Source organism: Siniperca chuatsi, linkage group LG1, assembly GCF_020085105.1.
Source record: "Siniperca chuatsi isolate FFG_IHB_CAS linkage group LG1, ASM2008510v1, whole genome shotgun sequence".
In the NCBI taxonomy this organism is placed as follows: Eukaryota; Metazoa; Chordata; class Actinopteri; order Centrarchiformes; family Sinipercidae; genus Siniperca; species Siniperca chuatsi.
This window is the reverse complement of record NC_058042.1, coordinates 9491520-9614200: the sequence shown is the minus strand read 5'-3', so window position 1 is coordinate 9614200 and position 122681 is coordinate 9491520. Positions and strand designations below refer to the sequence as shown.

Genomic DNA, 122681 nt, shown 5'->3' with positions numbered 1-122681 from the left:
TTACTTCCACACGGTAAAGTGCCACTGTCTCATTCAAATCCCCCAAAGTTCTCATGATCTTCATCTAGTCATGTGATCGATTTTACAGCAATAATAAAAAGATGCCACAGCTGTTGTCCTTGTTGTCCTCTTCGGTGAGTTTACACATCTTGCTGATGTACATCCCGATGCCCTTTTGCCACACCAGAATCTGTGCGTTCTTCTGCACCCAAACTTTCATCCATCCTTTTAAAGAGGCCCTAACAGAGCACTGTGCCCCCTGTTTGTGCAGAACACAACTGCAAGACCACCTTCAGGGATATGGCAACCCTCACCATCTGTTTCAAGAACATGCAAAGCACCATAGTGGGCTGGATTCAACAGACAGCGTTCTCTAACTTCTGCAGGTTTTACATCATCATTGTCATGTATCATGTATTCTTCTCTGCAGTGGCCCCTGAGCTACACTGGTCAGTGGTACAGATGAGTAGTGTGACCACATAGAAGTCACACAGCAGAGACTATATTGATGAGCTCTGAAACTGATTTGTGCACGCATTCCATGTTACAGGATCACGCAGTCTGTAAAATGGGGAGTATTTAATCTCCAGAATGTGAATGAACTAGTGTGTCCAACTGCTGAGTAAGGCCAGCAGTGGGCTGGAGAGAGACAATATAACTCTCTGGTTTGCACGAATAGTGTAATTTTAAAGATCGGATAGAGCCAGCATTTTGGAGCATGCACAGTGCACCCGAGAAGTACTATTTTTTACCAAAGAGTCACAGTCTATTACAACTTCTAGTCTATTGCAGTCTTTGAAAATGTAATGTAAAATATTTGTAATTTTGTGTAAGAGGTGAAATGAAGAAAAAGAAAACATGCTTATCCATTATTTTTTTTCAGCTTGAGCAGTTTCCTTGTCTTTGTGCAATGTGTATTTTTGTGGGGTTCAAATATTCCACCATGCGAAACCCCCCCCACTCTCCCAACCACACACACCTTCTTACACCTCAACCACCCCCAGCTGTATAGGTGTGAGGTGTTTGTCCTAGTGTGACAGGAGCAGGGCAGGCGTTCCTGCAGTCCAAAGACATGATGAGGCCAGTAAATTTGCGGTGAGGGGTGGTCTCTTAGCCTGCCCCAGCCTTGGCAGGACCCCTGGGCCCAAATTGAAAGCAGACGTGTTTGGAGTTCATTCTCTGAGTTACTACTGTTCAATTGTGATTTACAAGAGTGTGTGAGATATGGAAATCTCTCACGCAACTCAAGATATGGGCTGAGTGAAAGCACATTGTGTAACAGGCCCCTCCGCCCTGTGGGAAGGACTAATCTGTAAACTCATGCTATCCCTCCATTTGGCCAGCTCTGTTTTCACTGTTTTCATCCTTTCAGCATGTCATTTTCTCAAATAGAGGAACGATGTCCTCTTTGGCTAATGGGAAAAGCATACCAGCAAGACAGGCAACCCAGGATTTTCTACTAGGGGTGCAAGGTTGAAATGCTTTTTTGGGATGGGTGGTCAATGAGGCAAGGTGGCTAAACAGTATTATCCTCTATTATCAACTACATGACATAAGATAGTATTTTCTCTGAAAATAAATTCCTAAATATACATTTGCCCAATTAAATGAATAATACATATAAATTACTAAACATTGCAGAAACAATGACCAGTTGAATCACCTTTTGCATTATTGGTCACACTATTTATTTTCAAAAACTACAAAATTGTTTCAAAATTCAAAATTAAATTAGTACTGGTTATACCTAATTTGAAGTTGATATCCACACATTTTTTTAATTCATGCATCATTATATTCATCTGTGTGGTGTAGTATCAGAACTATGGCTTGAGACGAGCTGCACACTCTACTATTAAAAGACACTGATCAGTGTGTCGAGTTGCACCTGTCCTTGTTGACAATGCCAACAAACTGGTTCAAAACAAAGCCAGCACACTGAAATGGATGCATTTCACACTATGTATAGTGTACAGCTAAAAAAGGAGGCAACGTGTGGTTGTTACAGATTTAAGTTTTAAGTAATAAAAACTGTGATAAAGACACATAAAGCAAAATTACAAGGGTAACAAATGACCTTTCGCATTTTACTTTCAATTTTACATCATCTAAATATTATGAACAGTTAACTGGGAAAGTATAGAAAACATTGACTGCTTAGTCCATCTGCATTAATTTAGTAATTGTTCATATTTTCCTCAAAAATGTTAACTGTTTTCACTATGCGTGCTTTGTTATTAAGCAGAGTGGCAGTTAAGTAAATGTTTCAAGTTCTTTTTATGACAAAATCCCTACAACAGATGTCACAGGTAAACAAAAACACATGTCGCCCTTGTAGGTTTAGCAGTTTGTTTTGTTCAAGTGGACGACAGCAGCACACCTTTGGTTATAAACTAGGCCAGGTCAGGACATAACTGATCACAAAAGTTATTTCCTCTGGCCTGTGGCCTGGCCTCTCGCATGCGTGTTGCCTCACATGGGTCTCTGTTGGACACACACATCCAAATACATATACACAACACGCACCGGGCTCTTTGCTCTAGACAACACCTGCTCTCCACACGAACAACCCCTGTTCATCCTTCTCTGTCTCGCTACAAAACTCTCCACTTACAGCAAGTCTTGGCTTCCCAGGTGATAGAGGACTTTAATGAAACACTAAGAAACTCTGACCTGTGACCTTGCTAGAATAATGCTCAACCAGTGATGGTGAGCAGGGCGAGATGAAGGTCAAGAGATAAAAAGCTGGATGGAATTACAGACAAGAAAAATAGAGGAAAACCCAGGTTGATGCCATAACATAGATCATTGCCCAATCACCTAGCAAGCTCAGGGCCAATCACATGAGGCAGACAGAGAAACTTCCTGGCGAGTTAGTTGCTATCAGGAATTCAAAGGGGCAGTGTGTCTGTTCTCCCTCCAACATCAGCTCCTGTTCTCCAACTCTGCTCTGCTTCTCCCACCCCCACCATTAAAAAGACATCCATCCTTAAAATGAGACAGAGAGGGAGGCATGACAGAGATTGAGAGGCACCGTTATCTAAAAGCAACTGACAGCGGTGCTTTACTTGTCAAAAATAAAACCACATGGATACATCACAAGCCTCAGCATGTGCACACACACAAGCAGATTCACTTACATATGACATCTGCATAGATTAGACAAACAAACATGAATGATGACTAACTTGTGGATGTAAAACATGTAAATACCACTGAGATTATATTCAGTGTTGAAAGCAATTGATGTAAACTTGATAAAAGTTATTTGTTTTGCTCCATGTTTTGAGAAATCCTTGCATATAAACTCCTAGTTTGTGTGTGTGTGTGTGTGTGTGTGTGTGTGCGTGCATGCACTCCATGAATCCATGAACTTGTCATCCTTTTGTAATGAGGGTTATGAAAATAAAACACAAAATACTGGCTCTTGTTATCTTCTGTCATAACACATGACACAGACATTCCTCTCAGAAGCTAATGAACAGTTGAGTGACTCAGTGTTATGGTTATGGCTCCACTAAAGCCAGTAGCTATGAGAAGATTAAGGAGGACTTCAGATAGATCCAAAACGAGCTCTGCCCCAGAAAGAATCTTATTTAGCCTTTCACTCGAGGGAGATTAATTCTGATCATGAGTCCTTTTTATCTGCTTACTATTTTCACTAATTACCACTGCCGATACAAAAGTAAAGGACAGCTGATTTGTGTGTGTGCGCATGCCTTATGACCGGCTGGAGGTGTCTCCACTCACTGCTTCCCTCGCTGGCCTCTCCTGCTGTCTGTATGTTTGTGACAACTCCAAACCGCACCACAACTCAAATGTTCCATACAAGTGATTCACAGAGAATTCACTTTCTTCGTATATTTTTGGTCTTTGGTTTTCGTTTTGTTTGTTTTTTTAAATAAATCTACTTTCAGGGCACACATTGTATTTTTGGATTCTAAAACTTCACACACTTGTTTTGCCCTGTGCCAATCATATACTGTACACGAGTGAAAGTTGTCAAGCAGTGAGTGCTAACATATCATTGTGTGTATAGTATATACTTATCTGAACTCTGGAAAGTTGATTATAAACAACACTTTGTTCAGTAAAACTGGCACAGGGGTAATGATACACTGCACACCAAGCCCAATCGCTAAAAATGTGCCTCTTGCAATATCATTCTTTTCTCATGGTACAAAGCGCCTGGCATCAATGGCTGGACAGACAATGCACAGCTTAGAACAATGAAAGTTGACCCAGCACCTGACAATGTAGAGCTGGGCCTGACATGGCCACTGTACAAAGAATTTAGGTGACAACATGGACCTTCCTCTGGCACCACTGTTAAACTTAAAAGTACCCTGCGGAGTTTTTGACCACCAGTATGCACTATAGACCAATGTTATAATGAGTGGGTCCCCGCGTTTTGGCGATTCCCCAACTTTTCCTCTAGTGCCGGCATGAGGGTGGCGACAATCAACAATTGGATGGATTGCCATTAAATCCTGTACAGACATTCATGTTCCCCTCAGGATGAATTGTAATAACTTGATTTTGTGACTTTTCATCTCGCACCATCTTCAGGTCAAAGTTTTAATTTGTCCAATACTTTGGTTTACGATCAAATACCTGCAAAACTAATGACATTCCCATTAGTCTCAGCTGGACTTCGTGGTTAGTGCTAATTAGCTAATATTAACGTGCTAACATGCCAAACTAAGATGGTGAGCATGGTAAACATTGCACTTGCTATACATAGGCTTGTTAACACAGTGATTTAGTTTTGTTTTAAAACACATTCATAAATTAACTATTTACATCTATCTAATAGAAATATTAATGACTATATGAGTGGATACTTTAGTGAATGTAGAGCATACTAGGCATGCAAAGTGTTAGCTGATCAAAGCCCCCCAAAGAACTATTCTAGATACAGTTTAAAACAGTTTTGTCCCCCAAGCCCGCCAGCCCTCCTTTTCACAATCCCCCATTAATGCCAGATTCATGCCAGGTTCATTAAGTGCCCCATTTAGCTCAGTGAAGCCCCACACATGGCTCTTTTCATGAAGTTAATACACTTGGTGTGTTTGAACCTCACACATGTTATTATCACTGCACCCTGCTGTTTGAAACCCCTTCCACTTTTTTATGATTAGACTTGAATGTCAAGTGCTGCACCTAGATGAGCCATGGCATTTTATCAGCACGCTATTCGTTAGTCTGTTTTTGAAAGCATGTTGTGCAGGGGTTTTAACATGTTATTATTTTAAAAAAAATAAAAAAAATAAACTGCGCTCCAGCTGTATGGGTGTAAACACAGAGACAGACAGCTAATGTGACAAAGAGGCAATGGCTAGAGAAAAATGGTGAAGTGAGAGAAACAGGACAGAGAAAGTAATGCAGAGACTCAGAGTAATAATGAGACACTCATCTGGAAGTATTTTGTGTCAAAGAGGAAAGCAACTGTGGTTCTGAAAATGGTTGTGACAGCAATCTCCTAGAGTTATCTGATGTATTAATGTCAAATTCTTCAAATAAAGCTCTCTTTAGATAACACATGGCTGCTGGGAGTGATTATGATCACAATTTATTTGGATAGTCCAATTCTGATGGAGTGATTTTTTTCATAAAATAAGTCGACAAAACTCAGAGATATCAGAGTTAGGCTTAAATGTATGTAACGTATATATATATATATATATATATATATATATATATATATATATATATATATACATATATTCATATATATATATATACATATATTCATATATATATATTTTATTTATATACATATATATATTTATATATATTTATAAATAACCATGGCAGTAAATAAGACAGGAGGGAGGGATAGAGAAAAAGAAAGACTGCAAGACCTCCATGTTCATAATCATTGACTTGTACTTTAAATTTGGCATGGAATTTGCCATTTAGCATTTTACAGTTTTTCATGGTTTTCTCAGTAGAAATATTTTCCAATAAACAATTTACTTTAGCGACAATTGTACCGTGAATGTTACAGGCTTCAGATTCAGACATGAAGGTTAACAAAAACTGAGTGGTGCGTCATGTGGATGTGACCACAGCAATTTAACCTACCAAGAATTGGCTGAGCAAAGAAAAAGGCACCAAAACAGAAGTAACAAATGACATACAAGGATCATTAAAAAATTAGCCTTTACCACCCACTGTTTGGCCTGTGAGACGCTAACACTATGTAGAACATTCACAGACTGCTATACCATGAAAAGTTACATCAATATGATGTAACATGTATTATATGTATTGATAGATTAGTCAATTGTCTATTCTGTCAATGTGCTCACTTTCCAAAAGAACTCTCTGTTGAAAAAATAAATGAGGTACAATGCATGGCAGAGCACATAACTGAAACCTTAACAAAGACTAGAGTCTACAGCCATGCTAGCAACTCTTTGAGGCTGTACTTAGGCACAGTGGTGCTTTGAGCTACATGTTAAAGTCAGCATGCTAACATGCTCAATATGACAATGCTAACATGCCATTGTTAGCAGGTATAATGTTTCAGATTAGTGTGTTAGCATGCTAACAATTAGCAATAAACACAGCTGAGTGCAGCTGAGGCTGATGGGAATGTCATTCATTTTGCAGGTATTTGGTCATAAATCAAAGTATTGGACAAAGTAACATTTTGACCTGATAATGGTGCTACATGAGTTAGCGTTTCCCAAACCTCTCCTGGAATAGCCCTTGTCCTGCATATTTTAGATCTCTCCCTGCTCCAACACAGCAGATTCTAAGGATTAACTTGTTATGAACCCCTGAAGCTGCTTGATAACAAGCTGATCATTTAAATCAGCTGTGTTGGAGCAGGGAGAGACCTAAAAAATGCAGGACAAGGGGTACTCCAGGAGAGGTTTGGGAAGCGATCACAAAAGTTATTATAGTTAAATCCATCTAATAGTTGTTCAGATACAGTATTTTAGTCTGGACCAAAGCGGTGGACCGACTGCCCAAATGACATTGCTTTCTATGGAGCCACGCCACTAATGTGGGTAAAAATGTGGTGTATCTCTCTACCTTCAAAACAGGCTGTCCAACAAAGTAGTAAATCCTTGACAATGTCATGTTCATATTCACCCCAAGTTTCTAACAATCAAAAATGGTCTATTTGTTTTACTTACTACTCATACTGGCACAGTTAGTAAAATCCATATTGTTCCAATCAATGGAGAAAGTGTGGAAAATGTTGCAGAAATAGATGTAAATAAATTCAATCACATGAGACACATACCAGAAATGCTCAGGCCATGTTTGATATTATAAAATTAACTTAAGACTCAGACTTTGAAGGCACTTCAAAATGACAAGTGTTTTCTTTATAAGCTCCACTACCAGTCATCCATTGATGTGTTAACAGTTGGGTTATCTCAGTGCAACCAACAGCCAACTAAGATGGGAATGTTCAGGATGTGGAGGTCACGCTACAACCAAAAAGGATCAGGACACTACTGATCTCAGAATATTCTGAAGACTGATTACCATGTGTTCATACATGTAAATCTATGGGAAAATTTAGAATTTAGAATTTATTTTTCAGTCCTTCTGACACTTAATGGATTTGAGAAGACAATGGCAACACGCTATAAATGATATGACTGTCTCTGCTAAAAATACCCTAAATACATGTGATAAAGACATATCTTTGAGCACAAAACAAATATGTGCACAGACACTCATATATGTACATACATACTGTAGGGCATTTATTACCCAAATGTGCTAGCCAAACACAACCTGATGGAGAATGGCAGGAGTGGAATCCCATATAATATGACATTACATGAGGGGTAACAATAAGGTTCTTGTCCTTGACTCATTTATACCCCAGAAAATAGCTGGTATGTTTTCTGCATGTATTTATGCTTCAAATAATAAATACAAACTGAATTAGAGGTTTCCATGTAAACTGTCCACTGTTCTGACTCAGAAACTCAAAGTGCTTATTTTAGAACCTCTTTCCACTTTAAAGCCACTAAGGCACAGCATGTCTTTATAAGCAAAGCTCTGCTTTTTCTGATACAAGAACAGATATGGTGAGCAGCTAAGACTGTGATCCCTAACAGCTGTTACTGCATTAGACGGGATCAGAGTATTCCCCCGACAGTAAAAGCACAACGCCGGTTCACATTCTCTAACAAGGCCGATTACACTAGTCCTAATGCACTGCAACTGCCTACACATGATGTGTGCTTACCAATACAGAAAACTTCTGAAATTAACTTTTCATACTCACTTCTATAACTTCATCATTACTTTATGTGCCACTAGATTTGTGAGTCTGATCTAGCTACATGGCCTACAGGTACAGGCTAACATTAAATTTCTAAAGCAAACAATGCTGTCAGTGTGGTGTTAACATCAGGTTTGAATGAAAATATTTAATCCAATAAACTCAGGTTGTATTCAGAAGAAATCACTGTGGGTAATAACATTTATTGAAGGAAACCAAGGAACATTAGAAACCTCCATCTCACACCTCAGACCAGGCAGAGGCAGCAGTGACAACCTAAGCTGTGACCATGTGTCACCTTTTACTGCACCAACACTCAGGAAGAAAAGCTACTGCAAAGGCTGCTGTCACAGACAAAGCTTCACCATTCCTCTTTATACACTACCTTAAATGGTGAGTACAGCCTCGTCACTTGAAACCTGTTGTTTTAGTAAGAAAATGCATTTTTTGACACATTTGATTTGTATAAAACAATTTCAGAGAAAGGAGAATCTAAGCTAAATATATAGGGAGCACCTCTTATTTGGTGAGATTAAGTTTTTTTCAAAAATGAAAATATTACTTTTCATCTAATTCAAATCAATCAAACTGATGGCTAGGCTGAATATTATTGAGAGAATATGACATTGGCTTGGGAGAGACATGGGGGAAAAGCTCTGTAATACATGTGAATTAAGTATTTTGTTTCTTATCTGTTCCCAGTTAACTGAAAGTATTTCACTTTTTGAACTGAATTGGCTTTACAAGCAGCTCAACTGTTTTCTTTTATTTTACAACAAAATCTTTTGTTAAAAAAGTTGTGCCATTGTGTGTGTATGAGTATACAGTGTGTGTACGAGTGTGTGTGTGTGTGTGTGTGTGTGTGTTCTTTGTAATTTAGTTATTTATAGTTGGAACTAATGTTGTGAGGCTCCATCCCTAGAGATCCCCAATTATCATGGAATTTAGAAAGCAAAAGCTAAACCCAAACAGTCTAAAACAGCGCTAAGAATAGACTGACCTTAGACATAATCCATTCTCCCAGTTTAAATGCAGTCATATCACTAGATGACAGGGTAAAGGGCACACACACACAGACACAAAGGCTATTCTCTCTCCAGGAATGCTTTTATTTTAATGCTGTTGTTGAGTGTAGACACTGTGTGTAGGCAGATGTCTCTGCAGTAATAGTGGAAACTATCATAAACTGTGGCTCTAACTTCATATGCTAATGCTCGGAGAGGTTCTTGAGATACAACAGAGTGATAAATCACATAGCAATATTTCTGTCCTACATGGGATATTTTGGAAACAACTTGTTTGCTGCTTATCTAGTGAGGCTTGAAGACAATGAAGTGATGTGTGATTTGCATGACATAATTTCCCTACAACATTGTAATTCGTTCAATAAAATAATAAATAAATCCCCAAATTCTTGTGCATGCATGTGTAATGCTGTAGACTCACCATGTCTGAACTAGTCAACTTAAAAAAAATCTAAACAATACAACACTATTAAATAAATTACTTTTTCTTTAGTTATCTCTATGATAACTAGTAAACTGGTACAATAGTGTAGGAAAAGATAGACATAAGTGTAATAAACACTTCACAAAAAGCAGCTATGAGACCAACTGATGATAATACCACTGTGAGTTTATGCTGGATGAAGCAGACAGACACACAGCGAGGCTCTGAGACTGGAGCTGAAGGTTAGTCTTAATCTTGAGTTGGAACAGGATTTGAGTTCATCGTGAGCTTGCATGTTTGCGTGTTACACTGCAATCATCTAAACCCTCACAGACTCTCTACTGGCTTCAACTACATTCAACATAACATTTAACAATGGGAATCAATTAAAAGGAGTTGTAAGATGTTAAACGCTGACCTCCACTCATCAAAACAGCAAATAAGACAGACAGAGAAAAGAGAGATAAACAAAGTAGCGAGGCAGACTGATGGGAATGAAGGCATACAGTTATTGAGATTTAAAGAGGCGCACTCACGCATGTTTAGTGTGCCTGCCTCACGGCCACTGCACTTCCTATGCTACTGTAAACTCCAAACAGTGCTGGGGCCTTTGATCCTTGATCGGCAGCAGGCATCCATTCAGGCTATAAAACCAAACTACCTGCATACACACAAACCTAAAGTACAAGTAATTTCTGATTACATACACTATAGATGACGTGTCAACTGAGGACGCACATAGAGCATTCAAGTCTTGGTTTCCAGCCACCCTTAACCTGTGAACTCAAGGTTCTTGTAAAAACTCTGCACAGAGGTACATTTAACTGCTGCAATAAACTATTCAAGAGGTGTTGCATGCTGTTGGACCTTTCAGCTACCTACATTTTTACCTTCACATTTTCACATGACTTGGTTTTCAATTACGGCAGCAAAGTTGTTACACATCTCCAAGTGGTCCCCCTAGACAAAATGTCCCTGTTTGCGCTGACCCAACCCAAGGTGAGAACAAGGGTCACTGGTTGAATAACTGCTTATCTAGTGATTCATACCCTCCATTCTCCCAGCATCCCAACCTCATACCTAATGCCATGAAATGGTCAGCATGTGGATGACTGACAGTCCTGGAAGTGACCTTTCCCCAAGAGGTTACTGACTGGAATGGTGAGACATGCAGATACTTAATGAAAAGGAAGTGGTGGAGTGGCAGTGCCTTCCATCCTTTCATTTTACATTGCTAAGTCATGGTGCTAAGTCTAAGTCGTGGTGGCAACAGGCTGGGGAAATAATCTCAAACATCCTTCTCTTGAGCCATGTCAAGCTCTTCTTGTGAGCTCCTGAGGTGTTCTCAAATCAGATAGGATATGCAATCTATTAAGCATGTTCTAGATCTGCACCAGGGTCTGCACCCAGTTGGACATAGCAGAAATACATCCACAGAGAGACATACTGATAAGATGCCTGACTCACCTCAACTGGCTGGCTCCTTTCAAAAACAACACTTCTAGTCTGAGGTCCTTTTGGATATCTCAGTTCCTGGCTAGATATCTGGCACATTGGTGAACTGCTTGTATCTCAGATATTATTCTTTCAATTCAAGTTGATGGCCACACAGTAGGTGAGGGTCAGAACGTATAGAAACTTGTAATTTGAGGGCTTCACCGCTCAAATCCACCTGCCAATCTCATACTTAATCATATTTGTGAAGAAGACTTGAAGACAAGTTATCTCCTTCACTCGGGGCAGAAGCCAGTCCATAAGAAATGTTCCAGACCTCCATCCAACATGGCACCTTGTGATTGTGGGGATTTTTAACTACTACATTGACCTCCAGCAGAAAGATGGGCAAGGCTTCTCTGATTCCAAGATGTTTCTTGGAAAACAGAAGGTGTCAGTCAGTCAGTGCCCTTTCCAGGACACCACCCAGAGATTCCAAGAAGGCTGGATACTCCAAGCTGCTGTTTAGCACATAGCCAGGGGATTCTGTGTTTCCCCAAATTACCCCCCATTCCTCTCACCTCAGGCATCTCTGGAAAAGGACAGAGAAAAGACAGTACAGCCCCTATATAGGAGTTTGGTTCCTCAGCTGGTGTTGTGCGTTAAGATGAGACCAACTACATCTAGTTGGTCTTGTTCAATCTCCTGCACTGGTTCCACTGGCTCCAGTTCCCTCCCCACCAAGGTAGCGACATTCCGAAGCCAAGGGTCAGTCCTCCAAGGGTCCCACCTGTGCCTGTCACCCAACTGGTGTGGCACTATAACCCAGCACAGATTCTTGCAGGAAGTGAGCCCACACGGAGACCCTGCATTGTTTTGAGCATGACCAGACCACATGAGCCCAGCCACTAAGGTCTCGCCTGAAAGCTCCCCTTACAGGCCTGTCTACAGGAGGGGGCCCCAGTTTCCAGATTCCAGGCAAGGTTACTCATTTCTGTTGAGGCCAATTCATAGGGGCCTTGGAATTGCCTTGTTTGGCCTACGCGTCCAAAAGACCAGAGTGTGAACTGTCTTTGAGGTGACATAAGGGACAGATGAACAGGCCAGAGTGACACCTAATAGATCAGGTCTTTATGACCCCCAGTTAGAGATGAGAAGGAGACCTGCTGCGACCAGAAGTCCCTCTCTCTCAGGCCTGCAGCCCTGACCTCCCCAGGGGAGCGCATCATTAGGGCCCATATAAACTTTTGAAGTAGTGAGTCCAAGGAAAGGCCAGGTATGTAAGGCAATAAATTGTGACTTTAAATACAAACACGAAAAGTGAAAGAGTGCATGACCCCTGACACACAAATGACTACTTCTGAGCAGTCATGTCTTCTGTTTTTCTCCCCTTGGATGGATACCTGCCAGCCATAACTTATTGCTTCCCACTATTGGGCTCAATAAGATTGAGAACTAAAGGACTTCTTTGAAGTTTTTTACTTAAGTCAATAAATTCTTACTAATGATTCAGTGCAGCTAAGTAAAACCACTAATTAATTGTGACATTTAAAATGATAGGGAAGAAATTCTTTAAAGCTTTGTCATCAGAGCAAATATCTTAACCACTTAAGTAAATGTGAGTCACTATGAGATCTGTAACAAGCACAGCGCAAACCTATTTAAGTGCAAGATGTTTCTTGGAAAAGGCAGAGAGGTTGTAGTAAGTTCTGCAAGGGTGAGTGTGCATGCAAACGTTCTTAAAGTATTTAGGAGTGCATACCAAGGAGAGCCTGCTATTCTAAGAGTTTATAGCTCCCTCTCATGTCCGGTGGGTGAGTGACAGTGAGAGGCAGGCAGAGGGTGTTTCTCCATTGCATCTTGGCCAGGGACAGCTGACTGGTTGGGATCTAATTGCTCTCAAGTGAGGTCAGCAGGAGGCATTTATCTAAGCAGAGTGCACAGCGACAGTGGAAGATGCACAGAGTCAGCCTGCCAGAATCAGGGAGACATCCATGGGAATTGACAAAAGCTTGCAGCTCTTGCTTAGCTTTACTGCATTACTGGGTTTGGTTTACTGAGACTACAACTTTAGAACTAAAGAGTCTTCAAATTAAAACTCTTGCTGAAAGGGAACACACATCTGACAACTCCTGTCATCACTCAGAGCACATGTAAGTTATTAAACTACAGATTTTTTTTTCAACAAGAAATGCAGCATAGTTTGTTTGAAAGTACATATTGTATGTGTGCTGATACAGAGGAGATTACAGACCATCCGTGCCAGGGAGACAAATGCCTGTCAAAGTACACCACAGAAATTTTGATTTATTGCTAGGAGGTTTTCAACTTGTAGTGTACCTGTGAGTATAACTATTTTTTCCAACTGCATTAGCTACAGTGAAACAGGTCTACATTTTTTTTATAGTGATATCCTGCATAACATTTCCTGAACTGGATTATGACGTCCCTTGTCGGACTATGGTCTCAAGAGGATGGAGCAGTCAACGCACACCGTCACTGAAGACTAAAGAGAGACATCAACTCATAATACTGTCACCTGTCTTCTTCTTCACACCACTCTCCAGCTTCAGCCAACGCCAACCAGCTTCACAAAGTCTCCTCCACAACTACCCTGTCGAAACGATCCACTAGGAATCCCTGCTGCAGGAACAGGGACCTGGAGGTCACAACACAAGGGTCAGGGGGTCGCTGCGCCGAGGGATAGCGCACAAATCTCTATCTCACATTTCAGTATGTTGTTCATTGATCCCCACTGCATTGTATTATAATGCGCAAATGGATGCTGACATGGAACCTTCAAAATCTGTTCTCGGGACTGTACCTGCATGCAATCTTCCTGTTCGGCAGTGTGTGTGTGGTCTACAGTGACTGCACTCCAGAGCAACTTGCCGCCATCATGAACTGCTCCAAACACGAGCGCCACACCAGGAACTATGACTACATGGAGGGAGGAGATGTGCGCATCCGACAACTGTTCAGCCGCACACAATGGTTCCTAACAATTGATGACAATGGTAACATCAATGGGACTCAAGATCCCACCAACTGCCACAGTAAGGATGACTCTTTTTGTTATAATACCAGTGGTGTACTATACGTTACTCTGCATTTATTAGTAATTTAAAAAACGCCACTAATTTGCCAGAATATATTTTCCAAATTTGAACTTGAATGTAGGTGTGAATTTAGTCCTTGAATTTGAAATGTAATAATTCTGCCATGCAGAGTTTAATTGTGAAATCTTTCCACTGAGTCAGTGAAGAACCTTTGGCCCGTCAAGGTGACAGAAGCACGTGGGAGGTGTTATTGTACTGAGTTCTCAACAGTGTAGTCACAGTGTTAATGGGTCATGTGTCTCTGTTAGAGCAACCAAAGTGACAGAGGTAAAATGAAGCAGGTGGGGGCTTTGGCTTGTTAAACCATAACACCATCTAAACAGGCTGTAATGAAGTAAACTGAAGGGTCTTGGATAATGATGAGTGCCAGGCCCCTGTGACCTCGGACTCACACTGGCACAGACTCACATTTGTTCAGCCTGATTTACTCTTCCACAAACTTACAGTGTCAGAATGAAATCTTGGGAAAGATCTTGCATGAATATTAGAAATGGAAAAATTAATGATATTCATCTTCTGATGAACCTATGGTTAGCAACTGACATCTCACACAGAGACAGCCACCATACTGTGTCTAGTTCAAATTACTGTTCCATACAATTGAAAGCAAAATTAGTCAAATAATGCATGCCAGTTAACTGCTGAATGGCTAATTTTATTTCCTAGCCATGGTAATTGTAATTTAACACAGTAAATTGTTAAAATTATTGCTTAAGAGCCAACCTTTTTTAAAGTTCATGTTTTCAGATACTACTGGAAATCTCTGTCATGGTGAGGATGTTTTAAGTAGTTATCATTTCCTCCTATCTGACAGTGTGGTTGTGGCTGGAATGTTGGCTTGACAGTGAAATGTCTCAAAGTGGATGGGAAAGATGCTTCTTTTACAATTGGCAAATTGATACACCCATATGTGGCTGACAATTGCACGCTAAAAGCACACAGAAATATAACCAATAAGCCTTTAAAGAGATCAGCATGGTGCAGATTTATATGTAATAAATCAGTGAGTCCTGAAAAGCTGATTGCATAAAGGCTTTTTGACAAAAAGAGAATTATTTTTGGCTTCCACATTCTGTGTGCCTCTGCAACAAAAATATAGGCTCATATCTTGCACCACACAAGTTTTTCTAACTTTATTATATTTCAAAGGGTTGTTTAGTTAAAAAATCAAAATGTCTGCAACACAAATTTTGTTATTTCTTTGAAGCTTTTGTATCTGCAATGTATAGAGAACTTGAAAATGTTTAACACTGATATTGGCCATCATACAAAAAAAAACTGTTGTGCAGTTGAAATGTTTCTAAAAAAAAATATGTGCGTTCTGGTCAGGGGTATTACAATAGTTTTCAGTAAACTTTTCTTCTGAATGTGTAAACAAATCCTAAAAAACAAACAAACCCATGTTACATATAAGATAGATTTACTTCTAACAAAATAGTAAATTCGTAGAAAAGGTTTCAATAGTAAATAGTAAATTGTAATTACTAGCATCTTTGTGTCTAAGTTAAAGAACATGGCATAGCTTATTTTGAGTTTAAACAAAACGTGATAATAACATCAATAAAAAGTTCCAACAACTTCCAAGTAGACAGTCAACAAATTATAAACCACAGCATGACAACTGGAAAACAGGAAATTCAAACACTATCTTAAGTGGGTATGTTTTAGCCTAGTTCTCTACGAAATCACTCAGATTGTGGCATAATAGACCAAATAAAAATAACTGAGAGACTGATTGTATTGTATGCCTGCTATTACACTCACTGTAATTTGGTAAATTCCCCATTGAGATACAGATAATCTGATAAAGATATGGATTATTTTGTAGTTTCAGTTTCAGATAAGGATTAAATTTGCATTTGAAGACAAAGTAAATAAGGGTTATTAAAATTAATTTGCTAGACATCACATGTTGTCAAGGTATTTAGTATGAAGCAGTTAATATTAATCTCCAATTCCATTGTGCACTTTTCCTGGAAGGCTGCCTGCAACATCCTTACCAGCAAATGTAAACACTCGATTAAAACTCTGTTCAGAAAAAACAGGATTAGGGATTACCCACAAGTTAGTTTACTTAGCCAGGGGCTGGACCAGTGATTGACAACAAATCTGTTCAAGATGAGGGTAGCCTGAGAGGCTATCTGCGTCAGAGCCAAAATGTTAACAATATGTGTGTGTGGAAATGTGTTTTCATCTTTCCACAGTAGACCAAACAACTGTAGCTGTTACATGTAATATTATGGGAATAGCACTTAGGTGTTATGCTTCTTAACAAGCATTGAAACACACTAATCCAGGCTATACACAGGCTGACATCCCGAAATGGGAAATAAACATGCAGTTGCACCTACAGTTGCCACCAGTGCATGGTTTATTAGGAAATGATTGTTCCACTGACTTTGAATGTATAAGGGGTTTACAAATTAAGATTTGTAGCTCTAGCAGTGTTCATTTGATCTTTGGGATCACATTCAGCTCAAGTCATGATAAATAAAATTATAGGGGAATAGAAAAGTAAGGTTAAATAAATATGAGCACAAAGTCAAAGGGCAGTAATATTAAGTCAAATATCAAGTGCAAGCAGAGCACAAACAACATTCCAAGATTGGGAGACTGCCATCTGTTTGTGATTAAACACTCAAATGCAGCATGGTCAATATCAGTCTGAAGAGTTTTAATAGAGTTCAGAAAAGAATTTCTGCAATATGTAAAAATGAACAACAAGGTTTTTATATTACCTATAAATCTATTATTTGGACCTTGTCAGCATCCTTGAAATGTACATTTTTGTGTTAATCTTAGTTTTACTGATACAGGTTTTGGACTTTTGAGTCAGTGTTTTATGATTCACCATATCTGTAATAGCGACATCATACCTTCAATCACAATAACTAAGCAAACAGTATATATATGATAGCTTTTCCTATGATGAGACAACAGTTAATTTTTTTTTTATTGATCCAAGTATATCTGTATGACTGCTGGACTAATAATCAGTGATCTGCGTATCTGTTGGATTATATGATAAAGTAAAATGCATTCTTACTCTAAAGTCCTGCAAGATAAGTAATTAGCTCCTTCAGTTTCAAGAGAGGTGAAACACCATACTGTAATCACTACTGCAAATATTGTTCATATAAGATCTTTTTCTTTGGAGATTTAGAAATATTGCTGTATACATGATCTGCATTTCTAAGTTTAAAAATTTAATTCATTTTAGCTTTTCAAAATGGCACACGTTTTACATTTTCTACTAAAGCATTAAGCATCACATTCATTATGTTTCAATGTGAAGACTAGTACTATTTGCTTCAACAAAATATTTCAAAATATCATAATTAAACTAATGTTCCACAGAAATATAATCAAACGTACCAACCATTTGTTCTTAAGTTGCATAATAGAATAATAAAAAAATCACAAGCCAAAATAGTTAAGCATAAGTGTTTTTACTCTCCCACAGATTTGAAGAGCAGGCCTCAAATGTAGCGTGCAAAGGACATGCATGGAGGTAGTTTTCTCAATCCCAGGAGAGAGAGGCCTAATCTGTCTCCCATATGTGCTATGGCATAGGTTGTGGTTTGTGTAATGGCCACCCAGGCCAGTTAACAGGGCTTGAATAAATCCAGAGAGACCACAGACTGATTAACCACAGGAACCTCCATCCCGTTTGTTAATGAAGATGAATGTTGAGAGCAGTGTGGAGCTGGAGCGATGGCTGAAAGTCAATAGTGTCTTATCTGTCCTGTAATATGTCTCATTTTCCTAACTGTGTGAATGTCTGGCAGGTATCCTGGAGATCAGGACAGTGTCTGAGGGGGGCATACTGGCTATCAAAGGCGTGAAGAGTCAGTATTATATCTCTATGAACAAGGCTGGACAGCTGCAAGGCAAGGTAATATTTTTCCGCAGTGAGAAAAGTCATACACTGTTTTCAGCTCATCCACAGTCAAGCACAATTAGGACAATTATTGCAAAACATCCATTTGAATAATCAAGACCAAGAAATAACAATAAAGACAAACAGCAGATTGAATTGTATTAATGCTGTAATGTTTGTTTTATCCTTTACAGAGGATCTACAATGAAAACTGCAACTTCAAGGAGGTTTTCCTAGAAAACTACTTCAATGCTTACTCCTCTACAAAGTGGACTAAAAATGGCAAAGAAATGTTCATAGCCTTGTCTCAGAAGGGAAGGCCAATGCGAGGGAAGAAGACCAGGAGGGAGCACATAGCATCTCACTTCATTCCTATGAAGTGCAGGGAGGAGGAGAGGAGGGTGGACTGAAAAAGCAGAGGACTAATGAGTCACAAATTGTGTATGATTTCAATCGCATATTATATATGTTAACAGACACATATAAACTCATTACCAACATCACGCTCCACTCTCCTCCATTTCTAGACTTGTTTTGTTATGTTCCATAATATGTTGTAATTTTCATAAAGCAACAGATATCAGATGGGCACATTAAACTATTCCAAACATCCTGAAATAAGATGTTGAAACAATACAATACTGAAATATTTGAAATAGCTGGTACACAAACTGTAAAACCACTAAAGTCTACTCAATGTTATTGTTATTTTGACTTTAATATTATATTTACTTATAAAACAGTTAAGTGTTTTCTTATAAAACAGTAAAATGTATTATGCGCAGTCAGGACTGTATCCTTTTCCAAAGATGCCAGATGAGGAGACCTGTATGATCAACAGAAAGGTCCAGAATAGAGATTTGGCTTGACAAAGATGTGCTGAAGCAAGCTGGACTTGTCTTTTTTAATGGTACAAGTGCTCAGAGCACACAAAAGAGAGGCACAATGAATTACAATAGCATGTTCGGTAAAATTTGAGTATGTGAACAATCTGTTTGTGAATGATCTGTTTTGATCTATCTGTCCTTCCTGCATTGAAAACGCTGGTCAAATGCATTGCAGCCTTTCACTGATTAGCTCTTCATTATCAAGGTTTGAAATGCTAAACTATTGTGCTGCTGCTGAAAAGATATCCAGATTAAAATACAATGTGAACAACATAATAAATATGTATGCTACGCAATCTCTTTCCATCAGAGTAAATAATCCTGTACACTAAAAGACCACAAATTTATTTATAAGGAGATTTTTTTTTTTGTTTGTGTTAAGACATTCCTATTTTTAGTAAGCATGACTAAGACAAAAATGTACCAGGAGGACCATTTATTTTTACCACACCTAATCAAATACTCATTTCAATCTCTCTCTGCATGATACCACTGCAATATCCCAATACTGGAGATAACATTACAGTACCTTGTTATTCATGGTTGTAAGTTATTTGTCTTATTTATATAAAACAGATGAGTACTATGTTAAAGTGTCCCTTTTCCTTATAATGTGCATTGTTCTACCTGGATCATGTAATGTGCAACTGTTGAAGTACAGTATTAAAGATTGTAATAATGGGTTATATGATCACTAGGGGGTATAAAAGACTCCAAAACAAACTCACAGGAACTATCTTATCAAGTTCTTTAGGTTAACATGTTAATTAGCAATTGCCTACTTAGACTTCCAGTAGAAAGAGAGCAACATAGACATCTTTGGTGCCATTTTTCTAATATTCACAAGCACCTTTTCCTGCTTTGGTCTGACAGTTTTTGATAAAAATAAAAAAAACTTTTCGTCAACACTCTGTTGACACCATTATTTCACACCAGACACCTGGTAATGTACAAGCCACAGTGTTGATTCTTAGGGAATTGGGAGTACTAGCAACAATTTCAAATCATAGAAAGTCATTTGATTCAATGTTAATGCAAACAATATAGCTCCATGCAACTTCAGGAAGAAAATCTGCATATGAACCATGCCTTTATTCTGCCGTGTATGAAACTATGAAGCTGAGCAGCGAGTTCTGGCGTAAGATGAAAAGAGAATTGTACTCTGCTGACACACTGTGATAAAAAAATTCAACACACCCTCAATAATTCAATAAATATGATTTGAGAAATAAATGTTTTTTTTACTATGCACATGCTGACCATTACTAAGAAAGATGACCTTGTATTCAATCACAACTTTTTAAATATCTGTAATCTCACGTGGTTTGGCCTCATTTTGGGTACATGATAAAACTGTATTATGATAAATAATATGATAAGTACAAAATGTATCATGTTGTTTTCTGTGATTTTGATCTTATTAGAAAATGACTGTTTGAGGATTAGCCTAACCTAATCTTTGAATATCATTTGATAAAAGTGAGTTATTCAGCCTCTAACTCTATAATTCGCACAAGCCTGTAGAGAAAGCGTATTACACATTAAGCAACTACAGTGTTTCAAACTCTGATGTTACTGCAATCCTCTGGAGAAATTAAGTAGTTCATTTCTCAACTTATCTGATTTAATGACAAGATAATCAAATTTGTTGATGTTGTCTTTAAGAAGACTGAATACACATTGCAAAGAAACATTTGAGAAAACTTTAGTGTCCTTTGACAATTCTCGACACATGATTTACATGAATAAGATCACTCTATCTGATCAGGGAGGTTAAGATGTGGTAATCCAACTCGAGGATAAATTTATTCATTTATGATTTATAAAGATAAAAATACATCGATATGGTCAAATGGTTAATTCCCTCTGAGTTTATATTGTATTGAGTATAAGTGGAGTCTTGTCAGTGCAGAAAAATATCGCAGACATATTGGCAGGGTGCCTACACCATACGTTCATACAAAAATACGTATAAACACATGCGTGCAGGCACACACACACACACACCAACAGAGAGTGCAAGCTTTACCTTTTGCCTGGATTCACATCTGGCTTGGAGAACCCCTGTCTGATAAAGACAGTCAAATTCAGAGAGCCAACCTCTAAAATACATTTGACCCAAACAACATCTGAGCAAGGTGAAGGCTTCTGCCAAGTCACGCAAAGTTAGTCTTAGCAGATAATTTGTAACATGCTCAAAATGTAAACACATTTCAGACTCAAGGTTGTGTATTCCCAGCAGGCAGAGGAGAGGCTGAAGCCAACATGAATGAGAGAGAACTGTCATAGACGCAACACAGGAACACCAGACACATAAATTATACTTACATGGTGTTCCAAGAAGTACAGATTTTGTTTAATAAAATGCTCCTGAAATCACAAATCATTTTAATACTTTTTCTTTTTACAAAAAGCGGATTCCCGTGCGCTTTTCTTCATCTGCTGTTCATTAGTTATCAAATATCAAAATTATGAAACCGGCTGTACTCTTGCCAGCAATGACATAGAGTTTCTTTACAGTAAAAAATATTGCCTTGTAATGTCATCACTAAATGTATGCAAGTAGATTGTTTAAACAGCATGTGTAAATAGTTTTTATTTTGTCTTATTAGTAATTACATATCAGCAGTTGCTTACCAGATGTAGTCATAACTTAGGGTCAAATGTATAGGTTACAGTGGTCTGCTGTGGTTTTAAAGCACAGAAAAAGTACAATTTTACAAATTACAATATATATAATAACATTTTAAAGTATTGTTTGTTCAAATGTCTATATTTCTTCAAAAAAAGCAGCTAAAGAGCTACTGTGCAGTTTGATGGACCTCCTGGGATGAATAATGACACTATGACATTGATTTACTATTCATTGCAATGCTTTAGAACAGCAGTATTATATTTGCATTAGTGTGGAGGCATGAACACAGAAAACCACATGTGTCCCATATTACAAACAGCGCGTGCAGACAAGGGCAGATTGAAGGAAGTCTGACACTGGCTGTGAAGAGCACTGCAGGGAAGGATGGAGTGAGACAAACAGAAAGGGGGAGGATGGGAAAGTAAGGCAAGTGAAGATAAACAGGGAGAGAGGCTGGGGAGTCTTGTGCGATGTGAAGAGGTGGTCTTGGGGCAGCGGGAGAAAGGGGAGGCCCTGGGGGTGAGGGGGAACACGCAGCTGAACTTGATACATTTCAGGGCCGTAAACCTTCATTTCCCCAGAGGAAATCTGTGGTTATGCAACGTGGGGAATTCTGTGTTTGCAGACCTGAGTACGGAACCCCCAGAACACCAGCTCATTGTGAAAGAGGGTCAGGACCTCCAGCAACTCACTGCAATATAGCACTTTCCCTGACAGTTAATTAAACCCACACAGAGAGATAATAAGTTATGATTAAAATAAGATGTTTATAATCATCTACAACATTTAGAACTTGAAAGACCACTCGCTTATTCAGTCACCACTAAGTCCACCAAGTAAAAAAGACAACTTGCACTGCTGTCTTTCAAAGGCCATTTTAACTATATTACAGTCAATAGCTGACAGGTTGGACCCAAGTCATAGCAATACAATTCCAGTGAAATGGTATAATGTCTCTCAAAGTTTTTAAATACAACATTAATGATTCTTGGTGTTTAGCCATATGGACATTAGAGATTGTTTTCTAGCCAACACCATATTTATGAAAGTTCACCAAATATCAGAGCAATCTCCACAAGTATGACCATATTAGGAGTCAAAAAAGAGTGTCTGCCCATATAGTGACTCACATGGGACGACTGGTTTATTGTCAACACAGACAAAAGTCTTACAAAGAAACAGATTCACCCGAACAACCTGAAATGCAGGACTTTTGTCCGTTAATTTATTCATGATTTTAAAACTTTCTCAAAGGTTCTGCTCTCAGGGTGCTAAAGCTCCATGTTTAATATCTTTTGCACTGTACACATAATTACATAGATTAGACCATCATAGTACCACTTGTAAAATATTTTCATAATACTGCTCTATCCTGCATTTATGCACACACTTTATATCCTGCACTTGCTTATTGCACTTAGAGACCTAAACTACATTTCGTTGCCTTGTACTTGTACGTGTGTAATGACAATAAAGTTGAATCTAATCTAATCTAGACATAGAACACTCTGTATATTTCGTTGACTGGCCCTCTCAACTGTGGTAGCAGTTGCCGCACCAAGTATAAAATGTAAAAGACTAGCTGACCCACTCTTTTCCACACAGAATACAATGACAGTCATCAGGGTAGCTAATACCAAAATATTTTGGTAACTGAAATTGAACATGGCCATGAGTTACTAATTACTCAATCATCACCTAAGCTAAGAAGAAACTTGCTAGCTCGACATCACATACTGCCAAGCCGCCGCGCAAGCATCTGCAACCACCCCCCTCCCTGCGCCACATTTTTAAAATATTCTGGAGAAATCGAGGGTGAACATACTTTTTAATACTTTTTAATTTGTGCATGTATCCCACTTTCCGATCATATCATTTGGAAATAAACTGAGTATATAAATAGACTGAGTTTTTGGCCACTGAATCATACTGATATATACCTAATCTGTTTATGTCTCAGTTTTCATTGCAGTTTTACATCCATAGAATTGAGGTGTTCCATTGTGTTAAAGATGCAAAACCATTTTTCATTTGAAAGTTTGACAATAGCCTTCTCTCTGAAATTGTCAATGTCTTCAGCATCTTGTAGAAGAGGTGCATTACTTTCACTCAGTTTAGCAAGTGAAAGTTATCTCAAGGGTCACATCTTTAAAATCAGAAAAGGTCCACAGCAAATGAGTCACACATGTCTTTATACTTGGTAAAGTAACACAACTCCGACCCGTCACAAATCTGTCTGCCTTTAAAACAGTCCTCCATGTTTATAGCCCTTTCGAGGGATTACTTAGCGTATTTGTTCCAGTAAGAAAAGGACAGGACAGGTTGTGTGCATTAGAGGTAGAGATATTGCGCTCGAAGCAGACTACTTGAAACAGTATCGACCTTTCAAAGCAGAAGTCTCACGGCAAGATGTTTCGATGCCTCCCAAACGAGGCCTCATTACTTCACACTCCTATCGGAGAGGTGTCACGCTGGTTTTGAATATGTGATTCTCATTCTGCTATTTTATTTAAACACAAAACTGTAAACTCAGTTTAAAAGTGATCTGTTTTCATAATACAAGCTTTATTGAACAAAATAAGCAGATGGCAGATGTTGCCATTTTGACTATATCAAATGCTTCGAAAGAGTGAAACATTTTCATCGCAATAGATTCATAGTGATTCAGATCACTAATTAGAGATAATGAGTCAATGTCTCTTTAACACTCTGCAGTCTTGTGTTCCAGTCGTTGGGACAAATATACATTGTGACGGCAATTGAGTCAGTGAACTGACGACCTAGCTTCTGGATCAAAATTTGCTGCAGACTAACCTGCAATCTCTAAGATCAACATACGTGCATTATAGTAATGATTATGAGAAGACGACGCTGAGAGGGTACATACAGCAGGATAAAAGAGCTGTACTTTTTTAGAATGGCTGCAAATAATGTTCGTTGGTTGTAAAATGCTGATATTTGCTATGTTTCATCAACATTAGTTTGTGTGGCTAATGTTGGTTACTTTAGTTGCCAACTCCATAACAGTACTGAAGTTTTTCAGCGTTTGAGGCTTCCTCTGTCTTTCAGATGCTAAGAAAATTAACCAAGTGCATAGTGGGAAGAATGAGGGACTACACCGTCAAGTGCATAGTGTTCAGTGGTTATTACAGACGGCCTGGGACTGTGCATAAGCTCTTGCAAATACACTGCCTGTTTTAAAAACTTGCAATCTCAGCAACTTTTGTATTAAAAGAGGCATGCTGGCATTGGTTAACAACATTTTTGAACCCTGCTGATACATTATGGTTACTGGATTGGAACTACCGAATAAACAGCCCCATTGAGAAATATTGACAGCGGGTGTGTGAATTATCCAGAGAAACAGGGACATTATTGTTGGAAAGACATGCTGGTATTGAGTTTTCCAAATGTAATTGTGAGTTTTGATCAGCACAAAGAACATTTTGTTTACCTCAATTTTTTGGATGTTTCAAAAGGGGGAAGTCTCAAAACCTTTGCAAATAAAACCAAAACAATTTCTGTGGCTTGAAACCACTAGAGAGAAGTGAGAAAATGTTTTTTGTGATTTGGGTGGACTGACCCTTTAAATATTTAAATGAAGTGAGGTTTACTTCTATTTTTTGTAGCATTTACAGAGGTATCCAGTTAAATAAAAATGAAGGATGGATTGCAACATAAGGCCACTGTATAATTTATGATGAAAACTTTTGACTTAGGCATGTTGGATTTTTACATTATGGATACTTGAATGGATGCTTTTTAACTTCTTCCAAGCAAAAATTACTCTGGACTTTAGGAGATTATCTTGACACATACACAAACATAAATAAACACATGTATGCACTAGTGGGAACACACACAAGAGCAAAAACAAACTTTGAGTATATTTCTCACCATGAGCAGGGTTCCTCTCTTATTCATCTCCAGCTGCTGTAGCGAGCCAACTTAAGTTCCTGTTCTGCCAGGAACAGGAGTTTGAGCTTCATATCTGAAAAGCACATCGTGCAACTGTTCAAAAACTCACACTATGTCAAACATTGAAAATCTGTCAGTCTGGGCAGCATTGCAGGCATGTATCATCAGTGTGTGCTTACCTGAGATCCAGAAGGTCACCGGGTTCGCAACGTATCTCTTGAAGGGTTTGTCATCCAGTTGCTCTTTTGATTCAGGGAATGTTCAATAAAATGCAATGTTGACTGCTTGGGCCGAGCTGCCTGGAAACACCTGAAAGACCATATTTCAAATATTTGATATTATATCTTCATTTGTCTGGCTGTATTTAGAACTGGCAACAACATGCAGAGGAAAATAATGCATCGCTAACAGTTTTCTTTTAATTTATATCTGGACTGCTGTCAACAGTAAAACAAACATTCCTGAAATCCAGTCAGACAGTTTGTTTTTTCATTTCTCTGTGTTAGACTGATTATGAAAATTAATGCATTTTAATGATAAGACATGTCATTCCATTCATATTTGATGCAGGCGGATGGATCTCAACCACGATATTGTTGTGTCTAGCTATGTGACAATTTAATGCCAAAGGCAATACAGAGTATAAAAGACAAAAAACATAATCAGGAAATCATGTCTATGGAAACTAAAGCTGTGCATATAAAACATTCACTAAAGGTTCGGAGAGTTGAATCACCTTGAACTTGCGGAGGAAGAACCACGCACACACAAGCCTGGTGTGATTAATATGACTAACATTGATAAACTGTGTTTCACTGCCACGATTCTCAAAGCAACCTGGCACACAGTACATATTTGGCAGATTTCTGATTGCTTGGAATCTAATATCACAGACACCGGAAGGTCTCATTCAATACACATCTGTTTGCCATGCAAGTCTGCATGCGATTGTCTGTTTCATAAAAAGTGTGACAGCTCAGGTATCTTTGAAATCTGATATAAAACAATCTGTTTTACATCACACCAAGCACATCGGGCTTTGAATGAGACAAATGCACATTAATATTTTAGACTAGTTTTCCCTGAACTAACCTTTCAGGTTTTGATCAGCCATACAGGGGAAATATCATCTGTGAAACTTGAATTTTGCTTTAAAGGGAACCAGCTTTTTAGATTAGAATGACTGTTTCCCATCCAGTCATTCTAATATTTCCATTGTAGTAGAGTGAAAAGAAATCATAATAATTAGACTGAATTATCATTTTATTTGACTTCAATATTCCTTTTCATTCATATTATTTAAATAGCTGAAACATCTGAGATGTGGACAGCAATTCAAAGGTATGGATCCAGGCTAGAGTAAAAACATAAATTTAGAATTGTGTCAACAGAACAGGAAGTTAGACTACAAAAAGTTGGGAGGGTTGGGATGCCCAGGAAGTCTATTCTCAACTCCAGTAAATCTTGGACAGTTGTAGCTCTGGGAGAGAATGTCAAATCGTTAGGGACCTTTTTATGACGTTTTATGACCTTTTATGTGCTCTGGTTCATCAAAAAAACATAGATTAAACAAAATCATTAGTGGTTCACAGGCAGATATTTTCTGTGGGGAGGGGAGAATGTTTTGAAAAAACTTAAGTGGAAATACTGAATGGGCTGCAAAAATGGAAGAAGTCCAGAGTGAAAACTCTTCGGACAGTCCACAAAAAAGGAGATGTTTCAAGGGCTTTTTATTCATCTAAATTGTTTTGGTGTGAGTTGCCGAGTTTTGGAGATATCGGCCGAAGAGATGTCTGTTCAAATGTTGTTGTTTTTTTGGTGCTTTGAGCACCACAAGTGAGTGCCATATAGTCCCATTATATTCAAAAAAAGGCAGACACCTCTACATCCCAAACTCGGCAACTCACACCAAAACAATCTAGATGGATAAATAGCACTACAGGTAAGAGGAAATATATGTCTTTTTGATTTGGGGGTGAACAGTCCCTTTAAAGCACAGAAATCCTCGGAAAATGTGTAAACTGAGTTAATTTACAACTTTTTATTTCTAATTATTTGGAAATAATAAAAATGTATCACAGGACAAAGTGCATTTACTGTTGATTTGTTCTAATATGTATAGTTACAGATAGCTAACATCCCACTTTTCAGCATTTTTATATGACCAAACCTCAGTTTCTCATTATCATGTTTGTCATATAATGAAACACATACATTTGTTTATGGAAAATGTTCGTGAGAGTAACGTTAACGTTAACGTTAACCTAACGTTAGCTAGCTACTTAACGGTACCACCATTAACGTTTAGGAAATATGATTGATCGAGTCAAAAGTTCCCTGATAGTTAGCCAATTTCAACGCTATCACTAACTAACGTTAAGTTACTTAACGTTACACATAACAATTATCCTAGTTTAAACGTCGCGGTTTATTTATCTAACTAACCCAGTCAATAAACTGTACTTTAGTCTACGAGGTTCTTCTCGTTTGCTATCTAGCGTTAGTACCTTCTGTGCAGTGCATCTACTGTACACCATCAGCAGGTAAGGTTGCTACCCAACAGCATACGTTCGGAATTCGGTGCTTAGCAACGGGTAACTGACAGAAGTACTCTTTCCTTCACACGGAACAGTATTTCCGGCGTAGAAGAAGACATTCACGCTGTTGTACATCATTGAGTTAACTACATACCGGTAGACACGTTTTTATCACGATTGTGTTATGTGACTAGCTAGTGAACAACGTATTGCTTGCAACTCAACTACACCAACGTCTGTTTTTTCTTTGGTCTTTGCTGTTATCTAACCTGACTATCCACTGTGATTTGTGTCTGCTAGTAGCCGAAGCTATAGATGTTTTAGCGTATATCAAGCTTGCTAACAGAAGCTAGCTTCACTAGCATGAATCAGGTAATGTTGACTGTACTGTAACGTTAGCTACACTGTGTAAGCTCGGGCAGATGTACAGTATATAGTCTACCGCCAGAGCTGAGCTAAAGAGAAGAGAGAGAGAGAGAGATACATAAAGATAAAATGTTAACTGCATATTGTGCTCTTGAACTTTTAAATGCTAATTAGCTTACTGAGTTGTATGTAACGCTACTTGTGTTTATCTCACTTTACATTAATTCACTAGGTTTCTAACCCAGTTGTGCTAACATTAGCTAATGCTTTCGCTGCACCTAGTTAGTTAGCGTCAGGTAGCAACAGTCTTTCTGCTGACTTTGTCAAGTGCCAAAAGTCTTGTAACTAATGCTGGACTTAACTGATTCTCGTTTAAAGCTATGTTGCAACAAGTCCCTCCCTCTTGACAGTTATTTCCTGTTTTCTCAGCACTGCTGTCTGTGAAACTGATCGATAGTGACAAATCAAATATCAGGATATTTTGACTCGTGGCAGTATTTTGAGTGTGAACGTTGATGCTTTCATATTTAAACTAGGGATAGCTGATGTGATGTGAGAAAAGATCATTATTTAATTATTGTGGATATATGCATTATTGATTATTTCACTCTGATGAACAGTCAGATAAGGTCACAAAATTGTATGACTTTTAATAATAATAATAGTAATAATACAAGTTTATACCAGGCAAACATAAAAAGAACAAATCTTAAAAATCTGTACCTAAAAACATGCAAATAAGAGTAATCATGCATATGCATGCATAATCAGAAATACTTAATGATCCCCGAGGGAAAACTCTTTTGTTACAGCTGCTCACTATCATGTCAGTGTACAGTGCAAAGAAGATATTGACTTATGAATCTGAATTCATCAGGCAGCTCATTTCAGAGTTGAGGTACCCTAACAGAAAGCATGTGATACAAGATTACAAGACACAAGATTTCAGTTATTGTTCTTAACTGCTATGCATCTTTATAACCAGGAAAGGACAGCATTCAAGCTACATCACATTATTACAACAACTAAAATCCTAGACATTATCCAGTCTCATCATAATATTAATGTTATATTAATATACCCAATATCTCCCAACTCAATTCAACTTAATAACAACCCCTAGCTTGTTTAATGGCTTTTCCACATTATTGCGCTCCTCATTTTTAAAGTTATGTAAATGTTGGATTATTTCTGTTAATATTGCTAATATTTGCAACGTTTTTGTCATTCTTGTTCAGCTATGAATGTGGGGCCCACATACTCCAGCACTGGTCTATCAACATTTAAAGAGCAAGCATGAGCAGCCTGGATCAAGACCAGCGTCTCCATCCTAGTTGCCGTGACAAAACAACAGTTTCTAGTGATTCATCAGACGCTCATGAGCTTGCCAAGCAGCCTCTCCAAAGTCTAAAATTGGCATCACATGCGGTGCTGGAGAAGGCGCAGCAGAGGGGCAGGTTGAAATGCTCTAAATGTGGAGGATCAAGGATGTTCTTCTGCTACACATGCTGCTCATTAGTGGGTGTCACCTTGCAAGAAATCCCTTTAATCAAGGTCAGTAAGAGGTTAGGACTCACTTGATTGTTCTTTTAAGAGAGGCCTTCAGCTATTGAGTTGCTGTAATTGTAACATCCTAATGTGGTGGAACATGTTAAGTCATGTCTTTTATGTAAGATCTATGAAATTTTTTCACATGGTGTGGTTGAAATGTAACTGACTTCTGGACCTGACTCTTCATACTGTATGTTGTGCTTAGCTTCCTGTGAAGATAGACATCATCAAGCATCCCAATGAGACAGATGGCAAGAGCACTGCAATCCATGCCAAGATCCTCGCACCCAGTGATGTCACGATATACACGTACCCTTGCATACCTGACTTTGATAAGGACAAGGTTAGTTTTCATCATGAAATAATGGAATTTATTTAAATCTTTAAGTGTAATTGTGAAGCTGTACTCTTTATGACTGCAACTGATTATTTTCATTATCAAATTAATCTGCCCATTATTTTCAGATAATTTCCTCATAATTAAGACGTTTGAACTAGGGAATGTTTGATATTTTTTGTTTGAAAAATAAAAGTTTAATTGATTATCAAACTAATCAATCAGTCAACTGTTTCAGCTCTAGTACTCTATTATATTCATATTTCTGCTGCTTATTTTTCGTATTTTACTTAAGAAAACTCCATTGTCATTGCACCTTATTTATATATTTTTAATGCAAGCAGCTGCTTTTGAGTCATGTTTTGATACTGTTACTATCCACTAAATTCATTATTGAAATGCCTGTTTTTGTGCAGTATGTACTCCTGTATTTGTTGTAACATAACTCATTTTAGATTTTGATCCATACTGTATACAACTTTCTAATGAAAACATGTGGAATCTGTAATAGATTTAGAAGATTGAGTTGCTGAATTGTCATATTTCATGCTTGACAAGTTTAAATTCCATAGCTCTAATTATATTAGACATAATCAGATACTATAATTTGACTTGACTTACAGAATTACATTGGCTTTAGTGCACAAGCCGTGTATGTTTATTGTATTTGACAGTTTCAAACTTAGAATTTTTTCTTCTTGCTTTCTTGTCTATTTCACTCAATTGATGACCACATGTTTTCAGTTTTTCAACTTTATTTAGCTCCTATCAAACTGTAGTTCTCTATTTCAGCGCTTCCTAAATTTAGCCATGTATGTAGCAACAACGTATCTTAGAAACACATTTTTTGTGCTCTAGTCCTGGTTTGTATGATGGTGTTCCACTCTGAATCGGTGTTGTATCTCTGCTCTCTCCAGGTGGTGTTGGTGTTCCCTGGTCCAGGGGCTGTCTCAGTTCAAGACATGATGCAGTGTTTACATGACAGGACTGACAGCAGGTCACATTACTCCTTTGATGAACCCTGCATAAAGAGGCCGAAAAGTGAGGAAGTTCAAGGCGCCACACACACTGCCCAGAACCTGGAGTCAGGGACCCCAGATGAACCAAAGGGCTTGGATTCAAGGGTGTACCCCCTGCAGAGGGTAGTATTCATTGACAGCACATGGAACCAGACCAATAAGATCAGCACAGACGAGAGACTGCAAGGTAATCATGAAAGATTGCATTCGTGCAGCTTTTCAAAGAGCTCTGACTGCTGATGATTATTAGGGGCAAATTTACTTCACCCACAATGCTGTTTAACATGATCTCACTCTGTGTTCTCGTGTGCTTTTTAACTGACGTGTTCTCCAGATTTGCTCCGGGTAGAGCTGAAGATGAGAAAAACATGTTTCTGGCGGCGTCAGAAGGGCAAACCAGACACCTACTTAGCTACTATCGAGGCTATTTATTATTTCCTCAAAGACTTCCACGAGCATTGCCTTGCTCAGGAGTACAGTGGAGAATACGATAACCTTCTCTTCTTCTACTCCTACCTGCACTCAGTTGTCAACAAAGCTAAGACTTCTGCTGAAAAATGCTGAGGAAAAACTGACATCAGCTACAAGAGACTGTTGTAACTGTAAGAGTTGATTCACATGCAAGCCCTAATATGTCTGGTTTTATTTTGTAAGGGATACTGTGACATCTGTTTGTATAAGACTATGCAATAAAACACAAAGGGTTTACAATTGCAAAACGTGAATGAGGTGTTTGATACATGAGTAAATAGCAGAAATTTAACTAAAATCAAAGTTCTGCAGTCGCAACAAAGACTGTTTAATAGTATTCTTAATCAATCTAAGAATTCAACAAAACCGTCTGCAGTGACAAACACAAACATTAATTGGAGTATTTTAAAATCAGATGGGAAGTAGTGTTGTCTTGGTCTTTTCTTTAATTCATAATGTTAGGATTTAATCAGAAAGGGAACAGCATGCACGTTTAACATATCTTGTGAATTAATTCTTTTAGGCCATTTTATCTTTGCTCTTCCCACTTTAATCCATAAGTTACAGTGAGTATGATTAGCCTATTATTTAAATCTTAATAGAAAATGAAAGGAAATCCGACTTCAGAAACATTTAATTTTTATTTACAAATCAGTACACATTTGTGTATGAGTTATTCATGTCCCTTATCTTGGGCACCTTTGTAATAGAATCACATTTGCTGCAGACCCAATAAGTCAGTTCTCCAAAAATATGTATTAAAGCCAATGCTTTAAATATCTGTCAACTACTGTCCATGATGGTAAGCTAATGAGGGATCACTAGTAGTAGGCCTCTCTGATCTTGGCTTGCAGGCTGTCACATGTCTTCTTGGCATCTCCCAGCAACATTGATGTGTTGGGCTTGTAGAAAATGGGGTTATCTACTGCAGCGTAGCCTACACCCAAGGTACGCTTCATCACAATCACCTGGAGTACAATAAATAAGAGTATATTCACTTTGTGCCACACAGCTTAAAATGCTGTACAGAAATACATATAAAAAAGGTAGTTAAAAAAATAAATAAATAAAAAATACATTAGGTAGACCAACCTGTTTGGACTTCCACACCTCCAGGACAGGCATGCCAGCAATTATCGAGTTGGGATCTTCTTGTGCTGCAGAATTCACTGTGTCGTTGGCTCCGATGACCAGTGTCAAGTCTGTCTCTGTGGGCCACCGACATTTACACGTTATACACAAGACAGATGAACACACAAAACACTAGCAAAATGCTCTGCAATAGTCCTGACTAATGTTATTGGGTTCCCCGGCACCACACTTATCTCCCCCTCTGAGACACATGGTTCTGTTTATGACAGACTGCATGCCTCGTTGCTAAGAAAACAAGACTGTTACCCTGATAACATGGCATGTCTAAATATCAAACACAACACAAGGCTGCTCCAAGTGTAGATGAGAGGGGGATGTGATTATTGCACATAACTGATCTAGTATCTGACACCTTCCTGCTAAAGTGACAACCATGTAGCAGTAAATATTCTAACAGCTCTCTAGAAATTTTTTTCACTTTTTTTAAAAAAAGCATTTACCTGGGAAGTCGTCATTGATCTCATCCATCTCCAGGACCACATCATAGGGAACACCAGCCTCAGCCAAGAGGACGTTCAGCTGGCCGGGCATACGACCGGCCACTGGGTGGATACCAAATCTGTTGGAGATGGATGCAAAATATTACTGCATTGTATTGAAAACTCACTACTCCCCGATCAATAATGCCCTGCTCCAGTGGTGCCAAAAGTACAAATGCACCTGTCTCTTTCTAAACAAGTTCAGATTTGTTGTAAAGTGCATTGCCACAAAAAAATAAATAAATAAAAAAGGTACTTCTGTATCTCTTCTTTAAGTCAGTACTGTGTGGTACACTTTAAAAAAAGTACTATTTCTACTACTAAGTACTACTTCCCCATTTACTAACAAGAGATAATGCAAATACTTCCCACATATTTCAGGTGTTAGTAAGGAGTTTTTTGGTTGTAATGCCTAATTCAAAATAGATTTTATAAACTCCCTTGAGTGCAGATCATCAGGGCAAAGCAGCAGTAATCTTGTTTATAAAAAAAAGGAGATGAAGAGCGTGAGTGTAGACATTCACCTGACAGCCTTCCCCTGTTCCTTTAGCATCTTCACCATGTCTGCAATTGGGTACTGGGCTTTAGCTGCACACAGACCCCAACCTAAACACAAAAAGAGAGAGAATAAACATGCAATAGCCTAAAAAAAAAAAAAAAAAATGCCATCTTAAATAGGATATAATCAGCTTTAATTTACTAGAGATATTGTAACCCTTCCTTAGTTGCTTGAGTCTATGATCCAATAACATTTCCTATTCTGGATTTATGTTTTGTCTATTGCCCAATTGGAATAAATAAGCATTTGACACAGTTATTGTTAATTTTTTAAATGAAAGCATAGAAATCCAGCAGGGGTTCAACAACAATAAAACCAGTCATTCCTCTACCCTTCAGTCTCTCTTTTGTCCCCCTCTCCGTGTCCTCATCCACCGCAAGTCTCCTCTGTATTAAATCAGTGGTTCACTGGTCTGAGAGACATTTTTCTAAGGGAAACTTTTGCATGTGTGGTGTGCATTTGGGTCCCCTGCGTGCAAAGAACTCCTTTCCCTGTGTCTGCATAACCCCTATTTAACCCTGGTGGTCAGGTACCTTGTAGAGTTCAGCATTACCCCTAATCGAGTTTTTTGAAGCCAGTTGCCCGTAACCCGTATCTTCTAATTCCCCAGACAATTGGAGCCTTCTGTTTCCTCACTGTTGTGCTTTGTTGTTGACAGCGCATGGAGAAGTCTTGAGTGTGGACTGTTTCTCTAATCAAACCAGCATGTTGGACCACACAGCTGTCCTTGCGTGGGTTTGGAGCCACTTGAAAACAACAGCAATCCAAGAGTGATTCCTCTTGCTCAGGCCACTTGACAACTACTCAGTTGTGAGACAAATTTGGCTTTTTCTACTTAATAAATTAAAATGTGGTTATCACACACTCAAAAATCAAACCCATCATCCTGTACTCTTTGCTAACAGACAAGTACTGACAGACTCACTTTATATATATGTGTGAGTGTCACAAGAGACGAGGTGGGATCATTTGTGGACAAACTGCTCCCTCTTGTGGTTTCCATCCTTCAATAGTTTAATTAATTACTACCATATCAATCAGTCCAAGATCCTGACCATTTCCAAACGCTTTGCAAAAGTCCAGCTTTCCCAGAGCTGCTGCAAAAACATTTTTGATCCATATTTTGGCAGTCAGGCTCAGCCTTTTTGTCAGGTGACATTAATCAGATGAGAGAGATGACAGTTGATGTTATTTATCCAGACAGTCTGAAAAGCTGCAGAGAGAGTGCAGAGAAGAATCCTAGCTGTCCATTAATGAGAGAGTCTGATATTAAAATCTGATACTAAAAATTGTGCTCCACCTTAGACTCCTTAGGCTCTGGCCTTTTTCAGGAGTGTCTCCCCTTTCTGCTGGGGGGGAGGGGTTGCTACTGTGTATGTATGCATGGTTTAAAATGACCACCAAAATGTTGACCACTGTGCAGTCTTTTTGACCATAAGCTAGTCAAAATAAACATTAAGGGGAACCACTGATTTTACACATTTAAGTTTGTTTACACATGTTGGGAGTAAATACATAATACATATCTGATAAAAAGTTGTTTAAAGCCTTTTATGGCTCCAGAGGGAGCTATGTGAAAGCTGATAAACTGTTGGGTCTGAAGACTACAAGTTTAAAAATGAAAAAAAAAATCTGGATCCCGCTCCTCATCTCTGCTTGAGGCTACATTAGTTGCTACTAGCATAGCACACCAGAATCTGTACATTCGAGTGACTCAAGTCGAGTTGCATTTTGGGTAATGTAGGCACCAGATTCTCAAGTTAGAAGAATGCGTGGAATAAAAAAAAAAAAAAAAAAAGACAATATCTCTGGTTCTGCTGCATTGATTTTGATCCCTTTTTTTTTTTTTTTTTTTTTTAATAAAACTGCCCATCATGACTCCAACAATGTTATGAGTGCAATGCTAAATTGGTGGAATACACTTAATGTTGCGACAGTTGCTTGACAAAAGACAAAAAAAAATAAATAATAAAAATTAAATGAAACCTCTGTCACTTTGTTTACTGTACAGCAAATAAAAATGTGCATCAATAAAAAAAAAAAATCTCAATTATTTTGGGAGGGAAAATAAGAATCCACAACGTTGAAAATGACACTCATTATAAATACCCAGTGGACTTGTACATGCAACACAAGACATTTGTGAACAGTGTGTACCTGGTGTGATAATGATGCTGCTGGCTTCTTTGATTATGTCAATGGTCTGGTCCACGTTGACTTCAGTGTGAGTCCCAACGATCTCCATGGGCTTACCGCCCGCTGTGGAGGTGGTGCCGTACCCACCCAGGATCACATTGGGCAGGGAGCGGTTCATAGCCTTGGAAGAGAAGAGGACAATAACTCAGGCTCAGGTAATTGTGGCGAGTACACTGTGTAAGTTCACACATGTGGCTGGATATGCGTCTACTCACCACACACATGATGTATGAGAGGATGGCACCGGAGGAGCCAATCAGAGCTCCAACAATCGTCATGAGATTGTTGTCTAGTAAGAAGCCTTCAGCACAGAGCGCCCATCCAGAGTAGCTGTTCAACACGGTGATGACCACGGGCATGTCAGCGCCCCCGATGGCTGCTGTCAGGGTTACACCCTATGGGAAGGTTGGAGAAGTTGTGCAGAAATAAAACAAGGAGTTAGTAAAAACATTTGAACCACTCAAGCCAATTAAAACCAACTAACCAAACCAATAGTTTAAAAGTGTGTGCCATCTCCTATGATGATGTTAAGTATTTTACCATTATAACATCAAATTTCAGTCACTGGGTAGAGTCACTGACGAGGTACCAACTTTTGCTTTAAGTGAAAATATTATTTAATCTATGTATTTAAAAGTGTCTGACATTCTAGCATATTACATTTTTTAAAATAAATTGATAAAATACATTTTTACTGAAAGTTGCACATCTTTGGTTTCTGCCCTCTTAAAGGAAGTTTTTTTCTTGCCACTGTCACCAAATGCTTGCTCACGATTTGTTGGGTCTCTGTAATTAATATTATAAAGAGTACGGTCTAGACCTGCTCTGTAGGAAAAGTGCAATGAGATAACTTCTGTTATGAATTGGCACTATATAAATAAAATTGAATCTTCAATGTTTTCCCAAGTATGTTCAATATGTTTTTTGCTTCACCGGTTCTAAGCTTAGTGAATCGTTGAAACTCACCATAATAGTGGAAAGCCCAGACACTCCCATTAGACAACCCATGCCAGTACCATAGCTGGAACTGAGCATAAAGGGCACCATGCCTCCCATTGACGCTGCCATCAGACCAGCGTTAAGCATGTGTCGTCCTGGCAACAGCAGGGGGGCAGAGTTCAGGATGCCTACAACCAAAAAAACATTTTCAGAAAAGCCAGAAATGATTGTCACTCTTTTGTAAGTTTTGACAAGATAAAAAACACGTAAACACACTTTTCTGTTAATCAGTGTCGAGTGTCTTTGGACTGTCAGAAGAGGCCTGTGGAGGCCTCTAATCAGCTGTCTAAGAGTCTGTCCCATCCACAAAATCAGACATCAGCCCTCCACCAACCACAGCCATGCAGCCACTCCCCTGCCCTCCCCGTAACAAATTACCAGAAAGCTTCTCATGTATTCCTCTTGATCAGTCACACTACAATTTAAATTAGTGACTGCTGACACATGCACACAAACCCCCAGTCCAGGCCTGGATTTACCAAAGGATCATTGGCTTTAAGTAGATGAAAGACAATCAGCGCCAGAGGACACAAAGCTCAGTGTGTTTATATAGATATTAGTGTGTCTGTGTCAAAAGAGGAACAAGATCAGACTTGTAAAGGACAGACTTTAAAACTTGACACATGCACAATATCTCTATGTACTTCTATACTGTAGATGCTACAAATCATTTTTTTTAGTAAAATCCATTACCTTGAAGCTTGCCATAGGCCACCAGTGAGCCACTGAAAGTGACGCCTCCAATGTAGGTGCCCAGATACGCCACGGTCTTGACTACGCCGGCGGCTGGGTGAGCGTCCAGGTGGGGGTACTCAATCATGAACTCCGCTACACAGGTGAGAACAGCTGCCAGCCCCACAAGGCTGTGGAAGGCTGCCACGAGCTGCGGCAAGTCTGAGATTTCAATACGCTTGGCAATGGTCAGGCCTGCAGTCGAGATATGATGAGCCCAAAAGAGGAAAGAAAAGACAGATTTCAGTAAACCTCAGTGAGTTACTACAGTATGTCTGGCACCATACACCAAATTTCTCATGCACACTGGCAACATTTGAATACAAAAAAGTGACAATATTAAAGTACAACAACAAAACAAAAACAAAAAAAGCAAGCGGTTAAAAAGGCAAACACCTGTTTTCAGTAACTTTATCAAACAGGCCGAATCTTCAAAGCCAATCTAATGAGTCCTAAGTATTTAAGTGTGTTTTCTCGAAAACAGGGTTACTAATTTAACACTGAGTAAACCCTCATGCTCTGCTGCCTGTGGGTGGTGATTATAACATCATTTATCATCCTCCTTTCTTAAATCACTATTAACATGTACAACATTCACACATGATGGCGAAATCCACTCATCTCTGTATCTGGACAGGATGACTGATGTTCTGTTATGAATTAGCAAAAAATTTACACTCTTCAAAAGACTGGAGGAGTTGCATGCAAAGTTAATAAAATGTAACTCATTCATGATGGTCTTGTAGTTTTGCAAACAAACTGTTGGACTTCAAAAAAAAGGAGCCATGCCTGAGCTTTATTCATTTAGTTTCTTTTTAAATAGAGACTGAAACCCAGAGATGCCTCATTAGCAGTGAGGCCTGTATATCAACTGTTTGAAAAGTAGAACAGATTTTGAGCCAAGGAACATCTGCGATCACAACATCATGTGCATCTCAATTGTAGATCCTCTAAAAGCAGGAAGCTACTTACCCAGGGTTCCCCCGGTGGCCATGGCCAGAGACATCTGAGACAGCAGCTCTGGTGAGGGTTTGAGGGCACCGAGGGTGGCAGCGATGCCTCCTGCCACTCCCATCATGCCCAGGGTGTTTCCTAAGCGACTGGTGCGCTGGGCAGAGAGGCCTGCCAGCGCCCCGACACAACACAAGCCTGAGCCCAAGTACATCATCTGAGGTAAAAAAAAAAAAAATTATAATAAAAAAAAACAAACAAATAAAAACCCTTTGTGTAGCACTTGATCACAGTTACAGTCACGTCACTCAACAAGTCGTCCTTAGATCATCAATAAGACAAACAAATGAATTAAACTAAATTAAAAAATTTAAAAAAAGGTATGAAAAAAGTGTAATTAAAATAGTCAGAGCAAAAAAAATTAACCGGCAACTATTTTGATAGTCCATTTAAGTTTTTTTTTTTTAAGCAAAAGTGCTTAAATGTTCGTAGTACATGGACATATCTTTAAGTTGTTTTGTGCAACCAGTAATCCAAAACCCAAAGACATCACATTGGACGAAACTGTGATGGACATTTCTAAGTATTCTGACATTTTATAGACTTAACGACAATGCCACTCTAATACTCATGACTATGAACACAACCACAGTCATCTTGAGTACCACATACTCAAGAAAATTGATTGAATTTAAATTTTATTGACAGGTCACTTAATACTAGTTACTTAAAATATATTTCTAATGAGAAAAAAATGCAAGAGGAATGATGATATGTATCATGTCACCTGCTCAATGCTGTATCCAGCCGCCACTGAGGCTCCATATCCCCCAACAAATGCAGCCCCAGGCAGCGCATACAGGTAGTTGTACTCAGGAGGGTCAGTGGGACGCTTGAACATGTCCAACATCCTCTTGGTGATCAGGAAACCACCTGCATATACACAGAAAGACAGAAATCGGACATTTTTCATTTGATTGTGCAGGCAATGAATCTTCTTTTGTTATTTTTGTGTGCAAGTGTCAGACCGGCAATGTTGATGGAGGAAACAAAGGCAGCAGCAAGAGCGAGACTCTCAGGCAGGGAGGAGGGTGTGAGACCTCCCCCCATCAGCACCAGACCTCCAACTGCTGTCAGACCTGACAGAGAGGACAGACAGAATATCAAAAAATTAAGACATAATGTCACAAATAAATGAATCAAAAAAACAAAAACACACCTATAGGTTTTTAAAATTTGGCCATAACCATCTTATATTGACTCCTGACCTGAGATGGCGTTTGTGACAGACATGAGAGGTGAGTGCAGAGCGGGGGTCACGCCCCACACAGTGTGGTATCCCACAATCCCAGCCAAGCTGAAGGTGGTAACCATCTGAGTGAAGGCTGAGTTGGGGGAGATGATGCCCAGAGCCAGACAGGTGGACACACCTAGAGAGAGAGCAGAGCAGTGTTGTTGTCGCTGTTGTTGTTTGTGCCTGTGTGCAGTTCTTTCCATATTACTGTAGTGGGAAAAATGTGCAGTTTCAGTTTTTCCAGTCCCTTTTTAACCATTAAAGCAACGGAATAGGAAAAAACAAACACTTCTATAATTTCACAACAGGTTATGCAAGTGCGATGATTCATAATTTCTCAGAAACTTCAAAAGAACTGAACTCTTATGTCATACTTTACTGAAAAAATATTCCCCACTGTGCTTCATTATAATGGAGTGTCTACATTCAAGAGTACCATTAAGATCTCATTATCTCAGTGCACTTAGCAATAATGACTAATTTAAAAAAAAAAAAGAGAAAAAAAAGGGCAAAAACAAATGAAGATATTGTTTGGAACTAGGGCTGCAACTAACAATTGTTTTAAATTATCAATTAATCTACTGATAATTTTCTCTATCAATCAATTGGTCAATAAAACATCAGAAAATAGTTAAAAATCTCTCATAATGTCCCCAAGGTGACATTTTCAAGCCCAAGGGGACGTCTTCAAATTGCTTTTTATTGTCCAACCAACAGTCCAAACCCAAAGAAACTCAGTTTACTATGATGTAAGACAAGGAAAAGCAGAAAATCTTCACATGTGAGAGGCTTAAACCATCAAAATGTTAGACATTTTTCCTAACAATTATCAATATAATTGCCGATTGACAACCCCCCCCATCCAAAAAAAAAAAAAAACCCAAGTAATTGTTTCAGCTCTATTTGGAACTGCTACATATTGTACAACCAAAGAAAGAAGTGATAGGAGAAGCTGACAGCTTTTAACATTTGAGCAATTTAGGCCAAACAAAACTAAAGAATGTTCAAAGTTTCCGTTAGGTAATTGTACAATTTAATATATATTTTGTTATTTTCTCCATTAGAAAAGGGGTCTTTAGCACAGAATAGGGGGGAAAAACATCTAACTAATTCCTTGCAAAATAACTTCACAGTACATAAAATTGTGCCAAATGTCCAGTTGTCAGAATATTTCTGCATGGATCTGTGTATTTGTGTCTGACCTGCAGTGTAGATGCCAGCAGAGGTCATGGTGCGGTTGAAGGGAGAGATCACCTCCGCTTTCTCAGCCTCCAACTCTGCGACTGTTTTCTGTTTTACTGGGGCTGGGGGCTGTTTTGGGGGGAGGGGGCGGGAACATGTCCTTGCCTTCCTGGATACATCAGAAAACACACAACAGGACCAGTGTGAGAACACGGAGGACGTCCACAGAGTTTGCGTGAGAAACAGACATCACAGAGTTTGCGTGAGAAACAGACATCACAGAGTTTGGAGTTTTGCATTGTGGGAGATCTTGCCTGGACGGTGGGAGCACTCAAAATACAAACTCATGGACCGCAAAAGGAGATTATACTGAACAAACAGCAATCACGAACCAGTTACCAGTGGTTTTGAAAGATACATTCTCTTTTAAGGGGCCTTAATAATGCTTAGTTTAACAAGGGGTAAACTGATATGTCCTGTTGAGGTTGCATGCTTTCTCCGCCATAAACAATGTGTCAAAGCCAGAATTCTTGGAAAAGTATATTTTGAAATGTTCATAACATTCTTGCTGGGATCCAACATGAGATATTCCCAGCTGGGACTGGGTTTTTAGTACTTATTTGGCGCGGTATCCTAGCATGACAGGATCTGATAGCTCATGCCGAGAGGAAGGGAGGGATGCCAGTGAGGATGGAGGCTGCCAGTAGACAGTTACAACAAATAAAAACCCACCTTCATAACAAGAGTCCCACGGATGACATGGTCAATTGTTCCATAGTCAAATTCGTCTGTGGGCTGATAGTGGAAGTATTCCTTGTCTGGGCTAATGGCCTTCAGGAGCTTCAGTATGTTGTTCGAATACAGAGTGCTGGCCTGGGTGGCCATGCGGCTGGGCAGGTCTGTGTAGCCTATGTGTGTAACTCCCTAATTATTAAAAAAAAAAAAAGTATATCATCAGCAATATCAGTAATCAGTTACAAAGTGGTGAACAAAACATAAAAAAATTCAAAGGGTTTCTTTTGGTCTTTATCAAAGTCTGCTGGCTAAGCAGAAACCTGACCTTGTGAACGTACAGCTCTCCAGGCTTGGTGGTCTCGATGTTGCCCCCTGCCTCTGAAGCCAGATCCACCACCACAGAGCCGTCCCTCATCGACTCCACAAACTCCTTCTTGATCAAAATCGGAGCCCGCTTCCCTGCATGGAAACAGAAAACAGAGGGACAGGTGAGATGCATCAAATTCATATTCAATTCAAGTTCATAATAATATAAAGCAATATAAGAAACAGTTGAGTCAGAGGACAGTGAATCCACATTAAAGCTACATTAAGCATTTTTTGGCCACAAGGGGGCAGAAAAACATCTAAACAAGCTTATCAAGTTGTTACGGCTAACGTGTTAGCAATTGATTGCCTACTTATACAAACAGACACAAAGCAACATTAGCATTAACTTGAAGTCGTGTGTCTGGTTACCTGACATTGTAAGTTCCAATATTTACCCTTCTTTCAGCTTTGTTTTAGTCTCCAACACCTCCTGAGAAAAATACCTGGGTCTTTAGCTGCTAGATGATCAACTTTTCACCAGCCAATCTGAAACTTTATCTGTCAGCTGTGTGCAGGTAGATTACAGTTTTTTTGCTGGAAACAGCTGCCAACAGGGATTGATGAGAGTAGCTGAGTCTCAGTTTCCAGGCTGCTAAACCAAAATAGTAAGCCAACAGAGGCTTGCAGCACACTTGCAGAGCTGGGTGGTAATTCTCAGTGGGCTCATCAATACAAATGATCCCTTTCATTTTTGTCATTTGGTTCAATGTTACTATGCAAAAAATACTGATTACGGCAGCTTTAAACACTGAAAGATCAAAGACAAGAGAGGTGGAAAAAGGTACCAGTGCGACTGACCTGGAATCAGGGCAGTGCTGATGACAATGTCGACCTCTTTACACTGCTTGGCAAAAAGGGCCATCTCAGCCTCAATGAACTCCTTAGACATCTCTTTGGCATAACCTCCGACCCCATCGCCAGACTCCTTGATGTCTACTTCTAAAGGCTCTGCTCCAAATGACTTGAACTGCTCCAGGGCTGCTGGCCTGACAGTCGAGAAACAGTCAAAGTCAGGATAAACCCCAACCATCATCACTCAGTCTGCAGTCTGAGACATAATGCCCCCCCACCCCCCACCCCCACCCATCTTATACCTGGTGTCAAATCCTCTGACTATGGCTCCCATCGACTTGGCTGCCCCTGCTGCTGCCAAACCAGCCACTCCACCTCCAATAACCAGGACCTGTGAACAACAGAAACATCCATCTGTATTACTGTACATGGGGGAGACTGATACAGTCCACTATTACGCATTTTACTTGAGGTACACTGAAAATAAAAAAAGGAAAGATTGTGGGAAGTTGGTAATCAATCATGTTGACTTGCGTAATACGTAGACAGTTTACCTTAGCTGGGGGGACTTTTCCTGCAGCTGTGATCTGACCAGTAAAGAACCTGCCAAAGTGGTTGGCAGCCAGAACCACAGCCTTGTACCTACAAACAAGTCACATTTTTGGTAACTAGATATTGCTGAGCAGCTACAAACATATGAATCTGCAAGTAAATGTATATTTTTCTCTTTACCCAGCGATGTTAGCCATGGAGCTGAGTGCATCGTATCCCTGTGCGATGGTGACTCTGGGCACCTGGTCCATGGCCAGCACAGTGCTCTGCCTCTCTGACAGCTTCTTCATCAGCTCTGGGTTTTGCGCTGGATAGATGAAGCTCACCAAGGTGGACTTAGGCTTCAGGAGGTCTGCCTCGCTCAAAGTGGGGGCTCGAACCTACAGCAGAAAAAGGATGTTACAGGAGTAGAAATACAATCATCTCTCAAATAAACTGCACACAGAATAGTCTTATTAGCAGACGTGTACGAACCTTGAGGACCAAGTCTGAGCCAAGGGCTCCCTTGACATCAGTGATGGTGGCTCCAGCATCTTTGTACTGCTGATCCGAGAACTTGGATTCCTCTCCAGCTCCACTCTCCACTTGCACGTTAAAGCCCTGTTTGACCAACGCCTGCATCCCCGCAGGAGACAACGCCACACGACGCTCATTCTGCAGCGTCTCCTTAGGAATGCCAACCACCAGGTCCTTGTAGAACACACCTTAAAAAAGGGACCATTCACCCCAAAAATCAAAAATACATATTTTCCCCCTCTTACCCGTAGTGCTATTTATCCATCTAGATTGTTTTGGTGCGAGTTGCAGAGTTTTGGAGATACCGGCCGTAGAGATGTCTGCATTTTTTGAATATAATGGAACTATATGGCACTCGGATTGTGGTGCTTAAAGCGCCAAAAAATTCATCTGAAAAACAAAATGTCTCTTTCCAGAAATCATGACCCGGTTACTCAAGATAATCCACAGACCGTGAGCAGTTTCATGTAGGAAACATCATTAGAAAGAAAATAGTTCCTACATGAAACTGCTCACAACAAATCTGGATTATCTTGAGTAACTGGGTCAGGATTTCTGGAAAGAGTTTTTCCAAATTTATTACATTGGCGCTTTGAGCACCACAAGACGAGTGCCATATAGTCCCACTATATTTAAAAAAAAGGCAGACATCTCTATGGCCGATATCTCCAAAACTCAGGAACTCACACCAAAACAATCTAGATGGATAAATAGTGCAACAGGTAAGAGGAAATATATGTATTTTTGATTTTGGGATGAACTGTCCCTTTAACACACAAACCAGCTGATGGTTGAGTCTGCAGAACATTTAAAAAAGCCATGGAATGCATTAACAGGTCTTTCTTGAAAAACAAAAACATTTTCAGATGAATATTAGAACCGTTCATCCTAAATAAAACCCAACAACACTACTTTATAGTTTAAAAAACAAAAACGGGGGGACTTTTGTTTCTTTTTGTGCATCAACACAGGAGAGCATGCGTACACAGCCCGAGATTGTGTGGCTGGGAACAGTGTCAGGTTACACATTTCTCTCCATACACGGCATGGTGACCTCGCCGCCATGGAGACATTATTAGCAGGTGATTGGATCTGAGCACACACACACACACACACACACACACACACACACACACACAGAGGCCTGCACTCCCACACAGACACTCAACATTTAAAAACATAAAAAAGCACTCAGTAACTCGCAAACCTTTCACAAACACTCTATGACATGTGCCCTGCAAACAGCACTGACTCCATAAAGAAATGTCTGAACAGAATTTGCCAGACAGCAGTCAAACTTTTACATGTCACCTTTAACTGACCTCTCACATGTTAGCAGCTCCTACAGCTCAGCGAGCAGAGCCACTGCCTGGTTCACTACGGCTTTCCCTATTTTGGGAACATCTCTAGAAACCTGCTGCAAACAGTTCATGATCTGTGGAGTTTTCCACTCTTCTGGCCAGAAGGAGCGTGTCCTTGAGTGAACTAGCTACGCTCTCATTCCTCAGACACAGAGGAAATCCAAACCAAAGACAGCAGGCTGTCGTCTGTGGAAGAATATTGTACAGTTAAGCAGAGAGGTTTTAATAGAACTGTACATTTCCTACCTCTGGAGGCCTTTTGGTCCCATAACACAGGGAAAGTCCTGAAATGCCTCCTTCCAGGTATCTTCTGACGGCCCCCTCGCTGGAACAAAATGACAGAAGAACTGGAGATGCAGCGCAGGAGGGTCGACATGGCCATTGAGCGTCCGCCCTGAGACTCCCTCTGGTCTCTTGAGTATGAACACAAACAAGCAGAGGTAGGTGATAAGTTAACACTACTTCTGCATCTGCTGTCAAATAACAAAGCACATTTTAACCCCCCCTTCACTCAAGTAGCTCCTGAGTCACACACACACACACTCAGGTTGTCTGTGCTGCGAGGCCTACAGACAGCAGAGTGACATTTCAGCTCTGCAGGACACGACACACACACACACACCAAACAGGGACCAGGGTTGATTACACACCCCGGGTTTGTTCGCGAGATCTGGCATTATGACGGCAGAGGGGGGGAAACTGTGCCAAGTCTGGCCTGGTTGTTGTGAGCAGGGAGAACTGGGCAGAGACTTCAGATAAAATGGTGTGGGGCTAGAAGGGACAGCTCAGGACACACACACACACAAACTGTGAAAAATGTGGTGTTTACAAATACTGGTCTCTCAAAAACACAGTTTAATTAACAAAAAACAAATAAGAGTATGGAAACTTGCAGTACACTGCTTGGTGATGGTCAGACCAGTTGTTTCTGAAAAGGCATTTGCCATTTTTTCCATTCACTCAGTAAGTGTCCTTCATCTCTCCACCTTTTACTAATTAATTCACACTTTGTAGGATCTGTTGATTGCGTAATTATTCTCCGACTTGCCTTTCAGAGTTTCCAGAAAGAGCAGATTAATGGTTCAACTTTCCCTCAGCAGCAGGGTCACCTGTAAGACGTCCTACCCAAAGGTCCCTCGTCTTCTTGCAGGGACGGACAAACGACCTTCCGTAGTTTCGATATCGCTGCTGCACTATTTATGTATAAATAGCAAACCATGTGACTTCCCTCATGACCACCCTTGAAGCAGATACACTCACTGCAGCCGCTGCTTAATTCTCCACCACATTACTTGCAGATTTAAGGCTGGATTAACATGTTTATCAGAAATAGTCACATGTTAATTTAGTTTTTTATATACGCATACATGGACGGTCTCGCGATAGTCCCTCTCGCTTCCTACGCAGCTTTCAAACAAAAATGATGTTAAAGTGGCGCACACACACACACACACACACATATATAATTGGGGGAATGTAGATCTATTAGCTATAAGTTTGTTTACATTTTTTTGACTTACTGCATTTTATTTTCTGTACACAGGGTGACGCCAGAGCGCCAGAGAAAGGTGTAAAACTTACAAATTGTAGGACGACCATGACTATTCCCTTGCTTTCTCGCCTCTATTACACAGTACAATAACTGTAACTTCGAATTTTATTATAACTGGATTTCCTAAAATGGCAAATATAATGTCTTTTTAACTTGTTTTATCAAATTTCATAAATTATTGCTGAAAAACTGGTCGTTTTTCGTCCTTTTTGGCCGCAACAAATGAACTAATAGATAATTGAAATATGATGAACACAAAAAGAGAAAGAAATACAAACGATTATTTTATATTATATATTTTATATTTCCCTACACGAATATAGAGGTAAAAACTAAAGGAATTATTTTATAGAACATGGTAATGGTTCAACAGTGTTTTGACATTTATTTATTGGCATATCAGAGAAAATGAGCAAACAAAACAAACAAAAAACTACGAACTACGAAAGGATGACTGTATAATAATGGCATTAAGGATCGGTTCATATCCTTTGTCTTTTCATGATAATACCAAAACATTTTTATTTATTTCTAAATTCATAATTATAGCTAAATTTGCCAAGCGGAAATCAGGTTCAATAATTTTCCGTCTCGGCTCGCACAGGAAAATGTTTTGGTTGGCCATCTTCTTTTAGCGCCACATGGATATTGTAAACATCAGTCGCTCTGCTCTGTCAGCTCCGCTAACACTAAATTTAACTTTAATTAATTTAATTGGCATTTTAACCACCATTCACTAGTGCCACCCATTATCTGGTATGTAACTGTGTGACCGTTTTTGTTCAAAAGTATTTATCGCGGCTAAGAATTAAGTTGTAGCTAACAGCTAGTAGCATGTAGCCTAGCTAAAGTAATGGCATTAGCTTCACTCTTTCTGTGTGTGTGTGTGTGTGTGTGTGTGTGTGTGTGTGTGTGTGTGTGTGTGTGTGTGTGTGTCTGTTTGTTTCTTTGCACCGTTAATTATGAACTTCACTGCTAATTGAACACGTTATCTGCTCGCCTTTGTTTATTTTATCAGTGAGGCTGGTGGCTGCCGATGGACGAGGATGTCTCTGAGGCTGCTGTCAATGGATCCATCAGACCAGGGCTCTCAGAGATGCAGGCTCGGTCCAGGCTTGATGTCAGCGCTGGGTCTGAGTCTGGGCTCCCCTCTGCTGGTGTCTGTTCCCGGGGGAAGCTGCCTGTGCACTGCCTGGCCCCGGCCTGACCTGGCAGAGGGCTTTCTGCAGGTGGACCTGAAATGTTCCTCTCCCAGCCTGATCTCTCACCCACCCACACATCTCAACCTGGACCCTGGCCAGCTCACACCTGTACACTGCCCCAAGCTGAAAGGTGTTAAGATAACTGTGGTAGTCCAGAGTGTTGACTTTAAGAAACACACACCTCCTCGGCTTGTTCATGAGCTTGTGAAAGACTTGCTGAAAGGTGTATATGTCCACGAGAAGCATGTGATAAACCTTGAGGATTTTGATACAGAGATTAGATATGTTGTTATTGAAAGCATCAATCTGGATTCTGCCAGTGCTGGATTTATCACCTCAAAAACTGGTGTGGAGATAGCTGGCATCCAGACGGTCCGGCATCACAGGAGTCAGCTGCAGGACCAGCACACGGCCCCACTGGGGGGTCTGGAGGAGGTCAGCATATATTCACTGTAATGACATTATTGGTATTCATCTAGAGTCTGTGTCCCCACTATGTGACACCTACATCTTTTTTTTTTCTTTTTTTTTTTACTGTATTTCAGGTGAGTGCCTCCCTGAGAGAGATGCTGCAGCTGCCCCTGCTTTATCCAGGCACCCTGAGCTCTCTTGGTGTGTCGTGTCCCAGAGGTGTGCTCCTGGTGGGGCCTCCAGGTGTGGGCAAGACCCTGCTGGTCCGCAGAGTAGTGGGGGAGGTGGGAGCCAGCCTGGTGGTGGTCAGAGGACCAGAGGTATTAAAAAAACAATATTAATGACATGCTTGTGTTTACATTACATAATTATGTTAAACATTTTTAATCACAGTATGTGTAAGTATATTTAGAAAACTCCACGTGTATTATTATGTAGTAAATTGTCTGAAAACTCAGTTGAAAAGCTGCTGAAAGATAAAGTAACCTGATTTATTTGGACTAATTCAATTAATTAATACCTGACAATTCAAGACACTTCATGACACTGATGCAACAGTCAATCCAATATTGACATAAACCCTTCCTTTTTTTATTTGCAACATTGCCTACAATTGCCTAGTAAAACCACAGATCAGCACTGCTGTATTTAATCATATACTGGCATAGCAGCAAATCTTAACTGTCCCATAACAAAATTACAAGAGGATTTCTGGCTGTCAGAAACTCAATTTTCAATCCTCCTTCACACTTTCAGGTATTCTAAAATAAAGAATGTTGCTCCAATGAAAATACTTCAAGCCAAAAACTCAGATCCAAATTCAACCAAACCAAAGTGTACTGCGACACTGAGATTTTACAAAAACATACTTGCTTTCTTCTGTTTTTATTTTGTAAAGGACTTTGTGCAGCATTTTGTGTATAGATACAGCGTATTATTATTGTATTGTTATTAATAGTAATTGTGAATGATTATTTCAGGTGGTTGGATCACGGCCGGGTGAGAGTGAGGAGAAGTTGCGTGCTGTGTTTGAGCGGGCTCGATCTGCAGCTGAAGAGGGTCCATGTGTGCTGTTCTTAGATGAATTAGACTCTCTGTGTCCGAGGAGAACCGGCTCGTCGGCACCAGAGAACCGCCTGGTCGCTCAGCTTCTCACATTGATGGACGGGGTGAATCAGTCCGATCGCTTCCTCATCGTCGGAGCCACCAACCGGCCAGACAGCTTAGACCCAGCACTGCGCAGGCCTGGAAGATTTGACAGAGAGGTACGGGTGATGAAATATATAACCCATTACATAATAATGAAATACATCCCTTGAGGCTCTGAATTTTACGTCTTTCCTGCAGGTTATCATTGGAGCTCCCACCTTGCAGCAGAGAAAAGCCATCTTGTCTGTTCTGTGTGCGAGGATACCTGTGTGTCCCAGTGTGGACATGGCAGAGCTTGCACAGAGAACTACAGGTTATGTAGGAGCAGACCTCAGTGCCCTGTGCAGGGAAGCTGCCATGCACGCTATACGAGAAAACTCTAAGGTAAATACAGCAATCTAGCAAGGTATCATATAATAGCAAAACACTATTTTATTACTTCTAGGGAAACATTTTACCTCTCTTCAGACCTACATATAGTACCTTCTATCAGGATATATCCAGATTGGATTGCAGTTCACACAGTGTCAAATGTGTCTCGAATAACTTGTGATCATATTTCTCTGCTTTGAGTTTATATGATGGGAAACTACAACTGTTGCCAAACAGGAATAACTCACAAGTTGACTAGGCATTCCTTAAGTAAAAACAAAGATGCACTTGCATTCACACACACTATATATATATATATATATATATATATATATATATATATATATATATATTAGGGTATATATATGGACACTGTACCTGATAAACCTAAAATGTGGTTTGCACAGTCAGATTCTAGTGCCCTTGTGAACATATTGTTTGTTTTAAGTATATGTAAGATTAAAGTGTGTACAACCTCACACTCTGTGACAGTGTTGTGAAATCACTAACACGGTTGTGGTTCTAGTGATACAAGAAGTCTCTGACCAACTAACACTGGTACGTAACCAGATACAGGACACACGAGACGAGGTCAACAAGGACTTCTTAAATAAAGACAAACTTAAAGAACTATTTACAGGATGTGACCAGTTTTTTTCTTGTGTTGCTTTGTTATTGTTGTCTGCAGGGTTCAGGAGAGCAGGCGGTGGGTATGAAGCACTTCCAGGAGGCCCTGAAGTCAGTGCGTCCCTCCTGCCTGCGGAGCAGCCTGGGCAGGACGGAGCTCTCTCCAATGTCTTGGGAGCAGATAGGAGGCCTGGATGAGGTCAAACTCAAACTAAGACAGGTAAATGAGTGGCAGTGCTTGAATTATACAACATAAAATACAAAGAGTTGTCATCTGAGCTTGTTTTCTGATAAAGACTGATAAAGAAAAATACATGTGATTGGAATTAATGGATTTTCTTTTCCCTCCATCTGTCCTCTCTTGTGTCTGAACATCCAAGAGTATTGAGTGGCCGATGAGATACCCCGAGGCGTTCATTCGCCTGGGTCTGTGTCGGCCGCATGGCGTGCTGCTCTACGGACCTCCAGGATGTGCAAAGACGACGCTTGTCAAGGCTGCAGCCAGCTCGTCTCACTGTGCCTTCCTGTCTGTCAGTGGTGCTGACCTCTACTCTCCCTATGTCGGAGACTCAGAGAAGGCTTTAGCGCAGGTACTGTCTTTTCACAGTCTGTAAAAACACCTGAGAATGGCTGCTGCGTTTGTGTACTCCTGTCTGTTTCTTCCATTAACGCCTGCAACTGTCTGTCCACACATAGCTGTTTCGTCAGGCCCGGGCTTGTGCTCCCTGTATCCTGTTCCTTGATGAGATTGACTCTCTGATTGGCTCGCGGTCAAACAGTCAGACAACTAACAGCGTACAGACACGCCTCCTGTCTGTGCTCCTGAATGAGATGGATGGGGTTGGCCTGAGGACGCTGGAGAGGAGAGGGACTGATAAGATCCTCCAGGCAGAGGGACTGGAGGAGAATCACACACAGGAACAGGTTAGATATTATGGAAATGTGCCCGGGGCTGTCACTCAACATCTGATCAGTATGAGGTGATTTATTCTACGCTTTATGCTATAAGCTGTTTTTGCTCTTTGACAGTTGGACTGCCAGGAAGTATGCAACAAAGATGTGATGGTTATAGCTGCCACAAACAGACCCGACTGCTTAGACAGTGCCCTCCTCAGACCTGGCAGGCTGGACCACATCATCTATGTCCCACCACCTGACCAGCAGGTAAGTTATTTGCCTCAAGGGCATGACAAATTTTAAAAGTTACAGTTTAACAGCATTCTTGTGATATAGTTTTTAAAAGTGATTTAAAAGATTTGTATCAGTGTATCTGTAATTAACTAACCTCTAACTAACCCCGTACATGTGTCGTTCCATGTGTCTAGGCTCGTCTTTGCATCCTGAAGGTGTGTACAGAGTCGATGCCCGTGGGTGCTGATGTGAGTCTGGAGGAGCTCGCAGCAAAGACAGAGCTTTACTCTGGAGCTGACCTGGAAAATCTGTGTAAAGAGGTAATGCGAAGGCCTTATTTTCTTACATCTGGCTGTAAAATACAAAATGTAATCCTGGTCCTAAATGTTGAAATAGACAAACGGATAGAGTAGGAATACCTGAAAAATGTTTTTGTTTTCCAGGCTGCCCTGTTGGCGCTACAAGAGGAGAACATGGAGGCCTCTGCCATCAAACACACATATTTCCTCCAGTCCCTCAGCAAAATGAGCCCCTCTCTCACTGCCCAGCAGATCCACACATATCAAACGTCTCCCAGATGACAAACCACATATGAGCATGTCCTTTGCATTGATATATTGTATTATTACACAAAAACTAGTTAGAAATAAAATGAGTAAAGTATGCTCTTTTCTTGTTTTTTTTTTTCACTGACAAGCACTTAAAATCATTTAATGTTTGAGATATACACTTCAAACCATTTACCAGCCGTTGACTTTCAGTTTTCAAACGTGGCCAGAAGAGGGAGCTGCACACTCAGAAAATGTATTGATCATCAGCAAAGTGGCTCTGTTGACGAATTGGACTCCACTGGTGCATTTCAGTGCAGGAAGCTCTGTCTGTCTACGTGCATTTCACCTCGTACTACCTCTCATCCAGCCTACATCAGCCGGACTCACAGGATGCTGCGCTAAGAGACATCAAGGACTTCACGCCAACAACAGGTGAGACCAGCCACACACAGCTGCCTCTATGTCTTGTTGAGTTTAATTCACTGAATGGACTCGTCATCGTTAAGTGGAATTATGATCAATTTCTCTTTAGGCATTTGAGAAATTAGAAAAATGGCTGGATTTTTCCAAATGTTGAGAAAGAAAAAGGAGGTGAGCAGTTTACATTTTTACTATGTTAAATGTGATTTTTTTTTATCATGAACATTGGCTACAAAGCCAATGTAGAATATAAGATATTTTAATATGATGCACATTTAAAAACTTTCAAAAAATCATTTACGTGTGTTCCAGCTGATCCCTCTGATAGGGTTCATGGCTTTTGCTGCAACAGGAGCCACCTCTGCTTCGATCTACTTTCTACTTACTAAGCCTGATGTTATGTGAGTGTTATTGCACTCTTTTTCTCATGTTGATAAAATTATATTCCACTGTATTTATTTTATAATATGTGCTTTAAATTACACCTGTTTTCATACTTAGTCTTACTTCTATCTGCCTCTGGCATGTAAGAAATGCTTAATAATGATGCAACATTTTCATTCACTGTTTAGTTTGAATAAGACCAGAAACCCAGAACCATGGGAGAGAGTAGACCCATCAAAACCCCAAAAGGTAACATTCCTAACATTACGTATCATTTGATAACGTTTGTATGGTTGTTAATAAGCCTTTTTTATTCTTGGCACTTAAATACAAGCAGAATCTTCCAGCATGCAGCTGCAATCAGCTGAGTCACTGAGGAAGAAATGTTATCAAATTGGTACCAGCCCTCTATTGTGACATTAGAATAATGATGTTTATGTTGCAGAACACGCTGGTACACGCCACCGTGCAGCCAGTCATGTTACCTGTCACTTTAAGTTGGTGTAAAAATTGCAACTAGGTCAGGTGAAACCTAATTTTTTTTTTTATTTCTGGCATTTCGCTGCAGCTCATCACCATAAATCAGCAGTGGAAACCAGTGGAGGAGCTGGAGTTGGTGAAGAGCCTCACTAAGTAAAAAAGGCGGGCACCTGCTAGAAAGATCCACAGTCTACCTGCCTGCCCCCCATCAGTCTAACAGAATCCTTTCTGCACAAACTAGGATGCTTTGACACTCAGTGTGCGGAAATGCTTCTGCTCCACTGGTGGGGTTTCAACCTGCTCTGTAGTGGCTCAGCTCAAGGACATCCATCCACAACAGTAGAAAACAGATAAGTCTAAGTGAATAAAGACAAATTTACTCTGGGTTTCTGTGATTACAGCTAGAGAGGTATGTTTATATTGAATAAGTTGTGGTGTTTAATTTGACAGGGAAGTTGGTAGTCATAGCAACCCAGAGGCTCTTAAAGTAGATGTGAATGTACGATAGTGTCTAAATGTGAAAGATAAAATGTAAATTCAGTAAGTAATGTACTGTACATTGTCAATAAATTATTATTGTGATCATGTTCAACTTTTTTCATCAGAGTGTTTCTTTTGTTCTCATAAGTTCAAGAAAGCATAAACATATTTAATCAACAAATCCCATTATAGGACCTAAACTAACAATGAATTTATCCAACTAACAAGTATTGGCTGTGTAGCCAAAGCCTGATATAGCTTATTGCTCTGTGCCATAGACCTTCACTGGCCTTCGTCACTGCAGACATTTTGACTTATTATAGTAGGAAAAGCACAGGCGTTACTAATAACATTAACAATGGGTCCACTGTATTCAAGTATGACAGTGAGCAACCATTCATAATACCAAGACCTTGAAACTGAAGCAGCTTTATGGAATGAAGACATCATTAATTCCTTAATTTACAGCTGTGCTTTTCTTGCTGTGACATGTTAAAATGTCTGATGTGAAAAAGGCCTGTTGCTGTCCAAAAACTATTAAAAACACAAATGAGCCACATAATTGTGCTCTGTGACATGTTCCTCCATTACAATGAACATGGGCAATGTAGTTTATTTTGAATCGATCCTTCATGCACTGTCCAGGTGCTGTAAATACTCACAAGAGCACGAAATGTGTATTAATCCACCACTGAAAATAGTCCCCAACAAATGCATTATTTATCCCTGTTTGTGTAACATTTGCTGAAAACTAGAGTGCCCAGCTGTTTCAGGAAATAACTGAGCCTTTTTTTGAAAGTGAAACCATAGATTTGTGACCCATTTTTAAAGGAATAGTTTTAGAATATTCATATTCACTTTCTTGCTGAAAGTCAGATGACAAGATTGACAATCTGTATGGTAAATATGAAGCTACCTGCCACAACCAGTTAGCTTAGCTTTAGCTTAAACAGATTGCCCAGCTATGTCCAAAGGTAGAACATTCGGCACAACTTGTAGTTACTTACACTTCGGTTTTTGTACAGATTAAACAAACAAGATATAGCATAGTATAGTTTCCCCCTCTTTTCAGTCTTTATTCTATGCTAAGCTAAGCTAACTGTCTGCTGGCTCTAGCCTCATAGCTATTTAGCGTGCAGACATGACAGGAATATTGATCTCAGTTATCTCTCAGCAAGAAAGTCAATAAGCATATTTTCTGAAATGTAAACTATTCCTTTAAAGATTTATGTTTTTAGTAGAATGGGCTTGTGGCTGAGTGCCACCGACAGGCTGGGGAAGTCAGAATATATTGAGAAATTGACCAATGCGTTGTTGATTTTGTTGAAAATAAGAAAGATTAATGCCAACCTATTCTTTCTAGTCGTGTTTATGTCTGTATGTAAAAACATTATTAAATAGACTTTTTTCACAGCAGACAGTTTGACTTATCAGAAAGAGCACAGATGTAACTAATAATACTAACGATGGCTCCACTCCATTTAGGTGTCCCAGGAAAACATGCTAGTAAACCAATATGCACAATACCAGTTTCCTGAAAAAGGCACGCCTTGGAATGCAGCCATTATTCATGTTATTATATCCACCTGTGCTTTTCCTGCTATGACGAGTCAAAATGTTTGTGGTGAAAAAAGTCTAATGTTTTAAATGAATAGGTTAAATCTTAATATTTAATTGACAAAACTATCTCACTTCAAGGTCCCACATGATCTTCATCAGCCGATAGAGTCTGTCAAGTTGTCATGTAGTTGTGACAAGTGAGCAAATTCCATCTGCTGATGAATGTGCTACTAAATGGACCATTAGGTTGAGTGATTGAGTGATTGATTTAATTTATTTGATGATTAAAAATACATAATAACTCTGCGCAGCAGTAGTTACAATCATCAAGGAGTAAAACACAATAAAGCCTAAAAAGCTTACTTCCATTGTGGTCCTCCAACAAGGTGAGATTGTTTTGTGAACTGCTGTTTACGAGGTCAAGATTGAACTTTGAAACTCCACCAAGTAAAACATTGCTTTTTTTCCATTTTTTAATCTCCATAGATGCAGTCAGTATTTGTTTATATGTTGTTTGCAGACAAGAAAACCAATGAGATGTTGCCAGCTAGGACAGCTGTAAAGTAATTACTGCCATCCAAGCAATGGGCAAATGCACTCATCTGCTTAGTTTATGGCTGCGTGGGCATTTAACACGCCCATTGTGCTTCATAATCAGAGATAATCCTTTTAACGTCCATCTCATATCTCAGAAGAGAGCAAAAACATCAGAAAACGCTCCCTCCCACAGTGTCTGCCTATGGCACTGTCTGGCATACACAGCCTGCTGGACTGTGGGCTGCACTGTGAATCTGAAAGCGTTTCATGAATTATTAAACACTAAACAAGGGGTGTGAAGAAAGAGAGAGGAGAGTAATGGGTATTGTTTTCTGGTCTGTTTGAGTTGCTCTTTTCATTGATCATATGTCAGCAAGGGTGTTTCACATTTCAAACATTTCCTGTTCAAACATTTGCTCTTTACTGTTACTGTTTAGATTCCAGCCAATGTTTTTCTCTGATTTTAAATGCTACATAGATGCTTCTCTGTCACATTTCAGCAGCTTTAGACAATGTAAACATGAGGTACTGTGAACAAACACCGACTCTTTATGGCTGGAGGGCATTTTCAGTGTTCTTGTATTATGTAGTCAAATATACTGTAAGGCCAAAGAGGTGTATGCTACAGTCAGAACTTAATTTCACCTCATGTGCAACTGAAAGGTTATTTAGGGAAACAATGACAGAAGAGGAAGGATATAGTGTGTGGAATTTGTGTACGTGACTGGGTCACAGACATCATGACACCACAGACCATGTGACCAGCAAGTAAAGCAGGTATTGCTCATTCAGTGAATGAGAAGCGAGAGATGGAATTCCCCATGTGTTATCAGTGGTACACCTCAATGCTAAAACTATGAAAACACTTTTGTCTTGTGACTTGTTTCTTTTAAGTAGTCTACTGTAACTGGTTCAGGTACTAGTGACTGAGAGGGCTCATTACTGCAGTTTATTGTACTCTAAAATAAGGCAGGGCAGTCATGTGGATGCTGTGAACTATTAGCTCTGCTGTAATACAAACAGAGGAGTTGTCTGCCTTTGGTTCAGTGGCTTTATCTTAACACAGCTGTTGCCTAGAAACTGAGACACATGTTGTCAATAATAAACCCTTGATATGTCTACATTTAAATATTAAGCTTGTTTTGTGTGAAAAGCCTTAAGTAGTTGATGTTTTACTGTTTCAAATATATGGTAAATACATATCCTCAGATTTGACATATTAAATTCACCAATTTTCAGCCATATATTTATGTACTACTTTCTCAATATTCATACTGTATAGAACATCCTTTTTTCTCCAAAAGGCTTCATCTGCCACAATACTTGCACACCCAATAATGCAAGAAAAACTACATTTTTCAAAGCAGTTTCATCATATGAAGAACAAGGTGGCAAATCGAGAAGTGTAATGCAAATTATATGCATGTTATCTTAACAAAATGCTTGTCATGAAAAGAATTGCTCTGCTATTGTAGAAGTGCACCACCTAGTGTTGAAAAGCAACATATCCAGCACACTATGGTATACAGTCAACATCTCACATTATGTATTCATACTTTTTCCATGTTTTTTTATTATTTCCAAATGGATAACACATATGTGAATGAGGATGGGTCAAACAATTGCAACAGTGGTTCAAAATAACATTTGAGTAGAAGCTTTCACTTGGATTGTGAAAATTGTGCAGAATAAAAGTTTCAATTTACTAACATGTACACCCAGAAAAACGAGATACTGAGAAAAACAAAAGAAGTGATCCAGTTCCTGATGTCCCTTGATGATTAATATCAGAGACGTGGAAAGGTTAACCATAAACCCCCCACAGCCTCTCAACACTTCACAGAGACACATTATAAACACTATTATTGGCAAATTTTAACTCACATCTCTCTCTTTGAAAAACACTGCAAATCTGAAATACTAAAGATTTCCCAAACCTGTCTGCATTATTATGCTGCCAGTTAATGATATGAAAAAAGCAGAGTATAGAGTGTAAAGCAGAAACCATACTGAAGGCGTACAAACACTGTAGCATTTACCTTTATTCAAAGTCAGTCAAACTTTGATTGTCAGTTGCCTGCTCACCAGTTAATTAAGAGACATGGTGGTGGTATTCTAAGTGTTGGTCAGTACAGCCAATACAGACTGCTTTATGCATATCTAAGGTTGTTGTCTTTTTTAAAAATCTGCCTTATAACAGACTTTGGCTGAAGATTATTAATGATTAAGTTTAATGAGATGTAATGTCCACTAAATGGACACAATAAAGGTTTTTTGCCTCACTTATGCCAGTGGTGAGGAGGGCTGCTTATATGCACTGTGACCACAGTTATCATCGAATTACATGAGGTACCTTTGCATTTGCTGACATACTTAGTAAAATAATAAAATCTTAGTATACAGTCCTCACAAGTAGTAACAAAAAGTAACATTTACATCTGATGACAAAACATCAATCGTGATAAAGCGAACAGTAAAATACCAAAAAAAGTTACCTGTTGGAATAGGCTTTAATGGTGAATTAAGAGCAAGTTTTTTTCCCCTTCTTCTCAGCTGAGACTTTAAGCATTCAAACTCCACTCTGAAAGCTTAGCAAACATAAGAGCATAAAGGTCCCTGGAGGCTGTAGTGATTAGAAATGTGCACCTGCTGTTGGTCCACTAACTATCCTTTGGCACCAGTCTTTTTCCACTTGCAACCGTATACTGTGGCTGTTGCTGTGGCACTGAGCTGCGACAGCGGTGCAACATCCTCTGTGTACTGTATTCTCTGCTGTCTGGCTCCATGAAATGCACTGTGGAAGTCAATGTAAGCATGAGTCTCTCTTTAGGCGCTGGGCAGCTGGCAGTGTGCACAACTGCGTACTGGCCTCTGCCTGTGTGTCTGGACCTGCACTGTGCACCTGGTGAGACCGTAGGTGTGAAGCAGTAGGTGGCGGGCCTTCGCCTGGACGTCCTCCCAGTTGTTAGCACTAGAGGGCGCTGTGAACACAAAAATGCATTTGAATATAAATGAAACAACTTGCAGTTTGTCCCAATAGACCTTTTTCAAGGCAGATATTTTGACATGTCATTGCAGGGAAAACACAGGTGTAATTAATCAAATGAATAACGACTGTGTTCCAGTTAGGGGTGCCAGTTTCATGGCTCTGGTGCTAGCTCACTGGTTTACTGGAACACTTAATGAACTGAGCCACTGTTAATGTCTTTAGTTACACCTGTGCTTTCCTGCTATGACAAGTCAAAATGTCTGCTGGGAAAAAGGTCTATTCCCTTCTACATACTAATTCTATACAGTATATACTAATTGTGTTAGTATACTGTTCCTTCCAGTTACAATACAAAAAAATCCACATACTTAACCATTTTATACTAACAGGAAATGACACGATACCACGCTGTGCATGTCAAACTGTGACTTTGGAAGGTCTCTGCCAATTAAACTTCACAAGACATCAAAATGTTTTTTTCTTTTCTGGGGTGTTTACAAAGCTGTTTAACCACTATCCACAATTCGTTTTCATTTTTTGCAGCTGGGAACAGGTCCTCCATTTCCTTTGTGCATGACATTGTGGAGACAGCACACTCAAAAATCTCTAAGAAATCACATGTTTTTTAGTATGTTTTTTATAACTGTGACACCTTTCTGGTGTAAACACACAACATACTCAAAGCCTGCTTAAATGTTAGTATGTTGTATGGAACTGGGACACAGATTTAGACATGAGGTGAAAGGTCATGGTCTTTAACATGTGAAGTCACAATCAGTAACTCTTGACTTCAAATCTACAGCACCAAGCACAAAGAGAAACCACAGCAGCAAATTAGATTGCCATGTCTACATCTACAGGTCTAAACTACTGCTGCTGCTATTACTTTTGTTTCCTGTAGGTGACGCAAGTTGCATGAGTAGGACTGCTTTGACAAAGACCAAACAGCTCCCTCTTGTGAAGAATCTGCAGCCTGCTAAACAGGAATATGGAGTAAACTGTAAATAATATAGGTAAGAGGCTCAGAAGCAGGACCAACATGTGCTATACATGACATTTTTAGTGTCTTCAGTAAAGATCTTGACTTTTTGTCACTAATCTACACATACAGTGACAATACAGTGTATTTTTCACATGAACATGCAATGATATAAGGTGAGAGCCAAGGGAAGAACTGGCACTCAAGTTTCTTGGTAGATAAAAGGCAAAAACATTCTGTGCTCGGATGACATAAAAACTGAAGCCTTGAGACATACTGCAACGTGCTACATTTGGAAGAAACAAGTCTCAGCACATTATCCATCAAACAACATCCATACTGTGAAGCCTGATGGTGGCAGCTTCACTCAAACAAAGATCAAAGCCGAATACAAACAAATTCAAGAGCAAATCTTGCAACAGATAAAGATCTTAGACAAACATTTCAGGTCAATGACATTTAACTCAGTACCAAATGAAAACTGAAAACTACCCAAGTCAAAGTTGTCCAGCCAAAAGTGGCTGAGCCAGAACGACGTGTTCCTCTGAGAATCTGTGTACAGACTTGAAGATAAATGTTCCTGGAAAGTCTTTATCTAACCTGACTGAGAAAATGACCAAACACACCGAGGCGACAGAAACATATCCAACAACACTTCAAGCTGTAATAACTGCCAATGCTATTTGTAACAAGTGTTGACTCGGTTGTCTGAATATTTATTTAAATGACATTTCTGCATTACATTTTCAATAAATATGCAATTCACTTAATTAGAGCTGAAGCAATTTATCATTAAATCGATCCACAGAAAAATAATCTTCAAGTATTTTGATAATTGATTAATCGTTTCTGTCAAATGCCAAATGTTGGCTAGTTCCATCTTCCAAATTTTGAGGATTTGCTGCTTTTTTTGGTCTTATATGAGAGCAAAATGAATATTTTTGTGTTCTGGACTGCTGTTCAGACAAAACAAGCAATTTAATGACGTCACCTTGGGCTTTAGTATCTTCTGATGTACATTTTTCACTATTATTAAAATAATCAGCAGATAAATCATAATGAAAACAATCATTAGTTACAGCCCTACACTTTAGAATAATATATGACAAAAAATAGGACAAAAAACCCAATTTTATTATTTCTGAATTACGACTGGAACACTAGAAAAATAAGGAAAGAAACATCAAAAGGGTTGAATATGTTCTGACACCCTTAACAGGACTGCAAAAACTATTGTTAATAACAAGTCATAATAAATCAGTAATCATTGTAAATGATTGATGACAAAAATACATTCTGTTTTTTGTGTGAAAACAAAGGAAGTAAATGTACATATTTCTTCATTCCTTCAACTCTCTCTCCCTTATTGGGTGTACTGATGTTATGTAGCTACTCACCGAGCTGGAGATGCACTAGTGCTGCAGTCTTATCAGCCGTCAGCGCCCAGACATTCAGCTCATCAACTGATTGGACATCCTCCAGCTTCAGAAGGTCCTCTTTGATTCGCAGAGTGTCCAGATGCCTGGGAACACCTGACACGGCAGGATAAAAACAACACATTATTGCACTTACACCACTCTAAACACTCAACAACATGGAGTCTGGGACCAAGCCCAAAGACTTACCCTCCAGCACAATGACTATTGTGTCTCGTATGATGCGAAATGTGGTGAAGAGAACCAGAACGGAGAAGATGTAGGTACAGATGGGGTCTGCCAACTTCAACTCCGGCTGTGAAGACAGAGGGTTACATCAGATCAACTAAAATCTGAAAAAAAAGTTGTTTTTTTGTTGTTTTTTTTTTTTTTTTAACATTTTTTTGAAGAGTAATTAGTTACTATAATTAAAGCATGCATTTGTCAAGCGCCTATCGCATGCTCAGCCATCCCAGTGGTTAATCTCAAATCATCTCAATTCAAAAGTTGAAGTTAAAACTAGGGGCCACCAATTACAGCCAACAATTACACAGAAATACATCACGAAAATGAATGACTGCATTGTTCAAAGCCACTAGTTCAACAAGGTATTGTTGGCAAGGTTCACATGTGTTGCTGAGCATTTGTGGAAAGAACTGTCTGTATTTTTGTTTGAGATTAAATGTTTGGAAATGGTAAGAAAAGTTAGTTTGACAAGAGTTAATATTATAATAATAATAATAATAAAACTTTATTTATAGAGCACTTATCAAAACAAAGTACAAAGTGCTTCACAACAAGAAAAATAAAATAACAGTGAATGACGAAATATAAAGAAATAAAACACATGAAATACAGAAAAGCAATAAAATAAACAGTAAAATAAACAGCCAGTTCACGTAAAATCAGGATATGCTTTCAGATAAAAATGTGTAGATATTAGCATGCATATACAACTAAATGGTTCACACTGTGCTGCGGGATGATCTCCAACATAATTTTCAATCAACCCCTCTCTAAATGACCAGTTAAATTATTATTTCGTTAGGTACTAATTACTCTTTTACTCTTGATGCAGCTGCCTATAATCTTATAATCTCCAGATTTACAGAAAGGAAATATAGCTAGTCTACTGAAAGAAATGTTCAGTTATATCAGCTCAAAGAGATTTATCGTTTCCTAAACAATGGTTCTAGGAAGTAACATTAAAAGTAAACCGTGTTAATTGTTAACATTCACGGCCAACAATACTTTACAAAGGCAGGGTACCTTGAAGCGGACAATGTAGGCAGCTATGAGCACCCCGACACTCTGGAGGAGGTCTCCCAAAGCGTGGATGAAGGCAGCTCTTACAGCCAGGCTGCCATGCGGCCTCTGCTGCTGACCTGACCCAGCTGACTGTGAACTTGATACAGCTGCAGAGCCATGAGAGTGACCATGGCCATGAGAGTGGAGGTGACCACCTTGGTTTAACAAGAAACCCATTCTAAAAGACACAAGAAACATTACATTACATATATTTTGTCCAATTACCATCATGGTTTAACTGAAACTGCAGGCAGTGAGTCTTCATATATTTACCTACTGACTGTGGTCAAACATTATATACGGAGGATCAGCAACTTAAAGCTATGAAGTGCATTTTAGACAGTACTTTGGACTGAATTGTTAAACTTTTGCTGACACGCTACACTCACAGGCATGCATTCACCGTTATAATGTTGCTGCACTTCAGTTCTTGTTTTGTAAAAGCCTCACACTTTTCTCTAAACAGAAATTTACATATGTGCTCTTCACTTACATGAGGTTGACAGCCACCCCCACAGCTGCAGTGATGAGCATGACATCTCCATCTATATCGAAGTCTTGGTGTACCGTCCTCTGAACCGCCTCATAGAGCAGAATGGCCGTCAGAATGTAAATGAGCGCCACGCTGAAGACTGCCGATACCACCTCTAGGCCAGGAAATCACAATCAGTTGTATATACAAAGCAAATTCATAACAAAAAATAAAAGCTGTGAGAAAATCCTGATTTCAATAAGTAGGTCTAAGAAAGGAAGAATGTGCTTAAATACCTAGGGAGCTTAGCTTAACAGTACAGGGCAAAAACCGCTTACAAATATCTACTGGTGTAGGAAACAATATCAAAATAATGCCCAATATATTGGTGTGATATATTGGGAAGATTTAAGACTCTAGATCATTTAAATTGCTTGATTAAATCTGTTAAAATTTAATAATTACTATCCATGCTTTAAAGGGATCAGACTTCACTTCACAACACTGTTTTACACCGTGTTGGCAATAATCCACTGAGAAATGATTCTGCTTCAATACACTGAAAGATGCCTTTATTAACTTAGTCCTTGATGAAACAAAACAAACGCTATTCTCAAGATCCAGAGATATAGATAACAATAACCATCAAAGCATATCTCCGCTCTGACTGGGTTTAATATCGATAGTATTAATATACTGTTAGTGCAGCAGCCACATAGAAAATCTGCAATGTCATTTAAAAGTTAAAATACTTGTACCTCAATCTCTGTTCCCATTAACTGTCCTCTACAGAACCTGGCTGTGACTGCTTTAATTGTACCTTGTTAATTGTATATTATTATGTTCTATTAATGACTCTATCTGTTCCAGTTATTTTGTTTTTTCATTGTAACTGTTAGCCAACCTGCTCTGTTTAAATAAGGGTTAATTACATTAAACTTGTTTAGTTTTGCTTCAGGCAATTGTGTGACAGTCTGTTTCTTACAGGGAAGCTTTGACTGACATAACTGCTGTAGAAAAATGCTAAACAAAGACAATTTGTTTAGACAGTTTGACAATGTTATACCAAATAAATACATAAATAAGTGTTACTTTTAATCTACATTTGAGTTGAAGTAATTGGTGCTTATCTCTATGAGTGATTGCAGACATTTGGCAACAGTGTAATGTTCAGTAATAAACAAGACAGTCAGGTACAGTAACCAAACACCACAGTTACACTGTAATAGGTAACCTCCACTGATGGAAACTAGACACGAAGTGATGTTGTAATGAAATGATAAATACTTGACTGTGGGGATCTAAATGTATCAGTTTTTGGCAGAAATTTCAAAAATCAGCATCTTTACTTATAACTGAATCTAAAATATCATATCTGGAATCTGATATGGCTTGAACACTGCTGAACACACACTGACATCTCTGAACATGATTCATCTGCATCAAAACCACATGTACTGTATCAGTTTGCCTCACACAAGACAGAAGCAGTGGAGAGAAATGGGCAGTGGAAAGAAATCTGAGGTTTACCAAGGCGATGCAGTCCGAAGGTGAATCTCTTGGTGGGTGGCTTTGTGGAGAGCCAGAGGGCCAGCATTGAAAACAAAATGCCCACCACATCTGTTAGCATGTGCACAGCGTCAGTCATAATGGCTAAGCTGTTTGACACATAACCACCTGAAAGTAAAAGACAATGTGAACATTTGCTGAGAAGCTTTTTGTGCATGCACAGATTTTGAGATACAAAGTACAAGTTGAGATGGGTGTGGCTCCGTGCAGATATACATCAACAGCAAAGTACCTGGTTAGATTTCTAGGTATGCTGTGAACCGACAGATGAAGCCACAAGTACATTTAAAGTTGTTTTTTTTTTTTTACATAATTAACATGGTAAATAATAACAGAATTTTGAAAACAGTGAAGTGAAATTGTATATGATCGAATGTGAAAACACGGACTCATAAAAGGAAACAAAGGCCCTCTATCTCATGTGAAAAAAAATATGTTATCCGGCTGCAAAACAGAAAATGTCTAGCACATGTCAACCTAATGGTTTTCAAAATGGCCAGTATATAGCATGATCATTTTTATGTCTGTGCCATGGTTTTCTTTCTGGTATAATACTTGAAAATGTATGACCCAAAGATTAGTAAAATGATAACAACACTTAAGTGCCTAATAATAATCTAGGAGATTGTTTAGCACAAGGAAGTGTTTAGAGTTCCTACACCAGAGGTTGAAATGATGTTTGGACATGTATAATCAATCAGCTGCTTTCCATCCAGACTCATAGAAACTGCAGCAACTATGGTCTTGATGTAGAGCTGGGAGATAAAGGTGATGGCTTTGATAATATGGACACCTACACAGAGCCTAATTCAATCCTAGATAACAGCCCTGAAACATAATACTACAAAGCTTACTTTTGTTTAGTTATTTTCTTTTAGTTGAGACTGTGTCAGATAGATGATAACTCCTGAGGCAACAGTGGGTGAATGTGTTGTATTGGATTGCATGATGTCATTCTGAGCTCAATTCATCCAAATTACTATTAAAACAAAAATTCTAGCTTTTCTCTTGAGATATTTAGGCATGCAGATTTGTAGTTGTATGCCAAGGTTTAGAGTTATCTGTCTCTAAGATTTCTCTCTCCACCATAATACAAGGGAGGTGAACCGAATGTGATGTGTGGTTGTCAGCGCATTGAAAAATGTCAGTACAAGTGAAACAGTAGCCACACTCATTAAAAATACAGCATTTCCTGTGTGAAATAGCACCTCTGCTCCAGACAAACACATCTTAGAAGCCTTACAATGGTTCGCTAGTTTGTCTTCCACCTCTCTGTGACAGGTTGGTCATACAGTTTCCTGTGATGACAGTCACTGGCTGACCAGCAGTAATAAAATAAGTATGTAGTGTGAGGTCCACTCTGCATATTCTTACCTACAATTTCACCCGTCATGAAAAGGAAATACAGCAAAGCTGCAATGACAAGCCTCTTCATCACCCTCCTGTGTTTGATCTTCTCCCTCTTCTTATTGCAGTTGTCACAAGGGTCCATATTTAACCCCGGGCTGCCCAGGCTGGAAGAGGACTCGAGCAGGGAGTCATCATCATCATCCGCCACCACCAGCGTGTTCACCGCCACTCCGTTGGACGGAGCTCCGGCAGAGTAGTCTGACATCTCTCCGGAGACCACGACCTTTAGCTTGTTGAATTTGGGCGTTTCATCCTCCACCAGCTCGTCGGAGAAGTCAAAGGGCGCCGTGTCGCTCAGGTCCCACTCGCTCCGCTCCCTCCTGAAGGCGGACCGCACCTTGCTCATGAAGTTCCCACCTGACATCTTTAATAATTACGGGGGGCAAGGTATATCCAGGTGAGCTCTGTCTGTAGGTTACTGTCTTCTGGGGTAATCATTCACATTTTTGTGGCGGGCTACGACAGCAAGCTCGCATTTCTACTCCATCTTAGCACCTGGAGGAGAGCAACACAGTACAGTGACACCAGAGCACAGAGAGCATCGTTTCCCGTCAGTACAGCTCAGCAATTTCTATAAAGAGATCTCAACAGACCTATTCATGTCACTATCAAGTCGGTGCCTTGATATTTTAAAGACACGTCCTTAAGTCACTCACATTCCTACAAGAGCTGATAAACTTTGAGTTCAATAGTCCTCTTAAAAACAGCCTTGGCTAAACAGTAACAAGCTAGCTAGTAAAGGTTAGCTATCTTGTCATGTCAGTTCGCGACAAACACACACAAACTTGCACTGTGGTAGTTTGTCTAAAAACACGAGACAGACTTACCTAAAGATGTAGTTTTCGGTTGTACAAACTTTGCTCGTCCTTAATTTAAACACTGTCATGGTAATAATGGTGTAAACGTCGGAGTCACAGCACTACCTCCGCACTCGGAAGAATTAGCAAGTTTGGTTTCGTCCGCAGTCACATGATGACGCCGGAGTCATGTGACGTTCCTTCAGACGCTGCAGCAACAAATCCAAAATCTTTAGCTGTTGTTCTGCTTTTGGTGAACAGAACTCATCGCACCTACAGTTACTGTTAAATATACAGTCCAGCGGGTAAGATGGCGTTGACTGAGGTGAAATGTTTACATATTAAGCCGCTGGCTGTCTGGTTGCTAAGTTAATGTGTCTTTCTGTACACAGTATGAGTCAGCTCAGCAAGCTAGCTAAACACTTCCTCAACGTTTAGATGCTCGATGTTGTGATAAGCTAACGTTATGACACAGAGGTTCAACTGGTTCAATTTGATAAAACTGAGATCCGTCTGTCTAATTTCTTGGCAGTCAACAGAGTCGTTGCATATGGAGGTAGAGGGGATGGAAGATGAAGGACCTTCGTCCCAGGGTGAACTTCCACACAGTGAAGGTATGTGTGCTGATGCTTCACCTGCTCTCTACTGTCTACACCCGTCTGGCCTACTATGACTAGGCTGCCTGAGCTTCAGTATAGATTAGCTGAATCAAGCTGCAGCCCCAGCCCTAGTTTAAGCCTGACACTCATTGGGCAGCTCATGCAACTTGTGGGGGTCCGAGAAAGGGACCATGACCATCAAAACAATGTTTAGTGTTAAAGGTTAAGCATGCAGTTTGTTTAATACATCTATTTAACCTTTTGTACAGAGTAGGATGGCTGGGCATTCTAATCTGAGTGACAGATTTTAGTAAGAAAAAGGGTTCAAATCAAAGCAACAGAGGCTGCGATATCCTGACCTTCAGTATAAGCCAAGCTCCAAAAACCGTGGATCCTGCACGTCCCATAATGCAAGTCTTTGGTTATGCTTTGTTCATGTCATATTAGAGGTTTTTTTTTCATAATTGCCAGTTCATGAATTGTAAATAGCGTTTATGTCAACATCCAAGTCATGATTATGACAAAGACATATTTTCTGAAAGCTCTGATATTCGACTTGGTGCTTAGTAATACAGAAGTGCCTGAAAACCAAACAAACATGGATCCCTCACACTAGCCAAAGTGTATTTTTCAAGGTAATTAAACCCAAATTTATTGGATATAGTCGCAGTGTTATATTGTTATTGCACTTTCTTTTCTCTTTTTTACCATAACACAACCGACTCTGCAATCATACGACTGGCTTGAGTTGTCTAATGACATCAACGCTCACAAGTCATAAACATGGGAATCTTTCTCATCTCTCCTATATGACATAAAAGCGGCATTAGACCCTCTCTGACTTATACATGACCCACATATTTCAAACTTCACACCCCCAGTTTGTAACACAGGCTTTTAGTTAAAAATTTAAATCCTCCAAGCCCAAGTCGAGATAACCCTGAGGTCATCATCAGGATTATTTTCACAGACTTTAGAAAGCTCCTCCAGAGCCACGTAGAATAGTTTGCACAGGCTGAGTAGTACTCATGATGAGTAAACTCACCTTTTATGAGTAAAATCAGCAGAGTGCCATATTAACACGTATACTGAGAAACAAAATACCAGGAACAGACAGAATCAAATCACGTTTATTTGTCACTTACACAGTCATACACAGTACAACGTGTAGTGAAATTCTTTTGTGCCCAACAACTAACAAATAGTAAAAAATAGAATAGAATAAAATAAACCAAATTAAATATTTTATGAAAGAAACAATAAAACAATATATCCCTATATATAACAATATATCTGGAGTCATTAATAAACAGAATAACAGTCAAACAAGTTGCAGGCTCAGACAGGTAGAGGATGTGTAACGAGAACCAGCCATGAAATTCCAGAAAGGTATAAATGTTTTGATTTTTAGGTGACATTGCAGATTATTTCATGAGGTCGCTCCTGGATCATTTCTGGCACAGCGTTCCTGAAGCATCAACCAGTGACTGCAGCGGGTTAGGCCAGAGTTTCAGAGCAGCAACAATTCGATACAAAATAAGATGAGTGATAAGATGGCACTTTTGCCAGGTCACTGTTGAAGACAATTCAACATTGTGCAAGATTCAACAAATTTTTTTAAGTATGTTCATGAACAAATGCAAGGCAAAATTTCTATTATTGCATGCTTATTATACTAGCAATGTCCAGTGATTATTTTGGTGAAAAATAAATAAAATATGGGATGGATTATACAAGGTCTTCAGTATAGCTTTCAGCCCTTATTTATGTTAAAGACGTGACCTACTATACATAACTTAAAACAATGCAATCTTGTGCCTTTGTGAAGCTAAAAGATCATTGGTTAATTTATTGAAGGGACTTTTGTGACACAATACTAAATGCTTTGTACATTTTTTCTTAAATATTTGACAGGTCTCCAGTTGCCGCAGCAGGAATCCCTGCATCTGGAGAGCTCAGCCCCTGCAGAGAATGTGTTTGTGGATAAGAAAGCGGTGGACAAACTCACAGAGGGATTATTTTCTCACTACCTACCAGATCTACAGAACTCTAAACGAGCACTCCAAGAGCTCACGTGAGTATTACTTAGCGTTTCATGACGCTTTGCACCTGATGGTCACCAGCAAGGGACCTCTCGATAGGTACTGCAGTACTTTCTAATACTATTTTCACCAATATTATGTCAGCAGAACATTTTAATAAGCACTGTCTCACCAGTCTACTTGTGGGGGAAACTGTAAAAGTGTCAGGGGATTGTGCTAGATCAGGAACAGGTAAATACGTGCCATGAGTTCATGGCAGTTTTATTCCAACTAAAGATTCCAATCAGTGATTTCAGTGATAAGTTTTACCCTAACAGGTTGAAGTTGTACTGATTAGTTCAGTCACCTGGTGAATAAGCTCTGGCTGGATCTGAGTAGTCTTAAAAAGTATGAAGGTTTTCTTTCCCATGTCACTTTTCCTACCATGCCTCTGGGGAAAACACCATGAGATCAAGGAATAATGTAAAGAAGAAAATCATTAAAAACTTGAGTAGAGAAAACCAAGATGCTAAGAGAATCTGACATTGACTGATATTCAGTAGATGTCCTTTAAACATGAGCAATTTTTTGGTGAACACGTGCACTTGATGACATTTATTTCCTAGTCTTTGTTTGTGTCTCAACCAGACAAAATCAGCTGATATTGTTAGACACACTGGACCAAGAAGTCACCAAGTTCAGAGAATGTAATGCCTTACTGGAGCTCAATTCACTGGTATGTTTGGACTGAATTATAATCTCATTTGTACTCACGTTGCTCTTGTTTGTACACCAGCCAGCAGGAATGATTTCTAATCCAGTTTGTTGTCTTTAGTTTACAGAGGCGAAGGTTTACCACAATAAACTGGTCAACATAAGGAAAGAGATGATTATGCTCCATGAAAAGACAACTAAACTAAAGGTATCTCTCATCTCAGTCAGTGTTCTGCGTTAGTGTAGCTGACACCATGCTCCAAGATAAGGAGCAAATGTTGGTGGATGGATGCAAATTAAACAATGCATACACTGATTAAATGTTGACTGTTGTTTTCTCTCAGAAAAGAGCTTTGAAGCTGCAGCAACAGAAGCAGAAGGAGGCTCTGGAGAAGGAGCAACAACGTGAGAAGGAGCTGGAGAGAGAAAGGCAGCTTATTGCCAAGCCGGCTAAAAGAATGTAGGATCCCCAAGTATGTCCGCTCTATTAACGGACCATACAGGTGGTTTGCATGTTTTAGCCTATTTATTACATATCAACTATACATTACATTACTACTGACCATTTTCCAAAGTGCAAGTATTTTAGATATTTTTTTAGAATTTTTGCCTTTATTTGACGCAATACAGTAGAGAATCAGACAGGCAAAGTGATCGCATGCATCTTAGACCACTAGGGCCCCCGACGCTCCAGCATTTATAGATCCTTGAATGCGATTCCCTGCCATCCAGGCAGACATTGTTCCCACTCATTTTGGTATTGTATTAAAATCTACTTGAAATGTGCTTGAAACATATAATCCATCGCGCTGAATAGTAACGTCTACTTTTATTATTGTCTATAACTTAAATTATTGTTACCTGGTAACGCAGGTGACAAGTGTTCTTTGAATTATTGCACAATACTGCAGTTTAGACAGTAAAAGTAGACATGATTTTTACAGTGCTTTATTGCTCATCTCAAGCAGGTTTGATGCCTCAGCAGGTTTTTAAAGTGCAGACCATTTTAAATGGAATTGTGGTGTTCAGGTTTGAACACCTGTCAGCTTCTGAAATACCTTTTAAAACGTTTAGGGGGGCAACTTCTGCAGTCAGATGTGCTGGAAGAAATGGTATGACGTTGTTAAAATAGGACTGAGCTTTAAACATATTTCTGGTTTGTCTTTGTTTCCAACAGTATTACAGAAAAGACTGCAAATGTCTGTTATTTCAATTTCTGCTTTTTTTCTGCAGAACAACTGTTGTTTCTTCACTAGTATGACGACACTCAGCCATCTTTAGATCTACACTGCAGTAGGAAACAAATGAGGAACAAGCTAGAATTTTTAAATATGAAAGTGTGAAATAGTCTTTATTGAAAGAAATGGAAAAAGTGAGTCCATTCAAAAATCTTTGAGACTGTAATATGCTTTGGAAAATGGTTCACTGAATAGACAGTATATATAATTCTTAGTAAATGGGCTAAAACTTGCAAAAACTGATCCTTAATGTTCCGACATTGCCAAGATCACCACAAACCAAAGACATGGACTAAATCATCAAATGCTGGTACTTCCCACTATCAACCTCTGATGACAAACACAAACTCGAGCACTTCCCAGAGAATGGAACAAATTACTCAAAGAGACTTTTGCAGCCGTCAGACAATGACCAGGAGGAGAATCAATGCGTTTGCTGTCTTTTGTTAAAGATAAAGTATTAATATATGTTGTTGCTGGACTTCATGCCTTGTTAGTGCTGAATGTTAGAAAACAGGTATGTTGTTTAAAATTAAATAGGTCTGCACTAAACTTAACTGACTGTATTTCTGGGGTCCAGATAATATGATAATGGATGATAATATATGTACCAAACTTTGCCCCCACCATACACAGCATCTGTAAATTTGTTTAACAGGCCTTTCAAGAGGCTTCTATGCACTACTTACGCCTGGAACTCCACTGTTTGTACAATTAATAATAAAAGCAACACAAACTGGTTTGTAGTAAAGTGACTTACATTTTCTGGTTTTAGTAAAACATAATCTAAGCTGTGCACCACAGTATGTGTGAGGATTAGTGCCCACTGTGTTGCTATTCACGGTTGCACACATTTGATTTATAACGTGAAATGGACTCGTGTGTGTGTGTGTGTGTGTGTGTGTGTGTGTGTGTGTGTGTGTGTGTGTGTGTGTGTGTGTGTGTGTGTGAGAGAGACGAGAGTCAGTTCTTCACGTCTGTAACATGGTGTAAACATCCTCTTTTCAGACTCACATGCACAATAATTGACTATATGAACTGTATTAAGCATCTCAGTCCACCTGGTGTCAGCAGAGACCAGAATTAATTTCACCAGATCTCATCTATGATGGCCAAATGTTTTTCATGAAAGGCTGAGTTTCTGCAGGTTTCTTTTGCTTCAGCATTTCTGCATCAGCTGATGTAACTGATTAGCACACCTACAATCACAGAGGAATATATAATTAATGAGTTAACCCTGTGAAATCTTTGGTTTTAATGAAAATGAGTCTGTCTTACATGCATTGCACACAATTGAACATTGAGGATGGAAACTAGTATTGCACAATCCCCATTCTCTGCTGGGTTTTCATTACATCCATCTAATCAGGGATGGATTACCTGACCACCTTAACTGCAATTAACGAGCTGGTAGAATGGAGCACCAGGACCGATCATCTTGGTTTATTGACTCTTGTCGGTTCCCAATTCAGCCCCAGCTTTTCCCCCCATGAACCTTAAATTGTCACCGAATTGGTAAACACTACACAGATGTTTTCAGAGTTTGACAGAAAAGTAGGTTACATTCCTCTCTGTCCTTAAACAGCTATGTGTCTGTCCCACCCCCTCCAATTCACATAAAACTCTAATTTTATACTACAGCAGGAAACTCAGTCAAAACCAACATGGCTTGGTCCACCCCCGTCCAGTCCCTCTTAGAGCGGAAACTGCACCACAGTGTGGCCATGGAGGGGTCTGGACTCAAGGAGAGGGGCAGCCTGATTCCACACTGATGTAAGCGAGGCAGCGCAGTGGAAACCACATTTTGAATATAGTTTTCAGTACCTTGACTTTGGGTTTTGTTTGACATTTTTTCTGTGTCTAAATACAGTGGCTCCATATATGAATGCCTTTTGCAACACTAATTGCTGTTAGTTTTCTTCATTTTTCTGAAACTGGGTCAGTGTAATGTAAAGACCAAAAAAGGAAATGTCCTGTTCGGGTCTGTCATATATAAAAGTTTGGCTGGGGTTCATTGGAAGCAAAGATATTCCTATAAACAAAAAGGGAGGTCTTGCAGGTGTAATATTATTCAGTCAGTTATCAGTCTTTTTTGGTTAATATGGCACTTTTTTGTTCTTTATTTAGTAGAATCAAGCATGAAATGAGAAGTACACATTTCATTGCTGTATTTTTGGGATTTTAAGTGAATTAAATTTGTGAATGAAGGGTGGGAGCAAATAATGTTCTGCTTAGGGCCCCAGAAAGGCTTTGGCTGCCTCTTGGATCTCCAACCACAGGGAAAAAATACAAAACAATTGAATAAATCATTTTTACAAAGCCAAAGTGAACACAGAAGCTGGCCAATAACCAGTGATTCACACAGTCCTAAAACATTTAAAAATCTGACTGAAAAATCTTCACTTACTAGGTTTTTCTGTAACTTTCAGTCGCATCTCAAGGCTCTCAGTTGTATTTGACATGGTATCTCTTTTCATTGTTATGCGGATGACACACAGTTGTACCTCTCTGTCAAGCCCACTGACCTTAGTACTGAGTTCTCTGCAGGACTGCCTGTCTGACATAAAAAACTGGATGTCGATACATTTTCTTCAGCTCAACTCAAATAAAAAAGAAATCTTTGTTATTGGGCCCCAACACATTGCTAAACAAATACTGCCATTTACTGGTTACTTGTCAAAACATATCAAGCCTGTTGTAAGAAATCTCGGTGTCCTGTTTGATAGCAATTTGTTTTGAGCAACATATCACAAAGCTTGTCCAATCATGTTTTTATCACCTCAGAAATATTGCAAAAATCCAATCTATTTTAAATTTTAGTGATGCAGAAACTGTTGTTCACGCTTTTATCTCCTCACGCCTTGATTATTGTAACAGCCTGTTCACTTGTCTTAATCAAAAAACTTTGAAACGACTGCAGACTGTACAAAACTCAGCTGCTCTGCTTTTAACCAGGACCAAGAAGTATGACCACGTAACACCTGTTTTAGCCTCTTTACACTGGCTCCTTGTTGGTTTTAGGATTGATTTTAAGATCTTGTTGATTACTTTTAAGGTCTTCATGGCCTGGCCCCAGATTATATTTTAGACCTTGTAATCCCTTATGAACCTTCACGTAGTTTGAGATCTTCGGGCAGGGGTCTCCTGTCTGTTCCTGAGTCCAGGATGAAAACTAAGAGGGACAGAGCTTTTGCCATCAGGGCCCCGAGGCTCTGGAGCAACTTGCCCGAAGAAATTAGGTTGTCCGAGTTCAATGTCTTCTTTTAAGTCTCGTCTCAAAACACATTTTTATCTGAAAGCATATCCTGATTTTACCTCAACTGGTTGTTTATTTTACTGTTTATTTTATTGCTTTTGTGTATTTTATGTGTTTTATTTCTTTATATTTCATCATTCACTGTGGTATTTTATTTCTCTGTCTGTGAAACACTTTGTACTTTGTTTTGATAAGTGCTCTATAAATAAAGTTTTATTATTATTATTATTATTTGTTAATCTTCATCATAGTGCTTTTCTTTTTGATTTTTGCCTTTGTTTTCTGAGTTTCCACACTCTGGCATAATAGTATTTTAGCAACTGAATCTCTAACAGGATCTGCTCTTAATTAGTTAATACTTTGATTGAATAGGGCTCTGTTTCTATGAGGCTTCAGAGGTAGACAGCTCAGAGAAGCAGTGGTTTCCGAGGTTGGGCCATACTCCTCCAAGCGCTTGGTTTTAACTTGTGTCTGCTTTTAGAAACTTGGCCGTCGGAGAAAGCACAACCCCCCCCGGCCAAAGCCACAAGCCAGTCACAGACATGGAGCAGCAGCAGATGATGATGTTGTATAGCCTGTCTAAGTAAACAGTGATTCAGTTGGATGAGGAGTGGGAGGCTGTGGTCTGCTTCAGACTGGCAGCACCAGGCCTCTGCCAGACCCACCATAACAGGATATGGTCCTCGGGCCCACCCTGAGGATGCTTGCATCATGCTTCATTATTTCCCTCAGGTTTTACCATTTGGTTGTTGGTGCAGTATTCATGCACGCTGTGTACCACGTGAAGAGCTGGATTGAAGGTTCTGGAAAAAATATCTCTTAATGGTGTTTTTGACCAAAGTGACAGCGAGTGAGGTGACTTTCCTTCTCAACCGGGTTTTATATAACTACATACGCAAGTCTGGGTAGTGGGCATGGAGAACATTAGTAATTAGGTTTCTGTGACTCCACAGATGATACAGAGTAGATATTTAAGCACAACAGTTTACTATGTAACCACCACATCTTTCCAAAACAGTCATTTTAAATTTCTAATTTATTTCGATCTTATAGAACGTATAGAAGTAACTAAATATATGAACCTAAGAAAAGTTTTGAGATATTTTTATGTGTTTTACTAAAGTGTTTTTATTTTATGGTACTTCTTACTCCCACAACATTTATCTGACTGTCAGGGAGCCTACACAGACACCACCGGCTCCACTCACCACAGTCATCAGATCCCAATCACCAGACTACTGATTACACTCACCTGTCACCAATCGCCCACCTGCACTATAGAACAGCACTCCTCCGGTTCACTCACTGTCTGGTCTCAACCTTACCATGTGGTTACTCCTGACTCATGTCCTCTAGACTCCCTGCTGCCCGTGTGTACCCTTGTCTCCTAGCTCTACTGCTCCCCGCCTTACCACGGGAAAGGAACGGACATCCAAACATAGATAAGCCTTTCATAAAGACATTCCCATATCTCGTTTACTAGCCTGCCGTGTTGCAATAAATATCCAACGTACCTGCACTTACCTATGTGTCCTGTGTTTGCCTGCTGACAGCTATACTTAGTAGTTGCTTGAAGAGAGAGATTTCATACACAAAACATATGATCAACTTATAAAATATCTTGCACTGTTAGAGAATTAAACAACCTCACAATGCATAAAGTAGTTAAAATCGCTTCATCATGACATGGCTGGATTAACCTGTTGGGGGCATCAACTCTCTTTTTATATATTACATTATTCAAATGTTGTAGCTTGTCAAGGTGAAGCTAGTTTTAAGTACTTTATATACAGTTAAACAGAAAAATGATAAAACAAAGTCTTGCTACACACATTTGTTGGACTCTAATCTTTGCTTTTTGTGAAATATTGGATCATTTCACCTCTTTGAGCCTCAGACAGTTATTTAGTTATTTAATGTCTCTTTGGTGGAACTGCTAACAACTACAGAGACATCTGAAACGTGGCAAGGGGACTGGACACTGTTTTTTGTAAGGGTCATAAGCCAAAAAGGTTTGGAACCAATGGTTTAATCTTAAATGATATGTTGTATTTTATAAGTGTATCATATGTTTTTATGCCAAATCTTTACTACTATTAACTACAGTACAGCTGTCAAATAAATGTAGTTGAGTAAAAAGTACACTATCTCACTCTGAAATGTAGCAGGGTAGTAGTATATAGTAGTATAAGTAAAGTACCTCAAAATTGTACCTAAGAACAGTACTTGAGTAAATGTACTTAGTTACTTTCCACTACTAATGCACAAAACTGAAATAACAAAGGTCTTTAAATTTGATTTTGACACATGGCCCCTCACCAAGGAGGGCCTCTTGCCTCTGTGCTTTGCTTATTTATTTGTACAAAAGCAAAATCGACATTAAAATGTAAAAAGTAGCTAATAAAGCAGGACCCACCTTTAAGCCCTTGTCATGTCAGTTAATAGTATGATTTAGTGGTGGATATTGTGTGAACAAAGTATAAACACTGAAAGGGGACCTTCTGCAAAATGGTTACTCTTAACACCTCAGTACACTGACATTATAATGCTTATGTAACTTTATTTCAGTAAGAACTTTGCACTGTAACTTGTAAATGAATATTTTTAAATTGTGATATTGCTACTTTTACTGAAGTAAAGTATCTATATACTTCTTCCACCACCTATGTGTTGCAGCAATAGCAGTGAAACGTGTACAATTTAAGTGTCTAATGCCATGTATGGGTTATGAGTTATGAGTGTCTTGTTGTGTCTGCTCTGTGGTATAATTTCTCCCAAAACCAGTTCCACTCAGCGTAAACACAGACAGAGCGGGTGAACCACAGTAAGTGAAAAGCTGTTTTCACATCAGCCCCACATGTGCGGCATTAACCCTGCTCAGCTCACTGCCATGTTGGCTTTAGAGGGTCACGCTTTCAAAACAAGTCCTTGCAACAACCCCAATCGTCACAAAATGTTTTATGGCAAGAATGGCTGGTTTCATGGCTCTTCTTAGACTGTAGTAAAAGCAGTAAATATAGAAACAACTCGTAGGCTGAAGGAAGAGCAGGGTAGCTGTGGTGAATGGAAAGGATGATTTGATTAAATGAATGTGCCCTGTTCTTGTTGTTTTCTTTGGTTGGGTAGGTAACAGAAAAAGACAGGAGCACATATGTTACGGGATGCATTGCAAAGCCGTGAGCGAGACAAAGAAATTGTTTTCAGACAAGCGGCCACAGAGTCGCAGTCACCTCTACTGGCAGGATGGTTAGTGGTTGCACAGCCGTGTCCTGTCTGACCTGTGTGAGGTGGAGATGTGATAATCCAAACCTTAACTGTATGGACTTAGAGGTCTGAAGGGAGGATTTATAGTGTTGTTTATATGCTCTATTTGAGTCAACCACAGCAGACTGTTGCTTCCTCTGCTTTTTGGATGCACTGTGGAGTGGTGTGCAAAGAGTCAGAGCATGAGACAGGCGCAGCACAGACACACGTACACCTATGCAGACAGAAAGGCAGGCACACTTTCTCTCATACAAAAACAAAATCCAGTAAGAGCCAGTACTGCAACCCTCATAACGCCTTGTGTGGTGGTTAGTGTGGTTTAGAAAACTGCAGGGTTTGTTGTAGTCCAGAGGCAGTACGGGTGTCAGAAGACGATGTCCTCTATCACCACGGTGCCATTCGTCCATGAAACATTGTATCTGAGGACAATGAGTACACAGCAACCTAAATTCTGCAAGTTAGGACTTACTTTACTGAAAAAAGTACTGTTTTATCTTTAACATTTCGAGCTGTCCCTTAATGTGTATAGTAAGAAAAGCCACAGAAAGGTAAAGTATTACAGAAGTAGATGTCAGTAAAATGTATGCAGCCTTGCCTTAGTGCAGATCTGAAACAGTCCAGTCAAGGGAGGCCTTACCAGCAGCAGTCAAGGTTACACAACTGCTTATCTCTCGCATACAAGCCTAGACTGACCAGCTTGCACACATTGTGAAGTAACACCTGTTTTAAAATGAGTTAGCCACCCTTTGAGGAAATTAACACCATCACTAAATGATTTTTGGCATTGAAGTTAAGCATGTTATGAGTTACTGTTAAAATGTTGAGCATTAATGAGGACGTTAGCATACAGAATACCTGGTTTTGAGCAATAATCTCACACAGAGAACACTAAAAAACTGATATCTCTGAAAAACAAAGACAAACTTTCTGCTTTGAAAAGTCCCAAACAAATGGGATGAAGTATTTTAGTGTTTGTCCTGCTCGATACTTAAGAAGGCTGCAGGAAACTTCTAAGATGGATAGGATTGTAATAAGATCTCCCACTCTCTCTCTCTCTCTCTCTCTCTCTCTCAATTCAGTTCAATTCAGTGGGGCTTTATTGGCATGGGAAACAGATGTTAACATTGCCAAAGCAAGTGTGAAATAAAAACATGTACATAAACACGCTGAGTTTTTATTTCTCGCTCTCTCTCTCTCTCTCTCTCTCTTTCCCCCTTTGATACATTTAAGGGTACTGGTGGTCAGAACTATTCAAACTCAATCCAAACAGCAACCCATGAACTGAAGTTTCATCTCACTTGAGCTTGAATGGTGGCAAGCAAAGAATATTCTGGAGTTTAAATGACGTAAAGCGTACATTGGTTAGCTTGTGGTTGTGTTTTAGAGCCGACAAATGAATATGTTGTATGAAGCCTCTGGTTGAACAATCAGAACAATCACAAGAAGAGCTGGAAGTTCAGGCAGATGTGAACATTTATGTGTGTGAGGACAGATACAGCAGGTATGTTGTAATGTAACAGAGGAAATGGGTGGAGGAAATACTGAGATTTTAAGCCATAGAAATGCATAAATAACAATAACAACAATAAAACCTCAATTATAAACTGTAACAAAATAACTCAAAATGCACTGAAAAACCCTGTTTTATAAGACAGATGTTCACTGTCTACCTCAGTGTGTCTGTGCTGTTGCTGCAGAGACACTGATATGTCAATAATCATGCAGTCTGTCTGGAACCAGAGAAACCCATAAGAGCTTCTTTGTGCTCAGTGAATAATACAACACGTGCTCCCTTTGTCGGACCTCCATTTGTCCGGCATGCAGTGTAATATCAACATTTGAGTTTTGTTTTATTCCAGAGTGACACATTTAGCAGTGGGAAAGCAGAGAAAAAGATTGGAAAAAGATTCAAGGCAATAGATCTAAAAAATATCGTAGTTTGTTTTCAGAGGCAGGTTAGTCGAATGAATAGTCAATAAAATGAATGCATAAAATATTGAAACTGATCTTTAAGCTGTAACTATAATGGATTATACACACAAGAGCAAGAACCCTCATGCAGAACTACAAAGGGGAAAAAATGTCGGCCAATGTTTTTTTTTTTTCCAACTTACATACAGCTCTGACCTACATGTCTATAGTAACATTACATAATATGTGCTTTTGCAGTAGAGTGAAGAAAGGACAGCGTGAAACCGATTTCACTCCCTCAGAGGGGCCGGACACTCTTGACTGTCCGGACTTCTTCGAATGTTGAATTTAGATTTTATCAGCTGTGTTTTTCCATTACAGGAAACATGCACAATATTAATGCATGGGACTAATGCATTATTATGGCATTGCATTGCATAATTGCACTAGCTGGTAAAGATTCACATTAGTTCAGTTAAAAACCTTCTCTACTTATGCAGGCAAAGATGAAAATTTGTCTTTAGCTTACACATACACAGCCCCCCTCATAATGTATTACATTAACCACACATTGTGTGTGTGTGTGTGTGTGTGTGTGTGTGTGTGTGTGTGTGTGTATACACATAAAACCATAGGAATATATAAATACATATGTATATTAAGTGCAGTAATAACACATTAAGCAGTGTTTGCAACCAAAAAGGTTACCGCAGCTTTATGGAGAATCTGACAAAATGGTTGACCTTTTTTATTGCAACTTGGGTAAAATAAGTGTCTTTGCGTATGGGATTAAACAGCTGCTCTAAAGTCGTTCATTAAAAGAAATGATTTGTGTGGGAGTGACATCGGGTTTGTCCACCACGTTTTTTTCCACTTGCTCCAAGTGATGGTCTGCTTGCATCCAGCGATGCCGCATTCCTGCCCAGAAACTCTCTACACATAGAACATGGCCTTGTTTACAGCAACCAAGTAGCCAAAGCAATGTATACCAGACTTTTAATATGTTTGTTGAATACTTAAATTTAAATACAGAATCATTTTCACCACATTTGTTAAACATCTCAGTCCAATATCATGACTCTGTATTCTCCTACATGTATGACATTATGTAAATCATGGATTTAATTCCAGTTATTTACCTGATCTGTATTATTACACAAAGCTATTGCTCTGTAAAACCAAGTAAGGGGCCCTTTTGAAGTTTATCCTGAAGGAAACACTTAAAGGGAAGTAGCCCGTGTGTCTGAATTTAGATAAGAGTTGTGCTCTAAACCTGAGGCCACAAGGTTCAACCTCCTGATTCCACTTATCACTAACAGCCTGGAAGCAAGATAGTGAAAGCCATCTGCTCACTGTACCTAACTTAGCAGCTGCCCAGGGATGCAAGTGTTGAAAAGGGGACTATTTTCAAAACTATAAATTTACAGATGTGGACTTCACACATGCCAAGACTCTTCACAATTCTTAAAAAGTTAAGATTTTGTAGGGTTTCACCCTCTACTACCGTCAGTGCAACAGCTGAAGACAGGGCACCGTCTCCTTAAAATAAAAATCACAAGAGCACAGAATTGGCAGGAGGATCATTTATTGACATAGGCAATGGAGTGTAGGCTGTAAGAAAGCAATAAATATGGTAGATGTAAAAAAAAAAAAAAAAAAAAAAAAAAAAAAAAACCATGCCAGAATTTGATGCCATCAGTTAAACATCTTAAAAATCATAGCAGTCAGCTGAATGAGCTGCCAGGCAGAAACTTAAGGCAAGGTGGTCGTCTTCTCGCAGGCTGATTATATGCTCCTTTTAGCCGATCGTACTGTATGATCTGCAATAAAGAAAATGATCAGAAACTCACATTTGGATGTAGAGATTTTGTAACAGGACAGTCAAGATGATTTGTGTACCTTTGTTAGTTAAAGAGACTTCTGGATGTTGTTCAGGATGTTGCCATAGACAAAGTTGAACAGTTGTTCCTTTGACTTGGTTCCATCTAGCTGCACTGTAATAGCATACACATTTAATCAACAGGAGAAACTTTCATCTTTAAATATGAAAATGCAGTTGCATGCAAAGTGACAATAGAAAAAAAATGCACACAAACTTACAGACATCAACATCTGATGCCTCCATGATGTTCTTGTGTTTCAAATACATGGGCCAGACGTGGCCATCGAACAGGCCGGGGGGGTCTGGCACCGTGTAGTTCCTAGAGCTGCAGAGAGACAGCCATTATACATAAAAAGTTCATAACAGACAGCAGAGCAGACTACAAGCGCCAGTTAAGAACAGTGTCTGAACAATGAAGCACTTACCACCTCCTCTTTTTGCATTCTTCATATGGGATGGAAATAAAGTAACGTTGGTTCAGCACGTCGATCAAAGGTCTGCAAGGGTACAAACAAAGACAAATTAATTCCAGGTGCCTACTGGTCCCATTTCTTTTACAGTGAGAAACAACAGCAACAGAAATGTAATGAGTAGACGTTCTTACCCATAAGTGTAAAGCAGGAAGCCCTCCACAATAAGGATGTGAATGTCCTCCTCCTCCTCCTCCTCATGGTCAGGCTTTGGGACGATCTCAGTTTCCAGGGTGTTATTAACGCCATGGGACTTCTCAAACTTAACCGGGTTCTCCAACCAAGCATAGATCGTACTCATCATGGCGTCCATGTCCAGAGCAGTAATGACTGAAGGGCAAAGCGGGAAGGAAGGACGGAAGGAAGAGGAGAAGCGTATAGAAAGTTGCAAAGAGCAAGTAAGAAACATGTTCAATGTTCAAGTTTGACTATAATGCATGCAGTTTACAAATGCAACATTACAGTAGCAGCAAACACACAAACGCACACACACACACAAACAAACAAACAAACCCTTTCATAAAAACCCAGGCTTACCATCGTACTGCTTAAAGCCATCTTCACCAACTTCAATCTGATCTTGGGGCTGAAACATACATTGATAACATGTACCCAGGTACATTCCACTAGTGCTACACTCTGCTATATGGAAAGCTATTAGTGTTTTTACACACTACATCAAACTGTATCTAGTAACACAGGCAGCGAAGTGTTAACACCCCACCAACTTGTGTTACTCAGAGCAATCCCTTTGGTTAACTATATCCAAAATTCAAGGAGAGTGTGTGTGTGTGTGTGTGTGTGTGTGTGTGTGTGTGTGTGTGTGTGTATGTGGCTCACCTTGAAGAAGTCATCCTGATGCACCACACAACAGTTGGGCAGGTTCTTGATCAGTCTGTTGGTGAGGGTGGTTTTCCCACCATTGGTTGCGCTGCATGGAACAAAGCAATAAATGCAATGAATGGTGGATGATGCGACACACATGGAAAGTTGTAACGTTAAAGTTGACAGATTAAGTTAAATGATTAGACCATCACATTCCAAGTCAGGTATTGTTAAATATATGTAATTACCCATGACATCCGGTTAGTTATCACTGCTATTAACACGAAGAGTAGTAACAATAATACAACATTTACACATTTAATGGATTTTTAGGCATTAACATCTATATCATGTCAAAAAAAAGAGGGGGGTTGACTGGGTATATGGGCTTACTTATCTCCATTACATGCTTGTAACCGTTAAGTTTAGCCCTGTTTATTGAGTAACAGATGTGTTTACAGAAACTGCAGAATGGACACCGACATATCTGGTTACTCGACAGTTTCAACAGCAGCACAACAAACAAAAAAAAGGGAAACAACAACATAGCGGATGTCTTGATGACCGCCCTCCCCACGTGTACCGGGCTTTTAGGGCCTAGCAGCTCATTTAGCCGGCTAGCTTAGCTTATCTCCAAGCCATTCATCCGTAAGAACTCACCCGCCGATGCCGATGATGTACTTCATGTTTTCGGATGGTCAAAGCTGAGAGTTCAAAAACGTCAATAAACCGGTTCAGGATCAGTGATCAGACGGGAAGAAAGCTTAAAAAGAGAAGGTTGCAGCAGGAAACGTCAACTACTTGATTCCTCCATGGCACTTAGTGTTAAGTGAGTAAGAGCAGAGACGCGGTGTCACTCGGACGCAGTCTTCCACCGAGAAAGAACCGTCAGTTGATCGTAGTTTCTACACATACTGCAGAGAGCGACGTGATTGGCTATTTAAACGCCTCGCGCTTGCGCGGAAAACCCAGCACAGCCAATCAGGAGCGAGTGTAACCGCAGGTCCATCCCCCTTCGTGCCTCCGCTCACCCCGCCTTTTCAGCTTAACCCATGATGACATTTAAGTTTTAAATGTTTGAAATTAACACTTTATTCCAATTTATGCTATTTTATAGTTCGACTTTTTAAGGCAAATAGTGTATTTTTTTTTATTACACTTTTACTTTATCTGACAGTTATAGTTACTGTGCAAAACATGTGAATAAAAAACGTGATTAGCTCGTAACATGTGATGCATTGTTTAGGGGTTAGGGTTTTGTTTTTGTGCGTAGTTTACCCAACAGTAGGCCCATATAAAATAGAATAATTCATTGGAATATTAGAAAATTGTCTAAACATAAAATAAAATCACCATAAAGAAAGAAAACACTGTGAAAAATAAAAATAATACACATAGGACAGTAAAACAGTGAAAGTTGCAAAAACATTAGAGAGAGTAGATATTCACAGTTCATTATTGGTAGCGTTTAACTTATGTAATCTATAGGAAGACAGGGCCTCTTTTTTTAACCACTGGGACCTAAACAGATACTGTTAACTATAAGGCAACTTTGCATTGTGGGCGATTTCCCCCCTTATTCATTATCTGTGGTAGCCTAGTTGCATTCAGCAGTGTTATCAGTATACACATAATATACCAGATAAGGCTGCCAGCACTTCCATAGAAAACAGTTCACATTAGTGTCTGAATCAGAGACACAAAAGAAACATACACACTCACATTGCTGTGGTGTTGATTTCACCAGCCTGCAGCTGACCTCTCTCTGTTTTGTTTAGAAACTTCCCAACCAACTCCATGATGCAGTTTCCTGAGGTCACACCAAAATATTACTTATGTTGGGGTTTACACCCTCGAGAACCTCAGCTATGAAGAGGAAGTCGCCAAGCGTGGAATTCAGTTCAGCTTGTAAGATTTCTATTCATAGCTGGGCTCATCTTCGTTCTCTCAATTTGGTTTGTCTTGAAAGCTACAACAACATATTGCGCAAAAGCTTTTATATTCATGGACTGAATCTGGTTTAATGTTTCGAGGGGGTCAGGCTGAGATAAATAAACTTCTCCACTTCTACTGATACTGTGACAATAGGTTGATACCAGATGGACATTTTCCACCAAACTCTTGCCTTCTCATTTGACTACCTTGTGATGTGTTGAAAATACCACCGTTAAAATGTGACTGAGAGAGACTCTTGGTACTGAACGCATAACATGGAGGTCTAATCATGTTTTTTCTGTAATTATTACATTTGTTCAGGAAGACCTTTTCTGTGAATCCCCAGCTAACCAGTGGTGGAAGAAGTACTCAGATCCTTTACTTGGGTAAAAGTAGCAATACCACAATGTAAAAAAAACACCATTACAAGTAAAAAATCATGCATTCAAAATGTACTTAGGTAAAAGTAAAATCACTCATTATGCAGTAGAATAGCTTGTGTCAGTGTTATATTAGTATATAATTATAATATTGTCTTATTATTACTGATGCATTATTATAGAAGCAGTATTTCAGTGTTGTGGCTGGATGAAGTGGAGTTTATTTTAATAACTTTATAGACTGCTGGGTATTTTAATCTATAACAGTTTATTGTATTTTATAACCTGATCACATGTTTTGTTTGTTTATAATATTAATCTGAAACTTAACTAGTAACTATAGCCATGAGATAAATGTATAGAGTAAAAAGTACATTAATTCTCTATGAAATATAGTGGAGCACAAGTATAAAATGACATAAAATGACAAGTACAAGTATAAAGTAGCATAAAATGGAAATACACACATGGTACATTCTACCAATGGCCCGACATGCCAGAACAAATTAATAATCAGACTCTGTGTGTAAATATCAACACAATGCTATTGTTTTTTAAAAGTAATAATAAGACATTAAATAACACTTTTCATGCAAGATGGAGCTAAAAGTGCTTTATATGATCTAAAGCTGACCTAACCTAAACATTTATCTTGTATATTTGGCCGTTATTTGATCAAAAGGCTTTTATTTTGTTTCAGTTTTGTCAAAAAGATTTTGGAGCATTTATACACATTATTTATTGTATTTCTACCCTGTCTGCTCTTTTTCTTTTTCCATGTAATACAGCTGCGGTAACTTGCTGTGAGATTTAATGAATGTCCTTATTAGTGTAGCCACTCAGACACATATTGTGTCACGCACTTTCAGTCCTAGGTGTGGAGGTCAGAGCATGAATCTGCTTCCTTTCGAAGAATTTCAGTTGTTGTGGCTCCGTTGGACAGTCTCAGTTATGTGTATACTTGCATAATAACTCAATGTTGCGTTAGCCTTTTACACAACACGTCCTTACTGCTACTTCAGCTGTTTACTCTGTCTATATGGGCTTTTTGTGTAATTTACACATCTAAGCAGCCCATATGAACTGCACAGAACTGAAATTCAGTGACAATTCAGCAATGACTGGTTTTGTAAGTGCAGATTTTGTCACTATGTTTCCTGACATGAACCTACAAGACCTGAGCTGCTGAATCCGCTACACAGCAAATATTTCACTGTTCCACATATAAATGTCTCATAAACCTGAGAGATACTGTGGGGTCTGGTAACACACTTCAGTGACTGTACACTGTGTTCTTCACTGTTCAGCAGTCACATTTCACCTCAGATTCTCAGCAGTCACATTTGTGTCATCTTGCATTCTTCACATTTAATCTGATTGTAGCATAAATGCCACATTATCTGCATGACTGCAGTTTGTTCACAGTGAATTCAGGAAATTTAGGAAATCTACTATCTAATCTGGCCGTATGATACAGTTGGTAGATCATGTTAAATCAAGGCACTGATAGTAAGTTTATCCAAAGGTTGTGTATTTGTAAAATAACTAAAAGTGTTAATACAGTTTAGTGGTTATTGCACATTTTGTTCTGCTCTTATTGTTGACTGAAAGCACCCAGTCACCTGACTGCCATCTGCTGGCTGTGATTAAACCTCCGTTTGAGAAGTTTCGGTTCTGTACGTTCTCTCTGACAGGTCTCTGTTTGGACCAAAAGACAGGTAGACACACACACAAGCACTCACACTGTTTGGTTGTATGCTTCTTTCTGTCCTGAGCTTTTAATCTCATCAGAACATAACAAAAAACTTTGAGGAAATTCCCGTTTATTGTTATCAGAAGTTGCAATATTTTCCTTTTTAATAACTAAAACATTTCACTTTGCAAAAAAGATGCATGCTTATAGTTAGTATAGTAGTATATAGTTATAGTATAGACATGCAATAGTTCTGAACAGGAATAATTAATGGAATAAGTCATAATAAATAAAGATAATATTGTGTTAAATTTGTTAAAATTTCAACCTTGCTTTCATTAACTGTCATTACCTTTGCCCATATATTTATTTGGCAGTCATACTTCGTACACCTGTACATCTCAGAATTAGAGTGGCTGATAGATGTTCACAGTATCAAGATATTTTCCTTAATATTCTTAATTCTTATGTTTTTCCTTTGTACATCAAAGTCAGGGTGTTGCATTCATTCCCCTGTGCTTCCTCCATATTTCTTTTTGTTGTGCTGTACTGGTGATTTTTGACTGGGACAGATAATCTTCAGCAGTGAAGGAGAAGAGGAAGACATCCAGAAAAAGAAATAACTCTTTAAAGAGTTAAAGTACAGATTAGTTTAAGATGCTGTTTAGATTGACTGATGGCAAAAGTACAGGTATTAAATAATTAAACTCTCTGAAGCTGTTTTCCCTCTCTGAGTCGCCCCAGTAGGAATACATTGACAAATCACATTTGTCACATGTATTAACAAAGGACAGCATGTGAAAATACTAGGAAACAGCTCAAACGTAGGCGTCCCAGGAAGTTACTGGATTACACTGAAGCCCAGGAAAAATTACTGCTTAAAGAAGAAACACTGAAGGTACGACATACATTTGCAAGTGTAACCATGCAAGTATTCCATTTTCTGAACTAAAATTTTAAACGGGGCTTAACTTTGGTAAATTTACTCTCACTAATGTGCAATTTTGACAAGGTAATTATCAGATTAATAAAACTAGTGGTTGGATTTGTTCATGACATAGACAACCAAATACACAAGTTAAACTCAGGAAGGATGTGATTAATGATTAAAACAATAATATTAGACAAAAAAAACAAAAAAACAATGGACATGAGAGCCAATCCAAAAACAAGTGAAAACTGTGGCTGCTTCTTCAGTTCCTGGAGGGAAGCAATTGTGAGATTAGAATGTGCATTTACATTTTCTGGGGATCTACTTAGATAATCTATTCAAAGTGTTGCAGGTGCTTTCAACTAACTCATGTATTTTGTTTATGTGGGTTCCTGCTCATGTAGGTCTAAAGGGAAATGAGGAGGTGGATGGACTAGCTAAACAAGCTGTGCAGAAAGTCAGAGGTCAAGGGAATCATTTGGAGGAAAGCAACATGACACAAGTAGTGAAACACTGAGATAAATTCACATTTAGAAACATTATTATCTACAAAAGGAGGTCATCTTCAACACAATAAGACTTGGTCATTCTAACTTACACAGTACACTTGATATAATAGCAGGAAAGCATCAAATAGGTCTACGTGAACACTGTCAGGCTGATAAATCTGTTGTCATCTTGCATTGTAATAAATATGGTTCGGAAAGACAACATATACAAGAATCATTGTACAGATTAAGGTTTTCAGTATTTGCTTCCTGTAGGTTCCTTCTCATGGCGTGGAAAGTAACGGAAAAACGGCAACTGAAATCACAGGCAGTCAATATACAGTTTCATTAGGTAAAGCTGAAGGTTTGGCAAGAATACTGTGAAACAGTATAGTCAAGGAAACAGGAAGGTGTCTGTTTGAAATCAATAAGCATGTTGGTACTGAAGAGTATCTCCTAGTTGCTGCAGGAGAAAACAGTCACACAGGACCAGTGGTGGAAAGTAACTAAGTACATTTACTCAAGTACTGTACTTGAGGTGCTTTATACTTCTACTCCACCACAGAGACAAATATTGTACTTTTTACTGCACTACATTTATTTTAAAGCTTTAGTTGCTAGTTGTTACTTTGTAGATTCAGAATATAAATCAACTAATAAATCATTATGTATTATTACAGATTAAACTAATATAAAGTAATAAAAATTAGCCTCGCCTTTACCAGCTGCAACATTAAAGTAATGAACACATTAATGCATCAATAATTATAATCCAGTAATATAATATGCATTATTCTGAAATGGGCCATTCTGCATAATGAGTACTTTGACTTTTAGTACTTTAAGTATATTTTGATGCTAATACTTTTGTACTTTTATCCTACTTAAGTAAGACTTTGAATGCAGGGCTTTTACTTGTAACAGAGTATTTCTACACTGTGGTATTACTACTTTTACTTAAGTAAAAGATCTGAGGGCTCAATCAAACACTTCATGAAATAGGTAACACCCAACGTCACGCCGACTAGAATTAAAATAAAATAAAATTTAATTAGTATTCGAATTAAATTTTTTCTATTGGAATGTATTGAATTTATAATGAGAATTGAAGGGAACTAGTATCAGCATGAAATGAAGCAAAAACTCTCCTTGGGAAAGAATTATGGGAGAAGTCACTTAGTTATCTAGTTACTTACAAAGACAATTGAGTTTATTTTCCTTCCTGTCCAGTAGGTGTCGGTAATGCGTCTGTAAGCTGGCTTGCCAACCGCCAATGAATCATCATCATCATCAGAAGAAGAAGAAGAAGAAGAAGAAGAAGAAGAAGAAGAAGAAGAAGAAAAAACAACAAACAAAAGAAAAACAACAACAGCATTCATGGTAGAAGTGCTAAACTTTTCTGTGGGAAAAATGGACAGTGATCAGCAGTTTAAAGTAAGCAAATACATGAGCGAACGCCAGTGTTGACGATTATTAACTGTTTATTATCACAGCAACTCGTTCATACGTGACCGTTGTGTTATCCTCGCTTTTCAGCCGTGCCGTGGACTAAATACCTCAGAGGAGTTGTCTTCTTGACTTGCCAAGCTATTAGCTAATTGCCTAGCTAACGCTAGCTAACTTGCAGGTAGCCAGCTAACTAACGCTAATCACAATGTGTAACTGTTAACTTTACTCCAAAGCACTGAACAGCCATTTAGGAGATCCGAATAAATAACTTTAACCTTTTAAAATGTCAAAGTAAAACATTATCCACGATAAAAACATCACAACAGTTTAGCAGTTATTTAAAAGCTAGCACGGCTAGCCGTTAAACAGTTTTTCGGCACAATCAAAAGGGGCAACACTACTGAAATCAGAATCAAGCTAAAATCAAACTGAATATGCAAATAAAAACACACCTGTGCATTTTTGTTTCCATTGGCTATGTTAAACAACAGTTTAAATTGTAGCTATGGTTCATCTTATCCTTTTGCACAGCCCGGAAACGTTTACATCACATTCCTGTTTTCAGTAGAAGTAACTCACATTTTAAATGAGCTGCATTTCACTCATAACAAGAGCAGACAACTAGACTCTTTGTAGATAACGTTAATATGTACGTATAATACTTAATGGATGCCACAGTTTATGCGCCTGAGGTTGTTTTTATTATCTGTTCCAGGTTCATGTATCCATCCAGAAGGGATTTTCCTTTCCTCCTCTGCAAAAATGCAACAGTTGCTGCTTTCCAAGCAAATTTCATTGTCCATTTTGTTTACCATCTTTTTTCAAACCCTCAAAACGCTCCAGAGCTAGGCTTCATTTGGACAATCATCTAAGGAGAGCCATTTACTTTGGAGGTAAGGCTTTTACATTTAATATTTTGTAATTAGTTGACCTGTCAGCAAAGTGATTCATTACTAATTCATTCATAATTCAATGTGCTGTTCATATTTCAGAGTACACAATCCACAGATGTGGACTGGGGTGCAGAAAACAGCAGCATTACCACTGTTTGTACTGCACAGCCACACTGTTAAGGAAACGAGATTTCACCAATCATTTACCAGTCTGCCGCCAGGCCCAACAGCAGAGAGCCCAAAAATTATCCCTACTACACACAGCCGTGACAAAGAGAAGAGTCCAAGCCAAAGAATTGATTGCTGCATCGCCGACCCCTGGAGAGAGTGACATGGTACGGCTGCGATCATGTATGATGCACTTTTAAGTCAGCTGTTTATCAAGGCAGATATGCATTGTTTCCTAACAGTGTACCTAAACGTTTAAGTTTAGGATGTTGCAATTAATATTGTGTCACACAAAGAAAAAGTAGCAGCACCTTCAGGGTTTTGTCTTCTGGTGGCTGATGTAAATCTTTGGGCTTTCTATCTTTCCTATGTCCCTTTTTACCATCAACAGCAACCTGTATGTTTTAAACCCCTTTCATGTGTTTTAATTACTGCATGGCAGCCAGAAGTGCATAGCACACAGTGCTTCTTGCGCCTGTTTAACTGTTGTGCCTGTTGACTACAACCAGCTTGCACTTGTGCAAAAGAAAGTCACATTTTGTGATTATGATCTTGTGATGATGGCTTGGAATTTATTATGTCTGCAGCATTTTTGGAGGACGTTACTATGTTGTTCTCCAGGTACTTTTTAAAAAATATCACAAGTTGCCTGTGATCAGAAAACTCAGAAAAATATCCATTTTCAGATTTAGCCAGCTTTGGAAGCTGTCTTATCTATCAAGTTGTGCATTATACCACCCAAAAGCTAAGTCCCTTTGATTGGTTTATTTTGTTTTAAAAAATTTGTGTTGTCCTCACAGGAGAGCGACAATGACAGTGACAACATAACCATCATCCCGGATTCAGACGACCAAAACAGCCAAGGAGCGAGCAGCAGCCAGTCAGTGACTCCCATTATCCCCAAGTCAAATGAGTGTGACACTGTGGGGAAGATGAAGAGGAGTACTGAGCCAGGCTCTTCTAAATGTCACCGAACTGTACAGACAAACTTTGAAAAACCCCAAGACTGCGATGAATACTACTTCATGAGCCTCGTGAAAATGTTTAAAAAGTTGTCCCCTCAGAAAAAGGCAGATGTCAGGATGAAAATCGAGAGACTCCTATTTGAAGCTGAGTTTGAGTAGGAAAAAATTCACACAAACACACACACACACACACACACACACACGTAAACAAAATGTGCTTTTTGTTTACTGTTTATTACATGTTTTATTGAATGAATTATAGGAAACAGAGTTTCAGTATCTTGGCTTTATTCGGAAGTCTTTGTCTTGTTTTTTTTGTGGATAAACCCTGGAATATTTTCCTGACAATATCTTTGTCGTATAGCCTATTTTAACCTCTACTGCATCTTCAGTGGAGGTGAAAAACTGGATTGTTCACAAACTCAGGTGAAGCATCGTTACTACTCACTCAGCTGATGAGCACCAATGCCTTCTGGGCCAAGCAGCGATTTGCAACATGACATAAAATCTTAATTTTATGTTAATTTAAAAATATTTCATTTATCAAAAAAATATCTTACTACTGGACATTAGCATGCAAAGTCCCAGTAGGACCCAAATTTATCTGCAATTTGTCAGCAACAATCATTTGTGGAACGCGATGCTGCCACCATTTGAGATTCGCCTGTAAACAGTGCTCACAAATCGCCTTTGTGAAAAGGGCCCCTGGTTTGTTTAAATTCTATAAATGTCAAAAGTTTCTTAAAGTGTAACTTACTGACTGAGCAACAAGAAACAACAGGATGAGAAGTTTGGACTGGACTCAAGAATAACAGTCTACTCTGGATGAATATTCTTCCATCCAGCATGCTGCTAACAGCCGCTTTTCTTCTAATCAGTTTACCTACAACCACAGAATGAGTTCGGTATTTCCTTTTATGGAGCACTAATGTGTACAAAAACGCCATCATGTTGTAGAGTAGTTATAAACAAAAGAGTTATAAATGAAAATGCTGTGTATAAATGGAAATAGTTGCTCAACACAAATTGACACAATATGTTAAGACCTGTACTTTTGACACAGTAAGACAGAGAGATGTACTGTGTGGTTAATAAAGAATAACCAACGATCAATGCAGTGAAGACTGTTCAGCCTACCTCAGACAGATGCACAGCGGGAGAAATGGTCTCACGGCTGGACATTACTAATACTTGAGCCAGTGCTTCTCAAATAGACAAAACAAATCAAGCTGTTGTTTGTCAAACCTGAAATATATTACGAATTGTTTTTTATTCAAATAAAGCTCCTGCATTGACTGCCCTTCAGCCATGTTTTGTATTTTCAAGTCTAAATGTAGATCTTGCCTTCTTGGTAAGATAGCTGTGTTGTTTAAGTTGTGTGTGTGTGGGCATACAATTTCTGTGTGGAGAGACAGAGACGGGAATCTTCTGTACACAGATTTTAATGGTTAGGAAAAGCATTTGTTATACAGAAATAAGTTAGATTTCCAGATGACGTAAAAACCTCCACCTAACACCTGCCTTAATGTGAAAATCAGCTGAGGTACATGGTTATACAGTAGAACTGTCAGTAACAAAATGAACTCAACTCAAAGTCCACTTACTAGCTTTTTCTGAACTTTGAATGGCATGTCATGGCCTTCATCAGCTAATAGAATTCCAAGCTCAAGTACAAATGTTATTTAGCAGATGCTAATTTCAATAGCGTATATCATAAATGGTGAGATCACAGTAAAGTAAATGCTTTCCTTGAATGTACAAAAAGAGAAATTCACAGAGAGAATGTACTAATAGAAAAATACAATGAGTTGTAGATATAATAGTAAAAATAAGGTTTACACCTGTGGTTCCCTTTTCGCTTGAAACGCCATTAAATGAAGCAGTGTCGGGGCGTCCTGGTGGTTAAGACGCATAACATATATCCGCAACATCCCTGGTTTAATTTACAGCCGGAGAACTTTGTTGCATGTGATACCACTCTCTCCCCCAATGTTTCCTATCTGTACCTTTATCCCTATAAAGGCGAAAATGCCCCCTAAAAGAATAAATATTAAAAAACAATGCAATGTCTACTTGTGACCCATCAACACTGTCGATAACCAGGTTAAGCAAAGAGTTTGTTTTTTTTGGTCCATGTTTTTTTAATAATTTTTAGAGGCATGACGATGTAAGACACCTAACAAGAAAAAAAAATATTAGAGGAAAGTCTGAAAAAGTAAATAGAATTTTGTGTAGTGTAAAAGCTTTTTTTCCTGCTTTCTTCTTCTGTTAATCATCTCAGGGTTTACACAGTATTAATGAAACAGCTTGCTCATAAAGATATTTTGAAGAAATGAGTGTCAAATTAACATTTCTGACCCTGTAGAAGAGGGGTGGGGATCTATATTCATTCATCTGGCTTGTAGCAGTAGACTCCATGCTTGTGCTGGGGAGGTGGGAAGCCAAAGTTGCGCACCCCGGGCTCAGAGGGACCACAGTTTGTTCGAGGCCTGGTGATGGGATACCGAACGCTTCCATCAGCCAGCCAGCCAGCGTCACAGCGGTCCAGCCCCTTGAGTTTCCAGGCAGCGTAGAGTTGTCCGACTTTGGCGATCTCGGCTCCGTCTGGCTGGCACGCCTGCTGAGCCTCTGTCAGGTTCATCTTATGAGAGGGCTGAAGATAGTAGACTTGCCCTTTGAAGGAAAGAGATTTATTTATTATGAGAGAACTTTCCAGATCAGTTTCATAAACATTTTCATGTTTCCAACGTAGACAACAGACAACCATTTGACTAGAGTTTGTCCCAGAGACTTGTGTAAACTTCTACATTTTTTAAGATAGACAAGATATTCCTTTATTGATCCCAGAGAGGGGAAATTCGGGTGTTACAACAGTACAAAGACATATAAGTACAGATAAATAGATAAATTATAAGTAAAGTATATAAAATTGAAATAAGAATATAACATAAACTATACAAGAACAATTAAATCAAAACTCAAACTTACAGAAAATAGAATTAAGAAAGGAAGAATTAATTAGAATTGATTAACTTAACAGTAGGATTGTCTACACTGTTGTGCACATAAAAAGATAATATTAAAGTGAAAAATATGGGATTATGGTATTCATTCTTTATTCTATTATTCTGTTATTAATTCTCTTTTTAGATTTATTGAAAAGCTGGCTATTTGGGTTGTAAGGTGGGAAACCCTTGCTAGAAAATAATAAGGATGAAAACTGGGGCAAATGTGACCTATCTTTGGGTGAAAAAAATGTAAATATACAGCTAAATGAATCTGACATTTTCTAGAGTTGAGTTAAATGTTCAAATCAGAATCTAAAGGCACTAAATTAAAAAAAGTATGGAGGATATATTTCTAGTTTTTGTGGTCAGTGTGTTGTAAGCCATGAGCCCTTGTAATGTCTAACATTTAGGAACATTTTAAGTGATTATAATGTGAATTACTAATTTCATTTCTGTCTTGAAGCTCATAGTTAATTAACATTACCATATACAGTAATTGTTCATAGGTCAATGCAAACTTAATAAATTAACTTCATATTGGCTGCTGCACTCTATTTACAGTGACAGTGCCTGCTAATGAGAGGTGACAGGCAGAAAAGAAGTGCTTCTAGGCAAAAATAGTTTCAAAGAAGTGTGATACTTGAGATTCTATTCACTGATGAAGACCAAAGGGAGGGAATGGATATTTAGGCCTTTTTCACAGAGGACATTTTGACACGTCACAGCAGGAAAAGCACAGGTGTAAATAATATTATTGATGGCTGAATTCTATTTAGCTGCTTTGGTTTCAGTGTCCTGGTATTGTGTGTGCTCACTGTCACACTGTCCTGTCTTGAAGAGAGCCATCTTTAATGTTAGTAGTAACACCCATGCTTTTCCTGGTATAAGTCAAACCTATTGCTGTGAAAAAGGCCTTTTTTAGAACCAGATTTTGAACCTCTGACATTGCTGGTCTCACACTTTACACTTCCTAAAAGGCCACCTCACCTCGGAGTGAAGAGGAGAAGCAGAAGACATCGTATCGATGAAGGTGCCGGTGCCGTCTGCCATAGCTCCGGACACCTGGGGCGAGGCCGTGCCCCCCGCAGGGCATTCTGGGCCGGGTGATGGGGTACTGGACTGTCCCGTCAGCCAGCCAGCCTGCATTGCACCAGTTCAGGCCCTCCTTCCAGGACTGGAAGAGCTGTGTGAAGGTGGCCAGTGTGGAGTCCTGCTCCTCACAGGCCTGCTGAGCTCCCAGGAAGCTCAGGTGGTAATGACCACGAGGGTGCTGGTAGGGAAACACCACACCTGGGTGGAGGAATGAATTAGACAACTGAGAGATGTACTATTACACGTAGTATAACTCTCTGCTGTGTTTTTGATTATTACCATTACAATAGACAGTAACATGTTCACAAAAAAATATTACTGCTGGTATCAGTACATCTATTATTACTACTTTTCTTACTGCTACCATTACTACAACTATCATTTGTATTGCTACCACTACTATTAGTGTTTTTACTCCTTGTAGGACTTCTACATTCTTCACAGTTTACTCACTGGGATACTTGAATAGAACAGAGGTATCATTAATGTTATTAGTAACACCTGTGCTTTTGTCTATTACAAGTCAAAATTCCTGCTGTGCCTTATGACTACAACTACTAAACTAAAAGATCTGCTACTTCTAATAAGATTTTATACTCAAGTACTTCTGCTACTGCTACTACCATTACTACTCACACTAATAGTAATAACAATGAGACTTTACAGAACTCTGTCAAATATTGTCAGAAATGATTGCATCCCTATGTTACAGAAGAATGGAATAGTTTAATCCAGTGAGAATAATTTCTATAATTAGCAAGCAAGAAAAACATTATATAACACAAGTGTATACTTGGGGCAGTGGTGGCTTGTAGGTTAGAGAACCGGCAGGATAAATCTGGGTGAAGAAAGGGAAAAGCAGCGCTTGCCCCTCCCTCATTACCACCACTGAGGTGCCCTTGAACAAGGCCCTTAACCCCAACTGCTCCAGTGGAGCTGCTCAGTGGCCAGCAGATCAGACTATGGTTATACTGGACAGCTTCCATGTGTGAATGTGTAACTGTGTGAATGTGATCAGGGTGTTCCTGAAATAGAGAGCATTGCTCTCAGTGAAACTCCTCCCTGAATATAAAGGTGAAAGAAATAATATACTATCACCAAAAAAACCCAAACAAACAGCAAACACAATCAAATGCAAACAAATCTATGTAAAAGCTCAAAGGGTTAAAGGTAATTTTAAAGAAGACGCAAATGCTTTATAATCAGTACGTTTTTCATCTTCTATGCATTAAACTTATGAAACTACAGGCAATCTATTTCTAAAATGGATCTCTGAATAGATTAAAAGTGGGCTCTGTGTAATGTCCAATAGGAAATTCTGTGTCTGTCTCCATTAAAAACTTCATGTCATCCTTTTCCCATATCAACTATGGTGTGCTTCAAGGTTCAATTCTGGGACCAATACTGTTCTCCTTATATATGCTCCCCTAGGGTGATGTCATCCGCAGACCTGGGATTTCTTTTCATTGTTATGCGGATGACACGCCTGTTGTAAGAAATCTCTGTTTGATAGCAATTTATGTTTTGAGCAACATATCACTAAGCTTGTCCAATCATGTTTTTATCAACTCAGAAATATTGCAAAAATCCAATCTATTTTAAATCTTACTGATGTAGAAACTGTACATGCTTTTATTTCCTCACGCCTTGATAATTGTAACAGCCTGTTCACTTGTCTTAATCAAAAAACTTTGAAACGACTGCAGACTGTACAAAACTCAGCTGCTCTGCTTTTAACCAGGACCAAGAAGTATGACCACATAACACCTGTTTTAGCCTCTTTACACTGGCTCCTTGTTGGTTTTAGGATTGATTTTAAGATTATTGATTACTTTTAAGGCTCTTCACGGCCTCCAGATTATATTTTAGACTTTGTAATCCCTTATGAACCTTTACGTAGTTTGAGATCTTCGGGCAGGGGTCTCCTGTCTGTTCCTGAGTCCAGGATGAAAACTAAGGGGGACAGAGCTTTTGCCATCAGGGCCCCGAGGTTCTGGAACAACTTGCCCGAAGAAATTAGGTTGTCTGAGTCAGTGTCTTCTTTTAAGTCTCTTCTCAAAATGCGTTTTTATCCGAAAGCATATCCTGATTTTACCTGAGCTGTTTATTGTATTGGTTTCCATGTATTTTATCATTCACTGTGGTATTTTATTTCTCTGTCTGTGAAACACTTTGTACTTTGTCTTGATAAGTGCTCTATAAAGAAAGTTTTATTATTATTATATATTATTAATGTTTGGACTCACATTGCCTCTGAGAATGGAAGTCATGGTATCAGTGTAGATGGACATATTGTACCTTGTAACTCCAGATAAACTGAAGTGCTCTTGTCCTCCAGTCCATCCACCACCTCGCAGCGGTAACGGCCTGTGTCATTCAACTGGAGTCTAGTCATCACAAGTGCAGCATCTCCTGGGAAATCCTGCCTGAGCTGCACACGACCCCTGACCAACAGACAAGCAACAGACATACTGTCAGTTAATACATAGACAAACAGAATAACAGAAAATAATAATCATGAATTAATTATTTGTCCTTTCAACAACCTGAACTCCCCAAAACTTCGACTGCGGGAGCCAATGGCCACCAGCACATCTGTCTCATGTCCCCCAGCAGCAGGCAGCCAGGACCACTTGACCCGGACCTCCCTTGGCGAGCTCAGCTCAGGCTCATGCCAAAACCTGCACGGCATGGTGGCGTTACCCCTTCTGACTGCAAACACTGATGGCTGAGCAGAGTCCACATGGAGCTTCACACCACTGAAATTAACTGTAGGAAATGTAGACATTATGTAGATCATCATAGACATCTATTTATATTAAAAATATGACCTAGATCTAACATAAACATATGTTTCATTGATCATGTGCATACTTTCTTTGTTGCCATTTCCATTGAGGAAGTCATGGTAGAAGAAGTTGTTTGGGACTGTGGGGGCAGTCAGGGCCCAGCCTGAGAGAACCAGCAGAGCCCCCAACAACAGCAGAGTTTGGGGGCAACAAATCATCATCCTGGCTGTAACTACAAGTCCTGATCGTCTCTGTGCGATCCTCAAGCCTGTGGAGAGAAACCTGATTAGCCCCTAAAAGCACAGTGGAATTATTTTTATGTATTTTTATTATCGGGTGTTGTGACAGAACAGGGCCAGTAGAGGGCAGCATGACACCATGTTAATAAACTCCGGCTATTTTCTATGAAAATGTTAATGTTGCCACTTCGACAACCTATAAGTGAGTGAAAATAATGTTTCTGCACTGTGGCACCACAGAACGGTTACTTCAAATTACTGATTTAAAATATATGAATTATGCATTATAGTTATCAGCTGATTTATTTCTACATTTCAGGGAGGCTACAACTATGTCAGTTAAGGGCATAATTTTTCACCTTTGTATCCTTATTGCCAATATCGATATTTGCTAAGTGCAACACCTGTGACAATTGTTGACTCAGTTTAGGAACACAACACACCTGACCGTCAGGTGAGAACAAAAAACAAAACAAAACAAAGTCTGAATGCAAAAGATCTAATACATTTAAACAATCGTAAAGCGAATTTCAGAAGCTCACGTGACTAATGAGGTGATTCGTTTTATAAAGATCACAGACCATAGTTGACGCACAGTCAATGTGTTAATATTTATTTTCTTCACTTACCGCAAAAAACATTGATATTCTGCTTTCGTGGTTCAAATCCCCTCGAAAGAAAAGCTTTGATGCTGATGAGTAAAAGAAAAAGATGCGCAGAGATCACAAATCTGTTGGGAACAAATCAGTGTCTCCAAGAGGACGCAGAAGTTCAGATGCGCACAGTGGGTTTCTGGTCAAAGAACAACCAGCAACAATTATGTCTTTAGTCTCCTCCAATCTTTGTCGATGATAAAACAGGTACAGCTAGTCAGTTAATAATGAAAACTCGCTGAAGAGTAGACGGGCTGTAACGCTGCTCCGCCACTACAACTGGAACAGCAACTCAGGCTGGAAACGCACCTACGTGTGTGTCTGCAACCAGTGAGTGAACAGAGGACAGGGATGCCACACACAAAGAATAAGTGGTTCTATATAGAACCTTAAAGGGTTCTATAGCTTGGTACATATGTGGCACTCTCAAAAGGTTCTATATAGAACCATTTCAGAGGGTCCATTCAAACTGATCCAGGATCCCAGGGTCGGTGTGGCTGCAGGTTTTCATTCCAACTAAGCAGGCGCACCTCAGTCTTCACACAGGTTTGTTGCAGGTGTGCTCCTGCTTGGTTGGAATGAAAACCTGCAGCCACACCGCCCCTTCCAGGATCAGTACGACTACCCTGTTTTAAAGGTTCAGTCAATATCCCAAACCTTTTATTGCCTTGGTTGACCACATTTTTTAGACTGAAGAAAGAGAAAAGAGAGGGATGGTTTCAAATTGACTGTATTTATCATCAAAAAGTAGTTTCACCATATAAAACATCAAATTACACAATATAAATTGTAGGCCACATTAAAAAATATAAGATATTACAGTGAACAAAAATAAATGATAGTGTGTATTTCAGCTGTTTGGGGTACTCCACACGAAACAGGAAATACACCTCAAGCAGACACTGCAGAGCCTGTGGCACATCCATTTCTCCACTTTTGGTGACTCCATCCATCTTTATGGATGCTTTCACAGCAAGTGGGGATTCCCTGCATTGTGGAATATGATGGTTGGGAATTAGCTTGTTGGTTCCTGTGGAAAAGAAACACATGTAAGGAACATCCTGACAGAATTTAAGCTATAGGTAATTGACAATACAAAAAATGTTCAAGATTCAACACATACGTCATCAAAACAGTAAAGGAACTTGGAGCTCTCCTTGAACAGGGCAGGCAGAATCAGTATTGCTGCATTGCAGGTATGAAATTTCAGAAGAAATAAATGATCTCTACATAAAATCTGACTTGAAGCATCAACTTCAGCAACTTCCTGCCTCATCGAACTTTAACAATTACTAAACTCATATATTAATAATAACAATAATAATAATAATAATAAATGTTTAATACTGCAGGAATTTTGCATGAAACACAGTTAGAAAAGTGTCACACTTTATATGAAAACACTGCCCCTGAACACCTTCAGTGAAAGTGGGACAAAAATTGCACAAAATACAGCTTCCAAAAATAAAGACACTGTGTGTGTTCTTATTTTGATCTGAGATCAGAGTAGTTAATAAAAACATGTCTGCTGTAGCTGAGAAATTAATATTTAAATAAATCTCTAAATGTTTTTTTTTAAGGTCAAATTAATTTGCCTGTCCACTTTTCCTGACAACTCATTAACACTTGAGTTGTTGGTAGAAATCAGGATTAAATAAAACTTGTTGGTTCAATCAGTCTAACAGTAAAATCAGGTGACGCTTAAATGTCCCACTTTATTTATTCTGTTTATTATTGTTGTTAGTTTATGTTACTTTATAACATATAGCCTAGGCTTATATAACACTATATCTTTATACTTATATACATTATACTGCACTACATGTGTATTGTGATACTACATGAAACTGGTAATATTTGTGTACTTTTACTGCTGAAACATGAAGCTGACAATAAACTAATTGAAATATAATAGGATAATGGTAGCCTATAACATCCTATCTTAAGCAGAGTAGCCATTATTGATGGTGGGCAGGAGTTAGGCTAACTGTTAGCAGGGTAAAATGTACCGCTGATGCATGTGGCAACATGGAAACAATGTTGCTATGGTTACCACTCCTCATTTTCTTCCTGTGCCAGTTTAACCGCCGGCGAATTAACGGTAGGTTAACTGACGCTGATAACTAGGTTAGCTAACAGCTAATGCTAACATTGGTTTACAATAAACCAAGCTAGCCTACATGTAACATTATCGACACTTGCCACTTACCCGGTTAAAACACCATGATGAAAACAGATAGCATACATCAACAAATATTATTTCCATTTATAAAAGTCTGTCAGACTGTGTGCCCACCTTTAGTTCGTTGCTATGACGACAGGGTTACCAACTCTCTGTCAGCGGCTGGCGTTCGCAGTCAAAAGGCCGTAAGTTTGTGGTTTATAATGGAGTCTAAAGTTATGTGGGATCTACCGTAAATACGACCTGCCGACTCTAGTTAGTAGATAAATGGTACTTTTCTGTGGGCTCCGCTTTCTCCCACCTTACGGTGAACATAGTACTGAATCACCGATCAGTCAGTCAGGGATTTACCGTAAATACGACCTGCCGACTGGGAGAATGTAGTTGCAGAGAATCAGCAAATGATGAAAATGATTTTGTAATTAAAATTAGGATAAAAGACCAATACGGTGGACAGGTGATTAATTCAGTATACACATTTAGCATGCATAACACAGGGTGTAAAGTAAACCAGGTGTAGGCCTTTTAGTCTAGAACAGTTAATAGTTTGTTTGTTTTTTAAATACTTTTTTATTATTTACTTTTTCATTATGAAGTCCAGGACTAAGTTTTAGTTGAATAATTACAACAACCCATGTTAGTCCTCCTTAGTGACAGTATGTGCACACAGCTTGCCTGAGATCACAAAAAGGCCATACTTTGGTGAAATTGTATTGGGGCAAAAACATACAAAACAATGAAATGAAATGTTGTCTTACAGAAATGTTATAGAACCTTTTTTAGACAGATGGTTCTTTGGTAGAACGTTAAGGTTCTGTATAGAGCATTGATGTTTTATATAGAACCGTAATGAACATCTGCAGATGCCAGAAGAATTCATTTATCAGTATTGTACATTTATTGTTCAAGTAGACCTAGTCAAAATAAGAATGAAAACATTGCCTGTTTTTTTTATCTTTAATACTCACCACCATGTTATTTATTCTACCAAACCATTCAGGGTTTTTTTACTGTACATACAGTATATACTGCTAAATCTGCTTTTGGGTTAATGTGAACTGAAGTATAATTACGATTTTATCAAAAGTGATTAAGTTTTATACTGCAAAACAGTTTAAATGCACTGGGTGAATTATTGTCTTAAAGAACAGATTAGTTGTTTTGGTCCTGTTCCCACAAACATAAGTTACAGAATCTTTTTTTTTGTTTTGTTATTACAGTAGGACCAACCATAACAAATACTTTCACGTTGTGCAGCTGTTTGTGGAGGAATATCTTGGGAGAAAACTCCCTCCTAAAGTCTCTGAAAGCAGATGTTTGTTGTGGAGGGTCCCCACATAGACTCCAGCTGCCAGCTGTGTTTTCCTGGAAGCACTATGATCTTTTATAGGACACCCTGCTATGCTGCGGAAAACATACACATTTACATACAGTAGGCATAGACATACACAGCGAGGACAGATGCTTCGTCCTCCACCGCATTCATTTCATAGAGATGAAAGCTGTTGCCAGGGGCCAAACATACCAGAACTGTGAGCTTAGCTGGGAGATGAGTGGACAACAGGGTGTAATTACTCTTTTAAACAGCAGGCCAAAGCCCGGTAGTCCAGCGTGGAGAAGAAGCACAACGTCTTCGTGTGGTTGGGACAGTTTGTGTTTTGTGCAGGAAAGCTGAATGCAACTAACTGCAGGTTCTTCTTTGAAATGTTTAAGTTTCATTCTGTTTTATCTGAGAGCTTCAGGTCAAATACAGAGTCCACTGTACCTTCCTTTCATGTTAGCTTTGGACAGTGATATGTTACAAAAGGAGGTCTACTTTTTTGATTATATCAGCAGCTGAATAATGCAGAAATGCCCCCTAAAATGGGCAATGCTGTTCTTTTTAATAAGCATGTTCCTCTCCCTCACGCTGCTTTCTTTGTGTCCCCTGTATGTCTCACTGACCGGTCTGTTTATTCAGAAATCAGCTCATACTAAAGCATGACAAAGACATGTTTTGTGTCTCTTGATTGAAAAGAAACATACACACACCAAGATTTCTTTTAACATTTAATAAATGATCTCAGTTCAAGACCAACAATGAATTTAAAAAAAAGGAAGAATGTAGAACAATGTTATACAATATTTTCTACACATCTTTCTACATATTTCACATTTGTTGTAAAAATGATTAAATTACAATGAAATTATATGTAAGAATGAAGCGGAATAACCTGCTAAAATGTGTAAAAAACAGACGTCACGTGAAACACTTTATGCAAAAAGCTCTACAGTTTGTCATTCCATCATTTGAATGACGGCGCAGTGTGCTGCAGTTTAAATTTTAAAGTTTTAATTTTCTATTCTTGGACATATTATCTCTTCCAGGATAGTTGTAAATGAAAAAATAAACTCCATATTGCACAGGCCCTGCGTCATCAAGTAACTAAACAGCAGTTGGATGATGTGCATAGTGAGATACGGTGAGTATGCTGATGAGGATGTTTGTCATCTGTCCTCTGCAGACAAACTATAAAAAAAATACTTGTTTACTGGTGTGGGACTGCAAAGGAAGGACAGAAAAGGTTTAAAAGTGGCAATTTAACTTCAATCAAGTCTCCACACTCACAAGAGAACCTGAAATCAATGTGAATTCTTAGGAGCAAATAACATGGACTAAGAGCAAATCTATGCAAATTTTGTTTATATCCGAAGCTATTAAAATTGAAAAAAAAAAAGGATATTTCATAGAAGATTCTCTGTGAGCAATGTCAAACAATTATATTAACAGAAAGTGCTACAAGTGTTACAGTCCCAGCAGCCAACAGGATCTTCATCCAGAGAAACAAATGGAGTACAGAACAGATGATTCTGTTCCTCTGCTGTGGTTTGAGGAGATGGAGCGACTGGATGAGGATGGAGCACTGCAAGATGGTGATCGGTGAGTTTCTAGTCATCACAGCCCAGCAGCTCCATGCGTAGAGTGATGCGCTCGTGCCACTCCCAGGGGACGACTCGGACATATCGAGCGTAGAACGGAGGCTCAAATAGATTCTTCTTATGGGTGTTGTTGTCGATGTTGCCTTGGAAAAGCTGCAAATAAATGTCACGGTTACGGTTAAAATTACTTATTGAGCAAAAGTTATTGTATATAAAGCATGTTCTGTTCAATTTTGTTACATTTTCCTAAGAGTGACAATTCTGTTGTAAGAAGAAACAGGTGATAATAAGGAGGGAGGAGAGCATAACATAACTTTTTCCACTGGGCCCGAACAAGCTGATATAATTGGTGAATACATCTACCAAATGTCTTATTGACTGACTGTCATCAGGGGTTGTGTTAATCAAGCTGAGCTGTGCTGCCTTCTGACAACCCTGCGACCCAGATCCTCACAGCCACACCCAGACGTTCAGAGCATTCAGACAAGAGCCCTGGGCAGCATCGTTATGTCTCTGGCTCAGTAAAAACATCAAAGCTTGTTTTACAGTTTTATTGGATCATCTCAGAGAAGGAGGCTATGGTGAGGAGAATGGGCCTTCCACTCGTCCAGAAAGAGCCAAAAATACATCTCATCATAAAAGGAAAGCGAGAAGCAGACAAGCTGAAATTATATAGGACTTTTTGGACTTGTAGGAAACTGTAGGCTTTGTGTATTGCTTTTTAAAGACTAGGGTTTATGCAAAAACACTTCAGAGAAGAGGTATTAAATTATTCAACATTCTTTTTTAAAAAACTCATGTATATTGTATTAGGCAAATATATTTTAGGGATTCACATATAAATTACCTTATCATTGCTGGTGTTCTCCTTCACCATACTCCATGACTCTCCATCGTTACTGTAAGCAACTTTAAACACTGACACAAACTGCACCACCCCAAAGTCCTTGGCCCCCTGAGTGATGATGCCTGTGAGGCGCTTTGTCTTCTCTAGATCCACCTGGTGAAGGAACAAAGAACACAGTTACACTCTGCAACATCTGCTGGCCTCAAAGGACATTTTTACCAATAATGACATTTTACCGCTAAGGTTTCCCTCACCTGGATCCACTCTGAGCGGTTGTTGTGGGCAGGAGACCAAGCGTTTGTCTTTCCCTGCTTATCCAGCCGGGCAAACTGAGGGTGCCACGTGAAGGTATCGATGCCCCATGTCCGGAAAGAGCTGGAGGCCGAAAGCTGCCCATCTGAGATGAGGCGGGACTTCATTCCCAGAGGCTCTGAGCAACCTGCCGTGTTTGAATAAACTGTGAATCAAAAGCAGACAGAAAGACGGAGGGAGGGAAAACCAAAGCAACAGAAAAAGAAAAGAGGAAGGAAAAAAACACCCAAAAGATAAATTAACTTCCCCCTTCATCCATTTGAAGAAAATTAGAAATATTTAGAAGAATGTGTCTGATTTAAATTTATTTTAATTTTTACACCCACCAATGACCAAGTGGAAGGAATAGCAAGAGGCGAACAGAGTAGAAGAAATGCATGCAATAAAGTGCACAGAGCTACGTTTGCAGTGTGTTTCTCTGTAAGTGTTTCAGCTGTTATGTTCACAGAAGACAAAGGACACAAGAATGGAGGTGGGCAAAAAACACAAATGTATGTTTCTGTCTGTGTGTCCTGCTTTTATTGTTGCATATTAAGGTCTACCCACAGAATGCTGTTTATTCTATACATTTTCTATGTAACCACGGCTAGATGGAAGTCATGTTATGTAGTTGAAATAAACTCTTTGACTGTCATTATGCTTGTCAGTGTAACCACAGCAAGAAGAAACCGACACAGTAAAACAAGTGACAGAGGGAAAGAGACTTAAACTAAAGAGACTTTCTTCACTTTTCCCTGCTTCAGGGGATATCATTCATATAAAGTTCACAGAGGCTATAACTTGACTTGAACTTACTGTAGGCCATCGTCCTTTTTCATTAATATCAATTTAGTTTTTCTATCCTCCATTATTATCTGCCATGTTTCCAAACTTGCTGTGTTGTGATGTTTTCTGTGTTTACCATTCAGTTCACAGCCCACCAACTCCATGCGCAGCGTGCAGGCTTTGCGGCAAATCACAGGGATGATGCGGATGTACTGGGCCACGATTGGAGGGTCGAAAAGGTTGGTCTTTGTGCTATCGTTATCTGTGTTGCCCACGAAAACCTGCAGCATACAGACACAGAAATGAGATGAGTAAGCTGAAGAAACAGAAGCTTTCTGTGGAATCTACTGTTTATGATTATGTAAAAGCACATCGTAAGTAAACTTAATACAAGGGAAGTCTTCTAACCTTCTCCCTCCGTTGGCCATCCACTCTGTAAGTGGTATAAGCGTTTCCATCAAAGCTGCTCGCCACCTTGAAGGCCTTGATGTACTCAGCTGTGCCCATGCGACTGGCACCCTGAGTGATGATGCCCGTCAGACGCATCTTCTTCTGCATATTAATCTGTTTTTAACAAGAGGTCACGTGTTAGTCAACTTCTCAGCTCTCGTTGGTCAGCCTCATGATTTTAAAGTGTTCACGCACCTCGATCCAGGGGTTCCTGTCATGGCCGGCTGACGTCCAGGCATTGACGATGCCTTGGTTGTTGAGTCGAGCCAACTCCGGGCCCCAGCGCTGAAGACCCAGAATGCCGTAGTGCACGGAGGACGCTGAAATCTGGGACTCCACGATTGCTCCTCCCTCCATCCCCAGCAGAGAAGTGCAACCTGGTACACAGCCATTAAAATATCATCAAGGGTGGAAGCAAGTAATCAATTTACTCCTACATTACAGCGCACATTTTTTGTTGAGTGTCTACTGAAAACCAAAGTTTAATTCTGGTGATAAAAAAAAAACTGTATTTTGTATTTTCCACTTAACTTTACTTATGCTTGAGCAAACCATCAGTAAAGTACTTGTTCTGGATATTATACCACTCTTTACAATAGTAATTATTACATTTAATACACACATAATATTTAGTCATTTGGCCAATTCCAGAAACACAGTCTTTGATGAAAAAAATTAAAATAAAAAGGTTTTTGAGGAAAAGCAAGTGACATGAGGCTATCCGTATCTGAGAAAAGTGTGTGAAATGAAATGACATGGTAGTTGAACATACGTAGCTGGCACTGCTTCCCAACATATGGTGAGGGGCACTGGCAGGTGTAGTCTCCATCAAGATCTCGACACATCCCTCCATTCTTACAGGGCTGGTTTGCACAGTCATTCACATCTGAAAAAGACAACAACTTACAGTTTTATTTTCAACTCCTCAAACTAACTTTAGTCAGAAATAAGTGAAATATTCTGTGAAACACAACAATTACAAAAAAGATGATTGTTAGAGATGTGGTGCACACCTGCCCACAAACCGCTCAGAGAGAACAGAGGGGGGTTGAGGCAGGTGGAGGGCCACAATACCCTCACTGTGTCTCCAACATACAGTTGATGACAAGTGGTTTCTCTTAAATCTAACACGATGACAGAAATGCCCCTGAGGGCAACACTGAGGAGACGGGACACTCTTGGCAACCAGTTTAAAGGGCACAGCAGGTGAGGGGTGAAAGGTCACGGTTGTCAATTGTATTTTGTGCCATGACTTGATGAATGTGAACAGACACAGGGGATGATACAGTGGCCCTGAGAGCTCAACGCACTGCAACTTAAGAAAACACAAGCAAATTCAGAAAACATCACCAATTTGACAAAACATGCAACAGCATTTAGAAAAAAATCTGCAAAGTGAGAAGGTTGAGCTCTCAGGGCCACCGTAAGATGGGCTCTATAGAATCCATTTTGTATTTCAGCTGATAATGAAATTAGTCAATAAATGTCATATATGTCATATGTGAGGTCTCCAGCTTTTTCTCCTTCTACTAAAGATCCACAGATAAAAGCATTGCTTTCCTCCACAGTAACCATGGCAACAAGGCAAGTCTGAGGTCACTTCCTGTATCCCTTTTGAACACTGCCCATGTAGTGCTCTCGACTCTCCACAAGGTGGCACAGTTGCACAGCATGTCTGGATGGTTTATTTAGTGCTGTGGGATAAATGAATAATTTCAACTGGACAGCAGCACATTTGACTCTTTTCATTCATCTAAAAAAAAAAAAACCTAAATATTTCCACAGAGGGATGCTAAACCAAATGGTAAGAGAAATGATATTTCAAACACTGTTCAGATGTCAGACCAAACGACATAACACACCTACCTCACTGTCAATACTTTTTTCTATATACAGCTGTGTTCTTGAGTCCTTGAGGGATATCAGTTGACTGCAGGTAACTAGCTGATAGGACAGAAAACCAGCAGTGCTGTGTTATTGGAGGACCTGTAATAAGATCCCTTGGTAATGATAGTCTTTGCATATTTACATTAAGATCTGGTCAAAAACAGTAGTTCTTTCAGGGAATTATTGGTTTTGACTGGATGTACTTAATGCATGTTTATGATGTTTCCCTAACCCTAACCTATGCACTGAGACAGTCCTCACTGAAGCCAGATTAGGTCTGAGTGCAGTTCCACTTCTTAGTTTGCTCCAAGTGGATCCAAACGAAACCCACGGCAAAACCCACGCAAAAATATCTGTACCTGAAATGGGTGTGGTTTACACCAAGTTAGAAATGATCTAATTTGCTTCATTTTTTGAATTAAATTATTTCTACTGCCATTTATACTCCTCATACATAATATTTTATGTATGAGCAATATATTTTAGCCATGTACCTCAGTTAATCAAATCATAAAATATATTTTAACCCCACCTTTCCCGGTGGAAATTAAAAGTAGAAATAGAACTGGACGTTATCTATCTATCTAATGATATGGCTTACGTATGCAAAGTAATACAGCACATGAAAAAACTGATATATATGGTACTGATGTGCTCGGTAGCCTTATTGTCACTTAAGAAAAATGCAATGTACTTTTTCTCCAGCCTTCTTTTACCCGTCTTACGAACCCTGAATAACTCTACCAGACTTCAGTCCTAAAGCAGAAGACAGGCTGACGTAATGCTACATGGATCTGTTTAATTCTTGTTCCCGTTAACACTAAGAGGATTGGTTACAACTTAGAAACAAATGCCTGTATGGCTGTGACAACACTGGCACAACACAGCTAATAACACTGAGAAGCAGGTGATCCTACCAAGAGAAGGGCTGTGAAATAGCCTTACTGATTTGCTGTGGGATTATTTCTCACATGTTATGGCAACACTGTTGGAATGACATTCATACCAAGTAAGCGTGAAGTAATGAAATATGGTATCCAGAATTTGAAAGTGCCATTCTAAATTACCAATTTTTCCATTGTTTCTAGTGTTACTTGCAAATGAAATGCAACTATTGTTAATTGCTAAGTAACTTTGCCCTGTTAGCCTCTGCTGAAATACTACTTAACTATGAATTTATGTCTGAGCATTTACTGTACATAATATATGGGACAGGTTCCACCTCATTCCTGCACCTCGACACCAGTCCAGCCCATGACGTCTCACTGAATCAAAATTAGAACAAGTTTGGGAGTAGACGGCACAAACACTATAATTGGTGGTCAGGCTGTGGGCTTTGGGGTGAGCTGTTCATTCACAAAAAATGCCTCTTCGGTAACAGCATGAGTTAAAGTCCTGAGGTTTATATTTTCAAACTGTAATTATATAACAAATGTTTTTCATCAGTATGAGTTTTGCTCACGGCAGTCATACACACAAAGCTTATAGTTGTTTCACTTCCAAATTATGTGTCAGTCATAGTTAAGAAACACGTTTTTTTTTTTTTTACTCCAGAGGGTTTTGATAATGACATTCACACTTGTAGAAAATATTAAAATATTTCCTTCCTTTTCTTCCACTAATAAACCCAGACTTCAGCAGTAATTCCAAGAAAACTTGGTCTTTATATTAAGAGGTTATGATGGAATTCACTATTATCAAATTCTTCATCTGATTTGGTCAAGTTTAAGCACAAGCAGATGCAGTGTTGAACCTGTGTGGAAGGCGTCTGCATGCTAAGAGACTTGGAGTGGTCTTTTACTAATTAGCCAAACAGAATGACCGCAGAACCCGCTGAATGAGAGCCTTTCATGAAACTGTCTCTCTCACCGCTGATGCTATGACAGGATGGAAAAACCTCACGTGTTCACACTTAGAGAGGAATCTGCTAAAAGTGGAGCCCACTGCTATTTGTATTACACTGCATAGTGACTTGCTTGGACAAAATTTGACTTGACTTTCTCCCATTTGCTTACTTTTTTCTTGTATTAGAATCCATCAGTATTATTAGTTTTAGTTATAATCCAGGCCATAAAAATCTTCCCTGAACGATAAATCCTTCATGTTAACATTTACTGGTAAAAGCTTTCAAAATCATTGAATAAATAGCAAAGACAGAAAAGATGAGAAACTGACAAGGTAAAAAGGTGCGCACTCAGCTGAGAGTAAAATTCAAAGATACTTATGGTGGATGTTAATGTGTAGTTGTAAGAGAAGCAGCTCAGACTCATGAATCACATCCAGAAGTAACTTACTGATCTGGCAGTGCGCTCCCTCGAAGCCGGGCTGGCACTTGCAGATGTACTCGTTGAAAACGTCTCCTCGTCTGGTCGGAGCGATGACCTCGCACGACCCATCGTTCTTGCAGGGGGTAGGACTGCAGGGTCCTGAGACAAGGAAGAAGGACAGGGATTAGTTGAAGTGTATGATTAACCCTGCTTTTCCCTCCAAAAAGGTTCCTCTTTGCTGTACCTGTCTCTGTCAGGTTGCAGGTGTCGCCACCAAAGCCATCCGCGCAGATACAGATGAATGGATCCTCTCCTACCCCTGTCACACATGTTCCTCCATTATGGCAAAGATTCACCTCACAGTAGTCACCTGAGTAAATGAGAGACAAACAGGGAGTTTGTCAACAACTATTACAAATACATCCTACAACACCTTTACACTGTAAAAAAAAAAAAATCAAACTGTTACTGCCAGTCCAAAACACATTTGACCCCTTTTGTTGTACAGTGATGGTGTATTTAACTTGTTACCATGGATACCAGAGATACCGAACTCTCCACTGCCAGTAGCTACACTAAACCAGACTGTAGTGCAGCTACAACACATGTTGTCGTTTTGAATCCCCTGCTGTTTTTTTGAATGGGGCCCAACAGCTGAACTGAGCCAAGCTCCCACTCATTCTCGGGAGGTTCTCAGACGTCATTCTGGGAAATGAATTCATTTAGTATGTAAGTAGAAAAAAAACAAGGTAGATTGGGGTGAAAACAGAAAAGTGAAAAGAGTAAGTGGCAACAATACATCACAAAATCATTCCTGGAAAGCATCTAAAAAGGCGAATAAAGTTTTGCACTTCCATAAATTTGGGGGACTTAAAAGAGATAGATGTTTTAAAAAGTATCACCAAGACTGAAGCAGCAGACCCTGAGATATCCTATCTTTTAGTCTCAAGTAAACTGTAGGTCAAGAGTCCAAAACACACAATCCTACATTCCCCATAATTCAATTTCAACAGCGTATTTGGTTAGACTTTCCCTCCCCGGTAAATGACCATGTCTTTTAAACTCCACAGCCCCCACACAAGCTTTCTGCTAAATATTTGTAGCCTCCAAGCCCAAGCCAAAATAACCCTGATGACATTACCAGGGTTCTCACTGGCTGAATAGTGACAAGTAAAAAGTGAAGTGAGTGAAAAGGGGAGTTGAGTGCCCTTTTAATATCAAAGTGGGATCCAAGGGTTGATTTTTAGCAGGTATCAGAATCTGTATGGGGGGGTGTACTGTGTTTCCTTTTGAGTGTCTGGCCTGAGCGTTTGTAACAACAGTGGTGCTGCAGCTTCAGCTGTGAGGCCCAAAGTGCTGAGTCACAGATCCTGGCTGGATCAGCAAAATAATGGCTGAGACCACAAGTGGGAGCGGCAGGGCACTGATTTACGAGTCACACTAGAGCTGTCATAATCTTTGTATTTTTCTTTTAATAATTTTTTTTTTAAAACCAGCCCGTTGACTCATTAGACGCCACGTCAGAGTCACCATTCGAGCTCTAAGCAGCCCCAGGTGGAACTACTGGACTTTGTTGTCATTTTCTTTGGCATCAGTGAGGTAAAAAACCTGTAGGAAGTTTGTGAATACTGCAGACTCTCTTTTTGGAAAGTGCACCTCCACAATAATGAGGCATAGAAATGTGATACTGAGTATGTGAACATGATAATTTTGCAGATTTTGTCACCATACTCATATAGGGCTGCACAATTAATTGAAATCGCAATATGGCTAAGTGCAATATCCAAATCGTAGAAGCTGCAGTTTTTTTGATAATCGTAATATGTGTGACAAAACAGAATTATAATGAAGTACTGTAGTGCTGCAGAGATGCCCTGGCCTACAAATCTTGTTCTCCAGATGGAAGAAAACATGTTTGTTTGGTACAGACCCCAACAAATGTCCAAACAAAATCCTAAAAAAGTGCACTGTGAATAAACGTTGGAATGGAAGTGGTAATAATTTAAAGTACTTTGTCTTTTTCAGCTCCATATTTAAGCAACAGTGTCTTTAAGAGCATGAAAAGAAGCCATGAGAACAGTTAATGTTTCCTTATTGCAAAGATATTGAAAATAATATTTGGTAACCGATTGATTCTAATGGAAAATCTGACAACACTGGCAACAGAACGTGTCTGTGTGCAGGATTAAGAGCTTGCAGGATTAGCCAGGTTGCACAGATGCATGTAGCTCTTTCAGGAATGAGCAATTACACAACATGACAGTGCAGCAGCTCACAAGTGGCTCAGGACACGCAGCACACCTGACTGACAGGTGGGTAACGAGCAACGCAATAGGCCCCTGAACATACACAAACATCATGGCAGCAGAAGAACTGCAGCCACATACAGTAAAGACAGTCAAACCACTTGGGTGTCTCCTAATTTGACTCAGAGCATTTTAAGTGGTTGGCAGCACATTTCCAGGTTGAATCTCAAAAGGTAGGTGAGTGGACAGGTGGTTCATGTTGGCTCCAGACAAGAGCACATATGGTGTTATTTTCCTCTCCATCTGCAGCACCTCTTAGTGTGACCAGAAAGGGGGCAATAATACATTAAAATGTAAGCACAAATAAAATGTGTACAAATCTATTATTTACACAAAGACCCCCTGGAGATGCATCATCATTACACTTCAAGAACTGTTCACTACTGCAAGTAACATTTATTTTACAAACCTGCCTCTTACAATATAATCACTGAGTGAAACAGAACTTTGTAATAATAGAGTCTCACATGTAATCACTCATTCTACCATGACAATAATAACCTGGCATTTTGGGATGAAGGACTGACAAATTACATATTGACTGTTTTCAGGAAAAACAGCATATTTTCACGAATGAACCCTGAAGGTTGAAGGTAATTTGGTGATGGGAGATGATAAAGACTGCCAAATGAGAATATTGTAATTTAAAACAGCTGTATAATTAAAGACATTTGGCATATAGCAACTCCAGTAGCTGATTACTGAGGAAAGACATGTATTTTCATTTGAATGACCATCCTGTTGCGCATCTCCCCTTTTGTCATTCATTAAAGCCCTAACTTTTCCCACCACCAAGAGACCTTTACGCACAGTAGGGAAAAACAAAACTGAATCTTCATGAGTCAGTAAAAGGAAGATGGAAAATAAGACTAGGTGGCATAGCACAGTGCCAGTCCCCTTGTGGATTATATGGAAAAAGTGAATGAAGTCTGGTGTTAGAAGTAGAAACCTGCGATATAGCCTCCTACATAAACATAAACAGACAACAGGAGTTCTGTATGAATGCGATTAATCAGATTTGATACGTGTTTAAAAAAGTACTTACCTCTGACTGAATGAAGGCAAAGAAGAAGGGCAACGTTAAATGTTGTTAAAATCGCTGTTTTTACATTTCCGGGACGTTTCATATTTGTTTTCCCTGACTTTGTTTGTTCCGCAGGATTGTTTGTTCGGAGCTGAACGTCTAACTAATGCTGCCTTAAAGTGCTGTCGGAAATATTGGGATTCACTGGCGTGTGAAGGAAGACGAAGTGATAAATGACTGAGCCGGGATTTTTCTAGATACCCGAGTTAACGACTTGTGACGTTTTAGGGGTGGAGACAGAGAGACAGTAATAGAAGGGACGTCTCCTTGCATATTAATTCATGCTGGCCTATTGTTTGACCTTTGTGCAATTATATATTTTTGCTCTTTGATTCATTAAGAGTTGTTTTACATTTTTGGTCATTCTTGCAACTTGAAACAACAGCTGCAAATTCAATTTAGGCAAGATGGGGGTTTTTTGTATCTTTTTGCACTTGACTAGTTTATTTGATATTTATTTTTACTTGTAGGCCTATATTTCACTATAATATTAACCTAAAAACACCAGCTACAGGTCTCTATCTCTTCAACATAAATAAGCTCCTAAGTAGGCCTATGTGGTGATCTAAAATGAAAGTCATTGCAATACATCAAACAGTCTAGCTGGTTATCCATCCCGAGCTTAATGCACGAGAAACATTTTGCGTTATTAAATAACCTGTTTTATGGCGAGCATTTGAAGGCACCACTAACCCCAGAATGACAGGGTAGGCGGGGTTTTGAATTAGCCCCACAGATTATTGACTATGGGTTATTTTGAGCAGCCTTTCCAGGTGAAAATGAAAATCTAAAAATATCTGTAGCACAGAATGACATTTAAACACACATCAAAGAAAATATTGTCATGTTTCACTTACAGGCTTTATTTGTGAGGTCTGGAGGCACAGGAAGGCCGTCCCACTCCCAACATTAAATTTGGAAGAGAAGCGTGAAAATTGAAGTGATTTGACAATTTGGTTAATTTGAGCCAATCCCCGTGGGAACGCTCTGCCTTTGTCCCATGCCAACTATTTAAAAACAGAGTGCAGCGCCCAACCAACTCCAGCTCTGAGGCCACTATTTCCTTTGGTCCAGGGCACTGGCAGGAGTATTGCAAACACCAAACATTAGGCTACCACTCATTAACTTTGGATCACTGGCAAATATTCTAATTTGAAAGACCATAACTGTCCCACCAGTGGTTATATTATAATGAAGAAACAGATGCAGGGCAGGCCCAGGACTTTTGGGGTCCCTAAGCGGAATTTAGTTGGGGGGCCCCCCTCATTGTAACGTGTTGCCACTTCACATGGCACCAAACCAACTTGTGTATTGTAAATATTAGTTTAAGCACACATAATGTACAAATGAGCATGTAAAGAAGTGGGACGTTTTAGCAGCAACACTGTCTTTAAATAGACTATAGTAAATATAGTAGAAAAGGTTTCAGTCGTAGTCATCTGGACAATGTTTTCAAATTCAAGACGTTTCGGCTCCCATCCAGAAGAAACGTCTTGAATTTGAAAACATTGTCCAGATGACTACGACTGAAACCTTTCCTACTATGGAACACTCCTGGACGAATGAGGGACTTCACCGTCTTATAGTAAATATAGTATTTTTCTGTTACCCCCTAACCCTATGAATGGTCCTTCACAGGGACTTTTGTTTGATGTGATTAAAGTTTGATGCATATTTTGGTGCAATGTTCTCACTGGAAAGGGCTGAATCTCACCTGTCTTCATGTGTAAGAAGTCTGAATGTAGAATTGATATGACACAACCAAAAAGATGCAAACTGTTGAAGAATAGCTTGTGAAGTTCAGATACTTATCCCAGTTTGTGTTGACTTCCGCTTTTGTCTTGTTCATTAATTTTGTTTAACTTATCATCTAAGACAACAGCAAAATATGATTTATTTATTTATTTATTTAACCACAGATTCCTGGGAGGAACAGTAAATTACTTACTTCAGGATTAAAGGACTTATCTCTCAGCAGGATTTGGAAAAACTTGCATTTATCTTCAGTAGACTCGACTACTGTAACGGGGTCTTTACAGGTCTTCAGGATCACATCACTCCAGTTGTGAGGTCTTTACACTGGCTTCCTGTCTGTCAAAGAACTGATTTCAAAATACTACTGTTGGTTTATAAAGCACTTAATGGTTTAGGGCCAAAGTACATTTCTGATATTCTGCTACGTTACGAACCATCCAGACCTCTTGGGTTGTCTGGGACAGGTCTGCTTTCTGTCCCCAGAGTCAAAACTAAACATGGAGAAGCAGCGTTCAGTTTTGATGCACCACATATCTGGAACACACTCCCAGAAAACTGCAGGTCGGCTGCAACTCTTAGTTCTTTTAAATCAATAGGCTGAAGACTTTTCTGTTTGCTGCTGCCTTTTATTAAATTAAATAATGATTCATTTCTTACACTGCACTGTAACTTTTACTCTCCTGTTTCATCTTGTTTTTATTTTCTATTTAACTCTTTTTAATTGTATTCAAATGTCTTTTTGTATTGCCCTATGTTGCTTTTATGTTTTATGTAAAGCACTTTGAATTGCCTTGTTGTTTAAATGTGCTATACAAATAAACGTGCCGTGCCTTACTTATACCTAAACTGTCCTTTTCCCCGTCTCTGAGCTCATTGTTTTGTCACTAGTTGTTGGCAAAAATGGCACAAAATTTTGTCAATTTTTATTTTGTTATTGTTTTGTGTTCATTAAAAAAAATCTTTTTAGGGGGCCCCCAGAGAGCAGGGCGTCCTAAGCAACTGCTTATATCGCTTAATGGGTGGGGCCGAATCATATGTATGATTCATCTTGTTTCCAACTAGAGGAATTTCACTCTAAGGGGTTTATGAAAAGACATAGTTGAGGCATACAAATGACATATTACATTATTGTTGGGTATTTTATTTTTGTATTATTTTAATCACTGCAGTCCTGAAATGTTCGACTCCTGGTTCAACCATGTAAAGCACGTTGTAACTTTGTTGCTATATAATATAATTATTGTTATGTTATTTTTATATATAAGTATCCTATAGGCTCTGAAAAATATGACAACTGGTCAAAAATAATTGGAAATATATTAAAACCCATAGCCTATATAACCCATATCCGAAGTGTAGACATAAACATTTTCAATAGAATAGTTTACTTTAGAAATTCATAAAAGAATCTGTTCAACTCTGTCGCCATCAGGTGGATATTATACTGTAATTGCAACAGGGACTGTATCTTCTCGAGTTTGTCCCAATGGCCACGGTTAACTTAAGACTCGATTGTCACTTCAGAGCTGTGATTTAATTAAATATCTAACTAAACAGCAGTATACTGTACATCCAGTAAGAAACAAGCTCTTGTAAAATGTACACTTGCCATGCCTTGCAGTGTATGTGTATGCCCTAAAGTTGAAAGAGGAAGTGTAAATTAAACATCAGTTGTATTTCCTGATAAAGAAATAAAAACCAAAAAGTATCTGGTAGCCAGTAAATTATAACATTATCTGGCTGGTACATGCCAGTATATGGAGATCAGTGGAGTTGAAATGTTACGTAACAGGTTTCAGCTCACGTTCCTGTCACGTTCAGGAAGGATCTCTTTGTCTGTAGGTCCATCACACTAACTAACTAATATATCCACAGAGGAAATGCTATAAAACATATTAATTTGGTTATTGTTTGCAACATGTTTGTCAAAAATGCTGCGACTTGCAACGTACTGCAACATTTTTCTCTGGAACACATAAAAAAGATCAATTGGAACAGACAACATATATTGTAATAAAAAGACCAACAACAAAAAACAACAACATTATAATGGCAAAAGAAATGTAATGTGCAAAATAACATTTGTTTGACACATTAAGGGGCGTGGAAACAGGCTGACCCGGCGCTCCGCTGCTACGTCATCGGCATTTTTAACCAATGGGAATGGAACGGTATGCAAATTCTAGAATCTAGATTCTTCTAGGAAGTGGTGTCGGAGATGTCGGAGTTGCTGTTGCTACTTCAGCTAGTGTGGCTAGCATCGTCTCTGTGAATCAGAGTGCGTCATACACATCAGACATCCATGATTTAGAGGCACGCAAGACAAACAAACAAACAAACAAACAAAAGAAATGCCACGAATATAACTAGGGGCTGTCGCAGCAAGGAGCTGATTTATTTTTTCTCCCGGACGAGGTAAGTAACCTTAAGCTAAAGATGCTGCTGCTGTGTTTGTGATGATGCTACCTCATTAGGTCGATAATTAACGGCAGAAACACGGACCGTTAAAGACTGTCAGATAATCTGCCTCTCAAAATAGGCTACAGAAAACTAAGGTTAAGAAAAGAAACAGGTGTAACGGGGCTGCTTTTCGTGTGTATGTTGCCACAATGTAAAGTTACTGCGCAAAATATTCAGGGTGGTCACAAAGCTCGTCCAAATAGCGACATGGTTTTGATTTTCTGGAGCAGTAGGGCGAACGAAGATGCGGCGGGGATTGTTGGCCTGCTAACAAACATAACACAGGTGCACGGGTTAACGTCCGTTGTTTTCGTCCAGAAATGTGCCTATTTATAACTCCTTTCTCTCTAGGTTAGCTAGCTGACGGTAACTAACCTCATATATGTGCCCTTGTGGCTGTAAACTCCTCTCTGGCTTGTTGTGAGTCGTGACAAAGAAGGAAGAGCTAATATTAGCAGCTGCTCTGATGCCAAATTCGATCGTTTATTAAGTGACACACTGTGGCTCATAATAAGCACACTTTCTCTTGGCATTAGCTAGGCACAACTGTCAGATATACTCACTGGAATTGTTTGCAGAGGAGGAGACATGCATTAGCTGTGTGGATGTGGGGCTGGTTATTTAATGAATCTAATTTTGTGAAGCTGGGGATTTCTATTTGGGGCTGAGTTGTTTTTACATGTTGCATAAATCAATTACTTCTAAAACACTGAGGCTAAAGCTATTTTGTAGGTGATAATCTTAAATTCCAGTTTTCTGAGAGCAGTGGCAACAACTTCCTCTCTGTTGTAACACACTTAAATTAATAGAGCTTAAAGCTTTACTGATATATGTTGTTATTAACAGGATTGGTAGAGTAAAACAGCATGCACTTTATTGCTTTAAAGGAACAGAAACATGTGAGCAGATAAATATTCCATATCCTGATATCTTTTTAGGTAGTTTGAGGTCAAAGACACTGGTGTTAAGCAATATAATGTGGTGGTGATTCACGATCAATTTGTCTCTAATTACCTCTGACCACCAGCCAAAAATAAACAAAATTATTTTAATTAGATTGACCTGAACAGAGAAAAGCAAGAATACTTCATAAATGTGAAGCTTTGAATAGTGTTTTAACTTGATAACGATTGACCACCAACGATTAATCCGATATCAAAACCCATTAATCAACTGATCATTTCAGCACTAAATTAAATTACTGTGGTCATCATGCTTACTGGTGCATCTTATCTAGAGTCAGTTTGTGACAAGACACTGGAATAAGAAGACACTGAACAGGCATCATAAGGATGCTGGAGGAAGGAAAAATGGAAAAGAATACTGGTCAATTACTATAATCAAGGGGTCAATGTATTTTCTGTGTTTGTCTTTAGGTTTGACCACATCACTGTGACTTCACCACTTCATATTTTCAGACTTTTGGAAGAAGTCGTTATTGGAGGCTAACTTGAGCATAAAATGTAAGTAAAAGCCACGTTTTTTTCAGCTTTGCATTTTATTCATCATCTGTACCAATGGTAGCAACACACAGTTACAGCACATTTTCTTTTAATGGCACTTTTATGTGGCTACTATGTGTCATCTATTTTTGTGAAATCCTCTTAACACAACTTCTTTCGTGGTAACAGGAGATACTGTGGCCCTTCTGTACTCTTTACAGTTCCTGTTTTTTCTTTATTTTCACAGCTCTTTGTTTAATGCTTTGAACATATTGTGTTAAGGTATAACTGTATTTGAGCATTGCATTAGAAGTGATGTTATTCAGTCCAAAATCAAAATAATGTCAGCACCTCTATCTTCTATGTAGCGAGGCTTCCTATTGGCACTTCGTTAGCTGTAATGTAATTAAGGTGAGTATATTAAATAACTGTGCTTTATCTGGCTGAGTTGCTCTCATTCTGTATTCTCACAGATCTGTTGCTACAGAGCCTTGGGCACCAAGAGGAGTATTTAGATCAGTCAGACATCATCAGATATTTCTCTTGTCCATTTCTGTGCTTTATCCCATCTCTGACTTAATCACAGTTACCCAAGAACGCAGTCACAGGTGCTTTTTATGAATGAATATTTATATTATGAAAGGGAGTACAAGTTTGTTTTAAAAATGCAGTTCTTAATTCATTGGTCCACTGTTTTTGTTTTTCAGAATAATCATGAATACCCACGATTCAGACGTGAACACTATCTCTCCCGAGCTGCCAGCAATGTTCGACGGCATGAAGCTGGCTGCAGTGGCCACGGTGCTCTACATCATCGTCCGCTGCTTGAACCTCAAGAGCCCCACTGCGCCCCCGGACCTCACCTACCAGGACACAGCCCTCAACCGCTTCCTTCTCAAGTCCTGTCCTCAGCTGACCAAAGAGTGAGTTACGTTATCATCTCTATGTCTGTCACTGAAGGCCTTTCCATGGAAATGGCACTGCTGGTCGGCCATCTGGGGCTGCAGTGAAGGTAGCGGTTTGTCTGGCGGTGATCCCATCTGTCATCAGTGTTCCTCAGTGTGCCACATGTCTGTACTAGAGATGTCTGGCTTTAACGTCAGCTCTAGTGTGAATTAAACACAAGGCTGTTTTCGGGGTTATCCCAAAGGTAGACTGGGTTTGTCATACTTGCATTACAAATAGACTCATTAACCACAGTGCAAGGACATTTGCATATAAGAAAATACAAGACTCCCCTTCAGGGTAACTCTGATGTCTACTACAATTTCAATCTTCTATCTGAGATTATAATAACTGATGCAAACCAGTGGTTGTTGGTACAGGGCAGTGGGGGGGCGGGTCTTCCCTGTGTAGGTTAAACCAGGTTAGCAGCTGGGCTCCAGAGGAACTCAGCTCTGTAGGGTGGCTCTCTTCAAACCTTCATCATGAGTGTCTGCTTATATAACCCATTGTTACTGAGCCCTTTGCCTTTCAGCTGCAGTGTCAGTGAATCGTAAGGACACACTGATGTTTACATTTGTGTCTGGCTTGTTATCATTCCCTCCCGAACAGCCATATTTTAGTCACAGAAATGTATGCCCCGGTGTGTAGTTGAACTGAGATAATGGAAGTC

General features: G+C 39.2%; 12 protein-coding genes and 1 long non-coding RNA gene across 22 annotated transcripts in view; 7 read left to right on the top strand and 6 right to left on the bottom strand.

The window, feature by feature from the left end:
* Window positions 1–8506: 8506 nt before the first annotated feature.
* Window positions 8507–20411, top strand: fgf7 (fibroblast growth factor 7). Of its 4 annotated transcripts, none has more exons than XM_044189061.1 (4): window positions 8507–8653; window positions 13551–14199; window positions 18051–18157; window positions 18337–20411. In XM_044189061.1, the coding sequence occupies exons 2-4, from the start codon at window positions 13914–13916 to the stop codon at window positions 18550–18552; spliced, it is 609 nt and encodes a 202-aa protein (XP_044044996.1). In that variant the 5' UTR covers window positions 8507–8653; window positions 13551–13913; the 3' UTR covers window positions 18553–20411. The 4 variants fall into 4 exon arrangements, with proteins under 4 accessions (XP_044044996.1, XP_044045170.1, XP_044045082.1 ...); XM_044189235.1 differs by having other exon boundaries at window positions 8522–8653; window positions 13711–14199; XM_044189147.1 differs by lacking the exon at window positions 8507–8653 and adding an exon at window positions 12904–13296 and having other exon boundaries at window positions 13711–14199.
* LOC122873221 lies at window positions 18412–28218 on the bottom strand. The gene is made up of 5 exons (XR_006377383.1): window positions 28090–28218; window positions 25762–25891; window positions 25562–25655; window positions 21059–21097; window positions 18412–18548 (listed from the first exon to the last, which is right to left on the bottom strand). It is a non-coding gene; the product is annotated as an uncharacterized LOC122873221 (long non-coding RNA).
* On the top strand, window positions 28146–32112 carry dtwd1 (DTW domain containing 1). Of its 2 annotated transcripts, none has more exons than XM_044188849.1 (5): window positions 28146–28275; window positions 29724–30039; window positions 30242–30379; window positions 31291–31579; window positions 31727–32112. In XM_044188849.1, exons 2-5 carry the CDS (start codon window positions 29782–29784, stop codon window positions 31954–31956), a joined length of 915 nt encoding a protein of 304 aa, XP_044044784.1. In that variant the 5' UTR covers window positions 28146–28275; window positions 29724–29781; the 3' UTR covers window positions 31957–32112. The 2 variants fall into 2 exon arrangements, with proteins under 2 accessions (XP_044044784.1, XP_044044659.1); XM_044188724.1 differs by having other exon boundaries at window positions 28266–28491.
* Window positions 32113–32485: 373 nt separating this feature from the next.
* Window positions 32486–46114, bottom strand: LOC122870126 (NAD(P) transhydrogenase, mitochondrial-like). The gene is given in 22 exon segments (XM_044184402.1): window positions 32486–32831; window positions 32956–33071; window positions 33456–33574; window positions 34019–34100; window positions 36211–36370; window positions 36465–36644; window positions 37216–37376; window positions 37942–38175; window positions 38953–39148; window positions 39719–39864; window positions 39960–40070; window positions 40200–40361; window positions 41428–41531; window positions 41533–41576; window positions 42140–42331; window positions 42468–42601; window positions 43310–43497; window positions 43606–43694; window positions 43858–43945; window positions 44036–44235; window positions 44330–44559; window positions 45979–46114. Coding segments are annotated over 22 exon segments (3219 nt in total). The 3' UTR covers window positions 32486–32684.
* spata5l1 (spermatogenesis associated 5-like 1) lies at window positions 45877–52841 on the top strand. Of its 2 annotated transcripts, none has more exons than XM_044185427.1 (11): window positions 45877–46172; window positions 48303–48921; window positions 49032–49217; window positions 49878–50162; window positions 50245–50430; window positions 51107–51265; window positions 51426–51635; window positions 51742–51969; window positions 52075–52209; window positions 52371–52496; window positions 52620–52841. In XM_044185427.1, the coding sequence occupies exons 1-11, from the start codon at window positions 46153–46155 to the stop codon at window positions 52755–52757; spliced, it is 2292 nt and encodes a 763-aa protein (XP_044041362.1). In that variant the 5' UTR covers window positions 45877–46152; the 3' UTR covers window positions 52758–52841. The 2 variants fall into 2 exon arrangements, with proteins under 2 accessions (XP_044041362.1, XP_044042210.1); XM_044186275.1 differs by lacking the exon at window positions 45877–46172 and adding an exon at window positions 47883–48040.
* Window positions 52842–52979: 138 nt separating this feature from the next.
* On the top strand, window positions 52980–54603 carry lg1h15orf48 (linkage group 1 C15orf48 homolog). Its single transcript, XM_044189557.1, has 5 exons — window positions 52980–53159; window positions 53260–53318; window positions 53460–53548; window positions 53720–53780; window positions 54100–54603. The coding sequence occupies exons 2-5, from the start codon at window positions 53280–53282 to the stop codon at window positions 54166–54168; spliced, it is 258 nt and encodes an 85-aa protein (XP_044045492.1). The 5' UTR covers window positions 52980–53159; window positions 53260–53279; the 3' UTR covers window positions 54169–54603.
* Window positions 54604–58141: 3538 nt separating this feature from the next.
* slc30a4 (solute carrier family 30 member 4) lies at window positions 58142–67094 on the bottom strand. The gene is made up of 7 exons (XM_044187487.1): window positions 66695–67094; window positions 65282–65428; window positions 63773–63926; window positions 63241–63457; window positions 62182–62287; window positions 61954–62088; window positions 58142–59569 (listed from the first exon to the last, which is right to left on the bottom strand). The coding sequence occupies exons 1-7, from the start codon at window positions 67092–67094 to the stop codon at window positions 59415–59417; spliced, it is 1314 nt and encodes a 437-aa protein (XP_044043422.1). The 3' UTR covers window positions 58142–59414.
* bloc1s6 (biogenesis of lysosomal organelles complex-1, subunit 6, pallidin) lies at window positions 66990–72838 on the top strand. 2 transcript variants are annotated; one of them, XM_044189437.1, is made up of 6 exons: window positions 66990–67127; window positions 68060–68141; window positions 70041–70200; window positions 70796–70883; window positions 70983–71069; window positions 71206–72838. In XM_044189437.1, exons 2-6 carry the CDS (start codon window positions 68078–68080, stop codon window positions 71323–71325), a joined length of 519 nt encoding a protein of 172 aa, XP_044045372.1. In that variant the 5' UTR covers window positions 66990–67127; window positions 68060–68077; the 3' UTR covers window positions 71326–72838. The 2 variants fall into 2 exon arrangements, with proteins under 2 accessions (XP_044045372.1, XP_044045305.1); XM_044189370.1 differs by lacking the exon at window positions 66990–67127 and adding an exon at window positions 67693–67832.
* Window positions 72839–82175: 9337 nt separating this feature from the next.
* On the bottom strand, window positions 82176–84623 carry mibp2 (muscle-specific beta 1 integrin binding protein 2). Its single transcript, XM_044183079.1, has 8 exons — window positions 84368–84623; window positions 83723–83813; window positions 83420–83468; window positions 83017–83212; window positions 82838–82909; window positions 82631–82737; window positions 82430–82524; window positions 82176–82350 (listed from the first exon to the last, which is right to left on the bottom strand). Exons 1-7 carry the CDS (start codon window positions 84391–84393, stop codon window positions 82439–82441), a joined length of 627 nt encoding a protein of 208 aa, XP_044039014.1. The 5' UTR covers window positions 84394–84623; the 3' UTR covers window positions 82176–82350; window positions 82430–82438.
* A 5791-nt stretch (window positions 84624–90414) lies between these two features.
* On the top strand, window positions 90415–93914 carry LOC122868963. The gene is made up of 4 exons (XM_044181860.1): window positions 90415–90568; window positions 91299–91476; window positions 91576–91811; window positions 92445–93914. The coding sequence occupies exons 1-4, from the start codon at window positions 90512–90514 to the stop codon at window positions 92766–92768; spliced, it is 795 nt and encodes a 264-aa protein (XP_044037795.1). The 5' UTR covers window positions 90415–90511; the 3' UTR covers window positions 92769–93914.
* Window positions 93915–94033: 119 nt separating this feature from the next.
* LOC122868363 (hyaluronan and proteoglycan link protein 3-like) lies at window positions 94034–100947 on the bottom strand. The gene is made up of 6 exons (XM_044180610.1): window positions 100367–100947; window positions 99584–99766; window positions 99256–99478; window positions 99008–99153; window positions 96605–96907; window positions 94034–95282 (listed from the first exon to the last, which is right to left on the bottom strand). Exons 2-6 carry the CDS (start codon window positions 99717–99719, stop codon window positions 94996–94998), a joined length of 1095 nt encoding a protein of 364 aa, XP_044036545.1. The 5' UTR covers window positions 99720–99766; window positions 100367–100947; the 3' UTR covers window positions 94034–94995.
* A 3660-nt stretch (window positions 100948–104607) lies between these two features.
* Window positions 104608–115589, bottom strand: LOC122867405 (EGF-like repeat and discoidin I-like domain-containing protein 3). Of its 2 annotated transcripts, none has more exons than XM_044178560.1 (10): window positions 115371–115589; window positions 112264–112389; window positions 112047–112178; window positions 108638–108751; window positions 108061–108242; window positions 107824–107979; window positions 107552–107696; window positions 106593–106795; window positions 106339–106491; window positions 104608–105644 (listed from the first exon to the last, which is right to left on the bottom strand). In XM_044178560.1, the coding sequence occupies exons 1-10, from the start codon at window positions 115450–115452 to the stop codon at window positions 105501–105503; spliced, it is 1437 nt and encodes a 478-aa protein (XP_044034495.1). In that variant the 5' UTR covers window positions 115453–115589; the 3' UTR covers window positions 104608–105500. The 2 variants fall into 2 exon arrangements, with proteins under 2 accessions (XP_044034495.1, XP_044035357.1); XM_044179422.1 differs by having other exon boundaries at window positions 106593–106777.
* Window positions 115590–119343: 3754 nt separating this feature from the next.
* The window catches only part of LOC122865495 (monoacylglycerol lipase ABHD2), a 17424-nt gene continuing 14086 nt past the window's right edge, over window positions 119344–122681 (top strand). The window contains exons 1-4 of one of the 3 annotated variants that reach the window (XM_044176073.1): window positions 119344–119579; window positions 121001–121087; window positions 121540–121674; window positions 121774–121989. In XM_044176073.1, the coding sequence (XP_044032008.1) occupies window positions 121781–121989 (209 nt within the window). In that variant the 5' untranslated portion in view covers window positions 119344–119579; window positions 121001–121087; window positions 121540–121674; window positions 121774–121780. Of the gene's footprint in view, window positions 119580–121000; window positions 121088–121434; window positions 121478–121539; window positions 121675–121773; window positions 121990–122681 lie in introns of all 3 variants that reach the window. The other 2 variants (XM_044175237.1, XM_044174429.1) reach the window with 2 other exon arrangements.

What these genes read in the sequence shown, in the direction of transcription:
- fgf7 (XM_044189061.1), top strand. Translation starts at nt 13,914, where the DNA reads ATGCGCAAATGGATGCTGACATGGAACCTTCAAAATCTGTTCTCGGGA. An exon ending in AGATCCCACCAACTGCCACA is followed by an intron (nt 14,200 to 18,050) that starts GTAAGGATGACT and finishes AATGTCTGGCAG; the next exon opens with GTATCCTGGAGATCAGGACA. An exon ending in CTGGACAGCTGCAAGGCAAG is followed by an intron (nt 18,158 to 18,336) that starts GTAATATTTTTC and finishes TATCCTTTACAG; the next exon opens with AGGATCTACAATGAAAACTG.
- dtwd1 (XM_044188849.1), top strand. Translation starts at nt 29,782, where the DNA reads ATGAGCAGCCTGGATCAAGACCAGCGTCTCCATCCTAGTTGCCGTGAC. An exon ending in CTGACTTTGATAAGGACAAG is followed by an intron (nt 30,380 to 31,290) that starts GTTAGTTTTCAT and finishes TGCTCTCTCCAG; the next exon opens with GTGGTGTTGGTGTTCCCTGG. An exon ending in CACAGACGAGAGACTGCAAG is followed by an intron (nt 31,580 to 31,726) that starts GTAATCATGAAA and finishes CGTGTTCTCCAG; the next exon opens with ATTTGCTCCGGGTAGAGCTG.
- spata5l1 (XM_044185427.1), top strand. Translation starts at nt 46,153, where the DNA reads ATGAACACAAACAAGCAGAG. An exon ending in ATGAACACAAACAAGCAGAG is followed by an intron (nt 46,173 to 48,302) that starts GTAGGTGATAAG and finishes TTATTTTATCAG; the next exon opens with TGAGGCTGGTGGCTGCCGAT. An exon ending in TGGTGGTCAGAGGACCAGAG is followed by an intron (nt 49,218 to 49,877) that starts GTATTAAAAAAA and finishes TGATTATTTCAG; the next exon opens with GTGGTTGGATCACGGCCGGG.
- lg1h15orf48 (XM_044189557.1), top strand. Translation starts at nt 53,280, where the DNA reads ATGGCTGGATTTTTCCAAATGTTGAGAAAGAAAAAGGAG. An exon ending in TGTTGAGAAAGAAAAAGGAG is followed by an intron (nt 53,319 to 53,459) that starts GTGAGCAGTTTA and finishes CGTGTGTTCCAG; the next exon opens with CTGATCCCTCTGATAGGGTT. An exon ending in ACCCATCAAAACCCCAAAAG is followed by an intron (nt 53,781 to 54,099) that starts GTAACATTCCTA and finishes ATTTCGCTGCAG; the next exon opens with CTCATCACCATAAATCAGCA.
- slc30a4 (XM_044187487.1), bottom strand. Translation starts at nt 67,094, where the DNA reads ATGTCAGGTGGGAACTTCATGAGCAAGGTGCGGTCCGCCTTCAGGAGG. An exon ending in CATGACGGGTGAAATTGTAG is followed by an intron (nt 65,429 to 66,694) that starts GTAAGAATATGC and finishes TTTTACTTTCAG; the next exon opens with GTGGTTATGTGTCAAACAGC. An exon ending in CCTACATTGTCCGCTTCAAG is followed by an intron (nt 62,288 to 63,240) that starts GTACCCTGCCTT and finishes CTGTCTTCACAG; the next exon opens with CCGGAGTTGAAGTTGGCAGA.
- bloc1s6 (XM_044189437.1), top strand. Translation starts at nt 68,078, where the DNA reads ATGGAGGTAGAGGGGATGGAAGATGAAGGACCTTCGTCCCAGGGTGAA. An exon ending in TGAACTTCCACACAGTGAAG is followed by an intron (nt 68,142 to 70,040) that starts GTATGTGTGCTG and finishes AATATTTGACAG; the next exon opens with GTCTCCAGTTGCCGCAGCAG. An exon ending in CGAGCACTCCAAGAGCTCAC is followed by an intron (nt 70,201 to 70,795) that starts GTGAGTATTACT and finishes TGTCTCAACCAG; the next exon opens with ACAAAATCAGCTGATATTGT.
- mibp2 (XM_044183079.1), bottom strand. Translation starts at nt 84,393, where the DNA reads ATGAAGTACATCATCGGCATCGGCGG. An exon ending in TGGCTTTAAGCAGTACGATG is followed by an intron (nt 83,213 to 83,419) that starts GTAAGCCTGGGT and finishes TTTGCCCTTCAG; the next exon opens with TCATTACTGCTCTGGACATG. An exon ending in TTCCTGCTTTACACTTATGG is followed by an intron (nt 82,910 to 83,016) that starts GTAAGAACGTCT and finishes GTACCCTTGCAG; the next exon opens with ACCTTTGATCGACGTGCTGA.
- LOC122868963 (XM_044181860.1), top strand. Translation starts at nt 90,512, where the DNA reads ATGGTAGAAGTGCTAAACTTTTCTGTGGGAAAAATGGACAGTGATCAG. An exon ending in GAGAGCCATTTACTTTGGAG is followed by an intron (nt 91,477 to 91,575) that starts GTAAGGCTTTTA and finishes TTCATATTTCAG; the next exon opens with AGTACACAATCCACAGATGT. An exon ending in CCCCTGGAGAGAGTGACATG is followed by an intron (nt 91,812 to 92,444) that starts GTACGGCTGCGA and finishes TTGTCCTCACAG; the next exon opens with GAGAGCGACAATGACAGTGA.
- LOC122868363 (XM_044180610.1), bottom strand. Translation starts at nt 99,719, where the DNA reads ATGATGATTTGTTGCCCCCAAACTCTGCTGTTGTTGGGGGCTCTGCTG. An exon ending in TGGAAATGGCAACAAAGAAA is followed by an intron (nt 99,479 to 99,583) that starts GTATGCACATGA and finishes CATTTCCTACAG; the next exon opens with TTAATTTCAGTGGTGTGAAG. An exon ending in CGAAGTTTTGGGGAGTTCAG is followed by an intron (nt 99,154 to 99,255) that starts GTTGTTGAAAGG and finishes TCTGTTGGTCAG; the next exon opens with GGGTCGTGTGCAGCTCAGGC.
- LOC122867405 (XM_044178560.1), bottom strand. Translation starts at nt 115,452, where the DNA reads ATGAAACGTCCCGGAAATGTAAAAACAGCGATTTTAACAACATTTAAC. An exon ending in TTGCCTTCATTCAGTCAGAG is followed by an intron (nt 112,390 to 115,370) that starts GTAAGTACTTTT and finishes TCATTTACTCAG; the next exon opens with GTGACTACTGTGAGGTGAAT. An exon ending in ACAGGAACCCCTGGATCGAG is followed by an intron (nt 107,980 to 108,060) that starts GTGCGTGAACAC and finishes TGTTAAAAACAG; the next exon opens with ATTAATATGCAGAAGAAGAT.